The sequence below is a fragment of the Solanum stenotomum genome, chromosome 3 (genome assembly GCF_019186545.1).
Source record: "Solanum stenotomum isolate F172 chromosome 3, ASM1918654v1, whole genome shotgun sequence".
Classification (NCBI taxonomy): Eukaryota; Viridiplantae; Streptophyta; class Magnoliopsida; order Solanales; family Solanaceae; genus Solanum; species Solanum stenotomum.
The window spans coordinates 17187267-17309812 of NC_064284.1; the positions used below are offsets into that span (position 1 = coordinate 17187267).

The 122546-nt window shown below is 33.4% G+C and overlaps 18 protein-coding genes, 1 long non-coding RNA gene and 1 pseudogene across 27 annotated transcripts; 12 read left to right on the plus strand and 8 right to left on the minus strand.

Moving 5' to 3' along the window:
- Nucleotides 1-3932: 3932 nt before the first annotated feature.
- LOC125859278 (WD repeat-containing protein YMR102C-like) lies at nt 3933-8838 on the plus strand. Of its 2 annotated transcripts, none has more exons than XM_049538979.1 (8): nt 3933-4096; nt 4611-5888; nt 5975-6065; nt 6168-6325; nt 6420-6471; nt 6909-6988; nt 7088-7181; nt 7459-8838. In XM_049538979.1, exons 2-8 carry the CDS (start codon nt 4704-4706, stop codon nt 7992-7994), a joined length of 2196 nt encoding a protein of 731 aa, XP_049394936.1. In that variant the 5' UTR covers nt 3933-4096; nt 4611-4703; the 3' UTR covers nt 7995-8838. The 2 variants fall into 2 exon arrangements, with proteins under 2 accessions (XP_049394936.1, XP_049394937.1); XM_049538980.1 differs by lacking the exon at nt 3933-4096 and adding an exon at nt 4325-4410.
- Nucleotides 8839-9524: 686 nt separating this feature from the next.
- Nucleotides 9525-10155, minus strand: LOC125860232 (60S ribosomal protein L15-like; annotated as a pseudogene).
- A 3862-nt stretch (nt 10156-14017) lies between these two features.
- LOC125860265 (thylakoid lumenal 17.4 kDa protein, chloroplastic) lies at nt 14018-16871 on the plus strand. Its single transcript, XM_049540195.1, has 4 exons — nt 14018-14179; nt 14287-14411; nt 15392-15638; nt 16435-16871. Exons 1-4 carry the CDS (start codon nt 14074-14076, stop codon nt 16656-16658), a joined length of 702 nt encoding a protein of 233 aa, XP_049396152.1. The 5' UTR covers nt 14018-14073; the 3' UTR covers nt 16659-16871.
- Nucleotides 16872-16988: 117 nt separating this feature from the next.
- LOC125860264 (glucan endo-1,3-beta-glucosidase) lies at nt 16989-19156 on the plus strand. Its single transcript, XM_049540194.1, has 2 exons — nt 16989-17765; nt 17851-19156. The coding sequence occupies exons 1-2, from the start codon at nt 17687-17689 to the stop codon at nt 18918-18920; spliced, it is 1149 nt and encodes a 382-aa protein (XP_049396151.1). The 5' UTR covers nt 16989-17686; the 3' UTR covers nt 18921-19156.
- Nucleotides 19157-20111: 955 nt separating this feature from the next.
- LOC125860986 (acyl-CoA-binding domain-containing protein 1) lies at nt 20112-24962 on the plus strand. Its single transcript, XM_049541046.1, has 6 exons — nt 20112-20708; nt 21742-21847; nt 21989-22095; nt 23022-23113; nt 23457-23554; nt 24509-24962. Exons 1-6 carry the CDS (start codon nt 20242-20244, stop codon nt 24683-24685), a joined length of 1047 nt encoding a protein of 348 aa, XP_049397003.1. The 5' UTR covers nt 20112-20241; the 3' UTR covers nt 24686-24962.
- A 1828-nt stretch (nt 24963-26790) lies between these two features.
- LOC125860984 (luminal-binding protein 5) lies at nt 26791-30793 on the minus strand. The gene is made up of 8 exons (XM_049541045.1): nt 30611-30793; nt 29253-29520; nt 28959-29173; nt 28614-28856; nt 28045-28524; nt 27801-27955; nt 27617-27699; nt 26791-27527 (listed from the first exon to the last, which is right to left on the minus strand). The coding sequence occupies exons 1-8, from the start codon at nt 30666-30668 to the stop codon at nt 27023-27025; spliced, it is 2007 nt and encodes a 668-aa protein (XP_049397002.1). The 5' UTR covers nt 30669-30793; the 3' UTR covers nt 26791-27022.
- Nucleotides 30794-34161: 3368 nt separating this feature from the next.
- Nucleotides 34162-38939, plus strand: LOC125857493 (importin subunit beta-1). The gene is made up of 3 exons (XM_049537095.1): nt 34162-34339; nt 35383-37806; nt 37911-38939. The coding sequence occupies exons 2-3, from the start codon at nt 35390-35392 to the stop codon at nt 38107-38109; spliced, it is 2616 nt and encodes an 871-aa protein (XP_049393052.1). The 5' UTR covers nt 34162-34339; nt 35383-35389; the 3' UTR covers nt 38110-38939.
- A 4438-nt stretch (nt 38940-43377) lies between these two features.
- Nucleotides 43378-45360, plus strand: LOC125860115 (uncharacterized). Its single transcript, XM_049540016.1, has 3 exons — nt 43378-43468; nt 43624-43679; nt 44904-45360. Exons 1-3 carry the CDS (start codon nt 43408-43410, stop codon nt 45018-45020), a joined length of 234 nt encoding a protein of 77 aa, XP_049395973.1. The 5' UTR covers nt 43378-43407; the 3' UTR covers nt 45021-45360.
- A 788-nt stretch (nt 45361-46148) lies between these two features.
- Nucleotides 46149-49970, minus strand: LOC125859667 (protein phosphatase 2C 57). 2 transcript variants are annotated; one of them, XM_049539455.1, is made up of 11 exons: nt 49509-49969; nt 48998-49126; nt 48797-48899; nt 48578-48688; nt 48078-48157; nt 47921-47974; nt 47657-47773; nt 47512-47566; nt 47395-47427; nt 47260-47306; nt 46149-46342 (listed from the first exon to the last, which is right to left on the minus strand). In XM_049539455.1, exons 1-11 carry the CDS (start codon nt 49859-49861, stop codon nt 46219-46221), a joined length of 1206 nt encoding a protein of 401 aa, XP_049395412.1. In that variant the 5' UTR covers nt 49862-49969; the 3' UTR covers nt 46149-46218. The 2 variants fall into 2 exon arrangements, with proteins under 2 accessions (XP_049395412.1, XP_049395413.1); XM_049539456.1 differs by lacking the exon at nt 47395-47427 and having other exon boundaries at nt 49509-49970.
- Nucleotides 49971-50269: 299 nt separating this feature from the next.
- Nucleotides 50270-54463, minus strand: LOC125860661 (protein PLASTID TRANSCRIPTIONALLY ACTIVE 7). 2 transcript variants are annotated; one of them, XM_049540662.1, is made up of 4 exons: nt 54322-54463; nt 54148-54201; nt 53988-54050; nt 50270-50832 (listed from the first exon to the last, which is right to left on the minus strand). In XM_049540662.1, the coding sequence occupies exons 1-4, from the start codon at nt 54373-54375 to the stop codon at nt 50500-50502; spliced, it is 504 nt and encodes a 167-aa protein (XP_049396619.1). In that variant the 5' UTR covers nt 54376-54463; the 3' UTR covers nt 50270-50499. The 2 variants fall into 2 exon arrangements, with proteins under 2 accessions (XP_049396619.1, XP_049396618.1); XM_049540661.1 differs by having other exon boundaries at nt 53988-54062.
- A 3292-nt stretch (nt 54464-57755) lies between these two features.
- On the plus strand, nt 57756-64248 carry LOC125857876 (RNA-binding KH domain-containing protein RCF3). The gene is made up of 8 exons (XM_049537527.1): nt 57756-58686; nt 61541-62026; nt 62260-62508; nt 62834-63094; nt 63294-63373; nt 63445-63553; nt 63646-63772; nt 63912-64248. Exons 1-8 carry the CDS (start codon nt 58000-58002, stop codon nt 63929-63931), a joined length of 2019 nt encoding a protein of 672 aa, XP_049393484.1. The 5' UTR covers nt 57756-57999; the 3' UTR covers nt 63932-64248.
- Nucleotides 64249-65928: 1680 nt separating this feature from the next.
- LOC125857879 (uncharacterized) lies at nt 65929-72415 on the plus strand. 2 transcript variants are annotated; one of them, XM_049537531.1, is made up of 10 exons: nt 65929-66061; nt 66198-66401; nt 67839-68106; nt 68432-68582; nt 68857-69079; nt 69178-69269; nt 69694-69829; nt 70668-70999; nt 71225-71801; nt 71893-72415. In XM_049537531.1, exons 1-9 carry the CDS (start codon nt 66009-66011, stop codon nt 71473-71475), a joined length of 1710 nt encoding a protein of 569 aa, XP_049393488.1. In that variant the 5' UTR covers nt 65929-66008; the 3' UTR covers nt 71476-71801; nt 71893-72415. The 2 variants fall into 2 exon arrangements, with proteins under 2 accessions (XP_049393488.1, XP_049393489.1); XM_049537532.1 differs by having other exon boundaries at nt 67842-68106.
- A 1778-nt stretch (nt 72416-74193) lies between these two features.
- LOC125857883 (uncharacterized) lies at nt 74194-78190 on the plus strand. 2 transcript variants are annotated; one of them, XM_049537539.1, is made up of 3 exons: nt 74194-74338; nt 75468-76321; nt 77383-78190. In XM_049537539.1, the coding sequence occupies exons 2-3, from the start codon at nt 75588-75590 to the stop codon at nt 77870-77872; spliced, it is 1224 nt and encodes a 407-aa protein (XP_049393496.1). In that variant the 5' UTR covers nt 74194-74338; nt 75468-75587; the 3' UTR covers nt 77873-78190. The 2 variants fall into 2 exon arrangements, with proteins under 2 accessions (XP_049393496.1, XP_049393497.1); XM_049537540.1 differs by lacking the exon at nt 74194-74338 and adding an exon at nt 74565-74583.
- Nucleotides 78191-79559: 1369 nt separating this feature from the next.
- LOC125857885 (uncharacterized) lies at nt 79560-86212 on the plus strand. Of its 3 annotated transcripts, XM_049537543.1 has the most exons (11): nt 79560-79817; nt 79918-80104; nt 80404-80486; nt 80758-80858; nt 84206-84301; nt 84594-84647; nt 84773-84921; nt 85004-85121; nt 85460-85547; nt 85590-85652; nt 85737-86212. In XM_049537543.1, coding segments are annotated over exons 1-11 (1059 nt in total). In that variant the 5' UTR covers nt 79560-79699; the 3' UTR covers nt 85739-86212. The 3 variants fall into 3 exon arrangements, with proteins under 3 accessions (XP_049393500.1, XP_049393498.1, XP_049393499.1); XM_049537541.1 differs by lacking the exon at nt 85590-85652 and having other exon boundaries at nt 79595-79817; XM_049537542.1 differs by lacking the exon at nt 85737-86212 and having other exon boundaries at nt 79595-79817; nt 85590-85729.
- On the minus strand, nt 84749-91468 carry LOC125857891 (uncharacterized). Its single transcript, XR_007445702.1, has 2 exons — nt 91068-91468; nt 84749-84905 (listed from the first exon to the last, which is right to left on the minus strand). It is a non-coding gene; the product is annotated as an uncharacterized LOC125857891 (long non-coding RNA).
- Nucleotides 91469-93675: 2207 nt separating this feature from the next.
- Nucleotides 93676-95760, plus strand: LOC125857890 (uncharacterized). The gene is made up of 4 exons (XM_049537549.1): nt 93676-93808; nt 94637-94709; nt 94796-94851; nt 95526-95760. The coding sequence occupies exons 1-4, from the start codon at nt 93774-93776 to the stop codon at nt 95635-95637; spliced, it is 276 nt and encodes a 91-aa protein (XP_049393506.1). The 5' UTR covers nt 93676-93773; the 3' UTR covers nt 95638-95760.
- Nucleotides 95761-96125: 365 nt separating this feature from the next.
- On the minus strand, nt 96126-100805 carry LOC125857886 (protein ABIL3). Its single transcript, XM_049537544.1, has 10 exons — nt 100501-100805; nt 99780-99910; nt 99329-99411; nt 99096-99246; nt 97584-97683; nt 97377-97469; nt 97243-97285; nt 97064-97152; nt 96787-96929; nt 96126-96612 (listed from the first exon to the last, which is right to left on the minus strand). Exons 2-10 carry the CDS (start codon nt 99882-99884, stop codon nt 96442-96444), a joined length of 978 nt encoding a protein of 325 aa, XP_049393501.1. The 5' UTR covers nt 99885-99910; nt 100501-100805; the 3' UTR covers nt 96126-96441.
- Nucleotides 100806-106564: 5759 nt separating this feature from the next.
- On the plus strand, nt 106565-108453 carry LOC125858743 (protein RKD3). Its single transcript, XM_049538556.1, has 3 exons — nt 106565-106668; nt 107109-107637; nt 108283-108453. The coding sequence occupies exons 1-3, from the start codon at nt 106565-106567 to the stop codon at nt 108451-108453; spliced, it is 804 nt and encodes a 267-aa protein (XP_049394513.1).
- Nucleotides 108454-109465: 1012 nt separating this feature from the next.
- Nucleotides 109466-111076, minus strand: LOC125857889 (uncharacterized protein At4g00950). The gene is made up of 2 exons (XM_049537548.1): nt 110310-111076; nt 109466-109766 (listed from the first exon to the last, which is right to left on the minus strand). Exons 1-2 carry the CDS (start codon nt 110946-110948, stop codon nt 109692-109694), a joined length of 714 nt encoding a protein of 237 aa, XP_049393505.1. The 5' UTR covers nt 110949-111076; the 3' UTR covers nt 109466-109691.
- Nucleotides 111077-114422: 3346 nt separating this feature from the next.
- LOC125857875 (uncharacterized) lies at nt 114423-118406 on the minus strand. 2 transcript variants are annotated; one of them, XM_049537526.1, is made up of 4 exons: nt 117995-118406; nt 116308-117528; nt 115160-116082; nt 114423-115062 (listed from the first exon to the last, which is right to left on the minus strand). In XM_049537526.1, exons 2-4 carry the CDS (start codon nt 117509-117511, stop codon nt 114718-114720), a joined length of 2472 nt encoding a protein of 823 aa, XP_049393483.1. In that variant the 5' UTR covers nt 117512-117528; nt 117995-118406; the 3' UTR covers nt 114423-114717. The 2 variants fall into 2 exon arrangements, with proteins under 2 accessions (XP_049393483.1, XP_049393482.1); XM_049537525.1 differs by lacking the exon at nt 117995-118406 and having other exon boundaries at nt 116308-117705.
- Nucleotides 118407-122546: the final 4140 nt, after the last annotated feature.

Consider the following 122546-nt stretch of genomic DNA (forward strand, 5'->3'; position numbering starts at 1 on the left):
TGGACATATAATATATGTCATATATAAGATTATAGTATATCCATCATTAATTTATATTTATATAACGATAAAAAATAAGAAATATTTTCATTTTTTATTTTTTTCTAAATTGAAGTAGAATAAACATTTGCTAATTTTAAAAAAAAAATTATTAGAAAAGAATGTGTTAAAAAAAATATTTATTTGAAAAATGAGCATTTTTTACCCATTAAATAACAATAAGGGCAATTTGGACCAAAATATTAACGGTAAGGGCATTTTTGGACCAAACTACAAACGGATGGCATTTTTGTTCCTTTCATATAGTTTAAGGGCATTTTTGAACCAAAGTATTAACGCTAAGGGCATTTTTAAGCCAAACTATAAACGGAGGGCATTTTTGTTCCTTTCACATAGTTTAAGGGCATTTTTGACCCTTTTCCCTTAAAAAATCAAGAGATAATTTACTTTTTGTGTCTATTTTACCCTTGCTATTAAATACTAGTATTTATTATCTAACACATTTCTCAAAATATTAAATTTTATAAAGTTAGAGTAAATATATGATGATGAAGACCAAAAATAGTCATGTTTGCTAAAGTTGGAGGATTAAAACTGCTAAAGTGATATTTAAGGTACTACTTTGAACATATTATGAAATATAAGGGTCTAATTTTGTAATTTTCTCAAAGTATATTATAAGAAAAAGTTTCTTTTAAAATAAAATCAATAATTAGCCTCGTACCACTTGAACCCTCAAAGAGGGATTTTATTGGTTTTCATAGAAAATGTTTCACCAGTATAATATTTTTTTTTTCAATATAAATTTGAATTAATAGAACCCCCAAAACACAACTTATTAGATTAAAAATATATAATCGCATTAGGGTGTGGTTTGTGATTTAAGTCGAAGAATAAAAATAAATTACGAAATATAATATACGTCCCTTAAAGTATTTGAAACAATTTATTTGAACTTGTAAAAAGAAAAATTAATAATTGTATAATCAATTCTCAACTACCTAGTTATTATCTAAATCGTTTTCAATAACAATTTTTTTTCCCGTATACTTCAATTACTTACGCTACTAAATTTCATTTAAAAATGACATGTTGCAGTTTCATAATTAAAGAACTGGCCAACAATAAAATCCAAATTAAATGGCTTAAGTTATCCCAGATTTTCAAAGAAATATGACTGTTTCTTTGAATTAGTATGAGTTTGTGTGCATCTATAAACTTTGGTACAACAAATATCACAAGTTTATTATTTAAATATTATTAATTTTAAAATATGTGTATCATATAAATTTGTGAAAAGTAAAAAAAAAAGAAAGATATTTATATACTACACTAATGAAATTTCTGTAAACTACTCAAATAACGGGTCATAACCTAATTGGCTCAACATAACACATGATCCCCTCTTTTTAAAGAACAATGATAACAACTGCTAAATTCCAAGACTAGATCATGGTAGGTTCATGTGAAGTTTCATCCAGAAGCTCATGACCTATTTGTTTCTATAATCATTATACTAAAAATGTGTGTGATATTCACTAATAAAAAGATACCACTTAAAGCATTTTGGTTTTTTCCTTGAGCAACATGATTTTGCTGAGCTTTGGAGTCATATAATGTTTTTTAGTTTTTTTTCTTCTCTAAAATCAATAGTACATAATTAAGAATAACGAAATTAAATTCAAACAAACATATTATTTTTGAGTAATTCAATTTATATGAATTACATTTTTTGATTTAACAGACTGTATTACTTCGATTCAATTTGTTGATGTGTCATTTTGAATTCAATTCATTAGGTCAACTCAATAATTAGATCATGATCTAATTCATAGAAACATAGGATGAATAATCAGACAAATTTAAATTAATTTTGTCACTCCTAGTATGCATTTTATGAAGGAAAGCTCTTACAATTACTAGTCATTTAAGGTGAAATATTTTAAATAATCACATCTTAAAATTTAGCGTGAAATATCAACTAATTAATTCATTAATATTTTATCTCAATTAACTATATTAAAGCCTCTTCTATATCAATATTTAATCACTTATTAGTTTGTGTTTTCCTTCTGTTAGAAATATGCGCTTTGGGAAGGAAAAATAAATCAAGTTGAAATATCTAGTTGCCTTAAATATTCATTTGGTAAAAATTTGTTTTGGATTTTCGAAATTTACCTAAGGGTTAAATTTGGTTTATGAAATACTTCCTCTGTCCCATATTAATCATCAATATTACTAAAAATTGTCATTTAGCTTTGGTATTGACTATTTATTCTCATTTTTTTAAAAAAAAAATGATTAAATTGAAAAGAGTTAAAGGATAATTTAATAAAAGAACTTATTATAATTTCTAAAGAACGTATGAAACGAAAATATGACAACTAATATGAAACGAAAAGAGCAATACATACTACATTTTAATTTGTTTTGAGACAAAAAAGAATCTATAGTACTTGAACAAAACAAGATAGTTTCTAAAAATTGACAAACATTACAAGTCCAAACAATGGTAGTACTAGTAATGAATATTTTAAAAAAACATGTAGTAAGAATAAATGTTGGCATTTTATTTATGAGACATACCACGTTTAAGACCAAACAAATAAACTATTTAACGTCGTTATTAACAGTAAATAAGAATAACTGTTAGCATGCAACCCAATTAAAGCACGCATAATTAAATGCGATTAACTGTTAGCATGGAGTATACGTATTTAAACACACGTAATTAATTCTGAAATTAACTGCTACACCATGGAAATCAAACCTAATCCAATGTGTAGTAATAAAATGATATAAATAGTAATTTAATAATGCAAGTTGAACGATTTTATAAGTAAATATTTCGATATGATTTTAATTGAGTTTTGATAAAAATAATATTTTGAAATTAAAATAGAGAAGGATGCATGTAAAAATAAGTTATATTTGTACATGAATATAAAGTTAAAATTTTATGAATGAAAAAAAATGAAAATACTACTAAAAATAAGTTATATTTGTCATAATGTAAGTGTATATTTCTACTTATATTATAACTTCAACTAATTTAAATTTACGTGATGTAAGACTCGTTAAAGGAGAATATGCTCTCTTGCAAGATCCTTTTTTCTATAATTGAGTTTGGTTACTTATAAATGGAGCTTATTTTTCCTTTCAAAAAATATTTGTTTGAAAAACACTTCTGAAAAAATATACTTTAACATGTTTTAATTTTTTTTAACCAAATATCAATTATTGTTCAAAAATGTTTAAAATTAATTAGTCAAACTCATACTTGTCACCAAACATACCTTTTTTGAAAAACACTTTTCAAACTAAACCAATTTTGAATATGTACCCAACCATTTATAAATCTTCTTTAGACATATTGATCCATTTAATCCACTTCACTTAATAAAAAATATTTAAAAAAATAGAAAAGAAGTAGAACAAAAAAATTACATTCAGGAAAAAAAAAGCTGAAAAATACAATAAAAAGAGAAGGGGACTCTGTAAATGAGACAGTTGTGGGCAAAAATAGGGTGGCGCACAATAGAGAAAAGTACCAAAGAGACCACATAGGAATAGGACCAGACCCTTATAATTCCATCGTTTTATATTACTTGATTCATATTGACGTAACACAAATTTTTAAGAATAATATTTTTTATTTAACTAACGATATTGATAATATTTTTAAAAATTTAATTTAAATTTAAATATTTATTTTTAATATAAGAATCAAGTAAAATAAAGCGGAGATCGTACTATTACTGCTCTCCAAATCTCGTTTCTCGGGCCATCCGTAATCACGAATATCAAGAATATTTTTTTTCCTTTTTTCTTTTTTTACCCCAAAATTATTCTTTCTTTTTTGCCAAAAAATATTTCCTAATTTTAGATCTTTCTTCTTCTTCCATTAATTACACCCTCTCTGTTTTTTTATTTTTTATTTTTATAATTTTAATGGTCAGTCCTTTCTTTCTTCTTTGTTCAGAGAGGGAAGAGAGAGGAGGAGGAGAAGGAAGAGTGTGTTGTGTTGTGTTGTCTCTCTCTGATACATTTTCTTTTTTCCCATCCATTCAATTTCATTGAAACTAGCCGGACCCATGTGAGAAAATCTTCTTTGCCCTTAATTTTTCATATTTTCTTGAATTTTTCCTATGTGATTTAGTAAATTTTTCATGTTAATGATTGTAAAAATTTGATCTTTTTTCTTATTCTTGTTGATGGGTGTTTTGAATAATCCTTTAAATGTTATAAAGAGACGAAATTGTTGTTGGGTTTGAAATTGCTTATTTATTTGGGTTTGATAGTTAGGGTTCATATTTCTATGCAGATGGATAAAGAGAGGAAGAGGAGGGGGTGGGGGTAGTACCCTTTATTGAAATTGAAGTACGCTATGTGGGGGAGACCAGGTTCAATGTGAGTGGATTGGGATCCATGCTGGATCTATTGTTTTTTTTGTTGTTGTTGAAATGGTTAAGAGGGGGATAGTATAATTGTTTTTCTTGTCACTAGAATAATGGATTTTTTTGAATTTTTTAATCAGTTTTAGTCTTCTTGGTAGTCGTGTTTTGGTGTTTGTTTACTAAATGCAATTTCCTTTTCATTTGTTTATTTAGGTTTATATGAAGGATGGATTATTTAACACATTTCCCAGGGCTTAAAAAGATGATTTCTTGATGTGGGGTTTCATGGGGTGAACTCAAGGTATCATGGGTAGCTTCAGTGATGATGAAGGGGAATGTCAATTTTTCGATGCCCCGGATAGTATTTCCCAGGGCTCTGATTTGGGTTCTAACTTTACCCCAATTCCTGATTCTGGCTCTGGGGTTGTCAATGGTGTTAGCTATGATGAGTGGATTAAAACCCCCAGAAGTGTTGTTGAGCGGCGTAAGCAATTCCGTTGTTGGATGGGTTTAAGTTTAGATGGAATGTCTGGAGAAGATCCAGTAGATATAGATGGAAGCTCCAATTTATCTACTGGGGAAATTGAAAGAATTATGGAGAGTAGTGGAGCGGTATTACGAACCTCAATTCATAAGGACGAGTTTTCTTCTTACCGGTCTTCTAGGTCTGGTTTGTGTGGGGGCGAAGGTTTGGATTCACCTAAACAGTTGGGTTCATATCGGAATTTTTCATTTAGAAGTGGCAATGTTGATAGTGGAATTGGGTGCAATGTACATGTTCAGGCAGAGAACGGCCAGCAGAGCAATAACAGGCCTGTAAGATTGGAATCACTGCTAATGTCTCGTGAACCCGAGAACTCTTCATGTATGTCCCCCGTTATTGGTGAACCTGGACAGGGAGAATTGGATAAAAATGGAGACACACCGAAGAAACTAAATGGAGTTAAGAGTCGGTTATTAAGCAGGCTACGGTCATTTACGTGCATAGCAAATGCCGAAGGGAGATGTCTTGAATTGAAGGATAACAGTTCCAACCCTATTCAGAGGTCTAGAGTTCAGAGGGTTAAAGTTCACCATTGTAAGAAGCGGTTGAAGGAACTCTCTGCTCTTTTCATGGGGCAGGATATCCAGGCTCATGAGGGTTCAATTTTAACTATGAAATTCAGTTTTGATGGACAGTACCTCGCTAGTGCTGGTGAAGATAAGATTGTGCGGGTGTGGCAAGTGGTTGAAGATGAGAGATCCAATGAATTTGATATCCCAGAGTTGGATCCTTCATGTATGTATTTCACGGTGAATCATCTTTCTCAATTGGCTCCTCTGGTGACAGATAAAGAGAAAAGTAGTAGTATGTTGAAGGGCCTTAAGAAAACAAGAGACTCTGCTTGTGTCGTTTTCCCTCCAAAGGTCTTTCGAATTCTGGAAAAACCGCTGCATGTGTTCCAAGGGCATACTGGGGAGATATTGGATCTCTCGTGGTCAAAAAATAATGTAAGTTTATTAAATTGTCTTTGATCAACAATTCTCTGAAAAATTCTGAAAGTAATCGTCTTTCTTGCTATGTATTGTTTCTGCAGTGTTTGCTCTCATCATCAACTGACAAAACTGTTCGTCTGTGGCAAGTTGGAAATGATCTGTGCCTCAGAGTTTTTTCACATAGTAATTATGGTATGTACAGACCTTTATTATACTCCACTCTAGAATTCTTTTGTGATTAACATGTTTGTAGTGATTGAGTTTCATTCTGTATTACTCACTTTGATTTTGCAGTGACTTGCATACAGTTTAACCCAGTGAACGATGAATACTTCATCAGTGGATCAATAGATGGGAAAATTCGAATTTGGGCTGTTAACAGCTGTCAAGTATTGGATTGGACGGACATCAGAGACATAGTGACTGCTGTTTCCTATCGTCCTGATGGAAAGGTATGCTAATTTTCATCTCTTAATCATGGTACCCCTGTAGTACAGACTCAGAAACTTGAGCAAATTATTGAAACAAATAATCTGCTTCATATAGGGTGGGATTATTGGCTCAATGGCAGGCAGTTGCCGTTGTTTTAGTTTGGAAGGTAACATTCACTCTTTGCTTTGTGGTATTGTTATTTGCCGTCATTAATATCTCCCAGAGTCAGATTTTCAAATTTATGGCATTGCAACACTATATGTCAAATTGTTACTCGTATTTAAATGGAATGTGGCTGTTGATTGACCTTCAGATTTTCGAAAATGATGACATTTTGCTTGTGGTTGTCTGCACTTCTTGGCCTCTTTTATTACAATCATAATAGAAGTAAAGAGGCATTTATTCATGAGACCACAACTTACTAATATTTGTAGCTATCATGTATAACTTAGTGATGTGCTATTTCTGGAGTGTCAAATGTGTTTGCAAGATTACTAGGAACGTTTGGGAATATTCTGACTCAGTATATTAGTCCATGCTTTTTCAGCAAAAACTTACAATATTATATTTGGTTGGAGTTGAGACAAAGTTGTATTGTGACAGGTCATGAGATACAATTAGACGAGCAGATGTGCTTGGCCAATAAAAAGAAGTCGATTTGCAAAAGGATTACTGGCTTTCAGGTAATATTACATCACTAAACTACAGTTTGTGGTTCTGGTCAGATTAATTTTCTGATGTACCTTATGATGAGATGCGTATACATTGCTTTCTGAATGCAGTTTTTTCCACAAGACCCATCAAAAGTTATGGTTACTTGTGCTGACTCTCACGTCAGAATCCTAGATGGTATCAATGTGATCGGCAAGTACAAAGGTTTGTTCCCTTCTCCTAATTCAGATAATTTTTATTTGATGTCCGTTTGCCCCGTCTTTTGAGTGCCTTGTGCTTTTGCTTTAATGAATTGAAGGCAATGTGAATTGCTGCAAATTGATATTGTGATTTTGTATGACAGTGGGATGTATAGGAGACACATTTCTTTTTTCACTTGAGTACTGGTTGCGACTTGCGACTCCATTGTAGTTTCTAGGCTCAACTTCTTGCAGCTTCTTATCCTCTACTGATTTTAATTTACTTCTACTCTGTTCTATAGGTCTGCGAACTGCAGGAAACCATCTCTCTGCCTCTTTCACCTTGGATGGGAAGCATATTGTCTCAGCGTCTGAAGATTCTAATGTCTATGTATGGAACTGTGATGTTCCCAAAGATTATGTGTCTCAACCTAAAGTGGTGAGGTCATCTGAGTTCTTCTCCAGTGATTCCACCATTGCAATACCCTGGTCCGGCTTGAAAACTGTAAATCCAGATAATGGACGGCATTGTGGAGGAGGACTAAGTCAAACTTCAAACAACATATTACCCTTCATTTCCTCTCCTTATCTTTCTTTGGGCAGTGAGTTGTTCCTTGAGGCAATTCCAAAAGGATCAGCAACCTGGCCTGAAGAGAAGCTTCCCATATCAAGTCCCCGGTCAACGTCTTCTGGGATGTGCAAATCTGAATACAAATTTCTGAAAAGTTCTTGCCAGAGTTCATCCAATTCTAATGCCTGGGGTTTAGTTATTGTTACTGCTGGCTACGATGGGCGAATACGATCATTTCATAATTATGGGTTGCCTTTGCCACTTTGAGTAGTAGGTACTAGAGGGTTAATTTATGTTGTGGGCCGCCCTTTTAAGAACAATCTTGTTCATCCGGGCTTCAATGGAAAGATACAACAATGTGTGTGTGCCGTGCCGTGCCTTGCCACTAATTGATAAATATCCTCTGGTATATCTATCTCGGCTTTGTTCTGGAGAAATCCAGTAATTCTAACTTATTGGAGATGGATATCTGCTGGCCAATGGTGGGATATATAGTTGCACAAGTAGAGATTGTTTTATACTTGCACAGTTCATGCTGGTTGTTGGCTCATCAGAATGATTGAACTATTTTATCTGCTATTTGCTTCAATGAAGACGGAGATTGACCACATGACCACTAGTGAGAAGGCTAGGTGGGCAGCTCTTGGTGCACTGCTTTTTTAGCTGCGGAATTGTACATGAATCTGAGTTTACTACAAATGTGATAATACTTCCAGGCAAGTGCTCTCTCTAGCAAGTGTTTTTTCTGATAAAAGAAATGGGAGTTAAGAGGGGTATGCCGGTGTGACTCGGGATTACACTAACATATAGATGTCATTTCCAATTTATAGCTTTAAAAGATAGATTTAGTTGTTTCAATCTTTGAAAAAGGAAAAAAAAGGTTAGATTTAGTGGTGTCATGGTGTTGATGATGAATCAACGTGTATGAAATTTGACTTATCACATCAATTGTTAGTTCTGTACAGTAGTAGTTGTAGTTAGTGTATATGCTTTGTATATGCATTGAGTTTATAAGGGCTCTCCTACAAAGTAAAAATTACACACCCAATTGAACCTTGTGTTGAGGTTCATCAATTTTTGTATCCAATCTTGTCGTTGATGTTCTTGAAATTTTAAATTTGTTAGTAGTATTTTCATGAATATGGATCTGGCTCAAGAGTTTTGTTGGAATTAATAATTGAAATTCTTACCAACTTGACTGTATCATGGAACTAAAAATTGAGATTAACAGTCATCCAAAGTAGTGCATTTCCAAAAATAGTCTATTAATTCCTAAAACACTAATGAATATCTTATTGATCTGATTATCGATTGAATCAAGAGTCGTCAAGGATCGCTAATCTATAACAAACATCTTATGATTTAATATAATGGATCGAATCAATCACGTAGCCAATATGCAGCCCAAGTCTTTGACAGCTGAAATATTCTTTAACTGCAATTCTGTTCATAATACGCTACCTTTTTCTTCCAGTAACTGAGGTACCTATTAAATATTTTCTTCTGCTTGTTTTGTGGGGATATTCGTGGGTGTAAATACTCTGCGTTTTTCGAATTTGTGTAGCTGCACTGTCAAATTTGAGTGGTTTCAGATTATATTGCGAAGAAAAATCAATGTTAACAAATTAAGTTCGTCAATGAACTACTGCGAGATCGGGATTAATTTTTTTTTTTTTTTCACAAATTGAGCTGTTCTATCAAGTTTCTCAGAACTTGATTTCAAAAAAGAAAGGTTCTCAGAACTTGATTTCAAAAAAGAAAGGACTACTACAGTCGTGAACAATAAGAAACTCTTGAAAAACTCTAAGCAGATCAACGATAACGGCGTAGAGACAGAGTCTGGTTCCTCTTCCAGGTTGCCCTTCTTGAGGGTCTTTGCCTTGTGGTGCAAGTGTCCTCTTCCTTGGAGAGCCCTGTAGTTCTTCCCAGCTGAAGTCAGTCCACAAAGCTCTCTTGTGCAGTGGGTTGCAGATCCAGTTGATTCTTGGGTCATTCCTTATAGCAGCATGGGCTGAATCAATCAGGATCACTTCAAAGTATTTATATGTGGAATCCTCATTGATCCAGTAAGAATTGAGGACCTTAAGACCACCCAATTTCCTACCAGCACGCTCCTCAGCAACAGATCGCTTACTACGCTGAAACTTCAATTGGGTGACTCCCTGGTTGGTGGGCTTACCGTACACAATACCCTTGGATACAGGCCTCTTCCTTCCACCACACTTCACGCGAACACGGTAAACCACATAGCCCTGTTTGGCTTTGCAACCCAAACGTCAGGACGAGTAGGCCTAGTAACACGCACTATTGATGGAAGCTGGCGATACTCCCAGCACCTCACCCTTTGTAAGAACCTCATCACATCGGACTGCTTCTTCCTCCATAGCTCTGACACCTAAGTGTAGGCGCCCATTGTATTGCGGCGAAACTCTCTGCTCCTACTCAGCTATTCTCACCAAAGTTCAAGGAAATAACAAACAAAACTATTACTCTCACATTTTGTCCATGATCGCATACCTTGATATGAAACTATCAAAAAAACGGATGAATAGCAAAGCATATAATTTTTAAACTATATCTTTTCTATTTCGCTACTTTTTTTTTTATATTACTAATTGCTTAAGCAAATGAACATTAAAGTAGCCCCACAGGTCCGCTACTTTTTTCTTTCAATATAAGCAAACACAAGTCTGGCACCAAGGAGGTGTGACATGTATAGATGATGCACAAACATGAATCATAATCTGTAGAGATTTTGAAATTTAAGTAGCCCAAATGCGATGCATGCCAATTCTGTCACCGTAACTTCCAATATGATGAGGTGGGAAAATGCATACCAGTGCTTTTAATGTACTACAAGACACTTTCAACAGACAATACACTTTTATACAATCCTATCAAAAGTCTACTAAAATGTTACATCTTATACCAGAGTGAATCCACTCTGTTGACGGAGAAGAAAAAATGAAACCCATGATGATGGAGCCCAAGGACCACTTCAACAAATTTGCAGCATGATCCCAGTTCTGAGAAAAAAGAAAGATAAAGCAGCATTGTGAGTTGTCTAGGTGAGAAAAGGCTGCAAAAGTATGGTGGACATGAGAAAAGAAGCAAATCATGGATCCCAACCAAACTATTGTTCAAGCAGCAAGACAAACTATCAAATAGAAAAAAAGAAAAAGGGAAAAGCATCACTGAAGTAGGTATCATTATCTAAAGAAATTACCAGCTATATATAATTATATATTTCATTGCCAAATATGTAAGTCTGAAACAGCACAAAAAATTGGCATCAAGAATGTTCCAAGTCTTCGACTCATATCAACCAAGCCTTCTGTTCAGGTAAACTCTTCTAGAACCAAAACACTAGTGACCTCTTCTATTAGTCTAAGCAAACAGTCTACAGTTCATCAATAGAATTGTGATTTGGCCAAGATGACATTGGTTTGAGATATACAGAGATATCTTCGAAGTCTTTTATCTGACCAGCACTACATAATCCCCATTTCAGTATGGTCTTTACTCTTTAGATATTCCAACAGGAAGCGTTCTATACATTGCAGTACTTTATAATTGACCGATTCCTCTACAGAACAGACATAATCTAACCAAGTACAACTACATAATTTTTTTTGGTAGTGAGCCAAGTACAACTACAGAATTGAGGCAGATCCACTTAAAGAGTATTCTTGTGAGAGTAAATACAATTACAGTCCACCATAGTTTCTCCACAGGGTCATAATTCATAACACAAAGGCAACTATAACATTCTAATCAAGAGAAGTTGTGGCCATGCAGCAGCGCAGTTTTTGTGGTGAGTAAAGTAACAAAGATGTTTTTCACCAAAATAGATTCACAAATCATCTCATCTCTAAACTAAGGAATTTTATAGATCGCTACAAACCATGTGTAGTAACAACATTTATGATCCACTTAATGAACTGCACACTCCACAATGTCATGATCCTATCTGACAATGATATAGGAGTAGCTATTAAAGCAAAATCAGGAAATAAATGTATTGCCCTAATTTTTGTACAGCCACGAAATTGACAATGAGCAGATTCCCTAACAATCCAAGTTAGTACTCCGTAAGAAGTCCTCTATTCATTTAACAACTTTAGCATCTAACCAAAAAGCAATAAAGAACAACACAACATTGATGAGACATTATCAAGAAATTGCTAAAGCTAGGTGTAGCGGCTATTGAGTTCACTTTCATCCATGAAATTGCAATTTTAAGAGGATAAACCATCAAATACACCTCCTTTAAAAAAAAATCCACTTCCAACATTTCCTTTTCAAGTTATTTACTGACACATCACACAAGAAGACCTATCGTTCCTGTAGAGTTGCTCAACTTGATGAGCACTTTACTTGTCTTCAATCTCTTACACTCTATAAACCCAAAATATCATCCATTTGGCAGAATGAACAAACTTGCATTGCAAACTTAAAACTGTTGTTAGCCTAAACCAGCGGATGAAAGAGGAGCTTCTACGTGAACATTTCTAGCAGTGGTTTCTCCTCAAACAGTCAAGAAACTAGCACTGGTTGTTCCAACAAAAACTCTTACTGTAAAAGAACTCTATCCGTTCGTAGAGGGTGAGCCTTCAAGGTTACAAACTACCAAGTGACCGAGTCCGAGCAACTTAGGCTAGCTCCGTGTATATGTCCTTTTCCTCCATTGTATATTTCCAAATTTCCTAGGTTGGCATGTAATAGAAATCATTGTTAGTTCCAAATTTCTCCATTGTTTTTGGTCAAAGTAACCAAAATTGATTGACCAAATCCCGTACAGATCCCACACTACATCCACACCTGTGTCGTGTCAACACATCTGACACTGACGGTGAAGAGTCCAGGCAACTAAGGAGCTAGTTGTTAAAGCATTAAATATGCTTCTATATACCCATATTTTTCTGGTCAGGCCTTTTCCTCTTTACTTCCTATATTCCTATACGCAATTATGGAGATGGAGTACTTGGGATCAGCAGTATTCTACGACACAAACATGCAATAAACAACCAATATAACAAGTTAACACACCTAAACTAACATAAACTGGAAAAAAGAATAATGAAGCCTTATTTAATAGTGTTAAATTCAAATTAGCATTGCATGTACATATTCATGTATTGACACACATAATACACAGACATGCTATGTTGTTTCAGGACCAGAAAGGCCAGAGAATGATTCTCAATACCAAAATACAGCAATGCTTAAAAATTGACAGCTTACTCCTTTTTAATAGTTCAAGCTAATTCAAGTAAAATACATTACATAGTGAGCGCAAATCAGCTCAAACAATCACTACATAACAGCTTCGATTCTCATAGTTGCTTCCTTGCTATCCTTACAACACTAGCAAACAAACACTCAAAATTCACAATAGAAACAGGCAAAAAAAATTTTAAAATTACCGAATCAAACGGGGAGGTTATCAGCGGAGGTAGGATTTGTGGTGGCAGCGCAAGAATCGAGGTGAGAAGGGAGGGCGGAGATCATGAGAGGGCGCTCTTTAGCTTCTTCCTCTTCCTCATCGTCGGATTCGGAAGTGTTGAGATTCACACACGAGCATCGTTCCAAGGATGCGAAAAACGCCGATGCAACACTAGTACCGAACCACCTCGCCAAACCGTCGAGCTTCTCGTAAGACATGATTGATAGGATTCTGAACTGTTCGTCAAAAGATTTGATGGATCAAAGAGAAAAACCCTAGTCCAGAGAACAGAGAGATTTTTGGGCGAAAAGATAGAGATGGAAGAGGCGAAAATGGTCAATGAGGACAGCTGGTGGCTTCTTCTCGATATATATCGACCAGCTGAGTCTTACCAATTACTTTAAGAAAATACCTTTTCAAATTGTTTTCCCCCGGTATTTAGTTATAATTAAATATTCATTAAAAATTATTTTTCACAGATAAAATGTAAGACTATTTTATTTTATATTTGGTTGGAGTTATTATGCGGATTATTTATTCCACTTAGTGATAAAATAAATTATTTCGTATATAAAGTGAAATAATTAATTTCAAAATAACTTGTTCTGTACGTAATGACCCTTAAATATTTAATATCTTTCCTGCATTTAAATCAAATAAAATTCAAAAGTTTTATTTTAGCTAAAAACCAGATAATTAAATTAAAACAGACAGAATAATATTTTATAAGCAACAGAAAAAGAAAGGAAAAAAAAGAAAAAACAATAAAGGGGAAAATAAAAATAAAAAAGAACAGCGTCTAGATGCCACGTAGGATGGAGATGTATCTACAGTTCTGGGGTTATGAATGGATAAGTCCATGAGAACAACGGAGGTGCTGGCAATAATACTCACAAAAAAATGGCGTCAATATCGATTCCTTTAGCGTATAAATCTCATTCTCTCCGTCGTTCCCCAATTTATCGCCCTTCGCAACTTCACTCACCCATCCAAATCAAATGTTCAGGTACGATTCTCGTTTTTTCTTATACTCAAATTCTCATAAATGTTCAAGCTGAAATCGCATCTGAATTTCGTTTATGATCTATGTTTGATTGATGCATCTGGAGGCAGCTTCCAAGGATTGTTCCAACAGTGAGGAAAGTTCAACTCAGTTTAAGCAACTTAGGAATGTTGCTTGTGGATTCCTTGCTGTTTGGGCACTTTCTTCTGTTTCTCCTGTTATTGCTGCTGGTCAGGTTGGGCCAAATTCCGTGAAGTTATTCTATTGCTATTTGATTTCACATATTTCCTTCAGTGTGTTCTATTTTACATATAGGTCACGGGTTCGAGTGGTGAAAATACGGCCGACCTTTTTAATGTCACAGTATTGAATTGTGTTGTTAATTACATCTCATCCAAAACTTGGTCTAAAATCTGCTTTATTTTTTTGTTTTAAAATGTGTGGACGGTTCTTTTCTTAACCAAGTACGTATAGGTATTCTGTTGATTGATGGGCCTAAGCTTATGCCAAGTTAAATTGTGTGAGCCAATTCACCCAAAAGGTTATTGCCATTTAAGTTTTTAATTTGGCAAATAAGTAGCCTAATCTAGTTGGCATTAAGAAATTCAAAATTAGTTGTATAGTTTTTCGATCCACATGATGATTCACTCCTGACATGTACATTTAAGTATCTTAGACTCTCATTAACTATATTGTTCATGTGAAAGCACGGAAATCTAGGTTTGAGCTGGACGGGATTTGAGATATTTGATGTTTTGCGAAAGTGCGTCTTATAAATGGGAAAAGGTCAAATTTGGCTCTTTTTTGTTTCAAATCGAGCAACTTTGCCATCCATTAGACTTTTGATCTAATATTAACCCCGCCAATATGAAAATTGTTTTGTATCCTTGACCCCTAATGGAGCTCCAAATTGAGGGAAATTTTAAAGAATTGTCGAAAATTGAAGGGTAAAAAATGACAATTTGCTGACTGCATGGAATGAATGGACCAAAAGCCTAACGCAACATTGAGCAACTTTGATGCTACAATGGCAATGTTGAACTATTTCTCCTCATAAAATGAGAGAAAACATCTTACAGCTCATGTTCTCAAAACAGGAAATAAGCCTACGTGCATTTTGACTCAGAATTAATTTATCAGGACTTGTCATAGCTTCATAGGTCCATACATGTATGCAAGATTATCATTTGTTTACATTTCGGGTTGATTTTGCAGAGATTGCCTCCATTATCAACAGATCCAAATAGGTGTGAACGGGCCTTTGTTGGAAACACAATAGGTCAAGCCAATGGTGTTTATGATAAACCACTTGATCTGCGCTTTTGTGATTACACAAATGAGAAAACTAATCTTAAGGGGAAGTCACTTGCAGCAGCACTCATGTCTGATGCAAAATTTGATGGTGCAGACATGACTGAAGTGATCATGTCTAAGGCTTATGCTGTTGGTGCTAGTTTTAAGGGTAAGTTCACATTACACTTTTGTAGAAAAAATATTCTCTCCCTGTGTTTTAAGGCGACTGAAGAAGCAAAAGGTTAAAACTAAAAAGAAATATTGAGTGCAGTTGATTGAATTATACATATATGTCCAAAAATTCCTGTACATGTTACTGGTAAATTAGTATTTCATGATATTTATAATGAGGTCCTTAACATGCTTATATAACAGATACAATGTCCTTTAATTTGTAATTTGCCTCTAATGTCAAGGCCGGTTGAAACAGTAGGAATTATGTAGTAATTTGCACATTGATAGAGTACTTCTCAACTACTCAGTTTTTTTAGAAAGATGAAATAGAAAATGAGATTGAGCACCTGTGATCTTATTATTGCCTCGCCATCTGACTAATACGAATAACTCTTTTCTCATCAAAACTACTTGCGTATCGGATGGATGTTGTGTGTCTGCATTTAAGTAAAACTGAAGCATCTTTATAGGAGAGTGCATGTTTTGGTAGATTAAGTACTGTTCGTTTTTCTTTTTCCAGCTTTCTTATCCTTCTCTTCGCTGAAACAAAACCAATTGAAGCTGAAGTGTTTATATTTGGAGTATATATGTTTTAGCAAATCATGGTAGTACTGCCCTTCAATGCTTTCTCTGATTTTTTGACAGTAGCCATGGGTAAATTTGACAACAACCACTATTATGTCTCGCTGGGAAGGGCTAAAGAATGGCTTAAGCTTTCAATACATGTATGCCTTGTTTTGAATACTTTCGTCTTTTTCAAAGTTGGAAATCTGACTCTTCAGTACATACAGGGACAGACTTTTCGAATGCTGTTCTCGATCGAGTGAACTTTGAGAAAGCCAACCTCCAGGGAGCTTCATTTAAGAACACTGTACTATCTGGATCTACCTTCAATGATGCGCAACTTGATGGTGTAGATTTTGAGGACACAATCATTGGATACATTGATCTACAGAAGATATGCACAAATAAAACTATTACCGAAGAAGGAAGAGTTAACTTGGGATGTCGATAACTTATGCTATTTTCCAGTTTTTTCGGACTTGATTCATCTTCCATGCTCCGTGGAATAATTGAATGTAAGCTACTACGTACTTGTATATTTGTCATTTTGGTATAGCAAAGTGAGTGAGTTAGTTATCCTGGTAATGTCAACAGAAATTCAACTCTACTTGTAACTTACGTCATTTATACCTGATAGTCTAATTAAGCATCAATTTTCAACTGATGGACTTATGTTTGGTCTTTTAGAAGCAAATCATTCTGTAATTTGCTTCATTTATGATTTTTTGTCGCTGACAAGATATATGCATCAGGCAATTGGGGACTTGAACAGTGGGATATTATGGGAGATCTGTCTAACGGCAAAATGCCAAGCTATACTTTTGAAAGTTACTGAAGGATATTTTAAGCGAACTGGTAGTATATATGAACGTTGTTGTTCTCTGTTAGAAACTGTTACCCCTCCTACATTGGAACTCTAAACAATTGGAGATGGTGAAGTACTTAAAGTTGCCCAGTTGAGGGAGATGGTGAAGTACTTTTTTTGTTTGTTTTTGTTTTTTTACCCCTCCCCCAGGAGCTCCCACCTTTTTGCTCCCTTGGTGACTCGACCTCACAACCTTCAGGTTGGAAGTGAGGGGGTGCTTACCATCTGAGGAACTCCCTCTTGTCGATGGTGAAGTACCTAAAGTTACCCAGTTGAGCATTTCTTTTTCTCAAAATTCTCTAATTTCTTTAGGGAAAGTTTATCCAAACTGCAATAGTATATAAAGCCCTTTTTCCAAACTTCAAAAGTATATTCCTTACTGTTTAGCAATAGGTATATCTCAATCCCACATTGACGAAAGCATAAAAGAAAAGATTCTCATCCAATAGGAGGTGGCCCATGAATATTCCTTGCCTAATTTGACACTCCAGAACTTCAGCTGGAAAGCCCATTTTTGAAGGAAAGCATCCCAAACAGGTGCCTTTCTTCACCCAAGCTGCTGACATGCAGACATAAAAAAAAGTTGCAGCAAACTGTGACGACCAAGCCGAGCAATGGATAAGGTTTTCAACACACCCCTGGCTCATCTGCTCGGTGCATTGCTTGTTCTTCTTGCACCAATTTTCCTTCAAGGTAAGCAAGTGATGCTTGATATTCGCAACGCGTGTTTTATATACATTGTCAGTGGATATAATTCGAACTTCTTTTTTGGTAATAGGAGTTGAAGGAACAATTGGTGTCAATTATGGTACAGTTGCTGACGACCTCCCTCCGCCAGTCCAAGTTGCAAGCTTCCTCCGTGACTCCACCTTTATTCGTCGTGTGAGGCTCTTTGACGCTAACCCAGAAATCTTGAAAGCATTTGCTCGCACTGGCATTTCAGTGACTGTAAATGTGCCCAATGATCTAATTCCGCAGCTTACCATGTTGAGTTTTGCCCAACAATGGGTGGAAATTAACGTCCTGCCTTACGTCCCTGCCACCAACATAGTGAGAATACTTGTTGGCAATGAAGTAATTTCAACTGCCAACAAGTTACTAATTGTGAGCCTAGTCCCTGCTATGGAAACCCTCCAGGCTGCCCTAGTTGAAAAGTCCTTGGACCGTCACATCCGAATTTCTACTCCACACTTCCTAGGTATACTCTCAAATTCAAGCCCACCTTCTACTGGGAAATTTAGACCAGGCTATGACATCCATGTTCTCAAGCCATTGCTTGAGTTCCTTAGAGCTACTAATTCACCATTCATGATAAACCCATATCCATTTTTTGATTCTTCTGATAACACACTTGATTATGCACTCTTTAGGCCTAATCCAGGGGTCTTCGACGAGACCACACAACTCACCTACACAAACATGTTGGATGCACAATTAGATGCAGTTTTTTCAGCCCTGAAGCTCCTGGATTTCGAAGACATTGAGATTGTCATAGCTGAAACTGGATGGCCATCAAGAGGAGATCCAGGGCAAGCAGGAGTAGACACTGGAATTGCAGCCGAATACAACAAAAAGCTCATACAACACGTGATGTCTGGAATTGGGACACCTCTAATGCCCAACAGGACATTTGAAACCTATATTTTTGCGCTCTTCAACGAGGACTTAAAGCCAGGGCCAACATGTGAAAGAAATTTTGGGCTGTTCAAACCTGATATGACGCCAGTCTATGACATAGGAATCGTACATCCAAGGGTAGCTAATGCTGCTGCCAATACTGATCACAGTCACACTAATAGCAGAACCAATTTGTTACTGCTTCTGTTAGTGTGCTTGATGTGTTTTTGAAATTGCCTCCGGCTTGCAGGCTGAAGCAAATTTTCCGTCATGCCGGCACCAAAGGCTGCAACTGTGAACTAAGCAACACCAGCGCCTGCTAAGGGGAAATCATGGTGTCTTTCGAAATCAGACAAGGAAGCATTACACAGGAACATCTATGCATGTGGATTGGGTTTCTCTTCAAAAGTATCAGTGGTGTGTGTTGGATTCTCCAAAAGTAGTATATTTTTGGAGAATCCGACACGTATGAGCCATCGAATCTGAAGAGTCCATGCAACTTAGGTTTCGATGCAGACAAATCCAATAAGGAAGTCCATGCTTTCTTCCCAACATTGTTTGAGCTCATACTATGTATGCCATGAATGCTTACTATCAAGCTAGCTCGAACCCTTAAAAGAAATGGATTATAGGCTTAACTCAAAGCGAAAAGTCCATGGCGGACTCGACAACAGCACGCCCAGAACTGTTACGACAGAGCAATTGAAATGACCAACAGTACATACACCAACACATCATTATACACTAGATTATATACTTGTACCTCGTACAATTAAATTTACCTAATTACGAATTATACATTTATAACTAATAAAATACTTTTGAATATTCTTCTCTCTATAGTAAATTTCAATTACCAAGTCACTATCTATGAGTAGGTACGTATGTAATTTTCTAGGATCGAAGCTTTATTCTTTAATTATTACTATCTTTGTTTTAACAACTCATGTGACCACAAAATTTATAAACATTTATTATAATACACATTTCAATTTTTACACAGAGTAAATATATTATAAATGTTATATTCCATCAAATTTACGTGTATCGCAATTTAGTACGTACAATAAATACATGTCATATATGTAGTGTACATACTCCCTCCGTCCCTATTTACTTGTCCATATTTCCTTTTTTGGTTGTCCCTATTTAGTTGTCCATTTTGACAAATCAAGAAAGGACAACAAATTTTTTCCTATTATACCCTTATTTACACTTCTTGAAAATTGTAAAAGTGTATGTTGTTTCCCTCCAATTTATTTCACTTTAATTCAAATAAGTGGTTGTAATTTTGAAGTGAAAAGTTGTCATAAGGGTAAAATTGTAACTTCACTGTGCTAATCATTGTTGCCTTAATCTGTGTGCCATTTCTAAAGTGGACAACTAAAAAGGGACGGAGGGAGTATAATATAACGATCCCGATAACAACTGCCAACATTTTCATTTTCTCTTTTTCGCTACTGTCAAGCTCAACTAGCTGCCGTCCTTTTTCTTCTTTCAGTTTTTGCTCATATATATTTTCCGACGATCTAGGGTTTCCACTTCAATAATCATGGCCGATTGGCAGCAGTATCTACAGTCGATAATCTTCGGTCTCATTTTCTCTTTCCTTCTCGCCAAGCTTTTCTCTATTATCTTCGCTTTCCGTGATGAAAATCTCCGGATTACGCGCGCGGATTCCTCCGAGGCTGAAGAGAAAAGATCGCCGGAGGAAGCTGATATTATCGGGGTTTCAGAAGATGCCGAACCGTTGATTCAGAGGAACGACGGCGGTTTGAAAGGGAGTTCGGTGAGTGGTGATGAAGATAGCGATGATGATTGGGAAGGTGTAGAAAGTACTGAGTTGGATGAGGCGTTTAGTGCTGCGACAGCGTTTGTGGCGGCTACAGCAGCTGATCGGTCGCATAAGGTATCAAATGAGGTGCAACTGCAGCTCTATGGGCTTTATAAGATTGCGACTGAGGGACCTTGCACTGCTCCACAGCCATCGGCTCTCAAAATGACTGCTCGTGCCAAATGGTAATGCTCTCCACAATCCTCCTCTTATTGTTTTTGCTGTCTTAGTTTAGATTGTCATTTGCTTGCTTTGTGACTAGATAGTTTGACATATTTTGTTGATGAATCTGATACTCTGCTTTAGAAACAGAGAGCAAGCACTATTGGATCTGTATAAGATATCATGTTACATGTCCTTGTTAGCATAAGGAAGGAAAAGTAACTCAAATGGTGAACTTTTATGATATATGTAATTAGTGAATTAAGTAGTTTTTAGTTTTTTGTTAAATAGAATTATACCTTGATAGGAGTAATAAGACTAGATGCTGATGCTTAATTACCGGTGCAAGAGGATACACTTTGCAGTGGCCTAAGTAACTTTGACATATAGTGAATCATATTGTGCTAAGACTTATTAGGATAAGCAACTAAAGGCTATTGTTTCCTTAGTGGAATGTGGAATGATAGCGATGCTTATGAAATTTATTTACAAAAGTTTACTGCAAGTTATGTTAAATAATAGGATGTAAGGGATGAGGTAAGTGGAAGTTCCCAAAGACTTCTCTGTAACCTTGCTTGGAAAAACAAGTTATCATTTCTAGGTTGTTTCAAATAAAGTTGCTTGTGGCATCTTCATGGCATGATTCCGCTGTAGTTATCTTCTAGAAAAAGAAATCCTCCAAGGCATGAGAAAGGCATTTTCTCAGATCTCAATGACGCAATCTGGAATGAGAAAGAGTTTTTTTTCTAAAACATACTGACAGTAACTTTTCATATAGCTCATCACTTCAAATGAGTATTTAATATCCTCTTAACCTTTTTGGGTGTGTGGATCTCCCCTCTCCTTGTAATCCTGTTTGAAATATAACATATACTAGGCTGGTAGCTTTTCTCAAATCTTTTCACGGTGAAAAGAGTAAGGTCATAGAAGCAAAATCCTCTCAACCTGTTTTCCATGTTTTTTTTTATAGATCAAATGTTTTCTATGCAATCAGTAATATATTTGGTTGGTCTCTCTAAATGACTGATGCTAAGATTTGCTTTCATCATGTATTAGGCAAGCATGGCAGAAATTGGGTGCCATGCCTCCTGAAGAAGCCATGGAGAAGTATCTTGATATCGTGACTGAGTTATTTCCTTCCTGGCTTGATGGGTCTGCAAATGTAAGACATGCATCTTTGTTATTAATAGCAAGCATTCATGTCTTTGTGTTCCTGTTCTATTTTTAAAAAAAAATTCTACTTCCTTTTCTTCTTCCTGATGTCTTCTTATTTCTGTTTGGCCTACTTGACATGCTCAAATAGAAAAAGAAGGGTGAAGAAAGTAGTGGTGCACATAATGCAGATACTAGAAGGCCAATGGGACCAGTTTTCAGTACCTTCATCAGTGAGGAGGATTCCGAAAATGAGTTGTAAGGTTCTTTAACTTGTTTGAACTTTAACTCTTGCAATCTGATTTTGTTTTAAATTGTGGCTTGTATAACATATTTAAACGTGTCCCTCTCGGGAAATCATGCACTCCCTCTGTCCTGAAAAATATCCTTATTTGCTATTTCAAATAAGTGTTGCACTTTCTTTAAGGGAAGGATTTAATACGTTTTATATAACTCAACTTATGTAGGACCCTATTTTACTACTATTTAGATACCTTGGATGCAAATTTGCTCCTAACGAAGACTAAGCTACTCATCTTCTTCTAGTAAGCATATGTGGAGTACTACCAAACTGGTAAAGGAGAAGAGAACAAAATTAGAATTAAATGGTTGTATATTAGTATGTCATGGTTTTGTTTCTTTTTCATGTCCTACCCCTCTCCAGTTATAGTTGAATTTTCTACCTAAAATTACAACTGTCGAAGGAAATTTCCGGCTTCGCTTGAATCAATCAAACTTTATTATGAGTTCTAACCCTGAAGACCTTTCACCAGTTGGCTCGACAGTTTTAACTTTAACTAAGGCATCGTTCTTTAGGACTTGAGGTACTGGGTATAGTGTAGTTCTTTTATTTGTTGTCACCCTTTCTTCTATTCCAGGACTATATTCGCAACAAACTGCAATGTAGTCTATGACTAGTTTTTCTTGGCATCAAAAGGCAGAAACATTCTTTGGAGTTTCATTCTGATATTCTTGTTTGTTTATAGGGTTTATTTGTCTTCCAATCTTAATTTTTTTTTCCTGCACTAAGAGGCAAACCTTCTTTGTTTATTTGTCTTTTATCTATATGTGTGTATTTTGTAATATTTATAATACTTAGGGAATGTTACCTTTATCAAAAAAAAAAAAAATTACTTAGGGAAGAAGAAATCTTATAAATCACATGCTCATTATTTTCTTTTCAGAAAATTGGATGAGATACATGCCTTTGCACGAGAAGGGGACGATGAGAACTTGCTTAAGTGCATTGAGAGTGGCGTTCCTGTGGATGTGAAAGGTTGGTTCACAATGTGATGCATAAGTTCTTTTGAAGTCTACGTATGGTGTTTTAATGTTGATAATTTTGATTCACTATTAAGTGCATTGATTATGGTTTTTAATTGATAACCGATTCTGAGGATGGGTCAGTCTTCTTTGAAACAAGATGATTCTCTTGCATTATTACCAAGAAGAAAAAATTAATAGTGTGGAGAACTGAGAGAACGTTTAGGGTGGGTGAGGTGACTCAAAATCCCGGAGTTTGAATGATGTCTACCAGGAACTTGTAATGCAGATTTTTCTGTCTTTCCGTTTGTTTGAGGTTCGTCCTGATTAAAAATTGTTTCTTGAAATGATTCCAGACAGTGAGGGCCGTGCCCCCTTACACTGGGCTGTCGATCGTGGTCATCTCAACATCACTAAATTGCTTTTAAGCAGGAATGCAGATGTAAATGCCAAGGTACATATAGTTTTCAATACAGCCAAGGTGCATATAATTTTGCATCATTACGCCGAACCCCTAATCTTGTTTCGGTTCTGTGATTTGTTATATATATGCTTTGTGGGGCTTGTATTTTTTTACATGATTTGTTTCATTTGAAATCCTAAAGAGTCATAACCTTTCTTGATGTAGCTGTAATTTTCTTGTATTTTCACCCTCTCCTTTTTTTCTTTCTTCCCCCAACTCTCTTAAATATAGTGTTTTTGAGAATTTGTCATTATATTGGAATTTAAAGAGAGTCAGAGAGTAACATAGATGCAAGATTGCAGAGAGAGAGAGAGAGAGCAAAGAAGACTACTGTGCTGAAAGCTTTACTAAACCTAGTGAGTTTTCAAATTACATTATCTGACCATGTAATCATAAAGCAAGATGATATGGCCAATAGTGTGCCAAAACATACTCAAGTACATGTGAGACAGATGGTTTAATGAAAACCCTAATATCAACTAAACTCTCAAGTGTGGCCTATGTTTTTAAGGAAATGTAATGGACACAAAATGCAAGTGGCGCATAAGAATCGCTAATTTTACATGAAAATACTAATGTCACTCAAAACGCAAGTGCAGTATAAGAGACAGTCATGGTCTACCTGAAACTCTAATATCACTCGAAACATAATTAAAACGGGTGTACTGATGTAATTCTTGGCTAGTGGAACTATCATAGAGAGCTAAATTGAAGTGGTTTTCATCCAAAGTTTGTTTCCCAAAGGTTCTGTACCTTGGGAAATATTATACTAGAGCTTTTTGAGTCTGCAAATTTATAGTTGAAAAGGTTAGCTTTTGTAGAACTTGGTTATAAACATTGAAGCTCTTAATTCTTCAATTTTGTTTCCACTGTATGTGGATGCTTCAAGTTTACTGGTTTTGTGATACTCTGAATTACAACTTCTTGTTATTTTGATCATTGAAGGACCTTGAGGGCCAGACGGCACTGCATTATGCTGCTGTTTGTGAAAGGGAAGATATTGCTGAGTTTCTCGTAAATCATGGTGCTGACGTAGAGATCAAGGATAATGAAGGTGACTGCCCTCGTGATGTCTGCGAGTTGCACTGGCCTTGGTTGCAGCAGGTCACTGTCCACAACTAACGTATATCATATTTTGTCCTTTTTTTCCTCCTTTTCTACTGATCGATCATGTTACTGCTGTACATGCTTATGTAGCCACCTATTTATCATCTTTCGAGGAAGGGATTTTCTCTTCTAGATTTTAGTAAAGTAAAGCATGCTATCTTTTGTAGCTTCTATGCTGTCACTTATAAATGGAGCAATAAGATTGCCACTTGAAGAAAGGAATCACTGGATATAAGAGTGATTAATTGTTTTGCTTTTGAGGTTTACTACATTGGTTGCTTACCCTTCTTAATGTCAGGGGTAACATTGTTTCTAATTGGAAATTGGAAGTTAAAATATTATCTGTTTCTGTTTTAAATATTTGTTTGCATGTAAAACATGTCATGATCGCAACCTCCGGCATCACGTGCAGATGATTAATCTGTAATGCAAACTGCGGTTAAGAAAATGTCTACACATTCCCGTCAATAGCCATCCATCATCCTTTGTTCTGACATAACTAGTTGATTCTTGAAGCATTAGTTACTTTTTAGTTAGATTAATATTAATTTGATATTTTGAATAAACAAAAATATATATTTAAAAGTTACACGACAAGTAGTAAAATTGCAAGTTTTTCTAATATTAATATGATGAAAGGAGACAATTTAAAATGTTAAGTCACTGTGAACCTTTGGGTCTTAATCCCTTAAGTATTCCGTTACCAATGTTGAGCAAGGTGTTTTGATTTTGACAGAAGAGCATGCTTATCTTTAGCTGTAGGGTAAATTAAGAACTTAATTTTATTTTAGAAAGAGAAAAGTGTTTTAATAGACTAAGGCCATCTTCAACCACTCTCTATTTCACTCTCTATTCTTTAATTATAGAGGTGAATATACTATTCACCTCTCTATTTTACTTTTTGATTATTGTAATATTATTTCTATTATATTAATAATTGAGTCTTTCTAATGTAACATAACATTTAAAAATATATTATCAACAAGTTACTACTTCTGCCCAAATTAATAATTTTTATATTTTATTTTTTAAAAGAAATGGTCACTTTAAATATGTAATTTAAAGTTATTATAATATTATTTATATTATATAAGATTATTAATTATGTCTCTAATATTTGTAATTATTTTCTAAGTAATATAACATCTAAAACATATTATTGATAAGTATACTACTTCCATCCTGAATTAACAATTTTTCTAATTTAATTTTTTAAATTTTTTTGTCATTTAAATATGTAATTTAGATTATAATTATTTTTCATTATGAAGTATGCACAAAATTTACATGATAATTCAAACAATCTACTTTTATGTTATAGTGATAAAGTATTAAACTACATTTTTTAAAGAGCATGAAAATATTTGATGCAATAGTTCAAAATGGAATAGGGGAAGTAAATTAGTACACGAAATAATTGGATACAAGATGAAATTGTTAATTTAAATAATTTTTAGCTACACATAAAAAATAGGGACAAAAAATGCTCATTTTGAACTCCGCAATGCACTAATAGAACATTCATGAGAGTAACGTAATAGTCTTAAAAGTTGAGTATTTATGTAATTTACGATAATATAATATTTATGATGCAATTATATTTCATCAATAAATTCACTTTTATTTGAATTGTTCGTTAATATGTATTATATATAATATTTATTGCAATTTATGTTATTTAGAAATTTAGAATAAAATATAATTTTATATTAAATGAAGAATTTGAAAAGAATAAATTTTGTATTACGTAAAGACTATAGAGTGATTATTTGCAAAAAGAAGAAATAATTTATATTATGAAATAAGAAAATAAGAATGAAATAGAAATAATAATATAATATTGAAAAGAGAGAAAAAGATTCATTTTTAGAGAATAAAATAGAGAATTAAGTTAAAGTTAGTAGGCTGAAAAAATAAAAAACCTTATATTTAAAGAGTAAAATAGAAGATAATGATAATAAAAATTAGAACAAGAGAGTATCAAAATTTTTGGCAAGTAACGAATGAGCTCTGACTAAACCTCGGATTTATTAACTACTTGACTGATAGCCTTTTTCAGAACTTTACTGTAAAACAAAGTAGACCATCATAGTCAAACTGAATACTTGACACGATGGATATAAGAAATTTAAATTCTGAATAAAAGTCACGTCCCTATACAGGTGTACGAAAAAATGAACAAGAGTAAAGAGATTAGAGCGACAACATTACGTCCTTCACTCACGATTTCTTCCCAACTTGTTCTACGTTCCACCCTTCATACGGTGAAATTACATAAAGAGAAGTAAAAAAAAAAAGAGAGTGTTTATATCTATTTGGTAACAATAAAAAACTATTAACCTACAAATTCAATTACAGCTCATCATGTGAATCATCGTCCTCGTTGGAATCCTCACTGGCACCTCCTGGTGCTCCACCAGATCTCTGATACACAGCCGTGATAATTGGGTTGCACACTGCCTCAACTTCTTTCAGCTTCTCTTCATAATCCTCCTTCTCAGCACTCTGGTTGTCGTCTAACCATTCAAGTGCTTCTTTTGTGGCGGTTTCAATCTTCTCCTTCTCATCAGACTCTAACTTGTCTGCAAGTTTGTCCTTGTCATTGATTTGGTTCCTCATGTTGTATACGTATGTCTCCAGGCTATTTCGGGCATCAACTCTTTCTTTCACCTTCTTGTCCTCCTCGGCAAACTCCTCAGCCTCCTGCACCATACGTTCAATTTCTTCTTGACTCAAACGACCCTTGTCATTCGTGATGGTAATCTTTTCTGACTTTCCAGAGGCTTTATCCTCAGCTTTCACGTTTAGGATACCATTGGCATCAACCTCAAAAGTTACTTCGATTTGAGGTGTTCCTCTGTTGAAAAACAACAAAAATTATTAGTCAAGCAGGCAAATGCAACTCCTCAAGTACTCTCTCTATCATAACTAGTAGAGGATAAGTACCTTGGTGCTGGAGGTATTCCTGTCAAGTCAAACTTCCCGAGTAGTCTACAGTCCTTTACCATACTGCGTTCACCTTCAAAGACCTGGAGATGAGAATTTCAAGTCAGAAGAGCCATAAAAATCTTCTTCTGGAGTTCTGCACAACACATTCAGCAAATTAGGAAAATAGTGTTCAAGTATATACCGAAATTGTGACGGTTGTCTGCTGGTCCTGGTAAGTGGTGAAGACTTGAGACTTCTTAGTAGGAATGACAGTGTTTCTTGGGATCAACTTTGTCATCACTCCTCCAACAGTTTCAATACCAAGAGTCAGTGGTGCCACATCCAAGAGAAGAATATCTGGTCAAAATTCAGAAGAAAATGTTAGTTTTTGCCTTGGGATATTCTCCAGTATCAAATAACTAAAATAAGTCTGGAAGATGCATTACCTTTGGTTTCGTCACCTCCTTCTCCACTCAAAATACCTCCTTGTACAGCTGCACCAAAAGCAACTGCTTCATCGGGGTTGACACCTTTGCTAGGCTCCTTGCCATCAAAGTAATCTTTCAAAAGCTGTTGAACTTTTGGAATCCTGGTACTTCCACCAACCAAGACAATCTCATCAATCTGGTTCTTTGCTAGACCAGCATCCTCCATAGCCTTCTTGACAGGAGTCATTGTCTTACGGAACAAATCATTGTTCAGCTCCTCAAAACGAGCCCGGGTAAGTGGTTCAGAGAAATCCACACCATCGAAGAGAGACTCAATCTCTACCCTGACTTGATGCTGACTGCTCAGGGCTCTCTTGGCACGCTCAGCTTCTCTCCTGAGCTTTCCCAAAGCCTTGTTATCCTTGCTAATGTCCTTACCATGCTTCTTCTTTATCAATTTAATGAAATACTCCATAATCCTCTGGTCAAAATCCTCTCCTGTGAGAAACAACAGACAACTTGTGAACAAAACTGATGGTAAGATGAAAGTTATTAGTTCTTTTTAATACTTTGAACTTCATTATTACCTCCTAGATGAGTGTCTCCATTTGTGGCAAGAACCTCAAAAACACCATTGTCAATAGTAAGGATACTAACATCAAATGTACCACCACCAAGGTCAAAGACAAGGATGTTCTTTTCACCACCTTTCTTATCTAATCCATAGGCAATGGCAGCTGCAGTTGGTTCGTTAATGATTCTTGCCACGTTCAAACCAGCAATGACACCGGCATCCTTAGTGGCCTGCCTCTGGGCATCATTGAAGTATGCTGCATTTTCAAAAGAGATGGACATATATGCTCAGCAATTGTATGACACAAAAGTTTGGAACCAGATATTATCTATCTGAAACGGGGGATGTTTGATGATACCTGGAACAGTGACAACTGCATCCTTGATTGTCTTTCCAAGAAAAGCTTCTGCTGTTTCTTTCATCTTGATCAGAATCATAGCACTGACCTCCTCAGGACTGAAGACCTTGGTCTCCCCATCTTTGATTTTAACTTGGATATATGGTTTCCCATCCTTGTTAACAATCTTATAGGGAACAAGTTTCATGTCCCTTTGTACTTCTTTGTCTTCAAACCTGTCACAGATATAAGCCATCATTATCATGATTATATCAGATAGACTTTCACATTACAAAATAAATAACAATGCCTTACTTTCTCCCGATAAGTCTTTTGACGTCAAAGACAGTCCTCTCTGGATTAACAGCTGCTTGATTTTTAGCTGCTTCACCGATCAGTCTCTCACCATCAGTGAAGGCTACCCATGAAGGGGTGATACGATTACCTTGGTCATTTGCTATGATCTCAACATGTCCATTCTTGTAAACTCCAACACAAGAATAAGTTGTTCCAAGATCTATGCCAATAACGGTTCCTAACTTGGTAGCTTCTTCTTTAGCTATAGAGAATGCAAACAAGCTCCCTGTTGACAAACCCAACAACCCAATTAGTGCATTGTATATGACTGTCGATCTAAAATTATTACTTGTTGAAGTGACAAAATTTCATGGGAAGGAAAAGAATTTGCAGAGATCAAATATCTTCCTAGACATTGTTGGGAGTAATTTGGATGTACAGTTATTACTCGTTTAACTAGTTCAATAAATGTTATTCTTCACGCAGTTGCTACATCATCTATTCTTTCTTTCTCTACGTCGGATATTTAGTATTAAAGCACTTGTTGACACAAAATTGTAGCTGGCTAGACAACTCAGGATGGTCAAATATTTCACGTATTGTTCAGGATTTATCATCATTAATTAAGAGAAGCAAAAGAAGAACAACACTTGTACAAATAACATTGTTCAAGTTACCCTTTCTATTTACACAATAACAGTTTTAACAAACAAAACTATTTCAATGATCATAATAGCCGCAAAAGTGGAAAATAACCGAAAATCTGAACTCTAAGATCTGGATGGTTTTATTGAAACAAATACACATAAATGACCAAACTGGTAGCAGATCTGAGAACTGATAGTCATAACAAAACAAACTACAGCTAACACACATCAACTTCGATTCAATTCTACTCATTGCATAATCTCTCAAACAAAACAGGCCTATCATGCACAGCAATTCTTTTGAAAAACTAAGTAGCAGATCTGAGAACTGATATACATACAAAGTCATATCAAAACTAACTACAACTAACACATCGAGAAATAATACACATAAACCTTGCAGTTATCATTGTTGCTTTGTTAGGTCTCTCTGTTCAATTCTCCTCATTGCATAATCTCTCAAAAAAAAAAAAAAAACATACATATCATACACAGCAACTCTTTTTAAAAAACTAAGTAGCAGATCTGATGCTAAAACATATACATAGCCATATCACAACTAACACATCAAAAGTAATACACATCGAATTTGCAGTTAATCATTGTTGATTTGTTGCGTTCACTCGGTTCAATTCTCGTCATTCTCCTAATCTACACAGAACTTAACTAGCTCAAATCTCAATGTATACAGAAACGAAGCAGCTATAGAAAAAGGATACCAATGCTTACCTAAAAGGACGATTGCGAAAACGATCGAGGATGCGCGTCTCTTCAACGCAGTAGCCATAGCTCGTAGATCCAAACGAACAATGTGTTCTTCGTTTCTCTTCTCCGATGACAGATAAAGGTAGTTATCGATTTTCCGATCAACAATTGAAGCCCTGCGGCTGCTATATATAGTTGCGAGCCTCCTTCTCTGTTATATAAAGAAGGTTGGTCTTCTTTTTTGAATTTTGACGAACAATGTCACACACTATGACGTGGACCAATCAGATATAAGAGAAGTCGATATTTTAGCCAATGAGGTGCTGCCACATCATTTTGCACGTATTCGGAGCTGATTGTTTTATGCATGTCACGTTTCGTGACGTGGACCAATTAGAATTGAGGAACACATGGTAGGAGCCAATCAGCTTTGTTTTAATAGGTGGATAGATCTGAACCGTTGGATTAATTAATTGAATGGGTGATGAATGGTGATAAGAGGAGGTGTATTTGGTAGACCATTAACCGCTTCACACCAAAGAACTTCCACGTATTCAGGGGGTTGCTAGAACGTTCACTTATACTTTAACTCTTTTTTCTTTTCTTTTTGTCCTTAGAGATATTCGATAAAAAAAAAAATAAAAAAATTGAACAATACATATTAGCATGATTTCTTAACGTGTTATCGAACATAAAAATTGTAAAATTTGAAAAAAGGAATATTTGAAAATTATAATTGTATACTTATGTTGGGAACATAAAAATTTGGATGTCTTGACAGCTCTCTAAGAACTCATGTGTTTGGATCTCACTAGCAATATCCCTCCCTCCCCTCTTTTTTTTTAAACGTTCTTCGTGAAATTTTTGACTTCGTCACTAAATCTAACACAACATATTGAAGAAACTAGAGATAACTCGCTTTCAAGAAATTGAATATACACTATATAGGTCATTTGTTTAAGAAATCTTACGATGAAAAGTCTAGTTATGAACTAACTCTTTACCATGTTGACTCTTTATTAACAAAGTGTATATATTTGTCGCCACTGACTAACGCAACATGTTGAATAAACTATAGATAGCTAGCTTTCAAAAAATTGAATATACACTACATATGTCATTTGTCTATGAAATCCTAAGCCTAGTTATAAACTTGCTCTTTACCATGTTGACTATTTATCAACAAAGTATCATACTCGTAATAGGTTCTGATTTATCAAATGGAGAGTCACCAAGTAAGATTCATGTGCTCCTTGTTGGTGGCAGTTGCCTTGTGCTTGATAGTGTGTTGATGTTTTGCATACCTAAACATGAAAGGTGAATTCAGAATTTCAAGATAATTAGTATTACTATTATTATTTAAGATAAGACATAAATTTTATAGTGACAAATCTAGTAAGTAAAAATTAGTTTTTTTTTTTGGTTTTCCATCCAGTGTTCGGAGTCCACATTGAAGCTTCGATTAAATTCGGATTGCGCACTCCATCACTGCACCACAACCCACGTTGGTAGCAAAAAGATATTTAATTACACTATCACAAAATTATATTAAAAATTTACATGTTTTGACAATTGAGAAATAATCTTTATAAGGAAGTCTACTTTTAAGGAATCACAAAGAAATGAGTCCGTATACACGAAAAGGAAGGTTCATATAGAAATTTGAACTCCAAGCCTAAGTGGCCTATCCAACAATTTGTTTGTGTTTTTGCTGCATTCTCCAAAGTCTTTGACGGACTATAATGGGAACTATCTCTATAGAATAAAATTCCTATCTTATAATTAAATGTTATTTGATTATTCATTCAAAATGTAAATTAAAAGGAAATACTTCTTGATTATCAAAATCTTGGGATTCACCCCTATAAAAGGAGCTTGATCTTCATATTAAAGGACGTCCAATTTTGAGTTTAACAATTGTCACATACATATATATGAAGCAAATTATAGATCAACATTCTTATTTCTTTTTTCTATCAAGTCTTATAGTGTTCTTCACGCTCAAAGCTCCTCTAGAATGGCCTTCATCAGGGACAACTTCAAAATCAGGCTAATACGATTTTGTTTATTGCTATTCCTGATTATTTGTATCTGATTTATTGTTATATATTGTTTACTTTAATTCGTTTTACTATCCTCTCAGTCAATTCAATTCATCAATCATTTAAATCATGTTATAAGTTTAACTATACATATTTTTGGGTGTACAAAAAGCTAGTTCAAGTAAGAATTGTGCGAAAGTAACTTTACTATAGAGCCCAACATCGGAAAATAATAATTCCATGATTTCTACTCTAACACAATGGTATAAACATTGAACCAAATTCAACTATGTATATATCCAAATCATGTAATGAGATAACTCATCTCATTAATCACCGATCTGACATTTCGTTCTTCAATATTCAAATGAAATCAAGGGCATACAAAAACTCCATTTCAACCTTGAGATGACTATAGATATAGCTTGTATTTTGTCTATGTTGGGCATGTATATACGGAAGAAAGAATACTCTCTAAACCATCCCAAAACACAAGGAGGGAAAAAAAAAAAAAAAAGGAGAAGTGGGTTTTTTTGGTTTCAAGTTGGCAATCTGATATTTTGATATTGTATCCAATAATTTCATGTGCTTAATCATATCTTGCCAGTAAGGCAACTTTCCCAAAGGGGCTCAAATTCAAAGTTTTTTTTTTTTTCTTTATAAATTCAAAGTTAAAATTGGTAGTATGTAAAATCATGTGGGACATCTAACTTGCCTTATATATTTGATTTCGTAATCCTTTACATATTTGTAGCGACAAAGGCAACTTATGCTAAGGGTTATTATGATTTTGACATATTTTTGTCAAATGTTTATTAGCAAATCAAATCTTAACCTTTGATAATTATTTTTCAAACTCGAGCCAAATTAAGTAATGCATAACAAATAATATGTGATTGTTTGATAGTTGGTTAGAGTTATACATGTATTAACAATATAGGAATTAGTTATGAAGAGATTAATTATTTATATATTAGTTATTCCACCTTCTATCCTCTATAAAATAATATATAAATTTCATCATAACTTATACATGTATTAGTTATGCGACTTTCTAAATTATCAATCAAACGTAATATTAATTTTTTACATGAATAACTTACTTTCTATCTAGCTATCAAACGTCATATAAGTTATACAACAGTTAATAAACAAATAACTTATTTCTTATCTACTAAACAATCCATTTCATCATTATTAACTACCTATAAAGAGGCAAGACATGCAACCTATCCGTGTGTAGTAATTTTTTACAATATTTAATAGCTAGTTAAAAAAAAAATTATTCATATAGAATATTAATATAACTTTTAATTTGTAATTTTGAAAATGTAACTTGCATAATTCTAACCAATTATCAATTTTTCGCGCTTATGACATGGGGTCCACTGAAGAAATAAATTTAATCTCAAACTAGGCTGGCTAGTTGCGGCAATAGCCGATCGCAAACCCAATTAAATAAAAGCAGAAATAGTATGATAATATAATATAATATAATATAATAATAATAATAATTGAAACAGATATTAGATTTTGCATAATTGAATTCCAGCTTTTACATCCGCGTTTTCTTCTTCCTCTCTCTCTCTTCAACTCCCCCTGTCTCTCTTTCTCTCTCTTCACTTTCTCCCTTTCTGTTTTTTTTTTTCTCTCCCTTGTTAGGGTTTCAGGGGGCGCCGCTTTTGCTCTGTTCGATCTTCCCAAGTTTCAGGTTATTCATCAATTTTTTTGTTTTTTTTCAAATATTATCTAATTTGATTTTGGATTAGGGTTCTATCAACTGAATTTGATGTTTGATCTATTAGTTTCAAAGATGTTTCATTTTTTTTGAAAATATCGCTTCAATGAATGTTTGATATTTGAACTGCGATCTATGCATTTCTGCTTTAATTTAATACTTTTTGATCTTATTGTAACTGTTAATTTTCTTCCTAGTTTGGTTTGTGCGTAAATATAGTTAGTTTGGTGGTGTCAGCAATGATAACTTTGGGTTATTTTCATTAAGGATTTACTTTTGCTGATTTATTGAGTTTTAAAGCTTTTTTTTTGGGGTGAAGTTAGGACTGTATTGATGTAGTGGGAAATGCTGATAAACAGGTAATTTGGTTTTGAGGGTTCTATGATGGTTTATACTTGTTTTTGGCAATGCTTAGTGAGCTTTCATTATCTCCAGTTGATAGTTGAAGAACTCGTTTTTTGTGATTTGTGGTTGCTCTTAACTAATGAAAGAAAAAATGTTGCCTTTTGCATTGGCAATAGGCATGCCATAAGTTTTTCTTGCTGGATCGGTAATTAAGTTGGTCCATTACCGTTTTATTTTAGCTATGTATTGTCTGGTAGTAATCCCACAGGGTCTGGGTATGGTGGTTCACAGCCTTATCCAGAAAAAAAATCTGTTGGCGGGTATATTATGTGATGTGTAAATCTGATCTGTTGAACTTTTCTATATATGGTTACTTATTCTAGATTCGATTTGGTTAAAGTTTTCCATTTGTTTATCCCTAACTCGATTCTCCTGGTTGGTTCCATTGAACTTTTCGTTGAGGCTAGATTGCATTTCTTTCCATTTAAGAAAGTCTTCTTTAATCTAGCAACATGGTTTTCCGATGGACAGTTGCTATGCTTATTTCCGTTTTTTCTATTAAAAAAATTTATCTGCTTTCGTTCTGTCTAGTGATTTTTTAGCAGCATTACTTCGGGGCCTTCATTTGGATGTTCTTGGAATCTAATTTGGACCTTATCATGTTTTTGCAGATATACTATGGCAATGGAAGTTACCCAGATCCTTCTTAATGCACAGTCAGTTGATTCAACGGTGCGGAAACATTCCGAGGAAACTCTAAAACAGTTTCAGGAGCAAAATCTTCCTGGTTTCTTGTTGTCTCTATCTGGAGAGCTTGCTAATGAAGAGAAGCCAGTTGACAGTCGTAAGTTGGCTGGTTTAATACTTAAAAATGCCTTGGATGCCAAGGAACAGCATAGGAAATTTGAGCTTGTGCAAAGATGGCTATCACTTGATATGGCAGTGAAGGCCCAGATAAAGACATGTTTATTACAGACGCTCTCTTCTCCTGTGCCTGATGCTCATTCAACCGCATCACAAGTCATTGCCAAGGTTGCTGGCATTGAGCTTCCTCAGAAGCAGTGGCCTGAGTTGATTGGGTCACTCCTTTCAAATATTCACCAGGTCCCTGCTCATGTCAAGCAAGCTACTTTAGAAACACTGGGTTATTTATGTGAAGAAGTTTCTCCTGAAGTTGTGGATCAGGATCAAGTAAATAAAATCCTTACAGCTGTAGTTCAGGGTATGAACGCTGAAGAAGGGAACAATGACGTGAGGCTTGCTGCTACCCGAGCATTATATAATGCTCTTAGTTTTGCTCAAGCAAACTTCAACAATGACATGGAGCGTGACTTTATAATGAGAGTTGTATGTGAGGCTACTCAATCCCCAGAAGTCAAAATTCGACAAGCTGCCTTTGAATGTTTAGTCTCCATTTCATCAACATACTATGAGAAATTGGCTCCATACATCCAAGATATCTTTAACATTACAGCAAAGGCTGTTAAAGAGGATGTAGAGCCTGTTGCTCTTCAAGCTATTGAATTTTGGAGCTCAATCTGTGATGAAGAGATTGATATTTTAGAAGATTTTGGGGGTGATTTCACTGCAGATTCTGATGTTCCTTGCTATTATTTCATCAAGCAGGCTCTCCCTGCTCTTGTGCCTATGCTATTAGAGACACTTCTTAAGCAGGAAGAAGATCAGGACCAGGATGAAGGTGCTTGGAATCTTGCAATGGCTGGAGGCACTTGCCTTGGTCTGGTGGCCCGGACTGTAGGGGATGAGATTGTTCCACTTGTTATGCCATTCATCCAAGAGAACATTTCAAAGCCTGATTGGAGACAAAGAGAGGCTGCAACATATGCCTTTGGTTCTATTTTGGAAGGTCCTTCTCCTGACAAGTTGACACCTCTTGTTAATGTTGCTTTGAACTTCATGCTTACTGCGTTGACAAAGGATCCTAATAGCCATGTCAAGGATACAACTGCATGGACCCTGGGAAGGATATTTGAGTTTCTTCATGGTTCTACAGTGGAGACACCCATTATTACTCCTGCAAATTGCCAGCTGATAATCACAGTTCTACTTCAGGCCATGAAAGATGCTCCAAATGTTGCTGAAAAATCCTGTGGTGCTCTCTATTTCCTTGCTCAAGGCTATGAGGATATGGGTGCATCATCTCCCTTGACACCTTATTTCCAGGAAATCGTGCAAGCGCTTCTTACAGTTACCCACAGAGAAGATGCTGGTGAGTCGCGACTCAGGACTGCGGCATATGAGACATTGAATGAAGTAGTTAGGTGTTCAACAGATGAAACAGTTCCAATGGTTTTGCAGCTTGCTCCTATCATTATGACAGAGCTGCACCAGACTCTCGAAGGTCAGAAGCTTTCATCTGACGAGAGAGAGAAGCAGAGTGAGTTGCAAGGTCTTCTGTGTGGTTGCTTACAGGTCATTATTCAGAAATTAGGGGCTTCCGAGCCAACAAAGTTTGTTTTCATGCAGTATGCAGATCAGATCATGAACCTTTTTCTCAGGGTTTTTGCATGTAGAAATGCTACGGTGCATGAGGAAGCCATGCTTGCCATTGGAGCCCTAGCCTATGCAACTGGTCCTGACTTTGCCAAGTACATGCCTGAATTTTACAAGTACCTGGAAATGGGCCTTCAGAATTTCGAGGAGTACCAAGTGTGTGCTGTTACGGTTGGTGTTGTGGGTGATGTATGCAGAGCTTTGGAAGATAAGATCCTACCTTACTGTGATGGTATAATGACTCAGCTTCTCAAGGACCTGTCAAGTAACCAGCTGCATCGATCTGTAAAGCCTCCAATATTTTCATGCCTTGGTGACATAGCTTTGGCAATAGGAGAGAATTTTGAAAAGTACTTGATGTATGCCATGCCAATGCTCCAGAGTGCTGCTGAGCTGTCTGCCCACACATCTGGTGCAGATGATGAGATGGTAGAATACACAAATCTTCTGAGGAATGGAATCTTGGAGGCTTATTCAGGGATATTTCAGGGCTTCAAGAATTCCCCTAAAACGCAGCTTCTGATCCCATATGCACCTCATATCCTGCAATTCCTGGATAGCATTTACATGGAGAAAGACATGTAAGTATTGCATGATTCCCTCTGCATTGTACATTTTCTATATTTAATAATGTGATCTTTGTTCTGATTTCCTGGATCTATCCTCATTTTCTTCCGAATTGTAGGGATGATGTGGTGATGAAAACAGCTATTGGGGTTCTAGGAGATCTAGCAGATACTCTGGGCAGTAATGCTGGTTCGTTGATTCAACAATCATTATCAAGCAAAGAGTTCTTGAATGAATGCTTGTCATCAGATGACCATTTGATTAAGGAATCTGCTGAGTGGGCAAAGTTGGCCATCACTCGTGCCATTTCAGTTTGAGGTGGCCGCTTTGGTACATACTTTTTTTTTTAGTAAGTCCATGCATGCATATGGTTGTGTCCAGTTGGGTCCGAGATTGCATTCACGAGTCTTGTCATTGATGTTATCTGACAATGGAGAAATCTACACTCTTGTTGTCGTTAACTCATGCGCCAGCACCATGGGTCGAGGTTTTGTTTTGCGCCGGGGGGGGGGGGGGGGGGGNGTTACTACTCAAGAGTTGAAAGTCCTTCCATTCAGCATGTGACTTTGCTGGTGATGTGTATTGGGGTGGAAAGGGGTCTGCTGTAACTTACTGAAGTAACAAATCAGGCTGCTGGTTTGTTGGGTTTTCCGTGGGTCTATCTGCTAAGAAGAGGTGCCCCAGATCATCCCTTTGCTGCCGTCTTCTCCAAGGGCGTTCAGGGTCATAGTGTATAAGGTCAAAGTTTTGGTAGTCCTGATACTTTAAGCCAAAGCTTCTTTGATATTGTCCCATCTATTTTTTTTCTTTGGGTCTGTCAGTCGTCATCGGTCAAAGCAGCTGCATTTTCTGTATTTCAAATTGCATACATCTCATTCATTTCTTTTGCATATACTGGTCATGGGGTAACCCACTTGTTTTAAAATTTTATATAGGGCATTGTGTTTGCATCTTCACATTTCTCTTTCTGGGTTGTTTTCCGGCAGTAGGTATTTTTGCACATCAGTAGCAGATTGTGCATCCATGAAATCATATAAGCTTCCTTTTTCATGCTGTTACGATACAGTTTTTTTCCCCTCTTAAAAGAAAAGGATCATGCTTGTGATCGTAATATCATAATATATTTGGTTGCTTTTCGGAGGGCATGCCATCAAAGCAATGGGAATTGAAGATCTTTTTTTCTTAATAGATTCACATGTTACTGTATCTGCTGTGTCCATTGATTGTCCAGTTTAGAGATGTTGAAATCGTTTCCTCAGTATCCTTGATACTAGAGGCAACTGATATCTACTACTTGCTCAACTTCTATTTATCATATCTCAATTTGCAAAAAAACAAATGCTGATGGAGAAAAATTTGTTCCATTTGCGGAACACAATCTCTTACCAGAAGAAAGATTGTGGGAAGAAAATGTGAAATAGAACATATAATATCTAGTGAGGTGGCTAAGTAGAACGACTCCCCCACCCCTTCCACCACTCCATGTTAGTAAATAAACTGTATGCTAGCCGTCTTGACTGATTGATCGATCGGAATGAAAACGATTAATATGGAACTGCGTAGATGGCATATTTATTTAGGAATTTTGATCCATAATTGGCATGCTATGTGCATGAACCTTAAATTGTTAATCAAGCTCCTGTTGAATTTTGTGCGTGGACTGTGCCTCTTGTGACTGAGTGACCAAACTTCTGTTGGAAACATATCGTGCCAATAGCTTTGACGCTGTGACTTAATACAAGTGGAGAAAATGCAAGACAATAAAGTATTAATAGAAGGGGGAAACTCTAGAAAGTAAAATTCTATTTTTCATTTCATCATTTTGTCCTGTTGTACTAAGAAACTATTTGTGAGCTTATCCTTACCTTAGTAGGTAAGTCCAAACAACAAAGTAAATGGCAAAAGAACAAAAAAAAAGACGAAATTTTTAAGGACAAGAATTTGTTATCATGCTAGAGGAACAGCTGCTGCCATATTCAGCAGTGTCTTAGTGCTTTAACAGCTCTAATATCTAGACTATAGTGTCTACATTGACCCCCCTTAATTGACGAATTAAGGTGATAAAGGGTTGAATCTCAGTGAATCATGACCAGTTTAACATTTACAATACCTTATCACGTATCTAAATAGTTTACAAAAGTAAGTACTCTCGATGGAAATTGTACCTCTACCTGGTACACAAGTTTGGATTTGACAATTTGGAGTTTAACAAAAAAAATACTAAGTGAACTTAAAAATTAAGAATTTCAGCGAAGGAGTATAAAATAACACTGATGGAAACAAAGTGGTTTTGCCACTGGCATTATTGTCTTCAAAGCATAGAACAAGAAGAAAAGTCTAGTTTCCTACGTTGTCATGCTTTTTACTGTCTGTTATAAAGATTAGTACTATGATTATTTAATGTGATTAGTACTACTTTACTAAGTTGTGGTTAATTGGCAATCCAACATTAATTAGTAGTACTAATGTTGTTTTAGGTTCCCCGGCAACCTAAGAACCATGGTGGAGAACAAAACTTTTTTTTTCCTAATAATTGTACTCAAATTCTCCCAATTAAAGTTACACCATCATTATCAACATTTGATTAATTTAAACCTTGTCTTAATGAATGATTAACAGACTTAAGTGAAAAAATTAATTTAATGTGTTGTCTACCTATTTGGGTAGTGCCTTCCACTTCCACATTATGACTTTTTTTTATCAAATTTCAACCCTCTAAAAAGAAGGGGGCTCATTTCATTTGTAGGCCAATGTCCATTTCTTGTCCCCCAAAATAATAATAATAAAATAAAATAGTTGATTTTTCAAAAGTGACGAAAGCCGAAATATTAGGATTAGAGGGCACTAACAAATTTACTTTAATTTGATATTTGGTACTACGGAAAAGTCAATTTTGGGAAAAGTTGTCTTTTGAGGAAAGTGTTTCTTTTTTGGCCAATGAGGAAAGGAAATATAATATTTCCTCCGTCTCGTTTTATATGACACTGTTTAATTTGCTATGATATTTTAAAAGAAAAGATTTTTTTTTTCAAATTTGTGGTCTAAATTAATTTTTAGATATTTGTTTAACTATGAATCATTTTATTAAGGATAAAAGAAGAATTTTAAAATTAAATTATTTCTAATTATGATAATATAACATTTTTAAGGACAAATTAAAAAGGAAATAGTGTCATAAAAAAATGAGATGGTCGGAGTAATAATAATCAAACAGGATTGATGATGCTGTAAAAAGAAGTTGACAGAGCTGTTGAATCTTTTTCTTTGAAAAGTTATACTGTATAAATAAAATATTTTTGTTGTTGTATTTATTGTATAAATTATGAATTCCCTTAAAATAGGATATATATTTAAGAAAACTTCAGTGTAGCGGCAAAGGTTGTCAACTTACTAAAATGCAAATAGGAATTATAAATGTGGTCAATATCATGAAAAAAATAAATAAAGAGATAGAGACTCAAATTAAAGGAAAAAGGTCTGAAATATATCCGAACTTTGACCTAAATTGCTGTAACAATAAATAGTAATGTGTCCATGTGGGCACATATATACGTTTGAAATACACTTTTAAATAGTGCAAGGGGTATAAGGTCCTCCATAAAGTTTGATATCATAACAACAATTTCGACTAAAGTTAGAGTATTTTTCAGACCCTTTTTCCGAAATTAAATTGATATTTCCCCAAGGAGGCCACAGAAGGCTTGCACTAATCGAAATTTTGCCATAGAGGAATTGAATTGTATGTGAAGAATAAGGAATAGAAAAGGTAATAAAAGGCGTACATACCAATAGATCAATTGGTATGTATTCTTGAATTTGAAATGAAACGAGTAATGCTTCTTAGTATGGACAAAAAAGGCCACTTAGATCAGAATAACATTTATATAAATGTTCAAACGTAAAATATAATTGAATATGGAAGAGATTTATTGACAATAATAACAAAAAAAAGATAGATATAATTCCAATATAATAAAGATCTATTAGTGCAAGTTAACTGAATAACGTAATTGATGAGTGGGAATGTGACTTATAGGTACACCTCCGGTGAAAAGTAAAAAGGCCAGTCAACCCCCTCCCCACAAAAACTTACTTTACGCATGTTTGAAATTTTGATATGTCATATACTTACATTTTTTGAATCATCTCCTTAGAATTCCCAACTTTAGTACTATTGCTTGTATGCAAGGGCGTATCTAAAGGGAGGAGTGTTAGTTTACGTGCATCATAATTCTCTTCCTAAACCATGTATATCAATGTTATATTTATATAGGTGCACGTAAGTTCAAAGAGTCTTATGGTACAATAGTTATCGAGTACATCTCTACGATTGAAGTTTAAAGTTCGATTTCTAAAAGGTTAGAATCCGTAAAATTTAAATCTTAAATTCTCTCTTATTTAAGTATTTTCTTTTTCTATATAAATGTTTGAGATAAGTCATGAGTCCTTTCCACAGAAAACAAATGATGAATAGTGCAAGAGTTGAGCAACATCCAATTAAATAGCACTTTGGAGGGTTTGATAGTGATTTTGTAATATGAGGGGACATATGGGAAAAGATGGAAAAGCATTATGTGAAGATGGATTGGATTGATACACAGCATGAGCTATTGGGGTACACAAGCATTATAGAAAAGCACATTGACTTCTCATAAAGGTGATGTAAACAGAGAGAGCAAAAAATATTAGCTCTAAATGGCACAACTTTAGCCATGCAATACAAATGTCAAAGATGTCCACATGCATATATAGTTACTCTTGCTTCTATGTTTTTTTCTTTCTTTGTTTCGAGATATCGTTGAATTCATGCAGACCTAGCAAAAAATAGGCTATTATAAGAAGACAAGATTTGTATAGGTTTTACTATATTTTAGACATGATAAGAATACAAGATTTGTATAGGTTTTACTATATTTTAGACACGTTGCGACACATACATTTACTCTAGTGCCTCTCTCTCTATAAATATATATATTAGGCGTCTTTTCGTCCTATAAGAGATTTATATATGCCTAAGGAAAATATGAAGAAATTCTAGTACTTGCTCTTTTTATTATGTGTAATATCATGATAGAGCTGATTCCAACTCGATTGGAATTCATGAGCCATAATTAATATATTAATTATTGTAGTTGTTGTTGGTAGTATTGAAGAATGTTTTATTGAATACTTGCTACCTCCCAACAACATAATTCTTGGATAACTCTGCTTTCAACTGTTTACGTAAATGGAAAGAATTATATAGTAGTATTTTTTAAATCTTTGTTGAGATTTAAACTACGATTTTCACCCGATCCATTGATAACTATATTAGGTATTGCACTATTATATTGTTGGCTCCTCTATATATGTTGATGTAACGTGTTTGAGATGTAGTAAAATGGGTATCATATTAGTGCAACTTTGACTTGTTGTTTGTGGCATATAGGTGTTGCAACTCATCATCATTATGTATACCCCTAATGGGTGGGATGCACCATCACCCCCACCCCCATCCCCACCCCTAACCCTACCCCTACCCTCTTCAATCCTCACAATAAAAAGCCCTTCACTTCTCAACTTGATCTATTCTGCTAATTTGGCTTATAGTAGAAATTTTGAATAAGCACACAGCCATGAGACCTACTTCCAAAGCATTTATTCTGTTTATTTTATTTCTCATCTTTGTGTCATCAGGTAATTTGTACTTACATATAAGGTTGTTTAGATTTTTATTTTTTTTTTGTTGTTGCTAAAAATGACAATTATCACCTTTAATTTTCTGCTTGCATATAGCTTAAAATGTGTATGATACTGATTAATCTTGCTTTTCCTTTTGCTTTATTTATTAGGTACTGTTGAAGGCAGCTTGGGCACTGGCTTAAACCGCATTCACAAATTTCAAAAGGTATTAGAGGGTACTTGTACGATAAAAGTCATTTTTCAAGAAAAATATTTTATACGAAGAAAATTAGTCATTTTTTTATATGAACTATACTGAACTCTTAACTTCATATCACTTGCTTTAACCAATATTTAGAAATTATCATCAATTTTAAATACTCAACAAGTTTCATCAAGACAATCTTTCAATTTGCTAATATTTAAAACTTTTATTTCTCACAGCTTATGTTTTTTCTTTTTCATTTTAATATATGTCAATATAACAAGAAAATAATACATTGCTTAGATTCATATCCTTCTTTAACCTTTGTCCTAGCCTTGGTGGATAGAGTTACCTGGTACATGTTGCTGGTGGGAGGTGGCCAGGCAGTGGTGAAGCTAGGATTTTTAATTAGGGGGTTCAAAATCTGAAAAGTTAAACACACGAAGTAATCGAAGGGGGTTCAACATCTACTATATATACATAAAAAATAATTTTAACCATGTATAAATAGTAATATTTTCCGGCGAAGGGGGTTCGGATGAACCCCCTAACACAAGGCTGGCTCTGCCCTTGTGGCCAGGGGCGTATACAAGAGGGGTTACCGGGTTCACGTGAACCCATGGTACCCTCCCGAAATCATATATAATAGTATTATATTTTAAAAAAAATATTTCAATATAGATGTGTGACCCCACTCTTGAAGCATTATATAATATCGTACGATGATGATTGGGTGCACCTCTCTAGGTGAGATTAGAAATTTGAATCTTTTATCTATCTTGTTTTAGTTTTCTTTCTAAGATTTTGTAACTGGTGTGGAAAGATAAAAGTTAATTTTGGACCTATAATTTTAAAATTTTAATGATTTTCTGTAAAAAGAACCTAATCAGTCAAATTTATATCTTAGATCTACCTTTTCGTAATAATGCACCCATCATCAATAAATCCTGAATACACCTCCGATGGCAGGTATCACGTGGAATTAGTCCATGTGCACAAAAGCTGGCTCGGACACCACAATCATAAAAGAAAATCCTTCTTTAACCTTTATTTCGTTAGAGTGCATATATATATATATATATATATATATNTATATATATATATATATATATATATATATATATATATATATATATATATGTATGTATGTATATAAACAAAATCTTAGGTCAATCATTTACAACTCAAGTAATTAAATGTCATTTGACTAATTATAATTAAACTTTTGTTGCAAAATTTGATCAGAGGATGAGAGAAATACCAAGAAAGTTGATGGTGGTGGATGCAGTGTTAGATTATGACTATGCAGGACCTAATCCCAGGCATGATCCCACTAGAAAGAGAGGTGGCAATCACCCTTGAAGAAACTTTGCATACTGGGGTTCGAAAGAATCAGTAGTTTTGGTTCAAATTCTATATTTTTATATTAAGAAATCACGTAAAATATGTATAAATAATTTGTCAAAAACTCAGTAAGCTGCGTTTTCTAGAATCCAGAGCCCATAATTTCAATATCTTTATTCCTCCTATGAGTGTGTAGAGATTTTGTTTACAATATTGTTGCCTCAGGGCATAATAAGAATTGCAAGTCTCTTGATGAGATGTTGCTTGAGTTTTGGCTTGTGCCTCTCTGTTATGTAAGCTAGATAGTATTATATGTTAGCACTATTATGTTGTTTGAGTTTTGAAATAGTGAAATAAAGGAAGTTGATTAGAATTGTTTGTACATTTTTTACATTTTCGAAGGAGGAGTCTTGGTGCAATGGTAAAGTTGTTTCTGTATAACCTACTAATCATGGGTTTGTGTAATTGAAACCGCCAAAGGATTTATTGGTGGACCTTTTCATAGGTGTAGCGTAATTATTAGTAAAGTAATTGGTTAAATAATTGATATTTCACTTATAATTACAATTCTTTTGCCTAAATGGAACAAATCTAGCATACAAATTCTAAAGTTATTTCAATGGGTTCAGAAATCACATGTATTTTTTAAGTTGCATACATATTTACTCAAGAAGAAAACTTTTTTCAGTATTGATAACTTTTAAAACCATAACATGATGATGTACAAGGTAAATCCAAGTGATTCTCGAAAAAAAGTTAAATTACATGTAATTCAAACCAACCGACTTTTACCTCCATAGATGAATGGCTGGAGTTATATAGCGTCAGGGGTTTAATTGGATCCTCTTTGTTAGGAAATTATGATGTATAAATAGGGTAAAAGTACAATATTTTTTTGTTATATTATATGTAAAGCATTAAAATGAGAATTATCATTATAAGGGTGTCATATTTTCTATACAAATATATATTTCTGGTGGCCAAGATCATTTGAATTATGTATTAAAGTTGTCATCATAGACCCTTAGTTAGTTCACTATTCATTCCACATTTCAACAGTTAAATTTGGAATTTTCCATATTTTTAGAATATGCTATCTAAAATGCTACATAACTTAATTACCTTGACAAGCAAATGTACAAGGTATAATTGAAGCTTTATGTTCCTTTTCATACAAAAATACTATATACAATTAACTAATATTACTATCAAACTTCTAAGGGAACATCATTGTTGATAGCCATATTCCAATTGACACAAAACTGATTGTCACTAAAGCTTGTCCCAGTTCTAACACAACATTCTGTTTCTTCACTGGTAAATTTCTCCAATCCGTCCTCCTGTCGATATATCGAAACAAATATAAAGTAAATACATAATCACTATAATATATAGTGCTAAATTGTTAGGGAAAAAAAGTAAAATAGAAAAATCTTGTGGATATGTAGACCACAATATAAGTACTAAAAGAATGTCAAACTTTGGACAAAAATGTAAGAAAAAAAAGCTCAGCCACTACAACTTAATGACCTTTTCTAATGGTGTGTAATCACATTATGTCTTCATCAAAAACTTTATTGTATTGACTTTCTTGTAGTTGATAATGATGATCAAAAGGAATTTCACAGCTAAATAAGTTTGACTATGTATCAAGGGGTTCATCTGGTCTCTTTTCGTTGGGAAATTACATTGTATATATAAAGGTCATAATTATTTTTCATGTATCTGTTATAGATGTTGAATCCCTTTGTTTTTTTCGTGCTTTTACTTCTTTATACTTTCAACTCCGTTGGTGAAAATCCTAGTCCAGCTACCTTTACTCAGAGGGTACAAAGAACTATCTAGCCTTAAAAGAAACTACTCCCTCCGTCCCTTTTTAGTTGTCCACTTTAGAAATGGCACACAGATTAAGGCAACAATGATTAGCACAGTGAAGTTACAATTTTACCCTTATGACAACTTTTCACTTCAAAATTACAACCACTTATTTGAATTAAAGTGAAATAAATTGGAGGGAAACAACATACACTTTTACAATTTTCAAGAAGTGTAAATAAGGGTATAATAGGAAAAAATTTGTTGTCCTTTCTTGATTTGTCAAAATGGACAACTAAATAGGGACAACCAAAAAAGGAAATATGGACAAGTAAATAGGGACGGAGGGAGTATTAATTTCATTCTCAAGTCACCTACCAACACCTTAAGTTTCTGAAATTATCAGTAAAAGTACATTGGTTGCAAAAGGTAAAGTGCATACCCCAAATCAGCTATGACAATGCTGACATTATCTTGTGTCCGTCGATCCTGAAATGCAAGATCAAACAGCTAAGTATATATACTTGTGTGTGCATTTGGAGATCGTTAAGTACAGAATGCAGAAAATTTTTCTTACCAAGGCTAACCGTGCAAGAGCTTCACAAGCTATCTGTTAGGGGAAAAAAAAAGAGACAAGTTATATATAGTACTACAACATTGCACCCAAACCAATTAGGCAGATGATATTTCTTACCTGAACATTACCATGCTCTCGAAGCTGGTTCCTAACGAAATCTACTATTTCATCACTGAAAAAGTAAGACGAAAAACTCTAATGAGATTATGATCTTTAAAAGATTCAATTGGATGTAGTGTCTAATAATCCTGTTTTTCCAGACCTTTTCATGTAATCCCATAATCCATCAGATGCTAATAGTACAAATTCGGTATCTGATCCAAGATTCACCTGTAAAACATCTGGAGATGCTATAACCAAGTCTCCCCTGAACTGAATCCTAGAAAAATAAACAGAAACAAAGCTTTTACTTGCAAGAAGTCATAATGATACTGAGAATAGACAGCTTGTACTTCTCGGTGATGCATGAGCTAATGCAGCATTATCATCAGTATGATTTGCAGCTCAAGCAAGAAATGGAAATTACCGAGAAATGAACTTTTCAGACCATCTGCGTTCTTTAACCCCTTTCTCCAACATCCTAGTAAGCAATGATCAGAAAGAACGCATTATTTTATTTTTCCAGGGCAACCAAGAAATGCAATGCTTCCTATCAGTTTAACAGAAAATCAGAAAGAACGTACTCTTTCTTCTTCGTCTTAAATCTCATATCACCAAAAGCACGGGATACTGAAATATCATTACAAATTCTTCCATTGACAATCTGCAGACATAATATACATTCAGTGTCAACACGCACGCTGAATAATGTGCATCCTGAAAGCAACAGTACTGGACTCCTAACTTGCTCTTTCTCATATACTCCTCCCGTTTCAATTTGTTTGCCTTACTTTCATTTTTAGTATGTTTCTAAAAGAATGTTTCTTTCCTTTGCTGACAACTCATTAATTTCAACTTTCCACATGTTATGTTTAAGACCACGAGATTGATATTTTGGTAAATTCTACATATCTTTAGTTTAGTACCACAAGATTCAAGTCTTCTTTATTTTCTCAAACTCCGATTATTTTGGAAAACCATTTACTTGTTAGTTTTTGACCAGTATTTCAAGAAACAAGTAGATGAATAAAACAATCGACTATTCTAGGGGACGCTGGGAGGGGTCTAAGTGTAGGAAACACACCCATCCACCTGCTTCATTTATTCTTCTGATTTCTTGGAGAGAAACCTTGTTGTTTCCATAGGGCCTGTGTGAATTGGTTAGTATCTCTGCTTTTCCAGATCGGGACAACACCTGCATTAACATTCAGGGATTCCGATGGTTAAGAAAACACCTATCCATCTCGAAGAACATATCAACAATAAGCATTTCATTGTCAGCAGGAAATGAATGCTCATTTACCACAGATGAATCTCCAACATGTGCGATGATCAGTGTATCATTCCCAACAAATAGAGCAGTAGCTGTCGCACCAGATTCATCTTCCTTCTCGCTACTCTCAAGCCTTTTCCAAAAAGAAACAGCATCTAAACCTCCATATAGCGTACAATATGAAACTACATGGATTCTTTTTTTTTTCATTTACATGCTGCAGTAGCTTACCGGTTCAAGAGTTTCCTATCCGCATTTTCAAAAGCTTCTTGTAGTGCCTTCCTGATTGCATTTAGGTCCTTTCTGTTCAATAGCAGCCCACCTTGTAATGCTGTAACACATTCTTTATACAGCTCTTCCCTATTAATAGTGCATCCGTTATCCAACTATGCAGAACTTCCAAAGTAAATCTTTCTTTAAGACACACAGAAACTACATAAATCTCTTTATCTAGTAAAAGACACTCTAAAAAAAAGGTTACTTTGTAGGTTATGTTGAATCATATAATCCTTCATATAAAAGAATCACTTACTTAATCATATATTTAACACACACACCTCATGTGCGGGTCGGATTCTTTCTTTATCTGTCAGCTTCGATATCACACTGAATTGTGTGATCATCTCAATTAAAAAGGCCTAAAGCTCAAGACTTTTAGACGAGAGTACAGACACACAATTCAACAGCTCAACAACGAAAGGGCCAACTACATATGCGACAATTATTGATTTTTTTGACATACCTAAGGAACTTGACAGAGGAGAAGCCAGCATGGCCATCAAAAACAGCAGCATAAGTGAAGCCATCAAGATCATCCGATTGAATGATGACAGCATCATCTTCCATCTCTTCACGCGGACCTTGGACCATAGTTGAACCCCATCTGATGCCAGAAACACTGGTAAAAGGAGCTGGCGCGTTGATTGCAATTGCAGAGCAGCATCTTCCTCTGCCCTCTCCACCTCCACCTCCACCTCCACCTCCGCCTCCACCTCCTCCAAGAGGCTTCTGTATTATGCTCTTTTTGGCAGTAACTTTGTAACTGCAAATTTTGTTTAAAAGAACCTTTTGCAAGTGGGGACTAGATAAGGCCATTGATGAAATATGGGGGAGTCTTGGTTTTCACCAGACTGAAGTTAGTGTAAGATCGTTCCCCAGTAAGCAGAAATTTGCTTGGTTAAGGTTAACCAAGGATAAGAAGACTTGGAAGGCAGAATCCATAACTGATTTTTAACCAATTATTGACCACTTGTTGATTGCCAGTTGGGTACTTTTGTTGAGTATGGGCCAGAGAATTTGGGCTGTAAACCTTCTTAAGAAAAGCCCGTGGAACTTTCAGAAGCTATATGCATCAAGTAGTGGCCCTCTATGATTGAGTAATTGTGCCACGACATTATTTAAAGTTTTAAGTAATTAAAAAAGTGACACTTTTGTTTAAGTATACAAAATATGCTTGACACAATGATCAGCTAATAATCTGTCTTAAAAAAGGAAATTAGATAGTATGGAAATGAAAATGTATCTGAAAACAGAATGAAAAATGTTTGTAAAATACTGTACTACTTTTTTGCGATGAATAATTAACCACTAATTAAATACAGAAACAGACCCTCTTCTACCATTAAAAAGTGTTTTTTTTTCACCTCTCATCTTTTGGCATTAAATCCCTCAGGTGAAAGTGTATATAATAGAGAAGTGCTATATGAATACAGAAAGTATAGCTAACTAATGCTCTATAGTAGTTCGTCTTTCAAATATCCAGGGCCTGGCTTGAAGGGGTCAGAGTCCATGTATGCTTCTGCGCGATAAACTCCAGCATCATTCATACGATTACTAAGCACGTGAAGGATAGCTTTCTTCGCACCATATTCATCTCGGTTGTTCTCAACATACTGTTTGGCCTCTGCTGCGATCTCATTGACAAAATCAAACCGGTTGTCCTCGTTCAGTAATAATCTATGAATGTCCATTGTCAATAGTTTACCCCCATCCCTTATCTTCCTCACTTGCTCCTCAAGGAATGGAATCCTTTCCATTTTGGCATCTAATGTCTCATCTTTTTTCGTCTGAAACCAAAATTAGAATAAGTAAATATACTATCAAGCCCAACAAGCAGGCTATAAGTATAATGGATAACAAATTTTCAGCATGATTCAAAACAAATATTAACGATAAAGACTAGATTCTTTTCTCGCCCTTCCACCATCATAGTTGAAAGAGAAATAAGAAAGGCTAGAAGTTTTTAAATCCTAATCTATGAAGGTACAAAGTTTTACAAATGACAAGTCAACCACTGTGGAATTATTTCCACAGAATAATCAGTATACCCCTCTCCGTAAGTATGCAATCTAATCACAATCGTGTTAACCATTATCAAGGAGTAGTACTGTTGTGTTTATCTTATGGGGGCTTGGAAGAAGTTAATGTTTTGCCTAGAGAATAGCAGCTAAGAAAAGCTACATAACACACTTGCACATAAAAGCTTAGAGATGTTGGAACTAAAGATTCCATCCTCCATCCTTACAAAGATTGAAGTCCACCAACCAAGAGTACACATAGAGATAAAGCCCTGAGTAAGGGGTCCATCACTAGTCACTGACTGGAAAAACACATAACAAATTCCATGCTCATGTAGTACTTTGAATTGCTGAGAGTTCATCTATTACTTAAAGAAAATTCAAAAGTTATAGCATACGGGTTATCTCGAGTTCCATAATTTTGATTATACTGAATACTGATTATTTTGAAGTCAAAACAGTCAAAGTAATTATTTAACTTAATATATATAGTAAGCTAGCTGTTAGCTTTTAGAGTTAGTTTCATGGATTAGTAATAACTCAGTGTTATCACTACAAAGTTTAGATACACAGGTATGTTACTCAGGTTTTCAAACATAAGAAAATATCTATTTCTCCATAACTTTCTCTGAGCTAACCCCTTTTTTCATCAACTCAAATCCTCTATTCTAGAACTATAAAAATGTTTGATTAGGCAATAAACCCAACTGTTCACCATCGAAGCATACCTTCAAGGTTAAATACACTCTATTCCTAGTCAGACCATAGAAGATCACCAAATGTTAGTGGATACTCTAGAGATGAATCACTATATGAAGTGAGAAAAACCAAGAGATGAAGGCTAAATTGTGGAGGAAAGAAATTATAAAAAATCCCCAAAGTTGTGTAATAAAGCTTGATGGATAAAAGGAAAATTTTAGCAAAGGCTGAAACAACTACTCCCTCCGTTTCACAAAGAATGACCTCCTTTCCTTTTTAGTCAGTTTCAAAAAGAATGACCTCTTTCCTTTTTTGGTCACATTTTACTTTTTGCTTTCCACGTGGCATGTTTAAGACCACAAGATTAAGGACAATTTTGTACATTTGACATAACTTTAATTTAGGACCACAAGATTCAAAAGTCTTCTTTATTTACTTAAACTCCGTGCCAAGTCAAACTAGGTCATTCTTTGTGAAACGGAGGGAGTACAAGTTTGTCTCAAGAACCTAACCTTGACAAATATGGGTAAAAAAGTTTGGGGACGTTTGGTTTGTAATGCAAGAATCCTTTATGAAGTGATCAATAATGAAATAATTGTTATGCAGTGATTATTAGTAATGAAAAGATTGTTACAAATGAGTTACTTAGTCTAAAAGGGCAGTTTATCTTTAAATAGTTTAATCTTTACATTGCTACTACATGTGCTATTATTTCTATCAAGCATAAAATAATATTAAATTCATGCATAACTAATTCAGGTATTATTTAGTACTGCCAACCAAATGTTGCATTTTATTTATGCGGCGATAATTTTTTCCGTATAGGGCTGACCATACACTATATTATCTGATGGACCGATGCAAGAATTATGCTGAGATCAATTGTTCCTATACCATCAGCCAAAGGACCCCTTAAAAATATCATTATTCCATGAACAACCAGGAAATAACAAATAAAACTGGAATGACATAAAGAAGATTCATGCCTATGGGCATGGATGACATGCACAAATCAAGAAATAACAAATAAAATCTTAAACTATGGGGAATATGCTAGCTTTCACTCTTTACTAAGGGGCCTCATATGAAATCGTGAGACAGAACCATCTACCAAGGAATGACTTGTACTTTTAATTCAGATTACTGCTCAAAAATGATATACAGATGGTAAAACATTTTGTCTTTGCAGCAACCACAAAACCAGAATATCGGAGTATGGACATGATCAACTGTAAAAAGAACCCAGTCAGAACTTAGCCGCATACATACAAAGAAATCCCTATTAAATCAGAAGCCATACCATGACATCTCGAGCCACAGATACTCGGGATATAGTGTTCAACCTAAATCATTTGGACATACAACTAAGTCAGGATAACAGTACACTGTCCAAACTTGGTATTATCTACTTGCAGGGTCCAAACAAGATCAACACGTAAATGCAATACAGTGAAATCATCATTTCCCCTGCCTTCAATTTCTAGTGGGTCAGGTTTTGCATTAGCATCCGGAGAGAAGTGATGTACTAACAGAAAGCTTGAACCCCTGATGTGGGAGATCTGTTAGGTTTCAATATCTATCACTTTGCTTACAGTGGTTTGTAGTTAATGAATACATAAAGCCCAAGCAAAAAGGAAGGATGGCATCAAATGTGGTTATCATCCCTTTTCTAAAGACGATACAATCAAGCTCAAGTAACAATTCTAAGAATTCAAAAACTAATTAACCAAGAAACTTATCGTGCAAATCAAGGCACCCAAAATGACCAAAAAAATAAAATAAAAGTCCAACCTTTAAAACAAAACAGCAAGCAAAAATGAAGAAAAGTATTATCAGCCTACAATAATAGATCAAACATAGTCTAATATGTCTACCACAAATATGGTTTTCACTAGCGTTCTACTAAAAACGCTAACTGTGTAAAACGTATTTATGCTCACTTAAAAGCTAACTACAAGCAATTGTCTATGCCTATGACTCTATAGTAAGCATGACTTGATGTAAGTAACCTGCCAAAATCAGTGAACTGACTACAAAAATCGACTGTGCATATAGCTTAAATCCTTTCAACTATAGCCTATACAAGGCAAGCACAGTACTTACGAAACGATCCTACTCTTATATCTAATTCCGGTAATTTCAATGGTGCACAGCGGAAAATAACATTAAAAACAAACAGAATGAAACGAGCAGGAAAACGCAAGAATTAGAATTCCTCAGCTCACCAATTTTCTTCGCCTCCATATTCGCCTTTCTCCACGGCCTTCATTTTTAGAATTCGACGCACTCTGTACACCAAACTAAAACAAAAGTTACAAACACTTGTGCAAAAAAAAAAAAATTACAACTGAAAATAGACTAGCGACGGAAACGAAGAACTATCACCTGCGCCCGAATGGAGAAGTTCACGCGTTTAGTATTTTCAACTGCTGCAATTCTCTGCATTGAAGACAAATTATCATTCTCCGGATTCACAAATTAAGAACGGAGACTCAAACTGGAAATCGGCGAAGATTCCGGCGAATATAAAACAGAGTAAAGATAGAAAGAGGAGCTTACGGGGAAAGTTTGTAGTGTTGAAAAGCTACTGAAAGTCAGGGTTGATGCTGCCATTGTTTTTCGCCCTTCGATTGAGCTCTTCTCCCTCTAATGAAAGGGGATAACGCAAATGATATCCTACTGTTGTTTTTTCAACTTTGCAAGTTAATTTATTGGCAGTTAGACCCCTGATGTTTGAAAATGTTCCACTTATGCCTTGGTTATTCATAGAGTGATCATTTGTTTCTTGATTTTCGGAATTTTAGAGCAGTTTCACAAATATAACATCCTGCAAGCCCTCTTTTTGCAATACTCCCTTCTCTCTCAATTTTAGCAACAACTAAAAAAAAAAAAAAAACATAAAGTCATCACTAAAATTGTCTGAAATTTTCAAAAAGACATTTTAACTTTGCGGGTATTCTATTACCCTATTGAACAACTTCAAAATAGCATGTACACCCCATTTTTCACCCAATACCACTTATACAAAAATATTTATAAGTCACGCACTAATAGTCAATTGCCACGTGTTAAAAGTAATTTTTAATTATTTTTATTTGATTTCTTTGGTTTTCTTTTTCATGTATTCTTTTTCTCTTTCTTCTTCACCTCAATTTCTATTCCATTTTTTTTTTGTCTTCTTCTAATCCATTCTCTTCATCCTTGGAAAATTTTATTTCATGTTCTTTGTTGGTTCCTTGGAATGGACTTTTCTTTAAGCTTTGTGCCCCTTTAGCAACCAACATTCACTTCTGCCTACTTACTATTACCAATTAATTTATTTATGAAAATAAATATCATCAAATAATTAAAATCTAAATATTCAAAATATCATCAAGTCAAAATTTGAAATTTAAATCACCACTTTCTCCAACTCCTTACTCCCAAATCAAGTTTTTCATAGTTTTACTATTCTCAAATCTCAATCTTGATTTGTAGGAGGAACTAATTTGTTTTTCAAAAAAAAAGGAGAAGAAGAATGAACACAATAACATTAGCTTTTAAAAAAACAATGACCAGAAAGAAAAAAAAATAAAGGAAGACATGATGCCCCAAGAAATATGGGTAAGCTAATGATGGTAGGGAAGATGAGAAAAAATATTTGAAAAAATAAAAATATTCCTAATAAAGTAAAAAAAATTAATACATGAGTTTTTATGTTTTTCTTTTAAAAAAAAGTCAAATTGGGGTGCCACATTGCAATTTTACGTTGGTCTAAAGCTGTATCAAGAGTCTTCATGCGCTTATATTTTGTGACAACATGAGTAGTGTTAAAATTAGTCAAAATAGTATATTTATTGTGGATTTAGATAGTTCCGTGGGGTAATAGGACACCTGCAAAGTTAAAGTGTCTTTTTGAAAATTCGAGACAACTTCAATGGTGACATAAGTCTTTTCTCCAAAAAAAACTATAATCATTTTAAGCATTCAAGACATTAGTTATTAAGTATTTAAATATTTTTATATTAATTTTTTTTAATAATGCTCAATTTTTAATAAACAATTAATTAAATAAAGATAATTTGGTAAATAATATCTTTTATTTAATAAGCATGAAAAGAATTAAAACAATATTTACTTTGAGAAGAAGAAAGTACATTATAATTGTACATGTACATCTTTTAAAAATAAAAGTCGAATACATTTGAAAATATCAATTATATATGAATGTATGTGAAGTGAATGTTATATATATATATATATATAGATATATATCATCTAAAATGTATATTGTATGTATGTTATCAGTGTATATCAAGTACATGTTCTTAAATATAATCATAAGCATACAAATTAAAATACAATTTTCATAGATATGACATACAAGTGTGTTATATAGAGAGTGAATATTGAAGAAGTCACTGGGAAATTTCTAATACAAAATTGATAAAAAGTACATTTTTTGGGAAAAACTTCGACAAAAACTTAGCAAAAATGACATGAATTTTGGAAAAATTGCAAACCTTCAAAGATGGTTATCTCCAACGAAGTAATGTTGATTCTTTAATAGCCAACTAAAACGTCGATACACCAAAAGCAACTTATACTTAAAGAAAATATTCAATTATCTTATTTTGTACAGTTTTGAGGCTTTCGCTCTTCAACTCGATGGGTTCAAACCTGTATCTTGAGTCGCCTTCCTAATATCACTAGATTCCACCAATGATATATCAAAATGAAACTTTGAAAATCAACCATGATTTGAAGATGAAGAAAAGTTATGTATAAGGTGCTAAATAGTTAGGAATATAATCTGAAAAGAGAGAAGAGTAAGGTTTGGTGAGAAAGAAATAAAAAAAGACTAAATTTTGGTGAGAGAAAATAACAAATATATGCTTCTATTTAGGTGTGAAACTATGGAATGTTGTGTAACGGTAGAATTTACTAGAAAATTCATAGTCATAATTTCTGAAAAATATAGCTAAGATGTATAGATATAGTAGCTATGTTAACATTAATTTTTTAATGCCGGGAATTTGTCAATTTTTGTTTTTCTTGATTAAATAAGTAATTAAGATGTATAGATATAGTAATTATGTTAACATTAATTTTTTAACGCCATAAATTGATCGATATTTATTTTTCTTGATCAAATGAGTAATTTTAAATTCTTGAAATCCTCTTTATTTTAGAAAATATAGGTATATATGAATTTTCCTCTAGAATATTGCAATTCACCATTTTGATCTTTCAATGTGCATTTACTATAGTTTGTATATATTATTCACCATGAAATATTGAAAATGCTTAAATAAATGGAACAAATATTTTAAATGAAAATCTTACCCAATATAAACAACAACTCATTAACTCATAAAAGAATTTCATAGAAGATAAAAAAATAATTTAAATATATATCAATAAGATATGTTTATATAATTTCATTTTGTACCTCAAAAAGTTACAAGAATGAATTGTAAATAGAAATAAATAATGAATTTCAACAAATGGATTCAAGGCTTCATATTAAAAATTTAACTTGAAGTAACTAATTTTGTTAAGTCGTCAATCAGTGAATCTATTTATTTTTTGATCAAAGGAGTAATTTTAGATTCTTGAAATCTTTCCTAACCTCATCGTTTCAAATCTTTTCAGCATATATTTATCGTAACTCATAAATATAAAGATACTTAATAAATTAAAATAATCACAAAAATCATGTATAATACGCACTACAAACTACATAGTACAAATATTAATTCGTTAGTTATCGGCTGAAGTAATTAGTTCGGCCAACAAACAGCGGCCCCAATTCAAGTATGACAGGCAAGTCTAACAAAGAAGGAACCTTCCGTCTTTTCCTTAAACTAAGATAGTCGATAAAAAAGTACTCTTCCAAAAAACGACGACGTCAAAGCGGTGAACGTGAGTTATACGGCCACCACTGTATTGGGTCCCACACCGCCAAAAATACCTTCAATTATCAAAGATTATAAAAAGCTGCGTACAGCAAGTAAATAAAGCAGACAAAAAAAAAAAGAAGCTAAAGATGATGAACAGATTGGAGAAGATTGATGAAGAAAAGCTTGATTATGGCAAGTTGATTTAGGGTTTTTGAACTTTTTCAGTAAGAAAAAAGCTCTGTTCTGCTGTGTGTGTGTTGGAAAATTGTGAAGAAAACCCTAACGCTAATAGCTTAATTTTGTAATTTGGGGTTTCCGAGATTCACTGAGATACACTTTTGAAACCCCAAAAGAAATGGACAGATCAAGATCTAAGAGATACTATTACGACCAGGATTACGAATCCGAGAACTTACCCAGGACTAAACAGAGGTACAACAACCCTCACCATTATGCACCGACTCATCACCGCCGTCCTGTTTCCGGTGGAGGTGGTGGAGGTCGGAAAATGCAGGACCCTGCACTTATGGTTACTACTACTTATCGGATTTTATGCCACGATGTTAAGGCGGGTGGTGTTATTGGGAAATCAGGGAGTATTATTAAGGCGATTAGGCAGCATACTGGGGCATGGGTGAATGTGCATGAACTGATTCCAGGAGATGATGAACGTATCATTGAGATTTCGGACACTAGGAGGAGGGATCCTGATGGTAGAATGCCGGTGTTTTCGCCAGCTCAGGAGGCATTGCTGATGATACATGAGAGGATTTTGGATAGTGATAGTGGTGGAGGAGGAGGAGGAGGAGGAGGGTACAGTGGTGGGATGGATGTGGAGGAGGAGTTTAGGATGAGAGGTGTCAGTGGGAATAATCGTGCGGTAACAAGGTTGGTGGTGACTAGAATGCATGTGGGATGTTTGCTAGGGAAAGGAGGGAAAATTATTGAGCAAATGAGGATCGAGACTAAGACACATATTAGAATTTTGCCCAGAGATCACAGTTTGCCGCGTTGCGTTTCAATGTCAGAGGAGATTGTTCAGGTTTACATCTTATTCCCTTGTTCAGGTTAATTTGAATTGGACTTCAAGCCAGCAAAAATCATGACCTTGTACCGTGACTTTATACATCCTTATTGATAAAGTGACCCAGAACCATACCATTAATTGAAGCACATATATAGTTGCTGAAAGAAAGAAACTAATGACAAAGATAGCTTTGAAAAATTTCTCTACCATTGGAGCTAGGAGTCATCTGATATTGCATAAGAAGTTGGAGTGGTAACATGTATCTTAAGTAGAAAAGAACACTTGTTCACTTAACAATGAGACTGATGATACCTGAGTTCAGTTCAGACTTCAGATACAAAAATGAAAAAGATCTGAATCAAAATGGCTTAAATAATGAATGACTAATGACACTTTAATGAATGCCTAATGTTTTAAGCCATGATCTTTGAGCACTTATATTTATTTTCCTGAGTTTTGTTAATACTGGGCTGAGGTTGTAATTACTTTTTTTATAAAAAAAATTGGGGGTAGGGGAAGGGAAAATGGGGGAGGGGATAATGATGTGGGGAATCGAGCCCTCACCAACAAGGTGAAAGTTCAAGTAACCAACCAATTGAGCTACTAAGCTTCCCCGCCGAGGTTGTAATTACTTTTTTTTTAAAATAAATTGGGGGTAGGGGTAGGGATAGGGATAGGGAAAATGAGGGAGGGGATTACGATGTGGGGAATCGAGCCCTCACCAACAAGGTGAAAGTTCAAGTAACCTATCAATTGAGCTACTAAGCTTCCCCGCCGAGGTTGTAATTACTTTTTAGAAAATAAATTGGGGGTAGGTGTAGGGGAAGGGAAAATGGGGGAGGGGATTACGATGTGGGGAATCGAAACCTCACCAACAAGGTGAAAGTTTATAGGTAATCAACCAATTGAGCTACTAAGATTCCTCGTCGAGGTTGTAATTACATTTGACAACCCAAATTACATGTGAGCGGGTGTCCTGTACGGGTGTGGATCTAGAGGTCGGATCCTTCATTATCTAAATTTTAAGGGGGTTCGGGTAAAAATAATTCAAAAATCTACAAATAGAGTTATTTGTCTAAATTATGAGATATTATGTGGAAAACTTATAAGGTATCCAGGGAAAAAATATAGAACCCTAGAAGGAGATAGAAGGAAAATGACTGACATAGAAATTGCTATATTCAAGCTATTCGATGAACTTGCTGTATACGAGGTATTCGTTTTTCTTCAATTTCACTATAACTTTTGCTTTGATTATAGAAATCATTAGATCTGTCCCGAATTTCTCAGATGACTTGGGTCAAAGTACCCAAAATCGATTGACCATATCTGGTACGGATCCCACACCCATGTCGTGTTGACACGGATACGGCACCAAAACTGAAGAATCCAAGCAACTTAGATGTTGCCCCTGTGTGATTAATGATTTGTGATTTTTAAATAACCACATTTAGTCCTCAATAAATTCAAATTTCGTTTCTCTTTTTTTTCTGTGTCTTAGACAACTCTCTCTTCAATGAACCCTGTTAATGAATCAACTCAGCTGTTTCTCTTGCCATTGATTGTGTTTTTTTGAAGATCCAATCTTCTCTCTCTCTCTCTACCCTTATCTCTGGTCTTCCTCTGGTTTGTTCTTTTGTTCTGAAGGGAAGTGGTCTGATGGAAGGATGGAGATACTTATTTTTAGGCTGCACTAAAGCAGCTTCTGTAACATTTATAGCATTTTATAACACAGGAAAATTTCCGAGGCCCTGGTTATGTCGTTACTGGAGCTTGCATCCAGAAAGTGGCTCTTTTTTTTCTGAAAAGACATGGTGCTTTCTTTTTTATAAAATGTGACGATGGCATAAGCTGATGATAGAATCAGCTGGAGTGCATATCAGTGATATCACACACTGACACACATACTCAATTCTGAAATAGACATTGGTCTAGTGTTAGTTGCATATTACTTCTCGTGTATGTACATATTAACAAACGATCAGGATGCCTGATTTCTCTTTTCCTTACTCCTGTATTGTATGGGCTTTGACCTGTGAAAATGCCTTGAATGGATGTTTCAAATGAAGTATTTGATGTCCGGCATTTACCAATTGGTCGGAGGTCAATATGTATGTCAAAATGAGATTTCATTTTAATGATTCAGCTGAGAGCTTAACAAGGTGATTTAAATTTGAATCATCATTAACAAATTTTGCTTTAAAAGCAATTAGAACAAATTAACTGTTGATTTCCATCAGGAACTTGTATCTCCTGGTGATCATATTGATACCGAAACTCTTGGGCCATTCTTTCAAGCATAATACTTTCTGGTTTGATGGCACATCTCTATGTTGGAGCATATCCTGCTCAATTTTCCTTCTGAAACCATCAAAATATTTGCGTCTTGGACTATATAATTTTTCCTCTTGAAGTTCATGTGATGATTTTGAAAAAAATCAAAGAAATATGGAAATTGATACATTTATGCAGTTCATTGCCTTCATTTGAACATCTAAAAGGATATTGTACTTGTGATTGTTTTGCCTTTCCTTAAGTTCCTCTGATATATTGCTGCTGTTAAGGTAATTCTCAGACAATGCTCTTGAATTTTTCCTTCTGGTGTATTACACAGAGGAGATTTCTAATTACAGATTGTTAAAATACTGCTGCTATTGATTTGTAAGCTAATTTTCTTGTGTCTGATCACTGATGATTTCTGAGTTTTTCTGAGTCATATAAATCATGATATTTAGGTATAAGGTATATTGGACTTGCTTGTGGTAAATGTATAAATATGGTGGATTGTATTGGATAATTACTGCCTGCTTGAAAGCAATCATTAGTAGCTCAGCGTTATGTGTTATGTCTGAGACTTGTTTGCTTGCAGGTTGTTGGGGAAATAAATGCTGTGAAAAAAGCTGTAGAAATTATTTCCTCACGCTTGAGGGAGAGCCAGCATCGTGATCGGGGTCACTTTCCTGGTCGGCCACATTCTCCTGAACGGTTCGCCCCTCCTGATGACGAATTTATTCCCCACATGAACAGTACAGCTCGCAGGACGTCTGAAAATGGGTCTGCTTTTGGATCAAGGCTGCCTGCTGGTATGAGCGGTGGTCGAAGCAACAATTATTCCTCATCCTCGTCTGGATATGCCATTGAATCTGGAATCGCTCCCAACAATGATAATGGGCAGGTCATGTATGTTGAAGATCTTGTGTTCCGAATTCTATGTCCAGTTGACAAGGTTGATACTGTTGCTGGGGAATCAGATGGAATTATAGAGTTGCTTCAGAATGAGATTGGTGTGGATGTGAAGATTTTGAATCCCGTTGCCAGCTCAGATGAACAGGTCATAATCATTTCGTCTGATGAGGTACTTCCTCTACTCTTTCTTGTCCAGGTCTCAGTAAGTTATTGCCGTTTTTTACTATGAAAGTTCTAATTTCAGTTTGCTGTTTTCTAGAATGGGATTCCATTAGCTTTGTTCTTTTTAGCCTCATTTATGAAATTTGTTACACCCTATCAAGCATAAACCTCATAAAATGATCTTTCTAGGATGCTGCTTAAAAGTTTCTGAATGATATCTGGTTTACATTTGTCTTTTAGGGTCCAGATGATGAGCTATTTCCTGCTCAGGAAGCTCTTTTGCATATTCAAACCCGTATTGTCGATCTTGTTCCGGAGAAGGAAAATGTTATTACAACTCGTTTAGTTGTGCAAACAGATGAAGTTGAATGTTTGGGAGGAAGAGATGGACTATTATCTGAAATGCAGAAAATAACTGGTGCTACTGTCAAGATTCTACCAAAGGAAGAACTTCCACCATGTGTGTCAAGGACTGATGAAGTTATACAGGTCTGTCAATTTTCTTTTAAGCTTCTAATATGATGATAAAAAGGTAGCTAATTTGATTTTCATGTTCTTTAGTTGATATGTGTACCAGAGGTGGTGCATATTTGGGCAGTGCATTCCTTTTGCAAGTTACACAGAGTGTGCAACAAGGGGAATCTTGTCTCTGAAATTTTATCAGCTGCTACTAATTTTCCTAAATGTTATGGTCTTAGTATAAATTCCTGGTTGCGTATAAGAGAATTCAAATTATTGGATAGAGTAGTACTGGGCTCCAATTGTTGGACTTGTGTTTTTTCTGGACATGCTATGTAATTCTTCATATCTCCAGATTGTTGGAGAGATCAAAGCAGCTAGAGAAGCTCTTGTTGAAGTGACATCGAGGCTTCGGAGTTTTACTTATCGGGAGTTCTTTCAAAAGGATATACCCTCACCAGCAATACCTGCCTCAAGCCCTGCTAGGAGTACTATTGGAGCAGACAAAAATTCTCTCAATAACACTTCTCCATCTCAACAAAACTACAGTGCTAATGATGTTCCAACTTCAATCTATCAAAATACACCAGCCAAACCAATCGCACAGCCAGTAAAAGTGAGTTAATTTCTTTTCTTGCTTGTTTCCGGATGAGCTTAAATTTTCTAATCCCCAACCTTTTAATGTGACATCCTAATGAGCTGGAAAGTTAGCATGCCAAATAGTCATAGTTGTCTCAGAGAAATTTCAAGTTAGCAGGATAGCCTGGATTAATAAACCCCTGCTATATTTCCTAAAAAGGTGTTTATTTTTGTAGGAAACTGGGGCATCTGCCAGTGAAATAGCCAAGCAAAATGAAAGTGAGCGTCGTGAAGATATTCCAAGCGGATTGAATAGGTAACAGTTTTCTATTTTATCTTAAACCATGTTAGTTTACTGTCTTTGAACCTAACTTTCTCTTTTTGCAGAATGCATGTAACATTGGTCACTAGAAGTATATTGGAAGTTGTCATACCTCCACATGCAGCGCCCAAACTGATAACAAAATCAAGAAATAAGCTTGCTCAGATTAGTGAGGTCAGTTTGGCTTCTTCAACGCACCCACTTCCTTTCAGAATCACATTTGGCTAAAGCAAGTATCACAGTTATATTATTTTTATTGCTGACAGTTGTCAGGAGCAAATGTTAAATTGATTGAGGATAGGCCCGAGGTAACAGATAAGATCATACAAATATCAGGCACTCCGGAGCAAGCAGAGAGAGCTCAAAGCCTGCTTCAAGGATTTATTTTAAGCAGTAAGTATCTTTATTCTCTGTATGTTGCTGTTGTTGTAAGTATCTTTATTCTCTGTTCAGGTCGACCCTGAAATTGGGAGTTAAGAGAACAAAAAAGAGTGCTAGTACAAATAATCTAATTCTTTGCTTCATTATTCAGCCCTAGAAGATGGCCCCTGAAATGCTGTGACAAGTTTGTGTGGCAAGTAATACTCCAAGCCTGGAGGTGCCTTGCAATTTTTCCTTTGTAGGCCGACTTCCCTGAAATTGTCCGCTATAGTAGGGTATCCTAGGCCATTGTGAGGCACTGACAAGTAAGAATGTACAATATAAACTCGGTGCATATTTGTTATGTGTAATGCTTAATCCCTCAAATTGTTGTGTTGTATTTGGAATGTACTATCAACAGTCCTGCACTGTATGTAGTTAAGCCTTTGTGCAAACTCAGGCTGGTGCTTATTTTTTCACAAAAAGGGAATGCCTTTTCTTTTTGTTCCTCTTTTCTCTTTATTTTGTACCTTTATGACGTGCAGGAGGTGAGGAGTAAAAAACATCCTTTACGTTGACATAATTTATGAGCTTCAAACTTGCAAAACTTGTTCTGTAGGGAGTGGCTGTTTTGGTCAGCACTGATAACCAACCTCTGCCTCCTCCCTAACGGAACCCTCTTTTGCCCCCCACCTAAGAAATTCTGCATCTGTACAGTATGCTACTATGCCAGTCTCTGTATGGACGAAGAATGCATTTGTTTTCAGTGTGTTAAATAACATGTCATGTTTGAGTTGATGGCTTGTGAGGTACATGGAACTTACTATCACCAGAGAAAGATTTGTTTGGTATTTGATGCGAGTCATCTTTCATCAAAACAACATGTTTTCCGTGACTTCTGTCATACCGAATATTTTCGTCTAGTATTGGCTGCGTAAGCCAAGTAAACTGGACAGATTTTATATGAGATGAGGCAAACTTTGATATAACTGGTAAAGTTGCATTTGAGCTATGGAAACATAAGACTCCTTGTGGTTCAACTCCTCCTTGAATATGAACTTAGTGTGACGCAAATTTTGACATGCTTCACAATACAAAGAAGTAGTACCAATTTATTTTATATATTTAATAAATATTATAAGCTGAACGGTAGTGTCAATTAATATTTTGTAGGAGTTACGAAGTGTTTATTATGCTTCTTTATATGTGTAGACTAACAGTTATGCAAAAAATGTGATCCTTAATAGTTAACCGTTCGTGGAAGATATGTCCCAATGGCGTTGGGATTTTTTGAACGAACCTACTGTATTAAGTAAAGATAAGGCAAGAAATAAGACAATACTCATTACGAAAATTTATTTGATTAAAGTAGAAAATCACGAATTTAAAAACATGTATATCCAAAAATGTTTGTTTTGAACTTCACCTTACGTTTGAAATTAGACTTGACAGAGTCTACTTTCTGGTTTAATATTTGAAGTTGGCATAACCTAGATTTGAAGTCGATAATAATCATGATGATTTAGTGATGAAATCATTGTATGTCGAATTATATATATATTCGTGATTTTCAAATGATATATACTGTAAAGTCAATAATCCAATTTTATTTTTGATAAAGCGACGACGACAAATAAAATTGACTGTAGAGAAGTAGTAACGATAAATCCATTTGGTCAGTTTTTTCTTTGATTTTATTTGAAAATAATTTGAGATTGTATTGGGAATCTGGAAAACGCCTAAATCTCAGTTTTCACTTTCATTTTTTTTTAGTTTTTCTTTTTCAAATTTATTCTAATTTTTTTATTCATAAATTATCCCCATACAAATTATATTTCATGTTTTTTTTATTATGAAAAAAGTACATTTAAATTTTTAAATATTTATTATAAAAATTATGATAAAATATAATTCTAACATTAAAAATTTCAAATAAAATTAACTTTTTTTTTCATTATTATGGACAAACTACTTAGAATTTGTGAGAATGAATAATAAGAAAAATGATACAATACTTAGTAAATAGTTGATTTTATATACTGACAACAATAACTTACCCACTATAGTCCCGAGTATTATCTAGATTTGATATGTTTTACAAAATTAGCATTGCTGTTTTGTAGCAATAAGGGTGATTAATAATGCAAAATTGCTAATTATGAAATTCTGGGGTTAATTTAATTAGAAAACCCAAATAGAATTGCATATTTGTGGATAATCTCTCTGCCTCCCTCATTTTCTCCTGTGTCTCTGCTGCTGCAAACTGCAAATGTCTACTTCTCTGCTCCGTTCAACTCCTTCGCCACTCACCAACTCCGGCAGGTAACCTAACCCGTTCCATCAATTCCATTTCGCACTTCAATATATATATTTTTTTACAAGCCTGGTGTTCGGGCCAGCTTTTGAATTCCACTAGTAAATTAATGAGTATTTTTGTTTTGTGGGTTGCATATTTCAGGATGAATCTTATAGGTTCAAGTACCCATTTAGGCATATTGTCCGTTTCCTTTTATCACTGTCCCTCTCAAAGTTGCAATTTTAAGCTTTGCTTTCCCACTAGTGGGTTGTGTTCCCGTCTTGGCACGAGGTGTTGTGTTGTCTCGGCTACCTCATCCAAATTGTACGAAAACAAAGGAGTTAATTCAAGTATCGAGTCTCAAAGGTATGGGCTTTGCTTTTTTTAAATGCAGATTTATTCACATTTTGATAGTTTTATTGGTTTTCTTGTGATAGAAGAAATGATTGTTGAGTACCCTAGCATGATAGAATTAACAAAAATCATGTCATTATTCCCTAGGCTCTCAATACGAAGCTAGTTTTGTGCTTTTGAATAAGTGATTACAATTAGAAATAGTTCTTAATAACTGTAATCCATCAATGGAATTAGTAGCATTTTGACAGAATTGTATTTAGGTTGTTACTAACAGATAGTTTATGAAAAAAAAAACTAAAAATATTGGTCTCATCACCCATTAATGTACATAGGGCAACTTTTAATTGTTGTTAGAACTTTACCTTATAAAGAAATTGCTATTTAATTTTATTAGATGGAATAGAATAGAAAAAAAGAAGAGATTTGATGAGGAAAGACAGAGAACTAAAGACTTGAAGATTGAGTGGGAGTGAAGACATGAAGCCAGATTTTTTTATTTTTTTATGAAAGGCTCGAACAAAACTCACCTCATATTATTCTCAAGCGGAGGATATGTCAATATTATGACTTCCATTGGGTTTCACATCTTCTAAATCTTAGTATTTAGAATCACTGCAAGGGCTTTTGAGAAGTTAAGGATCAATACTACTTAAGGAATTTTTAGGGTGAATACAGTTAATCGAGGTTTTTTGCACTCCATTGACACAAAACTATTAGGCAAGCTTGGGGTGTGTGGCGTTGGGCATACCTCAGGAAAGCACCTCATTACTTCTGACTCATGGCATTTTAGGGTGATGCAAATTCCAGAAATGCCTATTATTACTCTAGTTGTACTAACTACTAAGTTTACTACTTTGAGTTAAGATTACAATCCAGTTCCGTATAATGGTTGACGATTTAATCAATAGGGCATACAACTATTTCAATATTCTTCTCTTCAATCTAGAATTCAAGAGGATAATATTATTTATTCTATTTGACTCATGGTAAACATTAATTGTGAGAAAGTAGATAATACAAAGTCAGGGACAGAGAACCAAAAGTTCTGAAAGCTAAAACATTTTATAAGCTATTATATTTTGTTAAGTAATGAAACATCTCTTATTTTGGTGCTTAACTCATTGTGGAAGATCCGAATGGTATATCACCTTTAAGCACCTATTTGACATCAACTTTGCTCCATCATTGTTTCTGCAAAAAATATCTTGTGAAGAGGTGTAATGATTTCCTTCAGATGGAGGATAATCTACCAGCATTATCTGAGTTTGATGCTACTGGCTAAACCCATTAGTTGATGGAATATATTACCCTTCCTTTCACATAGACTATCTCCTTCAAAAAAAATCGCAATGAATTCTAAACATGTCAATAGTTTAAGAGTGTATAGATTTAGGAGACTTGTGTAGTATATCCATTGAGAACTACAATGTCAGCATGTGTTTTCAGCAGGTATACAGATTTGAAGGACAACATGCCTAGCAGCGTGAATATTCTTGAGGAGCAGCTGAGGGACTTATTTAATGAAGTCCATGCCATGATAAGAATAGGGAAGGAAAATGAGGCCAGAGATCTGCTTCTAGCAAATTTTGAAGCTGTCAAAGAACAGATTGATGCAGGCCACAAGGGTATAGAAGAAGCAGCTATTCTTGATGTAACAGCCTTGGGGTACATGGCCCTTGGAGACATAAGGACTGTCAAACCCCTGTTAGATGTGGTAATTCTTTCCCTTGTCATATATGCTAATTCCTGATTTTAATCTTTCTGTATCATCAATTCATGAAAGGATCAAGTGACCTTTCAAAGGCATAGACATAAGCTGCAAAAATTAATTAGGAGAACCAGAGCACGGAGACATGATTTCAAACATTTTCTTTTGAAGTTCCAACTCCAATTTTCTCCGTGAAGAACAAATCATTTATTGACATAAGAACTTTCCCTTTTCAAGCAATAATACAACTTTATTGTTTTAGAGTTCATACTTGTCCTCATTTTAGTCACCCTTTTCTGTATGTTGGGTGGGCGGCATGATGTACTGACAGTTGAGCGAGGTTGTTGATGACTTGAAAGATGAGGAGCCTCTTCTGGACTCAATACTCACACATATGGGTAATATGTATGAAAAGTTAGAAAATTTTGAGATGTCCATTTGTGTGTATGGAAGAGCTGTCAAAGTTGTTGAGAGACTATACGGTAAGTCAGATTCTTTTTTCACTTTATAGTTGTTGCTTATTTACGTCTGGATATATTTGTGTGAGATGGTGGTGCTGCTCATGTTCTTAAAATAGAATTCTATCTCATTTACTATGGGGTTGGATTTGGTTTTCCATATAACTGTTTAGAAATACATGATTTGGTTGTTTGGTAAAATCTGTAAATTTGCAACTTTCTGAACTGTTATCAAGCCACTGCTTCTTCTTCTATATGGCTGAAAGCAGTTTGGTGACACGTTTCTCTTACATTACAGGAAATACCAGTTCTTTTATTGTCACTCCATTGTTAGGGATGGCAAAAGTCTTGGGTTCTACTGGAAAGACCAAAAAAGCAATAGAAACATATCATCGCGTAGTTAAAATTCTTGAATCTAGCAGGGGTGAAGAATGTGAGGAACTGGTAGTGCCTTTATTTGGCATGGGCAATCTTCTTCTGAAGGAAAGGAGAGTGACTGATGCAGAAAATGCTTTTAATAGGTGATCACTGTTCTTACATGTATCTTGCTTCGTGACCATTTCGTTTCTGTACTCACCAATACTAACTTGTTTTTCCCTTTTCTTTTCATATGATATAGAATTTTGACCACGTACATGAAGTTATATGGAGAAAATGATGGCAGAGTTGGACTGTCTATGAGTTATCTTGCACGTGTGAAATGTGCAAAAGGTGAATTTAATGATTTTCCTACTTGTGGTGGATCAATTTTTTCTTACTTTGTTGTTCTTGGTGTCACATAATCTTCTCCGTATCTATGGTTGCCATTACTCAAGTAATGAAGCAAGTAACAAAAAGGTCGATAGTGAAGTAATGTGCCCAAAAGCAACACAAGATAGGACTAATGCTTGAACAGCTAAGTAAATTTGAATAACTAATGGTGAACTTGACATTCTTGTGTTCCAAAGATTCCAGTTGCTTGTAAGTTGTAACTTTCAGCTTCCTGCAAGTGCTAGATTATAATGAACTGGTTTTCATTCCAAAAGTAGGAGGATTATAAATTGTGATGCTTTCTATGCTATGTGTCCATTAAATTATTCCTGTTTTGACAATTGCTCCAAAAAGGGTACTGTTTTCATATGTGCGTGCTTTACAGGAGATGTGAATGAAGCCATTGATCTGTATAAAGAGGCTCTTCACAGGCTGAAGGTTTCTGATTATATAGCCATAGATGATCACATAATGGAGAAGATGAGAGTAGACTTGGCTGAATTACTTCATGCAGTTGGAAGGTGAGGATCATGTTTTAATTAAGCATAGGGTTAGTTACATAAACATCCTTGACCTTCTTAACAAAAACTTTTCTCTCTCATAAACTTACTTGATTTTTGCAACAAAGGCACATAATTTCCTGTGATTATTAAAATTATGGGATCACCCCCATGTCTAAATTGTTTGATTAGTACTTTTCATCACGTCAATGTGTTCTAAAACTTTAACGAGTTACAAATTTGGCCTTCTTAAAATAAATTCTAACTTACCATCTATATTTTTTTTAAAAATCCCTTTTTATTGCATTTTGTGAAGTTGTTTCCTATTTACTACTCACTCAGCAACATTTCCTTGAAAACTAAAATCAGATAAACTATTTTATCCTTTACTTTCCATTAAGTTACTTCCCCTTATGACTTAAGTTAGACTAAATTAATGCGCTCGAGAATTGTTTGCTACTTCCATTGAGAAGATATGAAGCATGGAAATAAAAATAGATAGAACTTTTCACAGCTTAACTTATATGAAATAAATTAAGGGTTTGGCCGAGTGTGTGTGGCTTTTAGATTAAGAGGGTTTTTAGGTCCTTTACATGATTTTCTTCCCTTTGATTAATCAAGTAGAATATTACTTATGGTAAATGTACTTTTTCCGGACCCTTTTTAAAAGAAGAAATCCGTTGTATTTTGACACATTACAACCGATTCTGAAAAGGTTTTCAATACTCACATTTCAGTTTTTATAGAATAATATAAAATAGGGGCAAATTGTTCTTAAGAATTAATCTGTGCAAACCTTAAGCTTCTTTGTAGGGCTTTGTTCTTTTGAGTACTGCTTTAACACTCATTTATCTTTCAGAGGTGAAGAAGGCCGTATGCTACTGGAGGAGTGCCTGTTGATAACTGAGAAGTTCAAGGGTGAAGGGCATCCCAGTTCAGTCTCTCATCTAGTGAATCTAGCCACTTCTTATTCACAGTCCAAACTTTTTGCAGAAGCTGAGCGCTTGCTAAGGATGAGTTTGCAGATTATGTTTAAGAATGTTTCACCTGATGATCAATCCATTACTTTCCCAATGCTGCATCTTGCAGTTACTCTCTACAATCTAAACCGTAATGAGGAGGCCGAAAAACACGCATTAGAGGTTCTGCGAATCCGGGAGAGGGCATTTGGAGAAAATTCTCTACCAGTTGGTGAGCTTGTCCTTTTCCCTATTGCTTTATGCTAACTGCTAAGCAGTATGTTTTGATCTGTTAGTGAAAAATGTTTGCCATCAATATGTTTGCAAGCTGTTTCACCATTCATGTACTATTTGCTTACCCTCTTTATCCTTATAAAAAAAAAGTAGTTGCTGGTTTAGTGTTTTCAGGTTCTTTTCTTTCATTTCTCCCCTTTTGGCTAAAGAGCTTATTACGCAGGGGAGGCTCTTGACTGTTTGGTCTCCATTCAGACCCAGCTGGGAAAGGATGATGGTGAATTGCTGGAGTTGCTCAAGAGGGTACTGAAAATTCAAGAGAAAGCTTTTGGTACTGACAGTGAGGAAGTCATGGAAACACTTAAAAAAGTTGTATATTACTTGGAGAAGATGGGGAGGAAACATGAGGGACTCCCTTTGGAAAGAAGATTATCAAAGCTCCGAACTAAATATAAGCAAATGGTTCAATATTAAAGATCCTACAAGGCCGCATGTTTGACGTGCAATTGCTTTCATGCTATTAACAGTGTCGGATCATTGTGGTTGCAAGATAAGCATGTCCTTCTATTGGGAGTTAGCATGCCACAAAAGGAAAAGAGACACTGGACTATAGCACAAGATTGGGTTTCTTCCTGCCATGGTGGACAAGGAAGGCAGCCAAAACTAACAAATTTACAGGCATATGAAAGAAATTCTTTTTAGCTATATCTATCCAAGAGTGTAGTGATATTTCAGAGAACATTCAGAACCAGATATGAAAGCTTAGGGGACAGTTACCGACAAATGAATACTACCAAAAGGTATCATATAGGTTCTTGATGCATTGTCTGAAAGTGTTAAAAGAGCCTTGCTTACCATCTACTAATCCTGCTACTGCTTTGCTTCTTATAGGTGTGGAAATGCATTGGACATGTCGACCCAAATGGGACAGTGTCCACATTCCAACTGCTATCTGATTGACTACAATGTACAATGTAGTTGAACACTGGAAAAATGATAGCAAGCCTGATCATCTTATGGCAATGAAAAATGTCACTGCTGACTCCTTTCGACTCCCTCTACATGAGATAGTGACATTGATGTAAGTTGAAAAAACATCGGTGGTGCATACAGAATCTTCTGACTACAGCTGCAAGTCTGCAAGGTAACTAGTCAATCTGAAGGTTGAAGAAGCACATGCTCTTTTGGACTTGGGAGTGGAAATTCAGATGGTGCTCTGTAGAAAAACTCCAGCTGCAAGCCTGCAACATAACCGGCTAATCTGAAGGTTGACGACGCATATGCTCTTTCTTGTCAATGTGAATGTAGTAAGAATAGAAATAAGACATCATTTAACCTACATTTACTAATGATTTCTACTGGCAAAGACATACATTTTACACTACCCAATGTCCAGATTATTGAAATTTATCGCAGTTCTCTATTCTTATTTTGGAACTGAATTATCTATGTAAATCGATTGTCACAGAAATATAGTGAATCATGTTTTAAAAAAACATTGTGTTGATTTTATCATTATATTTGGAATACTATCTATCTCCTAAATTATATCAACTTTTAAATCAAGTAGTTTTTAGTTATTCAAGTATAATGTCGTTTACTACCAAAAAGCGTAATTGAGAACGTAGAAAAATCTTATGCTGACTGCAGAGAAAAGTCTGCAGTAGGGGGACCAATGCAGGGGCCCTCTTAATCTAGGAAGTTTCATTTTTGGAATTTTGGTCTGTTTAGTATCTGCTAAGCTGATTAATTCAGATTCGCGTGACGTAAAATATATTAACCGGAAAAAAAAAGAACTTCCTATCAATTTTTTTTTTTTTTGAAAGATCTCACAATAATTCTCGATGATAATTTAAAAATTAGATATGGGGACATTGAAGAAACTATGGGTTATAATAATGCATTTAGTAGAGACTAAGGTGGTGGAGGAATTGGTGTTTTATTATTTTTAATACTAGAGACTAGAATTATGCCCTACTCTATGCTTGTACATAGGGGTGTTCACGATTTGGTTTGGGTCGGTTATTGATCAAAATCAAAACCAAACCAACTTAATCGGTTTTAAAATTATCAAAATCAAACCAAACCAAATATAATATACATTTATCGGTTTGGTTGTTTTCGGTTTTGGTTCGGTTTTTCGGTTATTAACCATACATAAAAATAAAAGAAATAATTCATTCAAAATGTGAAAAAAAGTGACAACAATCCATCAAACAAAAAAATAGTTAGAATGACTGGCATTACAGAACTTTTGATCATTGAATTTACTGAATAAAACTTCAAAATTCACTATTTTGGCATAGAAGGAAGAGACAATGACATTTTCAGTCCCACAAAGAATTTTCATAGACACTCATATACATGAAACCAATAAGAAAAAATGTCTAAGGTGAGAACATTTCTTCTTTCATAAGTAAATTATAAATAAATTTTGATGAAACATATATAAAATCTATAAAATTGTTTATGAATATAATATATTATGTATGTATAATAATAAAATTTATGTATATAACTTGTTGGTTCGGTTCGGTTATTTCTTCGATTTTTTTCGAACAAAACCATAACCAAACCAAACCAAATAATATCGGTTCTTAACAATCTAAAACCAAACCAAACCAAAATCCAAATTAAATCGGTTCATTTAATCGGTTTGGTTTGATTTTTCGGTTTGGATCGGTTTTTATCCAAACCATGAACACCTCTACCTGTACATATTTTAAAAAAGATCTTTTCATTTTACTTAAATGTAAAATATAAGATAGAGTAAAAAAGTAGGATTTTTAAAATTTGTCTTAGGTAAAAGGGATATAGTTGCTTAAAAGAATAGGATGTGTTATTTATATTGACATTGTGAACATATTTTTATCAATTACTAATACTTAATTATTATATGTGCCATTATTACCTTGAAAATAATAGGATGGTTAAAGATATCTTTTTCATACATAATACTTCAATTTAAAAGTTAATACGAAATGACAAATAAATTATATGAAATGATAAATTTACTTACTCCAAAGAGCTACAATTTTATTGCATTGCATAATTGTAAATGAATAGGTCGTTCCTTTCTTAATTAACACCTAAAAATTTGAATTCCGAATTTTAAATATAGTGATCGAGAAAAAAAATTAAAATGTACGAGGATATATGGATAAACATGGGCAAATTTTCGTGGAATTATTCTAATCTGCAATATTAATTGGTAGTTAATAGTGACACTGAATTTAATAAAATCCCTTGTAAGACGTTGAATATAAAAATGGATATTTTAGAATGAAGAATACTGTATTTCTTTCCTTCGAAGCATCTCCATGATTGTCTCCAACAGGTACTTTCTTCTTCACTTATTTCTTCAACTGTCCATCATACTCTCTTCCACTTGCCTTTTTTTTTTATGGTTCATAGAATTTCAAAACTGTTTTTTTTTCCTGATTCGAACAAGACTGACTGATATTTATGCATAACTAGATAAAGGGTGTTTGGGAATTCTTGATTTTAGCATATAGAGACTCCATGAACTGAAAAAAAATTGAATCTTTCTTGGTGGTGTGTGATGGAAAAGGGTTTTTCCAGGTGGGTTTTTTTTATTAGTGATTATATATGATTATGGGAAGGTGTAAAGTAAAGATGATTATAGGTGTGATGATTTGAAGTTAGGTGATTATAGGTTTTATGATTCCTTTCAAGATTTAAGTGTCATGTTTAGCAGAAAGAACTCTTAAAGGGATTAAGCAAGGTAGCAAATCATAGTTTGTTATGCGTTGACTGGGGAGTTAAGCTGTGTGGAGTCCATTTGTCTTGTCGTTTATCTTGATTTTTATGTTGTTTCCTTAGCTGGTTCGATTTGATTTTTGAGGATAAAATTTTGCTAGTTATGTTTTTTGTTTTGTGTGAATTTGATTTCATGTCTAGACGGGACATGACACAACTCCAACTTACCGAGGACATGACTATAGATATAGATAGAAAGGTTTGGAGGTTAAAAGATTTAGGGTAGAAGGTTAGTGAGTAGTTGAGTGTTATTGCACTCTATGTGGGAGTGGTAGGGGCTATTTAGTAGTCGTTTAGTCTCTTGTTCTATAATGTGTATTAGTATGTGTTGCTTCATTCATTTGCTTTGTCTTTTGCTATTTTACTGGCATATTTTTGTGATACATTGCTTCAATGACTTTTTAGTTGAGTTGAGGGTCTAGCGGAAACAATCTCTCTACCTCACAAAGGTAGGGGTAAGGTAATGCATCCTAACCTCCCTAGACCCCATTTGTGGGCAGTTGTGAAATCTTCAGTTGATAAGTCAAAGCTTTTTCTGATGCTTAATTTAGATTTTGGTTTATAATTAACCAAGCCATATTCCATAACCTCTTAATGTATTAATAATTTATTTCTTCTCAATGCTTGGTTTTAACCCGTATTCATCTTGTTGCTGATATGGTTATATCCTGCTATTGCTTATTCAGGATAACAAGGAAAGGATCATACGGTAAAAGGCTGCAAAGATGGGGGTCATATGAGTGTGAACTGTCAACCTGTTCTTCTCTAGAAATAAAGAGATAGCTCCAACATTCTCTCTGTTCCTAATGTCTTCAGCACAATTAAGGTTTGACCACAATTCTAGAAATGCAAAAAGAGGGTCACAGGATATTTTGGGTGGCAAGGATTTTGAACTTCATGAATGTGAGAAAGATAATTCACATGAACCTTTAAGTATGTTAGAGTCAGAGCTCAAAGTTTTGAGCGCGGAGAGTGTTCATGTTCTGAAATTATGCGGAGGAAACCAATTGATTGAGGAGTTCTATTCTCAAACATATTGTGATGATGTTGCAAAGCTAGACCACCACCTCAAAGGCTACAATCCCTCTGCATATAATTACAAAGATAGCCAATTGCACATGCTCCAAAATGTTGTAGGCAATGGTTCCCAGAGAACACCAATATATACAGATTCCGGAGGATTTATGGAACTTGATTATTACATGGACCTAGATCCTGGACAAACTAAGAAGGCTTGTTCTGAACTGGATTCTGAATGGATTGGAGTTCAGAAGGCTCAACCATGGTGGCGCACAGCTGATAAGGAATTATCTGCCTCAGGTTCTCCCAATTCATCTGGATGTATCACGTATTCTGATCATTCATGGCGTCAGTCTTTGGGAATTGAGTCATATAATTGTTCTAACCAGGTTAGTATGGTAGAAAAGAAATCTCTGGTTACTCCTGATTATTGTCCAAGACAACATCCTTCACAAAGCCAACAGAAGATATTGTGTGTTGGCAAAGGGTGCTTAACACGTCGTTCAGGACAGCCAGTAAGGTATTTATCCAACTATAGCTAGCTACTATCATTTCTGGTTGAAGTGCTAGCTACTATCTTTCTCCACCACACTGTTCTTTTTAACATATTTTCGTTTACCAATTTTACATGACCTGGGAAGACTTCTTCCGAGGTTGAAGAAAAAATGTTTGGAGAAGTTATTTTGTGAGTTATAATGGTTGAAAGATGTGAAAAGGTACTATGTCGAATTCAAAATAATTTGGAGTAGCATTACTATACACTAATATGACTTTTTGGATTTAGCTACTGTCTTTTCCATTTAAGCAAAGAAATAATAGTCTTAGGATGGAGGAGGTATACAATAAAGTAAACTTACTTAGTTCGTCGATCTTGTAACAAGATGCAGCACATGAAAAAATAAGTGGAAGCAAGTTTCCTCCACCGTATGGAGGAGAGAAAAGAAAAAACTATTTTTCTTATTTGTACAAAAAAAGAGAATCTATTATAGGCCTGAAATATGGATTTGCAGAGTTTAAGGATATTCAGGTAGTAAATTAGTACTGTAATGTGGATTAATAACTTAAAAAGTCTCAATGCCCTCAATTTGTTGAAATTTCATTGACACGAATGTAGGTGAGTCGAATCCGCAACTCTTTTTCTCCTAGAAGTATTCACTCAGTTAAATTGATTTTCTTTTCTCGTGTCTGTACAAAGGAGACAGAGGAAAAGAAAAAAAGATAAAGACTGTTCTTTCCCTTCATTTCTGCAATTTCAACCCACTTTGATAAGCTGGTTGGGGCTTACTGTTGACAAATGTGGTGGAATAATCAACAATGACTCCCGGAGAGTGATAAAACATATCTCTTATAGTTACTCGGTCTTTTTTTTCTTCCAATCACCTAACATTGCAGAATCTCTTCATTTCAAGTAAATGAATAAAGGATGTCCTGGGGTCATGAAGTTCTTCGTAGTTTGAAGTTTTCTGTAATATCGTGAAACTCCATAAACAATTGCACAAAATGTATTGTGGTTGACCTAGTTTCCTACTCATCTCATTCTCTAATTATTAAGAACACTAACGTGTATTCTTCTAATTCCAGTGGTGGTGATGACAATTTAAGTATTGCCAACGTCCTCTCATCAGAAACCCAACCAGGATCAAGCAATCTCAGCAAAACACAGCTGTTAGAAGCACTATGCCATTCTCAAACCCGTGCAAGAGAGGCTGAACAACTGGCACAGCAAGCCTACAACGAGAAGGAGCACGTGATCAAGCTGTTCTTCAGACAGGCTTCTCACCTCTTTGCTTACCGGCAGTGGCTTCAAATTTTGCAGCTTGAAGCTCTGGTCCTCCAGCTCAGGAACAAAGATGAGCAAGATTCCATCAACTATTCAACTAGCTTCCCTGTTATCCCAAGCAAAGGACGGAAACTGAAGAAGTTTAGATATAATATGCCTATTAAGAAGAAGACAGGAAAGGGAAAATTCAAGATAAACAAGTCTGCTGTAGCTTTTGCCTTGGGTTTAAGTCTTGCTGGTGCTGGTTTGCTACTTGGTTTGACCATGGGATGGCTATTTCCTGCTCTCTAAACCATCTTTCTGGTTCGCTTAATTCACGTATGTATGTTCCATGCATTTTTCTATCAGATCAAGTCGGAGATAGATAGGATTACACATTCTGTAAATATACGACTACTACGCCTCAATCCCAAAGGCATTTTGTAAATATTGTTGGGCTAAGGTCTTATATCATATGTAAGCTGTGTGTTTTCTCATATCAGAATGCTTTGGAGATTATTCTAGTAGGTAGGATATTAATATATTTGGGCTAGCTGTATATACTTTAGCTGTATATACTTTCTCTGTTCAGATGATTAAAAAGTTTGTGAAATCTTTGTATGTTATATTCCCTTCATTCCAATTTGCGTGGCACAGTTTGAACTGCGACGGAGTTTCAAGACAAAAAGATTGCTCCCAAACTTTTCGTCTATAGGTATTAATATTATGATATCTATGTGATTATAAAAGTATGCTATTAAGGGTCTATGAAAATTTATATTCAAATTGTTTTCAATTATAGAATTACAATGTTCTCTTTAAAATGGACTTATAAGCAATAATGACACAAAATGGTACAGAGTTTCCCCTATCTTCAAATCTCATAAGTTGTTTTATTCGATGTGTTATTCTTATTATAGTGAAATATAACATAACATGAAAGATTGATTTCTTTTTTAAAAAAAAATTGTTATAATAAAATGTTATTATTGAACATGATTATACTGAAATTATGCCTTTTGTACTAGAGTGGATAAAAGTTGTTATTTTGTCCAAATGCATGCAACCGTGTATTTGCTGAATCAGCTTTTAACATCAAAACACATTCAAATTTCCTCTCATCCACATGCTTCAAAGTTATGCTGGAACAAATATGACCTCTAAAACTAAAATATCTTTATTCTTTTCAACTCTTGTGGAAAAATTAAGCCAAAAAAAAGAGAAGGAAAAACGTTAAATCTGTGTTGCACGTGAGAAAAAAAGGGGGAATATTACACAAAGCATTTAAAGGGAAAAAAGATCGTTAAAGATTAACAAATACGTTGGAAAGCAAATGATAACCATAAGTCCATAACTTAAATTACTGGTCAACTACTACTACTATCAATCCTTCAAATAAATAAATAAATTATATTCTTCCATGTGTTTTATTATATGTATATTGACTTCTTCTTTTTTCAATTTTTGTTCGGATAATTTTATTTTTGAGATGGTTTAGCAGAAATAATCTCTCTATTTATAGAGATAAAAATAAATCTTACTATATTTTATCCTCCTCACACTTCACATGCGAAATTACAATGGATATATTTGTTCTCGTAGGTTCCACGATCACTCAAAATCAAAGGTTTTTTCTTTCACTAATAAGGGTTGTGAACTTGTGATTGTATGATAAGTTATTTCATGCTTAATCAGAGGTCTCGAGTTTGAGTGCCCCTAAGTGCAGAGTCATGCCCACAATGTGAAACTTCTCGCCACGAATTTAAATTTAATCAATTTTCAATGTAGATATTGGACACCAGATAAAAACGATTTCTTTCGCCAAAGCGATTTCTTTGACTTTTGACTTTTACCCAAGCTAAGCTGCTCAAAGCAGACCGTCCACACCAACTTTACCATCCAACCGTTCCTTATCCGCCACGTATACATGCGGCCCCACTTAACATCTAAATTGATTTTTTAGAAATAAATAAAACCAAAACCGAGTAGCCTTAAGATTGTCGATTTAAGGAACCCACATTTTTTCAAAAAAATCCACTCTTGTCCTCAATTTTAATTCCGTTTTCTTCTCCAATTTTGCTCTTTTTTTCTGAAAAATTTCTGTAAAGAGTTGATTTTTATTCTTGGAAAAAGCCAAACATGCCTTTCTGTGAGGTGGGTAAATACCAGAACGGTGTAGATGCAACTGGCAACAATGGAACCAAGATTTTTTACAGAACTTATGGTCAAGGCCCGGTCAAAGTTCTCTTGATTATTGGTATTCTTCGTTTTTCTTGACATTTTTCAATGTTTTTTCTATATGGGTTTTTCTTAATGTGGATTGAATTTTGGTTTCTTTGTTTCTGAATGATTTAAAGGATTGGCTGCGACGCATAGTTCATGGGAACCACAGATCAAGGCGCTCGCCGGGACGATTACGCCGAATGATTCTGAATCGCCAGCCGATGATCGGAGCTCCGGTGAAGGTGGGGGTATGGAGGTTTGTGCTTTTGATAATCGTGGAATGGGGTTAAGCTCTGTACCCACTAAAAAGTCAGAATATACGTAAGTCCCATTTACCAGTATTTTTAATTACTTTTCCATAGTTTTTTGGTATTTTTCAAACTTATTTGAGGAAAATTCTGATAGTGAAGGAATAAAGTAGGAAAAGGAAAAACTTTTTTGATTATTGTAGGATATTTACAACTAATACGAGCTAATTCGAGATAGAATTTAGTTGTTGTTGGTGGGGATCCAATTAGATATATGAGAAGACCTTCAACTACTTTTCTAGTATTTCTTAGCTAAGAACTAAAGTTAAGTAGTTAGCAAGTTAAATTGATGTTGGATGTTTGTTGGTGCAGGACTAGTATTATGGCTAAAGATGCAATTGCTATAATGGATCACTTGGGGTGGGAAAAAGCGCATGTCTTTGGTCATTCAATGGGTGAGTTTCTGATTCTGTTCTTTTGGTTGGCGTTATTGATGATGACTTGGTATGTCTTCAAGCATAAAATGTGCAGTATATAGTATTCCAGTTAAACTTTCGAATAGTAGTTTAAGGCATTTCAAATTTTAGAAACTGATCATTGCAGTACAGCTTAACAACTTGTGTAAAATGTGGAACAAGATATTTGAGAATCAAGTTCATTCTCTGGCTGGGAAAACACTTATTTGATAACATTTGTGCTTACTTGGACTCTTTTCCAATCATTCAGGAGCTATGATATCTTGCAAATTGGCTGCAATGGTGCCTGAGAGAGTTTTGTCTTTGGCTTTACTGAATGTCACGGGAGGAGGCTATGAATGTATTCCCAGGGTAAGATCCTCTCTTCAACTATTGGTCATTGGACGTTCAAAGATTTTAGTGAATGGTTGAGCTATATCTGAAAATTGAATGACAGTTTTGGTTTTCCTTTGCATTGCATTCCTCTTCGAGGAAAGATATACAAAAATCAGCTTACTGAAAGTAAAAAAATAGAAGATATTCCATTAATTGAGGCCATTCTAGCATTTTTTAAGACTTACAACATGGCATCAGTGGTCATGTTATGAAAGCAGCAAGGTGGAATTTGGACACTGCAAGCTCCCTGGGATTTGGTATGCTGGTAAAAGTGTAACATGCTATGTGTAGATTAGGCGCACGTTACGGGGTTGAACCTTTAGCAGACCAAAGTCTAATATTTAAGTGGAGAAGATAGAATTATTTGGTGCTTATAAGGTGATATTAGTTACAGAGTTATCCAAATAAAAATATGGTGTGGTACATAATTATTAAGAATGTACCCATCTTGTCCATTTGTGAGTGTCTCGGCTCTGTGTGTGTGTGGAGAGAGAGATTCCAGTCTGTCTGTGTATGAGAAAGGAGGGAATACTGTTCTTATTCTTCTGTTGTATCATATTCCATGTGGAAGGAAGGGGAAGTTTGTATGCTCAGATTGTCACATCACATATGAGATAAACACATATCACAACTATAGCTTATACTTGTAAATTAGGTAATCCTATTCTCCTTTGCTCTGGAAAGGCCGGGAGGTACTCAGCATTTTTCTCAAAGGGTGAGGAGAGACCCATCTTAATCCAGTGAAATGCTATAGGCCAGTCTGCTTCTTCAATAGGCGGTATGACCATTTGATGGAGTTGTTCCTAATTCCACAATGTTTTTCTACTTCGTAGCATACAAGACCCAAATAGTTGATCTGACGAATAAATAAAAAAGTCATGCTTGCATAGTTAAAATGTACTATCTGGAAAGACATCTTTGTTTAACAATGACCTGAGCACTGAATGTTGTCAGAAATTCATCTACTGATAAAACTGAAGGAAATTAGGTATGATGGAGATGAATATTACTAATCAAGGGATGGGTAGTAACATCATGCATGTGATTAAACAAGATTGTGCTGTCTCTGAAGCACAGAAACAATTCCGAAGAGTTATAGATGGCTGGGATGAGTCTGTTGAGATAATTCATGTGGTATAAGAAGAGAGAACTGTACATTTCCTGTTTTCCAAAGGAGTGAGGGTGAAAAACAGTGTGTTTTAATAGCTCTTGTGGGAAAAATAAATTGAGAAAAAAGAAAGTACCTAGTTTGGTGGGTATCTATAAAAGGTTGAGTAATGCACCCATTGAAGAGTGAAAATTGGAAGATTGAAGGGACAACAATGAAAATGATTAATGTGGTCACTATATCTTAGTTTAGCAGTGGTGTAGCCTAAACATTTATACAACTCAACTGCACCCCAATTGATGAAATAGGAAAAGAAAAGAAGGGCAGTCTAGTGCACAAAACATTCCGCATTAGCACAGGGGAAGGGGAAGGGCTGCACCCCCAAAGGATGTGATGTAGACAGCATACCCTAATGCAAGCATTAGTGGTTACTTCCACAGCTCAAATAAAATATCAGGTTAAATTGGCCATGAATGTCTGAGTCATTTGAATTCCTTTTAATTTAAGATATTTATAAATTGATCCTAGTTTTTTTGGAACTAAGACATAATTGATTGATGGTTTTGTACTAATGCTTCTCCATTATCAATAAAACTAGTAAAATTACCCGCGCTTCGCGCGGGAATTTAATATCACAAAATTTATAAAATAATACTTAAAATCTATCGGTCATTAAAACGAAAATACTATATTATTTTACATACAAGATTACGTAGTAACGAACTTTAATAATGTAAAGGAAAATGAAAATTATAACATCTTATCATTTATCCTTAATAACATAAGCATAAATTTATGACTCTAAAAAAATACCAGGATCTCTAACATAAGCAAGGGTGTCAGTGAGCAACTCAATAGGAGCAAAGTACACAAATATTTAATTGTGCAGAAGATGAAAAAGAAGAAGAATAAGAAGTTTAGAATTTTCGTTGTTTTAAAATGAGAGGAAATCCCTCTATTTATAGACAACAAAGGGTAGTGTGAACAAATATTTGTTGTGCCTTATCGAAAAGGTCACAACTATTTGGAAAAGTTGCAACCCTTCGAAAAGATCACAACCTTTCATAAAAGTCACAACTTTTCATAAAAGTCACAACTTTTCATGAAAGGGAAGGCTAGTTTTGGAAATAAATAAATTAAAAGGGAATCCTGATTTGTGGTGGCGCCACGTAGGCGGGCATAGGGTTCTCTTATATATATATACTAGTAAAATTACCCGCGCTTCGCGCTGGAATTTAATATCACAGAATTTATAAAATAATACTTAAAACCTATCCGTCATTAAAACTAAAACACTATGTTATCTTACATACAAGATTACGTAGTAACAAACATTAATAATGTAAAGGAAAATGAAATTTATTACTTCTTATCATTTATCCTTAATAACATAAGCATAAATTAATGATTGTAAAAATACATACCAAGATTTATAACATAAGCAATGGTGTCTGTGAGTCACTCAACAGGAACAAAGTACACAAATATTTAATTGTGAAGAAGAAGAAGAGGTTTAGAATTTTCGTTGTTTTAAAATGAGAGGAAATCCCTCTATTTATAGACAACAAAGGGTAGCGTGAATGTTTATTGTGCCTTATCGGAAATGTTACAACTATTTGGAAAAGTTGCAACCCTTCGGAAAGGTCACAACCCTTCGGAAAGGTCACAACCTTTCATAAAAGTCACAATTTTTCATAAAAGTTGCAACTATTCATTTAAGTCGCAACTTTTCATTAAAGTCACAACTTTTCATAAAAGTTGCAACTCTTCATAAAAGTCACAATTCTTCATAAAAGTCAGAACTCTTCATTAAAGTCGCAACTCTTCATAAAAGTCACAACTTTTTCATGAAAGGGGAAGGCTAGTTTTGGCAATAAATAAATTTAAAAGGGAATTTTGGTTTGTGGTGGTGCCACGTAGGCGGGCCTAAGGTTTTCTTTCATATATATATATGATTATATTACTTTACTTGATTAAAAAAAATAGTAACTGGCAACATCATGTCAGATGCACAATTTTTTTTGAACAGATACATGCTAGTTATGAATAAGATCCTGTAATTTTGATGAGTGCTAATTGTATCAAAAGATGCTAACCAAATTAATGTTATACCTCAAACACAATGCTTCCTCTGTCTGTTTTTCATTATATACTTGTATGGAATGAAGAGTTTTTCTTGTTGATTTTAGTACTCATGTGGTCTTTTTTCCTGCAGCTCGATCGTCAAACTCTATCAATTGTTGTCCGGTTTTTGAAGGCAAAGACTCCTGAACAGAGGGCTGCTGTTGATTTAGACACCCATTATTCAAAGGTTGATTAATTGTTCATTCAATAATGTTGAAAATTATGAGGCTTCACTTCCCTAGTCCCCCCTTACTGCAAAGTTGCATATACATGCCATCTATTGTTGTACTACATAAAATGTAAACTAGATAGTTTTATGCGCATTACTTTTCGTACAATTGCTGATTAGTTGGTTTATCATCACTTGATATAAATACTAATCTTTCTCAAAAAAAGATGAAAATTCTAATCAGTGATAATATTTATCACGACTAGGGAGTGATATATGACTTTAACATATTTGTGGTTGTGCTTTGCAGGAATACCTTGAGGAAGATGTGGGAACTACGACCCGAAGAGCAGTATTATTTCAAGTGAGTGACCTAGATATTTCTTAGGCCATCTTTTATTTTTTTCAACCATTGTAATGTAATCTACAAGAAACAATACTTAAGGTGCTTACGTGTTCTTCTTTCCTCTTATTTTTGGGCTGTGCCAGGAATACGTAAAAGGCATATCAGCATCCGGGATGCAGTCAAATTGTGGATTTGATGGACAGATAAATGCTTGTTGGACTCATAAGATATCACGGGATGATCTTGAATCTATCTGCTCTGCTGGATTCCTAATATCTGTAATTCATGGCAGGTAAATGCATTATCCACGAGATCCAATCTCAAATTACCAGATACATTATTTAGAGATATAAATCAACATTTTCTTCTTGTAGGCATGATGTCATTGCTCAGTTAAGCCATGCAAAGAGGCTTGCGAAGAAGTTACATCCTTGTGCTAGAATGGTAGAGCTTCCTGGAGGACATCGTGTTAGTCATGAAAGGACAGAAGAGGTATGTTTTTATATCTTTATTATACAAATACAGAATCATCCAGTAATACAAAACTTTCATTCTGCTTAGTTACCAAAAATAAAAAAAATGTAATGTACCAAGGGTGGAGGTCAAGAAAAGCATCCTAAGAACCTGGGGAGGGGTTACTCTTCTTGGTGGTCACAAATAGGCCCAATCAACTTTTATGGTAGTTATGAATAAGGAATTCAAAATGCATAATATGTTATGAGATTCTCAAAGTTTTAGTACTCTTTGTGGCTTCAAATGATTTGTGTGGATGTAGTCTTATGTGTGTTGATTGTATGGAAGAAGTATATGACAATTATTAAATATTCTAGGTCAATGACGCTCTTCTTGAGTTGATCAAGGCATCCACAAGTAAGATTAGCCCGTATGACTGGACAAATTTGCCCAAGAAAAGCTCTGGTAAGTATTAATATCTGATTTTTTTATTCCTATTTTTTGTAGAAAGCGGCAGCATGAAACTAAGACTATTTGGAGGAACAAGATATAGAGGAATAATGTCTCTCTGTAGGATACTTAAACTTCCATATATCACAAAGTCCTGTAATGTTTCCTAAGTTTATTGGTTAAGGTGCGTTGTGTCTCTGTCAGGATGGAATATAACTCCACTTACTAGGAAAAGTTCTCCAGAAGGAAGTAGATCATCTGTCATGACCGACATTATAGGAAGGCTACAGAGGTTCTTGTTGTTCTTTTTTGGTTTGTTTATGTTGGCATTTGAGTTTATGCGAAGAGGTGTAAGTCGTGTAAAACCAGTCAGAGTAAATGCAGCCCTCACATGAACCTATGATGGCAAATTCAGTCCACTGGTAACTTGACCGGTGGAATAAACTGTACTGCATTTTCACATACACGAATCACATTACAGAAGGAAGGGGAAAGGAGGAAATGCATGAAAAGGCAAAGCTACACTGTGCTGACAAAAAGATCAGAACAAAACATTTTAGCCCGCCCTTACCACTTTTTATTTTATAGTTGGTTAAGGGCATAGTGCATTTTCTGAATTTCATTGTATTGATAAGTGCAGACCATTGTTCCTTTTCCTTGGTGATAATTATCCTTTTTGACAGTCTTCTGATGTTGTACTCTGCAATTATGCTAAGTCTTAAGACACCAAATTCTGATGTTGTACTCTGCAATTATTCCTGACTATGTATGGCAGCAAACTTAACCACCAAAAACTGGCATGTATATGTGGTTTCATCGAACAAAATCATGAAAATTAGAACTACAAACAAGAAACTTCAAAAAAGGAACCACAACCAGGTTTACAAACAAGAAAACAAGGAGATGAGCTAACATGAAAAGAGTTTAATAAGAGATAAAGATGACCTAATGGTGTACAAACGTTGAAGTCTAAAATCCTTGCAAGCTTTGGATTCTTTCCTATCTCTAACGGGGAAAGAGGTTACCAAACAAGTGAAACTGTGCTCACTTCTTCTCCTTCTATGTATACTAGATTTTGTTGGCCGTGCTATGCACGGGCCCAATAACATAAATGGTATGTTTTGGGGCTAATAACGAAGTTTTTGAAGCGATTGTTTGCGTGGATAAAGGAATAAGTTTTTTTATCACAAACCTGTACCTTCTTTGACGCTATTGAAGGCACAATAAGACTACCCACATACAACATTTTTGAACAATTTTATGTTGTCAATTATCACGATTTAATTTTAAGAATCAGTCAATTTTTTTTTCTGTTTTTTTAATAAATATTTTAAGTTGTCAATTATCACGATTAATTGTATTTTATACATAATTTTTAACGATAGATTAATTTCAAGAATCAATCGAATTTTTTTAAATGTATTTATTTTTGAAATATTTTATGTTGTCAATTATCATGATTTATAGTATTTTTACGATAGATTAACTTCAAGAATAAATGGAATTTTTGGTATCTTTTTCAAAGCATATTTTATGTTGTCAATTATCATGATTTATAGTATTTTTACGCAATTTTTAAATATAAAAAAATTAAAAAAATAAGACAAATAAATTAAAATGGACCCAATATATGTTATTTTTGTTGTCTCAATTTATGTGACACAAATGAAATTTGGAGAGTCATTGAATATTATATATTATACTTGGGCATAAACTCTCTTACGCACGGGCCCAATAACTATTATTTTTTGTCCTAATGTATGTGACACAGATAAAATATAGTGAGTTATTTAAATTTAATATGATTTTTAAATATTTTAAGTTGTTAATAATGTAATTTATTATATTTTTACGTAATTTGTAAATACTTAATATATATTACTCCACTTGTCTCAATGTATGTAACATAGATAAAATTTCAAGAGTTAATCAAATGTTGTTAATTGTTAAGATTTACAATACATTTTACGTAGTTTTCAGTAATTTGACATTAAATAATACATATTACTACTTTTGTCTCATTTTATGTGACATTGATAGATTAATTTTAAGAATTAGTCAATTTCTTTTTTTGTGCATTTTTAATAAATATTTTAAGTTGTCAATTGTCACGATTTATTGTATTTTATACATAAATTTTAACGATAGATTAATTTCAAGAATCAATCGAAATTTTTTATATGTATATTTTTTTAAAATATTTTATGTTGTCAATTATCGTGATTTATAGTATTTTTACGATAGATTAACTTCAAGAATCAGTGCAATTTTTTGTATCTTTTTCAAAACATATTTTATGTTGTCAATTATCATGATTTATAGTATTTTTACGCAATTTGTAAATATAAAAAAAATAAGACAAATAAATTAAAATGGACGCAATATATGCTATTTTTGTTGTCTCAATTTATGTGACACAAATGAAATTTGAAGAGTCATCCAAATTTGCACTTTTTAAATTTTTTTTTTTTAAAGTTATTCATTATTGTGATTTATAATATTTTTATGAAACTTTCAAATAACTTCCTAATTTATGTGATATGGATAAAATTACAAAATTAACCCTTTTAAAATGTCTTCCAGATATTTTAAGTTGTTAATTATTATTATTTTTAATACTTGTTTGATAATTTTAAAATGATATATGTTATTTTTTCTGTCTCAATATATGTGACCCGGATAGAATTTTGAGAGTCAACCTATTTTATGGTAGAATTTTAAATATTAAATATTTTAAGTCATTTGTAAATGATTTATTATATTATATATTATATTATATTATATTATATTATATATATATATATATATATATATATATTATATTATATTATATATTATATAAACTCCCTTAGAAAATAAATATATATTATATAGTAGAAAAAAAGATTTATAGTAGAATATTATATAAGTAGAATATAGGGAGTTTATGATGGGACACTCAAATGTCCCATCATAAACTCACTCTTATATATAAGTAGAATATAAGAGATAAGTGGTTAAAACACACCTAAACTATACCTTTTTTTTGAGTTTCATACCCGAACTATCGAAAGTCTGAGAAACACACCTAAACTATTATGTTTTATTTTGAAAAACACACCTCAAGTAAAATATGATAGTGTGTGTATTACACTCTCTCAATTATTATTTTTTAAATGCCACATAGATTGCCACATGGAAACAAATTCCACCATGTCAAAAGATTAAAGTTTAACTTTCAACATGTAGAAGCATCTTTCTCTGTTCTCAATTGAGTCTCTTTGGTGTGTGAAAATTTGAGTAAATTTAGGGTTTTCACTATTAATTCACAAATTCATCATCGTTTCAAGGTTAGTTACTCATTTGTCAAAAAATGTTAGGGTTCTTATTTTTGTCTCAAAATAGTAACGATTTTGTATAATTTTTTAGGTTTTGATCCATACCATCTGAAAAGAGTTGAAAGGAGAAGAAATTTACTACATAAGGTACTCTTTCTTTTACTCCTGAACTTAATTTTCGTACTGGTGGCGATTTTTAGCTACTGATTTCATGAACAATAGTTGGCTTATTAAGGTGTGTTTAAGCAACTAGTGTAACATATAATTTAAGGTGTGTTTCTCAAATTTATGAATGATAGTTTAGGTGTGTTTCTTACTCTCCTAATAGTTTAGGTGAGGAAGTCAAACAATTTTATAGTTTAGGTGTGTTTTGATATTTTATTTTTAAAAAAAGAAGAAGCCATGTGGACGAAAATCAAGGCCACACGCGCGTAAAAGAGTGTGTACACACACATTTGGTCCAGTCAGCACAGAGGTGTGTTTTTCAAACTAAAGTGTAATAGTTTAGGTGTGTTTCTCACACTTTCAATAGTTCATGTATGAAACTCAAAAAAAAGGTATATTTTAGGTGTGTTTTAACCACTTATCTCAGAATATAACTTAAAACTCTTAGGGTCGTTTGGTTTGAATTCAAGTTATGATGGGATTAATTATTATGGGATAAGTTATGATGAGATTATTTTTTATTAAGTGTTTGGTTTGTTGTATTCAAAATAATAAATTTTAAGAACAATTTATTTGTTTACAAAAATGTCCTTCATGAATGTAAAAAGTGATGTAACAAAAGGGTTGAAAGAGACATTTTTGTCATTTACTTATTTTATCCCGGGATTACTATACCACCCAAGGGGAGGGATAACTTATCCCGATATTAATTATTAATCCCGGAATAAGTTATCCCAAACTTACCAACCAAACAACAAATTAAGTGGTACTATAATTTAATTTCAGGACTATTTGATATTATCCTTTCACATCAAACGACCATTAAAAGCTGAGAAGCCCCATCACATGCATTACAGGCAACCAACCAAATATTATCACAAGCCATATATCTACTGTTGGACAACCTGTTTATTTTTCTCCTAGAAATGGAGTTTCTCAGCCAATTAACTAAGTAATAGTAGTTAAATGTCCAAACAAAAAGCAAATACCTTGAATTATCTGTATTTCTCTCTCTATGTATGGATCTTAACATACATACGTGTAAGGAACAAACCAACCAAACCTTAAACTAGGAGAGAATATTGAAACAGAAGTAATTAACTAATAAAGTACTTGTGGTGGCAAAAACTAGCAGATACTCGATAAAATAATCCATGTGTAACAACAACAATAATATACTTAGAGCCCGTTTGGATTGACTTAAAAAAAGTAACTTTTAAAAAGTAACTTTTTAAAGTGCTGGAACTTATTTTTAAAATAAGTAGTTATGTGTTTGGATAAAAGTGCTGCAGTTAAAAAAAAAGTTGTTGATGTGTTTGGCAAATAAGTGTTGGTAAACACTTTTTTTTATCAAAATGTCTGAAATACCCTTTAAGCTGTTAACATGATAAAAAGTTGATTAATTTAAGGTTTTTATACTTAAAAACAAAATTAATTTATGTTTTACATCCATAAGTAATAATATTTTTCTATCATTCACATATTTCTTTACCACCTTATAAGAGGAATATAAATTCATATTTCAGAAATAATAATAATAATAAAATAATAATAATAAAAATAATAATAGTAATAGTAATAATAATAATAATAATAATAATATTAGTAATAGTAATAATAATAATAATATTAATAATAATAATAATTATTATTATTATTATAATAATTATTATAATTATAATAATAATAATAATAATAATAATTCAATATGGGCAATTTGGAAATTGTATAAAAGAATTAAGGGCAAAAAGGTAATATACTTGGTCAACATAAAAGGGCTTTTAAGTTAAAAAAAAAAAAAGAAGCTCCCCTCCCCTATCTTTTAGCTTTTGGCTTAAAATAAGTCATTTTTGACTTAAAATAAGTCACTTTGATAATTGTCAAACACTCTAATAAGTCAAAAACTGGCTTTTAAACCAGTTTGACTAGCTTAAAAGCCCATCCAAACAGGCTCTTAATGTAATCCCACCATGCGTAACAACAAAAATAACTTACTTAGTGTAATCTCAAAAGTAGATCTGGAGATAGTAGAGTACACAGACCTTACCCCTACCTTAGGAGATAGAAAAAGATGTTTTCGATAGATCCTCGCCTCAAGAAAAGCTAAACAAACCAGTCTAGGAAAAGAAATAACGGACGTGAAGAAGCAAAAATACTACTATATGCTAAAAACAATCTGAAAAAAAAAAAGAAAAAAAAAGAATAGTAACTACCTCAAAATAATACACGAACAAAGTACATGAAACAACAAGTAATAACCAACAGAAAGACAAGAATTGACAAAATAATACGACAAATAAAGTACAAGAAACAACAAATAATAAACCATAAGATGGACAAGGAAACTACAAGAGTAATACTGCAAATTACTAGTATGAAAGGATAAGCGCGACAACACGCTCAAACAAAACCATCATAAAATAAAAAAGTAAAAAATAACAACACATATAAAGGAAGAATGGAAGAAACTTGCCTTGCTTGATTTAACTTATTTATTGGAGAAGAAAAGAGATTTTCCAACATGCATCATAATCTCATGTTTTTTTTTTGGTGTGAAGTATGGCTAACAGAAGAAAAAGGGTAACAAAAACTGAATGAAAGAGTATAAATAAAGATGCTAAAATTGGCATCTAAATTATACCCACAATAATAACAATAAGGTGGCAGATGGGCCAATAGTGAGTAATATACCAGTGGAATATTCTTATACACACAATTCTAGCCAAACAAGATTAATAATACCTCTTAAATCTCTTAGCAGACTCTTAACGTTACTTGTCCACTATGATAAAAATAGTTATCAATAATATTTGTCACATTTAAAAAATCAAGAGATGATTTATCTATTTTATCCTTGTTATTAAATACTATTCAATATCTAATATATTTTGAAAACATTAATTTCATACGTTCAAAGGATAATATAGTAATATTATTCATATTATTTATTGTTTCTTAAGATGTGTGTCAAATTAATAACGAAAAATTATTATTGGATGGTGGAAGTTCCATTGATTCAAGTTTATCAATTAAAAAACACACGTAACCAATTTTTTTACATTACCTTTTCCTTCTTTTTATAACCTCTTTTTAAATTACTTGCGTCCTAATTTAGACAAATTACGGTACATACCCAAAAAAAAAACGTTATTTTAATTTAATACTAATAAGAAACTTTTCAATACAAAGAGGATCATTTGCGGCCTTTAACTTTATCTCTTAAATTTATGATTTTCAACTCTTTGAATAAACAAAAAGTGATCAATAATAATTCTAAATCCGAAAAACAAAATTCACAATGCACAATTTATATCTTATCATCAGATAAAAAGTTTTATTTCAGAATTGCAAAATCATGCCTCTTTATTCGCTAAACTTTTTTCCGGATTAAACTTTTGTTTTGTGAATAGCAAGACACAAATTATACATTATAATACATAAGTTTAATTTCACAACTTATAATGTCATACTCCATAGTTTTCTAAACTTTCGCCTTACAAATTATATACTACATAACTTATCTAAATTTTTGTCTTGCGAAACTAGTTTATAATTAAGGCATTTTGATTCATAAATTTTCATCAAAATGAGAAGCATGGATATAAACAACCAATTTGAGGAACAAAAATTAAAAATCACCATAATTTTAAAGGCTAAGGCGTTGTCCATTCAATATCCAATATTTATATTGGGACTTAACTAAACTCAAATTCACACTCTCTCTGACTCTATTTATTTGTCTATTTTTTACTTGACACACCTATTAAGAAAATAATAATTGACATTGTGAGTACCATATTACCCCTATTAATTGATAGAATTCTAAAATCAATTACTTATTAAAGAAGTTTTATTTTTTTCAAAATTAATTAATTAAGAATATAATAGATAAAAAAAAATGTCCTTTCTTGATCAGTCAAATTGGACAAGTAAAAAGGGATATATTTTTTCTCTAAAAGAGTATTATATTACACGGCCTATTTCTGATTCACACTAGAGGAAAGGCTCAAAATAGTCCTCCATCTTTGGGTTAAGGCTCAAAGTGATCCTTGAGTTTTCACATGGAGCACTAATAGTCCCTCATGTTTGCGGTGCACTTTTGGTCCTCCTAAAAATTTTTGCCTATTTTTTAACATTAATTTTGTCCACAATTTTTATGTAAGGAATGTCCAATCGTCTTTTTATATATTTAGTAGAAATAATAACTCTATGTGAGAGAAGGTGACAAGAAGAACACATTGTTTTGTTCAGTAGAAATATTACTGCAGCTAAACTAAGAACATCTTAACATATGACGTTAGAAGAAAAGAAAAAAATTTGTACTATTGCACGTGAAATTATCGTAATGAACCTCTCGATTTTACCTGCAATACAATTTCTACTTAACAAAACAAGATGTTTTTTTCTCACATTCTCTCATATAGAGTTATTATTTCTACCAAATATATAAAATGACGATTGAACATATCATACATAAAATTGTGGATAAAATCAATGTTAAAAAATAGGCAAAATTTTGGAGGAGGATCAAAAGTGCTCCAATATTGCAAACATGAGAGACTATTAATGTTTCATATGAAAACTTAAGGATGACTTTGAGTCTTTACCCAAAGATGAGGGACGAATAAGGATACCCACTTACTATTTTGCGGGTCGGGTTTATAGAATTTAGTACCTTTTCACTAAAACCCAAAATTCGAAAACCCTAATAATCAACCAATAACTTCAACTGCTGTACAGCAACTGTGTCCAGGAAGGAATGGATGTTGTGGCGTCTCCATGGGACTTCAACTGGTATTTTCTCTTCATCTTACAACTAAGAAATCCTTATTATACCAAGAAAATGCTTTTGTGTTTATGTTATGTGAACAAATGTATATTAAAAAGATTTATTTATGCTCTTGCAATTTATTTTTCTTGGTTTTAATCACTCATTTCAACATACCCATATGGTTTTACTTGGTTCCTTATCAAAAAGACTTCTCCTTCTTTTTGGTGGGTTAAGGGGTAGATGAGGGGGTTAGCTGGTTTTCAAGTAATGGGTCATAGTAGAGCTATCTCTGTTTATTTTTAATGTATTGTACATTGAGACACTTGTAGAGAAGCTTGACACTGAGCTAGGAATGAACTAGTGGTCTCGAGACTTGCGTAAATTGAATGTTATGTATTAGCTTTGTTGGTGGAGAGTATCTGGAAAGTTTCATACTGAATTGTCACTGAGAAAGCTTGTTAGTCTCTTGTTTTTTAATTATATGCTAGCAGGTTTTTCAACTGCAAGAGCAGAAATTTCAGTTTCAGGGACATCTTGTGTGTAATTGTCCTTTTTAATTTGTCTTAATCTCTTCTTGATGCGACTCTATCTTCATATCTTCCTTTACTTAATGTATTCTATTGTTGCTTGTCCATTTTGTCGCTGTTCTTTTGTGATATAAAATTAAACAAAAAATACATCTCCATCTACTGTTCCATTTGGCAATGAACTCAAGAATCAGAACTGAAGAACAGAGTAGCAAATTTGTGACATCTAGGCACTAGCAATAATGAGTTATACTCTATGTTAATGCATTTTTTATTTGTATTCCTTGGCGAAGGAGTGAGTTTTATGAGCTATACTTTATGCAGCAACTTGGAAGTAGATCTTGGGTCTGAAGAAAATGCTCATATTGTCTATACTGCATTGGCTGTTGATAAGGAGGTATAGTGATACTGAGGTTTTTTATTCATTGTAGCATCTGTTTCAATCCACCAGTGCTCCAACTCTCGTACTATTAATAATTGCAGTTGCAGCCTGATAAAGTGAAGAGGCATATGTCTGTATCTAACGGGAAGCTTTCAGTGTGAGCACATGCTTCTACTCATTGAATTTATTCAAACCAGTTGATTTTTGCACTTTTGCATTTTGTTGATCCAACTGCTGTTAGTAGTCATTGTTTTCAATATTTTCTTATACGTTTGGGATATATATGTATATATATCTATATATATATATATAAATCTGTGTGTGTGTGTGTGTATGTGTGTGTCTGATGGTAATTTATGGATATCTTCATACTTCATCAAAATTTATATATATCTTCATATTGTAAAGGAACCCAAAAGTACAAGTTCTTAAGAACATAATTGTATTGTGCTAGTTGCTTAATTTTTACTCCTATCATTTATAGAAATCAAGCACTGATATGGCACTAGAGTTTTCTTTTGGATGATAAAAACAATGTTTTGGTTGCGTGCCTGAGCCATAAATTGACAGGTAACAGATGTAACTGTTCTTTGTGAACTCTTCCTTGTTTACTGAAATATACTTGGCACCAGTCAGTTTTCTTTATAACAAATTTCTTGGTCAAAGGAAACCTTGTTCAAAATGACGCTTCTTCCTCTGATTAGGAATGAAGAATATCACTCTTCTTTGCCGAAAATTTCTGAATGCTGAGTGTTCAAGTTAATTTACTTGCTATTTCCTTGTAACATTCTGCATCGTTCAGTTTTCTGAACTGTTCCTGATGTTTTACAGGAATTTTGAGGCTGTTGAAGCAAGATTTCTTCGTGCATCATTTAGTGCATTTGTAGATGTACTCACACTCACAACAAAAACCATTGAAGAATTTGGTCCAAAGAAGGAATAGAGACCTCTATTGAATATTTTTGGACATTGTTCATTTATTGATGTGCCATATACAGGAAGCCATTTCCTGTTTGTAATTGACAGAGGTATTCATTGCCAGCTGATAATTTAACTTCAGATTATAATTGATATCATGTACACTGGAACTACAAGAAGCACTAAATGGAGTGATTACTTTGGCCTTAACAAAGATGCCCAAGCAACCTCTTGCAACTCAAATCCTCATATGATAAAAAGCTAAAAACTGATGTATAACCTTTGGCATACAACAAAGTTTAAGATGATATTCTCATTCCTCATCCTTCAAACATTCCATAAGAATTTCATCAATATGTTTTCGTTGTTTCAAAAGGCAAGGGTAAAAGAAAATGAGAGAATCAGAATTATTTAACTTATCAACAATTATGCATTATATCTACATACTGGAGAAGTGAGAACTATGAAGTTGGTTTACTGTCAAATGAGGCAATCATATTTTCAACTTCAAACAAGTCTTCAATTTCAACTCAAATTCTGTCCAAACGGACACCTTAAATTTCTTGCTATATTACTTCATAATCTGTCAAGACCATGTCCAGGACAACTAATTAAGTCTTTATAATTGCCAATACATTGCCAAAATTTAATATACAATTGAGGAAAGGTAAGCAGTGCACTAATAAAAAAGCCTGTCCCTGATTTTCCGTGTAACAACTGGAGAAGCACTAATGCAATACAAGCAAAAGATCATGTTCCTGGTTTCCAGCTGCAAGTGCCACCACATCCACCCCTCCTTTAGTCACATTTTTCTTTGAACTTGTTCCTGTTAATATTCATCTATGTATGTATATAGCGTTTCATCTTTCTTTGATTTGCGTCGACTGAGCAAAGATTTAAGCAGACGTTTACTTTTGCTGGAATGTTGCTCAGGATCTTTGGTGTTTATATTGTCAACATAAAGCCGCATTGAAGCTGATTTACGAGGCTCTGCAGCGTACTGCTCAAACACAATTTAACAGTTAAAAGAAAATAACTACAAGTCTACTATGAACAAGAGAAGTTTTCAGGATACAGGAGCATGATCTTATCAGCAGCAGTTCAGAACTATTATGACTAGACCTGGATATAAACATATTAAACAAATGAAAATTATATAGGATCCAGTAATTACCCGTCTCCCGTTGGAAGGGTTTGGAGTAGTAGGCCGACTCTTATTTGGGGTGGTTGGCCTAGAACTTTTGGGGGTGGTTGGCCGACTAGCAAGTGATGCAGTTCGTAAAAGAGGAAACCGATGTGGTGAAACTGTTCGCTTGTCTGTTGGACCATTAAGCCAAAGTACAAAAAGAAGGATAAAATTAATCACAAGCAGCAATGAGACCAAGAAGGTAGAAAATTACAAGCACTAAGATGCAAAGATATTATAATGCAAGAAAATGATAGGAAGAGACCTAATTCCTTCTTTGGTGTGGTTCCAGAGAACGAAAATTTTCCATACTGCTGGAGAAGACGTGGAGTAGGTGATGGGGAGAATCCTTTCCTGCAGTATATGAATCTCTACATAGTCATGCATGGTAAAACATAAAAGGTATCAGGTAGCTGGATACAACAAGAAGCAAGAAAAATTTACCCAGCTGCAGGTGGTGGAGTCTCTCTAATTGTTGCTCGGACAGCTGCATCAAAAGAAACCAGCTCCGGTCATATCATTTTTTACAAATATGTTAATGGAAACTCAAAAATTGAAGGCAATGCATAATATTCTACCATTTCTAAATTGTTTCCAATCATCTTGATCGTCAAGACTACACCCTTGGTACTGTAACTTGGTAAGGTTACCACCATCCGCTGTCTCGCCAACTGGAAAAAAATTATCAAAAATAGTTGAATGTTCTAAGTTCTGACTTGAGAGCGACAAATACTGCTAAAGGAACAGATTTGAAAGATATACTGATGTGATGTGATCATAATTACCTGGTAATATATATCGCTTGTGATACTTGGGAGTATGAATAACCAATGATTGCTGCGACAGACCCTCATTATCAATGTACTCCTGGCATGTCTTTAGTCTCTACAAGAAAATCAGGTAAAATGAATAAGAACCAGAATAACACAAGCTACACTCTCACAACCAAGCACAAAGATAGTAACACAAGGGTGGATCAACAAGACTGTGATGCTGTTATTTTCAAGCGAGAATATCTGGGAGACTGTAATCATATGTTCGGTATCAGAAATCTGCTTTAAGGCCATGGGTTAGGGGGCCTAGGGTTGGAATTTCCCAGACATTGTGACTGTTTAAGTCAAAAATATATTGCTCCAATTTTTGATCCATTTAGTAGAGCAACAAGATCAAAATTGCCATATATCTACACAAATATGCTGGGTCTGAGTCATTCTCACAGTTGGCTCCAGCTCTAAATATCCAAATTAGGTCCAGCAAGCCAAACAAAATAAGACAGAAATAGATTAACTAAATCATGTATCCAATTCTTGAATTCCCAAAGAAAGCCTAATGAATTAGGATCACACCATAACAATATAAAACAGTAGAAAAGCCTCATAAGTCATAACTAGTTTCATCATTTGTGTGTGTGTCTGTGCATTCACTTCACCTATAAAACATATTACACATAGAATTCTTTGAACACAAAATATAAGTAAAACTGCACACTGCCAGGCATTTGATATGTTCAAGCATTGGATCTTCAGAAGGTGTTAGCATGTGGCAGTCTTAAGAGTATGACTACTACCTTTACAACTTGATAAAACACGTAAAAGTTCATTTGCAAGGATTATCAACAAATTATATTTCTCCAACCACATGGAACTTGATATGCATCTTGATTTCAGTTATGGAGTTCATTCGATTAACCTATCTATAAGAAGTAATATTGTTACAAGATCTTCTATGTTTGTGTAGTGAGGAGGGAGATCAAAGAAGTACATGTGTTTGGTATGAAGGAAAATGTTTTCCATTGAAAATGTTTCCTTGAAAATCAAGTGAGTTTCTTACTTAATGTTAACTTTCTAAAAAAAAAAAAGTGAGTTTCTTACTTATTATCTTGTGTTGGACTGTTTGGTAAGTAAGCTAAAAAATATTATCCAAAGAACATTATGGAGCTAGGATGGGGTGGGATGGTCAAGGGGCGTTGGGTGGGTGGGGACGAGACAATGAACTTGGAATGTCACTTATGAAACTTGTTTTCTCTACTTCCACTATGGAAGTCATTTCCAAAATATTTTTACCGACCAAACATGTAAAATTGGAAAACATTTTCCCCTCCATTCCATACACACGCTTAAAGTCACAAAGGTATTTTTCAACAAAGTTGAATATATGACACTAAAAAGAGTATTAGCCACACATGCTATTACTGATGGTCACTTTTTTTAGCACAACGCCATGGTTTATCTGATCAGAATTCTATAAATGATGGTCTTCATAAAGTTTTGATATCCAAAAAAGGAAAAGGTTATTACCTGCTCAATGCAAGAGATACGCAGCTCTGTTCCAGAAACTTCATCAACTTTTTCATCCAAGAGATCACTGACCTTATATGTCACAGAGCCTAAATGATCCACGGTGTTCACAAGTGCTTTAATAGCATACTCTTTCAACGTATCTACCACACTGTAAGAAGAGAAATATGTTAAAAGCCATACCAAACATGGAAAATGGAATTGAACTTCCCACAAGTCCACAGATGACTCACACAGCTTTTTGCTCATCATTAGAATAAGATAATTCAAAATATTCAGCTGCTGAGTAAAGTTGTTTCCTCAGATTCTTCAAATCCTGAAGCAACCAGTGCAAGTCAGAAAATATAATAGCTAGAAACATAGCAAGAAATTAAGTACCAAGTCAACAAAGAAAGCAATTAAGAATCCAGATTCTTTACCTCTCTTTCATTTCTTTCTTCAAGATTAAAAATGACTAACTAGCAAGTTTCAAATCAAAGATTTCTAGAAATTCAGCAAAATGGTCAAAAGATATTTTCCATATGCAGCTTCCAAGTTTTGAAACATTGGAATCAAATATTCAGAATGAAAATAAAAGATGGTCATTTCTACAACTATCTCGAACCAAGAGACATAGCTTTCATGTTTCTAAGATCCTATTTTGAAGAAAAATACCAATTTCAGCTCAGGAAAAGAGGTATGTACCTTAAGACTATCGGAAAAGAGCATGCTTTGATGCATAGAAACTTCATCAAAGTTGGCAGGCTCTCTGGGAAAGGTCATTGTAGCTGGTGAATTTAGTGTCTCCATTGAGTTACTGGTAACCAGTTCTTATCCTGTAACAACCATGATACCGACATTTCAAGGAAATGGCAAGAAAAAAACTGTAAACAAAACCAGTAACTGTTTGGCACTACAACCTTTAAAAATTCACTTCTGCAACAATTATTAGTTCAGCTAGAATTCAGAACACAACTACTACATTCCTGAAAAACTGCTAAATGAATCAACAACAAGCCAACAAACAGTTCACACCAGACAGAGACAATAGGAAAAAAACAAGAAAGAACTATGTCAGGATAATGCTTTACAATATCTCTTCAACTATACCAGAATAATCAAACCATTCATTTTGTCTGAAACTTAACAATTACACTCTAACTTACACACATTCAGCACCCATAGTAAAAAAGACACTTCAAATAGCAAGAAACATGAAAAAGCTGCAATCTTTGAGTGAAAAAGGAGAATCCCACAATTAGGCAAACCCCAAAAAAGAAACTTCTACCCAAAATCAACAAGATCGCAGAGAACAACTGAACTCTATCACATTTTCCAAATTTGAAATCTTTATTTCATTAACCAACCAAATAGAGCAAACCCCACAACCAAAAACTAAAAAAGAACTCAAAAAAAAGAACCCAACCTGGGATTTTTTACTTTTTTTCACCTAGTAGAGCAAAGAAACCGACACCCACTTCAACATTGAAGCTATATAACACAAAAATGAGTTTGTTGAAAGAGAAATGAGGGAAAATAAATAGGCCCCCCAATTGAAGAGACCAATATAAGTTGTTGGTAACAAAAGAATTTGACTAAGCAAAAGGGAAAAAGACAAAGAAGGTTTTTTTTGTTAAGAAATTGATAATGGCAAAAGAGTAGAAGTGGTGAGAGAGAGAAGAAAATGGGGACAGCCGTTCATCAAGGCGAGCACGTCTTCAAGAATTTCAAAAGGTATGGGGATTTTGGAGAATATTAATAGATTGTGTACTGATTTGGGAAACAGAAAAAAAATATAGGGTCATTCTTGCAAAAACATAAAAAATTAAAAATCCTCTTTCTAATCATTACTACAACGTTTGCTTTTATTTAGTGGATCATGTCGTCCTCGTGTTTATTCTTTAATCTTATAATAGGTTTAAATTTATGTGACAACGTTTGATCTGAAATAAATTTGTATATCGATGGGTTTGGTTCGATTTTGAAGTGTATCAATTTAATTTATTGGTTATTGATTTATAGACATGTTGAATCATTATAGAATCATTTAAGATATTGACTTATTGATTATTGATATAATCATTAAGATTTGACACTCAAAAATACATTGAAAATTACTTAGAAATAGGTTGATAAGCTAAATGAACTGTGCGCAAATTGCTCAAAAGCAAACACTGTTACATGATAGAATTACCAAGACTTTGAAACAATTAAAAATAAAAATATGAAACTAAATGAGTCAAGGACTTTATATGCCGAATGGTATGAATATAATTTGTTAACTTACTATCAAGTTATTAGTTGATCCTTCAAGAAACCTCAAACCGTTAAGAACTTATAATTCGATAATAAAAAAAATTAAAATTATTATCAAAATCGCTAAATCAATTTCGGGTTATAGATTTTGGTTCGATTTGAACAGATCTAATTTGATATAAATAAATTAAAATTAGAATTATTTTTTAAGAATAAAAATTAGGTTAAATTAAAATGACACGGTATCTATTATAACTTTAAAATGATAGCTCTTCATTTCTATTTATGTCTCCTTATTGAGTATATATAAATAATTTAATAAAGAAAGAGACTGTTTTTTATATTTGTAAAACACTAGTTTAAATATGGAGGAATATTTTGTGGCTATAAAAGAGGAGAAAAACGATGAGCATATCCCTTATAATAGTTTATATAAAAGAAAATGATCATGCAATTTCATTTTATTTTTGTATGTTATTTTTATTTCTTATGTATAAAAATAAAAATAATTTTAGAAGGAGTATAAAATCAATTGACCCATAAAAAATATCTGATAAAAAATTGTTTTCTTGAAAATTCAGTTAATTTCTAACTTATTTTTTTATATTTGATTGGTGAGTGAGAAATATTTTCTATTAATCATTTGTTTTGTAGCAAAATCAACTAATACTGATAGACTAGATGGGAATTTGGGCATGCAAAGTGAAAGCAAATAGGAGTAATTAATTATTAATAAAACACTTAAATGTTTCACTTTATGTTGAAATCTTTATTCTACTCTCAATAATCACACTTGAGTTTTACTTACTTTAGTCATACACTTCAAAAGAAATTACAAAAACTGTTGGCTCCACCATCCAACCTATTTTTTCTACATTTTGATCAATAATAGTAACAAGTCAAGTGTAATGTGACAGTGAAATTTTAGGATGGATGATATATAAGTATATCATAATATTATTTTATGAAGATAGAAATATTATTTTTAATAAACTCTTGATTTTAAGAAAGCAAATCAGAGCACATATAGAGAAAAAAAATGACTATGAAAGTAAAAAAGTCATAACAAATACTAATATTTCAAAAAATTATATAGCACTTTCTAAAAGAAAGGAATAATGACAACAATTAAAGAATATGATTCAAATTTTAAGTAATAAAAAAAATACGATAATCAAAGTACAATTTAATTTATTGAGATGAATTATAAGATGGACTAAAATTGAAAATAACTTCATTTCTCGAAAGACCTTAGACCTTTTTAACGAGTCAAATTTCCTTTCTTCGCTCACTTTTACTTGTCCATTTGAATTTGCATGTTCTTTAAAAAATAATGATTGATATGAGTATTTTGTCATAATGTATATATTAATTGATCTTAGAAAATGATTTGAGGAATTACTAATTATGTTTAGGATAAAGATGGAAAAAATAATTATATTTTCTTGATACGTTAAAAATAATAAATGAAAAATGAAATATATTTTTAAAAATAAATGACAAATGAAAATAAACAGATAAAAGTATATCTTTTCTTTTTATTACGTTCCTATTAAATATTAATGAACGTATAACTTTTCTATTGATTTTGGAGTAGTTATCAATTATTTATTGGGAAAATAACTTGATTTATGAGATCTGATATCAGAATTTCGATAGAACAGAACAAATAATATTCTTTTAAAAAAATAAAAGAATTCCTCTTCGTACTATAATTTATCGTTTGCCTATAAACATGACTAGACATGTTGTGTGTGGTAGCTACACGTAAAATCTGGTATTTTTCCCAAAATTTGGAACATCTGTGTATCATTTCGATATCGTTTTGATTTTATCGAATATTTTTAAATTGATTAATCAGTTAAAATTTAATTCACGTGTTTTTTCTTCCATATCTCATCTTATCAAGAAGATCAATAATATTTTCACTTACCATTCAATGTAACTCAAATCATCAACCTATCGATTGATGACAAGACTCGCATGTAATGTTAATGTATATAAAAAATTTAGTTGAAATGATATATATCATCTAATATAATAAAATGGAGCACTATCTATAAATAATGTATGGCAGTGGGTGAAATAAAATATTATACTTCTGATTGTTGATATCACTTTCAAAAAGTTTGGTCAAAACACTAAGTTGTAACTAATTAATAATTAATAGAAGTGATTATGATTAAGCGAAAGTGTGTATAAATAATGTGAATAAAGTTTTTGGTTAAACTATGTAAAGTCATTTTAGTATATAGTAGTAAATAAATCAATTATGCCGTGAATGGTGGAGGTCCCACAAGAAATACTCCAAAGACTGATTAATTTTTATTTTTTTTGTCATGCCACCAAACCCAAAAGTCAAAATTACCAACCAAATTTTATAGTGTTTTCTTTGTCCCTACATCCCAATAATGGATAAACGGTCCATTTGAGTAATCCTAAGATATGAAAAATGGCATAATATGATCCTTAATTTGGCGTCAGTTGGTAATTATGAGATGTGCATAAGTAGACACTTAATTTTATATAAAATTGAATAAATAGATATATTTGTCCTACATGTCATCTTACATGACAATTTTGTGTCCTACATGATGTCCTACGTGTATTATGCCATGTAGGACATGTGTCTACTTGTTCAATTTTATATAAGTTTAAGTGTCTACTTGTGCACACTCAAAGCTGGAGGTCATAGTTGTCTGTTGAAGCCAAGTTAAGGGTTATATTTATGTATTATGTCTATGAAAAATAGTGTGAGAACGTTGTTGATTACAACAACTATGCTCGAGTGTCAAATAAGTCGATTAAATATACTATAATGTCCTATCAAAGTATCAACTAGGCCTATTTAAAATTGGATCAAAATTGATAATTTGAATTGAAAAAAAAAGTTATTGATTTATGAGTAATAAGTTATTAGTTTCACGGTTTCAATAATGGTTTTGGTTTTTCTTTACATCGGATTATGGTTTGAGGTTTTTTCTTAATGGATTGATTGATAACCTGATAGTAAATTAATAAATTATGTTTATACCATCGGTATATAAAGTCATTGACTTAATAATTTACTTTCGTATTTTTGGTTATGATAATCTCAAGCTTTCAGTTATTCTATAATGTGGTAGTGTTGCTTTTGAGCAAGATGCAATATATTAACTTATATGCATGATTTATTTAGTTTGAGTCAATATCTCAATAGTTTTATAATAGTTTTGCATGACTACAAATCGATAATCGATAGATCGAATCATTTAACTTCAAAATCAAACTATCAATACTTGAATTAAAGGGTTATGTGATGTGGAAATTTACCAAAATGTCAACAGTCAAAAAAATCAAAACACCACCGTCCAGACACCATTAGGTCACCAACTCATTACTCGACAACTATCGTTTCAGTGCAACGCCAGATTCGGATATAGTCGAATTTCAATGTGAGTATTGATTACCCAATACGAGTTTTTTTTTAAAAAAGGAAAACTAGAAATAGAGGCCATATTCATGAAAACTTGCAAAATCTGGGTTTGGGGCCTAACTCAATTTATTGGACAGGTCTTGATGGATTTGCAGCACAGAAAAGCCCATTACAGAACCGTAAAACAAGGGTGAGCAGATAAAACATAAATAAATGTATTTTGTGAACGCATTTGAGTTCATTAATTGTGTTCATAATTATTCCTAATTATACTCTCCTCCTACTTGTTAGTAGGAGTAATTGTTTTTGTAACTTCCATTCTACGTTAATCCCAATATGTTGACTCCATTCACTACTATCCATGCATCATTCTCCAATTAACATTCACTCCATCGGGCATATGTTTCTCCATTCTATCTCGAAAGTTATTCAAACTATAATAATCTTGAATTTTTCAGAACTCGCTGACACATTGCTTGTTCGTTCGATACATAGCAAACGATACATTATACTGATTTAGGTTTGAAATAATTGAGATTATGTATTAACAATAACATTTGTACCAAATACATTGTACACAAATAAAATTCTAATTTATTTGATAAAGGTGGAGTGAATGTTAAGAGAGAAAAGGGAAAAGGACATTTTTGTAATTAATTCAAATGATAAATTTTTTAAAAAATTACGTTATCTTAAGTCGTGTAATTATGTAATTTTCCCTAAAAGTATATACATATTACCCTCAGTAATAATCTAATTTTAAGAAACATATAATGGAAACTAGTAGAAGCATTTGCTGAATTTAACTTCTATAATGACAATGTAAAATCGTATTTTTACACTATCAAGTTATCAAAAAAGTAATTACAGAAAATTATCCATAGTAAATGAAATTAATAAGCTGGAAAATCATTCATATGTAACTTGCTACAAGTTAAAATTCACTAATAATATAATAATCATATAGAATATATCTATGTATATAAGTTAGTTTTTGTTTACATTCATTTTTAATACAAAAAACAACAACGAAAATGGGAGTCAGACGACTTTTATCACTAAACAAAAAAAGAAAAAAAGATCTTTTTTCAATTTTACAATGGATTAGCAACGAGTTATCAAAAAGTAGTTTTAGCGATAAATTTGTTGGATAAATCCTTTATTAAATGTTCTTTTTTTTAGTCAAATAAAATTATGGGTAATGCTAAATGGCCAGAAAATTTGACAAGAATTTGGCCAGAAATTTAAAAAGTCTATAATGTCTTTTTTATTTTAAAATAAACTGATCTTTTTTCTATTTTTTAATTAAAAGGCATTAAAGTTAGAAAGGTAAAAATGTTCAAAATGGTAAAATAACATAGTGTAAAATATGTTATTTTACCATTCTAGTCAAATTTTCTGGCCAAAAGAATTTTTCCTAAAATTATGAACCTCATTTTAGATAAGCATGCATGCATGGATTAATATTGCTAAGTGTAAACACACACACATCGAAATCACACGCATACATACTGTATGTGGTGTATGTAGATGAAATTTAGAATGAATAGTGCATTAATTAGTGTCCCACAATTAATCATGTAATTATCAAAAACAATTAATAGGCACATTTTTTACACTAATTCATATTTAAAAGCCGTGCGCATTAATCAAAATCCATAATTTCTATACATTGTAACTCCCATAATCCTCTCGCACGAACTCCAAATTAATTAATTACTTCCATTTCCCAATTTATATATATACACACCCCTCATTGGCCTTTTCAATTAATTTTTTTATAAAACTCTCTACAAAATAAATAAAAAATCTTCCAAATATGGATGTGAAATCTCAAGTACTTGATGTTCTAAAGATGGAAAATCAGAATGATCACTTTGATTGGTTGTATTCTGAAGAAGAATACCCTCCTTCCACCTTCGGGTAAGCAGTATAAACGTAACAAGTTAACTATTATGTTCACGATCTTTTGTTATAACTATTTGGTATATAGTACATTTTTTGCTAGGCTCGGCTAATCTAGAAATAAAATATTAGAAGACATTCTTGATAAGAAGGTCACGATAGGGAAATTTCAAAGCTATAGTTCTGTTTATATGTTCAACAAAATTCAGTAGCGTTGATCAAATATTGTACTTGTATTTAAAATTTTAATTTATTCAAAACCTAGTAAACTATTTTTTCTTAATATGGACTGTACATTTTTTGGAGCTATGTCTTTTCTTCTCTTTTTTTTTTTAGTACTCCCATTTGAGGGTGGCGCTGTCAACGCGATTTTTTTCTGGTTACGTCTTTCTTTTATATATTTATTAATTCTTGATTAAAAATTAATGTATTGTTCTTTTTCTTTTTTTTATCAATAGAACATGGCAACGAGATTCAAGATTGTCCAATGGAGGCTTATTGAACTTTGAATTTGATCCATTTCAATTACCCAATGATCTCAAAAACAACCACTTGCCATATTTTGGGCTTGAAGAGTTTGAAGAAATATGCCAAGATTTGGGCTCATTTGACTTGAAATTACTACCATCTCCATTTCAAGAAGACAATAATACCCTCATTATTCATGATGCAAATTTCAATGCCATGCCTCTGAACGTGGCACATGACCTTTTAGGCGAATCTCATGTTACTACTCCTGCTTTTTATGAAATTCGTGGTGATTCGATGGATATTATTCAGAAGCGGAATAATAATAGGAGGCATAAGAAGAGCGATACGTTGGAATTGGAAGAAATACAAAGGTATTTTCATGTACCAATAACAAAAGCAGCAAAAGAGTTGAGAGTTGGATTGACAGTGTTGAAGAAAAGATGTAGGGAACTTAATATAATGAGATGGCCTCATCGTAAACTTAAGAGCTTGCAAACTCTAATTCATAGCGTTAAGGTACGTGCTTAATTTTGTCTATGTACGTTTTTTTCTTTAACTAAGTATAAATACGATTAATTAGAACTAATTAAGCGTTAAATAGAGCCCGATTCATATCATGTTTAGTTTATTGGTTGTGGACGATATATACTCCTTATAATATGTTATTCTTAATAATTGTATTAGTAGTACCCTAGATTCGTGGATATATAGAACGTTATTATATTGGTATATACCTTATCATATATTTGAGTATCCAATACTTTTTTCCAATAATTACATTTTTTATTCGATTATGGATGAATTTACAAGCTTATACATTTCATTTGCTAGCTGGATTTGATATAAATTATTGGGAAAAAGGACAAATATATCCCCGAACTATTGTAAATGATATGTAGATACTCTACGTCATACTTTTGGGACATTGTTGCCCATGCTGTCTAAAAACTAGAGCATATATACCCTTTATACTAACGGACATACACGTGTCATAATCTTATCCACAGATCCGATATTTATATATTGGATCGACAGATAAAATTACGCCACGTGTCTCTATTTAGTCTTCCGTTATTCACTATTTAGTCTTCCGTTCCGTTAGAGTGAATAGAGAAAATAGGTATATATAACATCTGAAAGTGTTAACACTATTTGATGCAGGAAATGGGACTTACAAGTGAGGTGGAAATGCTGGAAGAGCATCAAAGGATGGTTGAGAGAGTGCCTGAAATGGAACTAACTGATAGAACAAAGAAGCTAAGACAAGCATGTTTCAAGGCTAATTACAAGAAAAGAAGGGCTTCCATGGCAATGGCTGCTGATTTTTATTAATTTTATTTCCTTAATTTCCCATAGGGCTTATTAGCTAGATTTCTTTAGTTTACCATAGGCTAGAATTTCATTATCACAATTAGTAGTAATGTAGGTATATGATCAATGTCTAAATCTAGCCATGTGGCATTGATTATTTATCTTAACAATCTTTTCCCCTTTTGGTTGTGATCTTAATACAAAAAGTCTTGCTAAGAATTTCCCTTCAAGTCTCCATAACTACTTTTTTGTTTTAATTTATATAGCATAGTTTGATTCTGTTACTATAGTTGTGATTTTCATGTATTTTTTTTTAATTGTATTTTCGTTACTTCTTTTTTGGGTGGGATTATTTGTTCTTGCCAAGAGAGTACGTATCATAAACAATATTTTCACCTCTGAAGTAGGTATACAATATTCTATCCTTCATTTTTTGAAACTACATTTGGTATAGTACTATTGTTTGATTCTGCAAAATGTATAAAAAGAAAAATAGATCTTTTGAAACTTGAGTTTTTAAACATGTTATTCCCTCTCTATCTTTTGAAACTTGAGTTTTTAAAATTGTATCAAGTATCTTTTGAAAAGATGGGTTTTTGATTCCACATTAATAGTTGTTTCAAAAGATACTACTATTCCCTCTGCAAAAATAGTTGTTTCAAATTGCTTGTTAATTTATAAAATCAAAATAGAATTAATTACGTTTTTTCACTTTATCCTTGCAATTAATTATTTTTTTAAGGTGTAAATAAATTTGTAAATATTCATAAAAAATTTCTTTTTTATGATTTCTCAAGAGCGTAAAAGAAAAAGTGAACAACTAATACGAAGAAATAGTTATTATATTTATATAGCTATAAAAAAATTATTACTACTTAGGTAACTTGTGAATATGAATTAAGTTAATACTTTATGTACAAATACAAGTCCAAATATATTTAAAAATGTATACTTGCATTTGAAAGACTTCTCAAAGTTTATACAGTGCATGTATATATGTTAATTTCATTGCGTAAGTGCTCAGTACAAATAGTAGATAAGTTCACATGGCGTATACAACCTATATATACATAATCAAGTTCCAAGTACATTGCACCTAAATACAGATTAGTAATTCCATGAACTAATTATAATTAACCAAGTACATAATAATAAAGTCATTATAGATAATTGACTCAATTTATAATTAATCCATGTTAATTAAAAGTGAGAAATAACTATAGGATAATTTTTTTCCTTATATTCATATAATATATAGCTCATATAGCTCTTTTGTTTTTTGGCCGTCTCCATCTCCATGGAACCACTTGCTTAAAGCTTTCGTAAATTCCTCCCTGTAAATCAATACACAATAATTAATATATATTTATTATAAACAGATTATAATTGATTAGCCACTCAAGCAAAACAAAAATTCAGTCATGGTACTATAAACAAATTGAAATGAATAAAATATATTTTTTTGGTACTGATTTGACTTACTACTATAATATAAGTAAAAGTGACTGTTAATATTGAATTCCTAGCTAACATCTTAGGCTAGAATTTCGTCTTAATCTGTCGCTAAATAGTTAATAGTATGTTTTAAAAATTAGCGATTTACAAATTTTTATTGTCTAGCGAGAGAAGTTACTTGTCTTTTTTTCTTCTTTTTTGCACCTTGACTAATTTCACGATATATGTGTCACCTCCCACCAACAACATGTATCAGATTACTCTGTCCACCAAGGCTAGGACAGATGAGAAGAATTCTGTCTTTTTTCTTTGGGGCAGTAAGATGAAAGAAGAATACATTTTCCTTTTCTAATACTAATAATTAATTAACTTACATACATAATTTAGGTCAAGATTAAGAAAGGGTATTAAAGGAAACTTACCAAGAGATTAGAATTGTTACGAGAGAAATTGAAGAAGCTTCCTTTCCTTGTAAACCTTAAGAATTTCTTTTGATGTGTATCAAAATCATAAGCACTTGAAGTAGAACAATTAAGAGGACCTGAAAAGTCGAAACTACCCTTGTCAACAACTCCTCTATTATTATCATTATTCTCCTTCAAGTTTTCCCATCTCCATGATCCCATCATAATATTCTCCTTATTATTACCACTCCTAATCTCTTCTTTCTTCTCAAGAGATGCTTCGTCAATCGACGAAAAACACCTCCCCACGTTACAAGGACCGTCCAGCACGGTCGTTGGGGAGGGCGTATTAGTAATTTTACCTTCTTCATTCAACAACAATGTTAACCTTGGTGGCAAGTCTAGACACCTTGCTGTTTTGGACTTTGTAACTTTTGGTTTTCCTGGTGCTTCTTCCCATTGAAATGGAATAGTAAGTGTTGGATGAAGTGGTGGAGTTGCATATGTAGTACTACTAGCTAGTACATGATTGTTGTTATTATTAATGTTGTTTCTAATTGATTTGTTTGGAAGTTTAGATAAAGAAAGTTTTGGAGTAGAATATGAAGAAGAATTAGTAGTACTTGTATGATCATCATCATGAATATGAGAGGCCATATTGTAGAAAATTTTACAATTTTTTTTTTGATGTCACAATTCCAAACTCTTCACTCACTTCATGTTATATATTTTGTATAAATTAAATGTGTAAGCATGAAAAATGAGGGGTTGTAAAAACGCTCCTCTTATCTGGCGCTTCTTATTCACGAGTAACGGATATATATATTGATCATATTTCGTTGAAGATTAGCTTAATCCTAACTATAAGGGTATGGGGGACATTTAATATTTATTAATTACTCGTTCAGTCTCAAATTATCTGTCATGATTCTCAAATGCATAACACAAGCATGCATGTCCTTTGAGTGTCCACATATAAATATAGGACACATGTGTTTATTTGTGCATACCCAAAGTTGAAGGATATATATATCATATAAGATCAAATTTAAAGGTATATTTATGTATTACATCTTTAATTTCTGAAAACAATCTCAAATTATGTTAAAAATTTAAGATAAAATTAATTTTTTTTTTCACAAACTATTCTAGTTAAGGAGTATTTTATTAAACAATATGTAAAAGAAAGATACGACAAATAATACGGAAAAGAAGTATTTAAAGATGTGAGGGGCCAATTTTTAAGATGTTGAATTAGTCATAACTCATAAGCAACACAAAGAATTGATAACGACTTTCAACGGTCACACATAATGACTTACTCATCAGTCGGTAATGAAGATCAACCGTTCACTTTATATTATATAGTTATTTATTAAACAAAAGAAAATTATAAATATAATATTATTATATATAATATAGATTATTTAAGAGGGTTATGAAAAGGTCATGGAGGTAAGGTTTGGTATAACGGTGAAAAAGAAACATCCAAATGGCATTCAATTTTTAGCCGGCAATTTAAGATGATCATATGACACGAAAGATGATTTTCTAAGAAATGTTTTGATATATATAAAAAAAATTCTTACGTGTTTGATGAAATAAACATATGATATTATTGTAATATAAATATATAATTTAGACAAAAATTATGAGGTCATTTAGATGAGTTATGCAAGTATATTAAATTAAATTCTACATAAATAATACTTCATGTTTGATAACTTGTTAGGGGGTAAATTATTCATGTAAAATTAATATGGTATTTGAATTGCAATTTAGAAATCGCATAACCAATACCCCTTTGTCCAACAATACTTATTCACTATTGACTTTGCATATATCCTTTTGAATATACAATGTCTTGAAAAATGTAACAGAGATTAGGAACTAAAATAAAATTATCCATTGATTTCATAAAGTGAACAAGTACTATTATTGTACATCCCATAATAGTATAATGGACAACTATTGTTGAACGGAGAAAATACATGTATAAATTATGAGGGAATCTAAATATAATTTTATGCAAGATAAAAGATAGAATAAGTATGAAAAATTAAATCCTTCCTAAAACTTAGAAATTGACCTGTAATATATAAATTCAGATTTAATCCAACCTCAATGCAACCATAAAAAAAAACACAAAGAATACCGAAAAAAGTGTTGCAAAAAGAAGGGACAAAAGAAGATGGCTTAAGCCATAGAGGACATTCATTCCCACATGGGATGGCCAGAAATATCTTAATTTGACTAATCAATTCATTAAGGAGTAATTAATATGGTTTGGTCACATCTCAGTTTAATTTCTGCTGCCACAACAAAATATCTGTACCGTTAATTAAATTCTAATCCAACTTAATTAAGTTTGAAAAACTTAATTTGGTTTAGTTTTTCCAGAAAATCGAATTACATACAGAGGCTCCAACTAGATGAGAAAATTAATTCTCTCGATATTTTGTACTCTCTTTTATATTTCGAGTAATAAAAATTGTTACAGGATGTTGGTCATGAAGCAATTAAATGCATGTTACTCTTAGGTCCATGTTCATTTATTATAGTCGACCCCAAGAAGAAAATATTGGTCACAACAGCCCTACCTAGATGCAGACTATACGAAGGCCATTAAGTCTCCAAATTATTTGGTTAAGTGAGAGTATAAATTTTACTTATTTTATGACTTTTAAGGTAAAAATTATTTGATTTAATATATATCAGGTGCGAATAAGTATTTTTCATGACCAAACCTTTTACTATTGTTTTCCTTTGCTCATTTTTGGGTCATTCACAAAATCGCTGATTTATGAGAGTCGTATACTTTCTTCATTTCAAAATAAGTGTCATCTTAAAAAATCAAGACAAAAATTAGTATGTTTTTTCCTAGTATATTCTTATACTCCGTGTGCAATTTTCAAGAGACATTTCTTAAATAAAAAATCATTTAGTAAACTATATATTATATTTATTGATTTTTTAATAGGCGTGACGTTTGTTAAGATGACACTTATTTTTTAGGTGAATGAGTATATCTAATTGTTCGGCTAAATAAGGAAACTTGTTAAAGACTTACACCTACAATTTAGTACTCCCTCTGTCCACTTTTATTTGTCATGTTGCGCTTTTCGAAAGTCAATTTTTTTAAAGTTAAATTAGATTACGTTAATTCGATATTTTTTTAAAAAAAATTAGACATTCAAAAACTATACGAAAAGTACTATAAGTTGCAATTTTTTGCATATCAATATGATGAAAATATACATCGTAAAATGTTGGTCAAAGTTCTTATTGTTTGACTCTAAAAAAGGAAACCATGACAATTAATTGTGGACGGAGGGAGTAGCTGCTTTCTCTAGGATAGGAAAGACAACCAAATCAAACCAATTTGACGGCTATTAATTACTCTATCAGTTCATTAGGTTCAATTTTACTTGTTCGGTTTAAAAAGTCATTTTATACTTATATTATCCTTATGAATAAGTGCTATTCATTTTCTCAATATTTAGATTATTTATAATAATTCTGTGTGACGTAGGAGTGTGTCAAATCAACGTGAACAAGTAAATATTGACTGGCCGGAGGAAGCAACAACTTTACAGATATAAGAGTTGAAGTGTCATCATTCATGTAATAGTTGAAAAATGTTGCAGAACCAGTCAACAAGATTATAGCAAGTCAATAATGTTTTTCTTAAAAGGACCATGATTTCATATGTAAAAAAGGCAAAGGAGAAATGAATATTGACAAGATTATTTGAATGATTTACATATCCACATTACATGAACCAAAAAAGTATAGCAATGTTAGTTTTCTTGTTGCATTATCGTAAACTTTCTATAACAAGGCTAGCTTTGCGAGTTGATTTCTCAGTTAATTTTAAGTTGTTATCTCAGAAAGTCACTTTCATTGTTGAAGGCAATACAATTGAGAAGAAAAATGACTTTCTGAAATAATAATAACTATTAGTTGAGTAATCAACCCATCGCTTTGCCCCTGCCTGTCCTCATCGAAATGAACGTTTAAATTTGTCATTTGAAGACAAATTAATGAGTAATTCCTCATGTTATATATTATGATCATGTTTAGAAGTAAATCCAAGAGATTCATGCACAAGTTGTACCCCTCTAGGCGGAATTCGTTTATTTAGAAAACTATGTAAAGCAAAATTAACAATGGCTGAATATAAGTGAAACACTGATATTGCTATAGATGATGCAGCAACTCTCTATGTACGCGAATTATTGGAATTTATACTTGTAGGATATTTACATGTATATCCGGGACTGGATTAATGATTTGGTTCCATAAAACTGAAGACATTCTTTGAATAAGCTGCTGCACCATGTAAATTTTATGTCTCATGTTAAGCTAAGAAGACCTGGAAAGTACCTTAAGGCTTAAGGGGAACAAGATTCTGTGTCTGTGAGCACTATCTCTTGAAATATGTGATGCCATCACAGGCCAAAGTTCCTTCAAGATCACCTATAATTCGAGATACACGAACTTCAAGGCCTCTCTGAACTTCTCTAAAGAGAGTTCTAATGCCATCAGCAAACCGTTTGACATCAAAGCTTGCTGGTGTATCAAGTTCTTCTGCAGCTACGACAAATCCAGAAGCAATTTTTGTTTGGACTTCCATCAATTTTTGCCCTGTTGCAACTATGTATCTTTGCAATTGAAATGTTTCTTCAAGAAAGTGCTCAAGCATCTTAGTTTCTTCCTTCGTTTTTCGTATAACTGAACCTTCACAATTTACATTCAGGTCATTCTCATGCTGCATATTACACAACAAGAGGTCATTAGCATTGATTTGTCAAGCAACAAAATAGGTCATTTTTCAAGTTAAGAATAATATTTAGTAAGAAACATACCATCCGCTTGCATAGATCATCGATTTTCCCCTGAAGGGACTCGTAACGAGCAACTTGTTTATTCAGTAAAGACATCAACGCACGGAATCCTCTAGTGCCAGATCGTCCATTATCATTGTTTTCACTATTTCTAGCAGGTTCTTGTTTGCCTCTCAACCTCTCAAGCATGACAAATTGTTGAGTCAGCCTCTTGATTTTGTATGAAACTCCAAGAGCATGTAAATCCATCCTCCACAGTGACTTGTTTTTCTTAATTTCGCTCTCACATTCTGAAGTTGATGTTTCAGCATTCCGAGCATCCTCTGTGCTGAAGTGTTCTGCCTTAGAAGCATTCGGATGTGACACTCCATCTTTCGCCTCACCAATCTCCTTTGTAGGAGACTGTAGAGTCAAAATTATGTCTTTTTGTGGGTTATTTGTTCTGGTCTCAACTTTTCTTCCATTTTTTACCTTTTGAGAGGTTTCCTCAGGATGGTTCTTTGTTTCTTGCTCTTTCTCACCTAGTTTTGTCTTTATAAGCGTCACGTTGGACCAAACTGTATGATTGGCTTTGTCCTGCTCTTTTGGACAAGCATTTGCATTGGATTTCTGGGAATCAGGAAGGTGAAAATATTCCGCGAGTTGCTGTTTGAGAGATTGAACTTCTACTTCTCGATTCAATAGCAATGCATCCAACTTCATATTATCTTGCCGGAGCTGAGCTAGATCATGGTCCAGCACTTCAATATGTGACTGCAACCTCTTCGACTCAAGTTCCATACTGAGTAGGCGCCATCGAAAAGCTTCTAACCTCTCATCTTTGAGTCTCAGTTGTTCTGCAAAAGCATCCAGCTCCAGATGATGCCTGTGCTCAACTGCAACACTGTACTTTTCAGCCTCTGATCGAACCCAATTCTCCAAGTGCTCAACATCATCTGTGAGTACTGCACAGAAGATTGAAGTGAACACAAGAAATAACATAATAAATAAACAGAATGACAACTCTATTTATTGAAATTCTGTGCAATGGAAAGTAGGAAACATATTATCACTAATCAAGATTGATGAATATGCTATGAATAAACATGTGTATCGCGAATATATTATCACTAATTAAGATTGATGAATATGCTATTAACAAAACATGTGTATCGCGAATATGGTCTTACTTTCTTCTTCAGCATCCTCAGTCAAGAATTTATCAGGAACATGAGGAAATAGTTCTGGCTCTTTTGTACCCCCAGGTTGCTCGTCGAGAAGATAATCAGCCTTCTGTGATCTACTTTTTCCAGTTGGTAGCATCATTGCACTTGAAAGCATCCCTTTCCCACTGGCAACAACCTCCAACTTCGGATTCATACGTTTGTACAGCATATTTCTCAATGAATGTCTCTCATACCTAGACTCTGAGGCTGTCTTCCATCTCTCAGTCTCTAGCTCAGCTTGCTTTCTCTTGGCTTTTGATAATTTGATCTCCTTTAAAAGCATTTGTTTCTCTGTTGTATCCAATTTGGATTTCCTCAGCATAGCTGACAAAATCTGTTCTTTCTGTTCCAAATCCTTGCGCATTTTGACTAGCTCCATCGATAGTTTTTGGGTCATCAAGATAGCCTGCTCCTTTTGCTCAAGTACCGAATTAACCTCTTGCTTTGCTGCTTCAGCTTGTCTGAGCGCACGCCCCATCTCCGCTTCAAGCTGCCGCAGATTAGACACCAATTCAATGAATGCAGTCTTGTGTTTGGAGATCTCATTAGAGTGCCTTTGAGCATCAAATTTAGCGGTGTTCCTCAATTCTTCTGCTATAGAATCAGCCTTTTTCAGCTTTTCTTCAAGATCATGATGCGCTTTCCCTTTGTCCTCAATGATCTTATCTTTCAACTGCACAATTACTTTACTCTCCTCTAATTTGCTATCCAATTCAGCAATAAGGGTGTCCTTGTGCTTCTCAACAACTCTCAACTCATTCATAAAAGCACCAATTTGCTGCCTAAGTTTCTTCCTCTCATTAAACCAACACTGTTCTTGTGCTGCATATATGCACACAACTTTCTCATTTGCTTTAGCATCCTCCCTTCTTAACCCCTTCAGTTCGTCGATTTTTTTCTCTGCATTTGCTAACTTAAGTAACAATCCAGACTTTTCATTTCTTGCTTCATCCCTCTGAACTCTCCACACAAGCAACCCCAAAAGATGAGCACTTCCTTGAAGCATCTTATTTCTCACTTCTAACAAATTCTCATCACATTTTTCGGGATCCGGTAAGAGCCCAAGAGCAACAAATGCACAAGAAACACCAAAGTAAATTGGACATAAGCTCTCCCTTCTCCCTTCTGATGTAATCAAACAGGAACTTAAGACACCCTTTTCATCCATTACTCAATTAACCTTTTCTCCTTTGAGAAGAAAAAAAAAAAGTGTCAGAATTCAGAAACTCATCAGGGCATTTGCCTAAACATAAGCCACTCCTTAATTATCATTTCAAACGTATCACCTCCTCACTAAAAATTTAGGGGAAAAGGGATATTTAGAAGAAAAAATCAAGATAACAAAAGAAGGAAAAGGACCCCTTTAAGTTACAAAAACAAACAAAAACAAAAAAAGGTCCCAGATTTCATTTTAGTTCAAGGGTGGAGTTTGGAAGAACATAAAACATGATAAAGTGAAAGAGACAAGAGCAACTTCTTGTGGTCCAAGCTAAATACTGGAAAATAAACAAAAGGGAAAAGAAAAAAAAAACAATCTTATCATCATGTATCAAGAATCTGAAATCACATTCTTAAAAAGCTACCACTAAACACTTACCAAATGCAGTAACTTTACTACTGTATAACATCAAGATTCAAGAAAAAAGAAAACTTACAAATCAAGAAGACTTCTTCTTCAGCTGGAAAAAACCAAAAAAAAGAACCTCACAATTCTAAGCTAACATTAATGGCTTATAGGACAAAAAACAACTCCAGTAATTGAATCAGAGCAGAATTGGCAGTACCATCTCTGTTTATCCAAATATAATCTGACAGAAAATGCCAAAGGCATGAACTTTAACATTTGTTGAGTCTGCAAAATCAGTTAAAAAAAGCTCTGCCAGCATAACTGAGCAAAAGAATATAAATCAAGAATTCTGTTCCCTGGTTTTCAGTGAATAATAAAAAAGGTGACCCCAAAAAAGCCCCACTTTGGGTACCCCTTTTGCTCCCCTTATTTTCTTCTTCAGTTTATGGACTCTCAATAAAAAGAGGAAGCAAAAAAGCTAGATTCTTGGGAAGCTTGTCACCATTAATATTAAAGAAATTTAGATGACAAATTAATAGAGATCTCAATTAAATACATAAAAACTACATCTTTATCTTAGCTTGCAGGCCCACAATATATTGCATATTGCCAGGGTGTCTTGGCTGTACATACATGTATGATCACCACAATAATAACATACTCAGTGAAATTATCTTATATAAGTGTGATCTAAAAAGTATAGAGCCTGTAGGATCACAATTGTGTTTTTCTTTTTTATCTTTTTTAATATTTTTTTTTTGACTTTGTGAATCTTTAAAATATATTTCAACCTATATTGTTCGGATTTATGAAAAATACCATAAGATCTAGTGCATGTTAGATACTTTACCAATGTATAGGTTTTATCTATGAAGTATAAATATACATACAATCTACTATTGTATACACATTAATTATATATATATACACTACTTCTTAAATCTACTTGAATTGTTCATACAATTATTATATTTTGATTCATTTCAAGTGAAAAACTTAGTTCAGTCACTATTCGACAAAAAATTGGTAGCATCTCTTTTGAGAGTTCAAGCAACACAAGTTTTTGACACTTTGGAAAACAAAGATCTCGCCTAGGAATGGAAATAAAAACTTATGATAGAGAACATTTCTCTCTTTATTACGTTTTACTAGTGCAATTTAAATTAATCAAACTAATAACTTTCAAATATTGTGTGCATAACTAAAAAAACTCATAAAAACATTTTCCTTGATTTCGATTAATCAAGTAGTTAGAGTGTTTGACTTTAGCATACTGACTTTTATTATGTCACCCACTCTAATAGTATAAGTTGTCTGTCACTTCTTACCAATAAAAATATATATGCACCACATAAAGCTTACAGAAATTAAGGTAAACCAAAGAAATCAGTGCTTTTTTAATTAATTTTCTTCTATACTACTATTAGATTGCTTATTTCATTATTGTAGGCAAAAGGTCCAAAGAGTAACTACTTGGGACCCTAATAAAAAAAATTCTCCATAGTTTTAATTTGCAGAATTAAAAACAGCAAATTCCACCAGAGTTATTGAAGAGTGACAATGATGTGTATGTAAACATAAAAGAAGAATGATGAATTTGGTTTGTTCATTAAATGTGCATGTACCAATTGATGTTGATCAATTTCTAAGGGGGCATTAAAGATTATACCCAAAACAATGCAAATTATTTAAACCTATTTCAATTCATCATCAAATTCATGATGAAGCCACACACAAAGAAAAAAAAAAAAAAAAAAAAAACAAACTAGGTACTCATGGGTCCAGCCAACTCTACACACACCAAAAACAAAAAGAAATGTCGCCGGTTGAGAATTAAAGATCATTATCTATAATTTATGTTGCTTGAGTTTTTTAAAAATGCTAGTATAACTGTCGAAAGTCAGGATCATGATCTAAAATTTATGTTGCTTGAACTTTCTAAAAATATTGATACAAGTGTATTAAATCCTATAAAATTGCATTAATTACTTTTAGAGTATCCGATACACGTCATCTACGCCTTTTTGGGAAGTCCAAGTAATTCTTATTCTCCCTTAGCCACTACACTTGAGACTTTCATTGTATTAATTGGTTTCAATAGCCATAATATTGCACATTGAAAAAAGAAAATTATATATAATTATGTATAAAGTAAGTTTCTAATGAAAGAATATTAGAAAATTAATTGATCACTGTTTTTATTGTTGTTTTTCTTTTAAATTAATTGATCACTGTTTTATTGTTGTTTTGCTTTTTTTATGGTAGACTTTGCACTACTTAGGTATTATTTGCTATAATTTTTTCATTGTCTTTTTTTTTATCTGGATTTGCTAACGAGAGTCTTTCGAAAATAGTTTTTCTACCTCCACAAGATAGTAATACGGTTTGTGTACATTTTACCCTCCTTAGAGCTTACTTGTGGAATTTCACTAGATACATTGTTGTTGTTTCTAATGAAAGAATAATTAATTGATCGCCCTTAAATTATTAATGGGTTGTCACTATTGGGGTTTAGCTAGTTTATTTGGAGTAATGGTTTTTTTTACTTGTGTTAATACCTGTAAAGAAGGAAATTGTTGAAAAAAAGTTGTGCAGATCATGTTAATTATTGGGAAATGCAGAGTTGGAAGAAAAGAAAAGCTAATGACCTTACTTTATTACTAATTTGTTTTTCTAATCCGCAATCATGATTTCCCTCCCTTGGAACATGGGCTTTAGATACATTAATTAGATTTGCAGTACAACTTTCAAGTATACTAATCCAGTACTTAAAAATTAATTAAACTTTCGGATCATACAATATAATGTTACATTATAATTAAGCAGACATTTGAGAATTGAGGTTAAAAAAAAAGTCCTACGCTTTGATTGATTAAGTTTGGTATGTCGAAAAGGATGTTTGGTAGAGAAATCCCTAATAAAAAAACGTTTATTTACGAATTTGAAGTACGAAATACCAAATAGTTGTATAAAAAAGAGGGGGGAAAAGTCAAGTAATTAAATTAGTATAAATGTTGCAAAATAGTAATTAATTTATTTGAAGTACGAAATAACAAATAGTAATTAATTTATTTGTTCTACTTCTTTTTTTAGTCTATTTCAATTATTATTATTATTTTTGATAATTTTTTAAATGGCATGTTTAAGACTACAAGATTAAACATTATTTTAATACATTTAACATATTTTTAATTTAATATCATAAGATTTAAAGAACTTTTTTTTTTTTGTATCATCTCCAGTTCAACACACCAACTTATACGAAATTGGAATGTAATATTACCTTATATATAAGCTAACAACAAAAAGGACTAATACTGCAATACTTAATTGTACAATATGTTATGTGAGTTGTACTATTTATATTTTATCCACATTTACCTTTATTTTACCTTATCATAATCAATTCTTAGTGTTAGGAGAACCATATTTATAAAAAAAGAATTTAACTATCATCTTTATTTCCCCAAACTATTTCTTGAATGAGTGTCAACTGTCACATGTCTAATATTGATATCAATGACTTAGGTTTAATTAATTGAAGGCTATAACAATAATTTATGTAGAGTTGAAAAATAAGCAATTAATTGAGGGTTATAACAATAATCAATAGTGGCTATTTTTCAAAGAAATTGACTACAATTGCAATTCAAAATTAGGCCAAAAAAGCAAAAAAAAAAAAATTAACAATCCAAGTCTCTCAAAATAAGCTTATCCATGTGTGCTACAAAGGCAAGCATATGAATTGTGCTTCTTCACCCTAAATTTAAGCCATCCAAACCCATCCAATGGCTATATATAGTACAACTAACTTTTTCATCATCATCATCATCATATATATATATATATATATATATGGCACTTTTGAGGCCAAATGGGCTTATATGACGTAATTTGAAAATGCGTTAATTTGTTCGGTTGAAATTTGTCATGATCCCTGATTCTTTGTTATGCCTTCCTCTTTAGGTGAATGAATTTCTAACAATAACACATGCCTATGTCAGGGACCAAATACAAATGGAGAAAGCAAATTGAAAAGGCTAGAGTGGTATTAACTGTTCCATCAGAGTCACTTCCTTTTTATGGGTTTAGACGAAAACTTTCCTCTTGAATCATGTTTTATTTTACTTTATCTAAAAGGTACAAATGTATAGATGAAGAAGCACCAACATTCATGTAAAAAAAAAAAATCTGCTTGAAAAAATGAAATTTAGATTACTGTCAACAGTTGCAAGATCAAGAGAAATTTTTTAGGATCTATCATTAATATTCTTAGCATTGTTGGTAGTGTAATTCTCAACTAAAAATTGTGTGAAATTACAATTTTTTGTCTGATGGCATAAATTTATTTATTTTTGGTTAATTCTCAAAATTACAAGTGTTGATGATTCTTTTCCATGTAGTGATTTTTTATGAAACCAATGTGTTATATCAATTGTTGAAACATTAGGTGTAGTTATTTTGGTTGTAACCTAACTATGCACCAACAATATTTTTTTGATGGTACTAATGCAATATTAACTTAATGTTAATACAATATGTAATGACAAAAAATTTAAGGTAAAATATATCTTTTGATCCATTTTTTTTAATAATAAATGTTGCATATTTGAACACATTACAAATCAAGTTGTTG

Coding starts and splice junctions, on each gene's coding strand:
- LOC125859278 (XM_049538979.1), top strand. CDS start 4,704: ATGGGTAGCTTCAGTGATGATGAAGGGGAATGTCAATTTTTCGATGCC. Junction 6,066..6,167: donor TTTTTCACATAGTAATTATG/GTATGTACAGAC, acceptor TTGATTTTGCAG/TGACTTGCATACAGTTTAAC. Junction 6,326..6,419: donor CCTATCGTCCTGATGGAAAG/GTATGCTAATTT, acceptor TGCTTCATATAG/GGTGGGATTATTGGCTCAAT.
- LOC125860984 (XM_049541045.1), bottom strand. CDS start 30,668: ATGGCTACTGCGTTGAAGAGACGCGCATCCTCGATCGTTTTCGCAATC. Junction 29,521..30,610: donor TTTCGCAATCGTCCTTTTAG/GTAAGCATTGGT, acceptor GTTTGTCAACAG/GGAGCTTGTTTGCATTCTCT. Junction 28,525..28,613: donor TGGAGACACTCATCTAGGAG/GTAATAATGAAG, acceptor TGTTTCTCACAG/GAGAGGATTTTGACCAGAGG.
- LOC125857883 (XM_049537539.1), top strand. CDS start 75,588: ATGTCTTCAGCACAATTAAGGTTTGACCACAATTCTAGAAATGCAAAA. Junction 76,322..77,382: donor CGTTCAGGACAGCCAGTAAG/GTATTTATCCAA, acceptor TTCTAATTCCAG/TGGTGGTGATGACAATTTAA.
- LOC125857875 (XM_049537526.1), bottom strand. CDS start 117,511: ATGGATGAAAAGGGTGTCTTAAGTTCCTGTTTGATTACATCAGAAGGG. Junction 116,083..116,307: donor TGAGGATGCTGAAGAAGAAA/GTAAGACCATAT, acceptor TCTTCTGTGCAG/TACTCACAGATGATGTTGAG. Junction 115,063..115,159: donor ATGATCTATGCAAGCGGATG/GTATGTTTCTTA, acceptor TGTAATATGCAG/CATGAGAATGACCTGAATGT.
- LOC125857889 (XM_049537548.1), bottom strand. CDS start 110,948: ATGGCCTCTCATATTCATGATGATGATCATACAAGTACTACTAATTCT. Junction 109,767..110,309: donor GTAACAATTCTAATCTCTTG/GTAAGTTTCCTT, acceptor ATTGATTTACAG/GGAGGAATTTACGAAAGCTT.
- LOC125857493 (XM_049537095.1), top strand. CDS start 35,390: ATGGCAATGGAAGTTACCCAGATCCTTCTTAATGCACAGTCAGTTGAT. Junction 37,807..37,910: donor ATTTACATGGAGAAAGACAT/GTAAGTATTGCA, acceptor TCCGAATTGTAG/GGATGATGTGGTGATGAAAA.
- LOC125857885 (XM_049537541.1), top strand. CDS start 79,700: ATGCCTTTCTGTGAGGTGGGTAAATACCAGAACGGTGTAGATGCAACT. Junction 84,648..84,772: donor GAAGAGCAGTATTATTTCAA/GTGAGTGACCTA, acceptor GGGCTGTGCCAG/GAATACGTAAAAGGCATATC. Junction 85,548..85,736: donor TTTGCCCAAGAAAAGCTCTG/GTAAGTATTAAT, acceptor TGTCTCTGTCAG/GATGGAATATAACTCCACTT.
- LOC125860115 (XM_049540016.1), top strand. CDS start 43,408: ATGAGACCTACTTCCAAAGCATTTATTCTGTTTATTTTATTTCTCATC. Junction 43,469..43,623: donor TCTCATCTTTGTGTCATCAG/GTAATTTGTACT, acceptor TTTATTTATTAG/GTACTGTTGAAGGCAGCTTG. Junction 43,680..44,903: donor GCATTCACAAATTTCAAAAG/GTATTAGAGGGT, acceptor AAATTTGATCAG/AGGATGAGAGAAATACCAAG.
- LOC125857879 (XM_049537531.1), top strand. CDS start 66,009: ATGTCTACTTCTCTGCTCCGTTCAACTCCTTCGCCACTCACCAACTCC. Junction 68,107..68,431: donor TCAAACCCCTGTTAGATGTG/GTAATTCTTTCC, acceptor ATGTACTGACAG/TTGAGCGAGGTTGTTGATGA. Junction 69,830..70,667: donor TTACTTCATGCAGTTGGAAG/GTGAGGATCATG, acceptor TTTATCTTTCAG/AGGTGAAGAAGGCCGTATGC.
- LOC125860265 (XM_049540195.1), top strand. CDS start 14,074: ATGGCGTCAATATCGATTCCTTTAGCGTATAAATCTCATTCTCTCCGT. Junction 14,180..14,286: donor CATCCAAATCAAATGTTCAG/GTACGATTCTCG, acceptor ATCTGGAGGCAG/CTTCCAAGGATTGTTCCAAC. Junction 15,639..16,434: donor TGTTGGTGCTAGTTTTAAGG/GTAAGTTCACAT, acceptor CAGTACATACAG/GGACAGACTTTTCGAATGCT.
- LOC125857886 (XM_049537544.1), bottom strand. CDS start 99,884: ATGGAGACACTAAATTCACCAGCTACAATGACCTTTCCCAGAGAGCCT. Junction 99,247..99,328: donor AATGATGAGCAAAAAGCTGT/GTGAGTCATCTG, acceptor CTCTTCTTACAG/TGTGGTAGATACGTTGAAAG. Junction 96,613..96,786: donor ACCCTTCCAACGGGAGACGG/GTAATTACTGGA, acceptor GTGTTTGAGCAG/TACGCTGCAGAGCCTCGTAA.
- LOC125860661 (XM_049540661.1), bottom strand. CDS start 54,375: ATGGCAGCATCAACCCTGACTTTCAGTAGCTTTTCAACACTACAAACT. Junction 54,202..54,321: donor CAACACTACAAACTTTCCCC/GTAAGCTCCTCT, acceptor TCTTCAATGCAG/AGAATTGCAGCAGTTGAAAA. Junction 54,063..54,147: donor ACTTCTCCATTCGGGCGCAG/GTGATAGTTCTT, acceptor CTTTTGTTTTAG/TTTGGTGTACAGAGTGCGTC.
- LOC125857876 (XM_049537527.1), top strand. CDS start 58,000: ATGGACAGATCAAGATCTAAGAGATACTATTACGACCAGGATTACGAA. Junction 62,509..62,833: donor GGACTGATGAAGTTATACAG/GTCTGTCAATTT, acceptor TCATATCTCCAG/ATTGTTGGAGAGATCAAAGC. Junction 63,095..63,293: donor CAATCGCACAGCCAGTAAAA/GTGAGTTAATTT, acceptor TTATTTTTGTAG/GAAACTGGGGCATCTGCCAG.
- LOC125860986 (XM_049541046.1), top strand. CDS start 20,242: ATGGCCGATTGGCAGCAGTATCTACAGTCGATAATCTTCGGTCTCATT. Junction 21,848..21,988: donor GGCTTGATGGGTCTGCAAAT/GTAAGACATGCA, acceptor ATGCTCAAATAG/AAAAAGAAGGGTGAAGAAAG. Junction 23,555..24,508: donor ATGCAGATGTAAATGCCAAG/GTACATATAGTT, acceptor TGATCATTGAAG/GACCTTGAGGGCCAGACGGC.
- LOC125859667 (XM_049539455.1), bottom strand. CDS start 49,861: ATGGCCTTATCTAGTCCCCACTTGCAAAAGGTTCTTTTAAACAAAATT. Junction 49,127..49,508: donor TCCTCTGTCAAGTTCCTTAG/GTATGTCAAAAA, acceptor CACTATTAATAG/GGAAGAGCTGTATAAAGAAT. Junction 47,567..47,656: donor TTATGGGATTACATGAAAAG/GTCTGGAAAAAC, acceptor TTACTTTTTCAG/TGATGAAATAGTAGATTTCG.
- LOC125858743 (XM_049538556.1), top strand. CDS start 106,565: ATGGATGTGAAATCTCAAGTACTTGATGTTCTAAAGATGGAAAATCAG. Junction 106,669..107,108: donor TACCCTCCTTCCACCTTCGG/GTAAGCAGTATA, acceptor TTTTATCAATAG/AACATGGCAACGAGATTCAA. Junction 107,638..108,282: donor CTCTAATTCATAGCGTTAAG/GTACGTGCTTAA, acceptor TATTTGATGCAG/GAAATGGGACTTACAAGTGA.
- LOC125857890 (XM_049537549.1), top strand. CDS start 93,774: ATGGATGTTGTGGCGTCTCCATGGGACTTCAACTG. Junction 93,809..94,636: donor TCTCCATGGGACTTCAACTG/GTATTTTCTCTT, acceptor TACTTTATGCAG/CAACTTGGAAGTAGATCTTG. Junction 94,852..95,525: donor TCTAACGGGAAGCTTTCAGT/GTGAGCACATGC, acceptor GATGTTTTACAG/GAATTTTGAGGCTGTTGAAG.
- LOC125860264 (XM_049540194.1), top strand. CDS start 17,687: ATGGATAAGGTTTTCAACACACCCCTGGCTCATCTGCTCGGTGCATTG. Junction 17,766..17,850: donor TGCACCAATTTTCCTTCAAG/GTAAGCAAGTGA, acceptor TTTTGGTAATAG/GAGTTGAAGGAACAATTGGT.